Source organism: Indicator indicator, chromosome Z (genome assembly GCF_027791375.1).
Source record: "Indicator indicator isolate 239-I01 chromosome Z, UM_Iind_1.1, whole genome shotgun sequence".
Classification (NCBI taxonomy): domain Eukaryota; kingdom Metazoa; phylum Chordata; class Aves; order Piciformes; family Indicatoridae; genus Indicator; species Indicator indicator.
Genome location: NC_072053.1, coordinates 68088369 through 68232547, shown reverse-complemented (window position 1 = coordinate 68232547; position 144179 = coordinate 68088369). Strand labels below are relative to the sequence as shown.

The window sequence follows — 144179 nt, the reverse complement described above, 5'->3', positions numbered from 1 at the left end:
AGTGAGCCAGGACTGGTGGAAAATGATGGAGAGAGGCCTGGCCAGCTCATCTGCCAGCTCTCTCAGTACCCTAGGATGGATCCCATCTGGTCCCATGGACTTGTGAGTATCCAAGTGGCTCAGCAAGTCCCAAACTAATTCCTCATGGAAGTCAAGGGTACTACACTGCTCCCTGACCCCATCTACCAATTTAGGAGGCCAGTTATCCTGACAAGGGACTGGGGAAGAAATCCAATAAAAAGAAGACACTTCAAACTGAGGGTATTTACATACACTATAAAGGCTGTCATCTGCATGGAAAAACAAAAGAAAACAAAAGAAAACAAAACAAAACACTTCCCATAGGTGCCAACAGAACAAATAGACTAACTGTTCTACGCAGCAAAGCACCAGAAAGATGAATTCAAAATTACAGAGAAAAAACACAACATTCTTAAAAGTAAGGAGTTTAAATTTGAGTGGATTTAGTAACAGGTATTTTCTGTAACCAAAGTAGTACTTGTATTTATGCACAGTATTTTGGAAATTGTAGAACAATTTTTCCCTTTACCTATTTAGGAATATCAGCTTATGTCAACAACTGCTAACCCGTGCCCTCTTCCTCCCACTGCCCTTAGGAGTAGCTCAGCAGGGTCATGCATTTTTGTAAATGTTCTACTCTCTTTTCTTTCTACAAAAGAAAAGGGGGGAAAAGGAAACTCTACAATTATTTTGTACCAACTGCAACAACAATGAAAATCTTTGTAATTTAAGTGTTTTCTTCCATGTGTGAAAAAGGCTAATAGTGACTTCCTGTAGCTAACAGCAGTCTAAGTGCTGGAGCAGAATATTAAACAGTGGTATGTCTTTGTGGAATATGAAGCCCTTTCTTTAGTCCATAAAGCTGGTACTACTGTACCTATCACTGGCTGTCTCCCATACTTAATGTCTGAAATACTAAGCATATGCAGAGGTGTCAAAATGGATTTGTAGCTACAAATCATAGTTTATTCTTCTTTTAATGAAGAAAAGAATAAAAAACCCCTACAAAGCCCCAAGCTGGGAACAAAAACCAAAACTTGTACATGAACTGTATTTTAGTATGATCGAACTCCAGCCACTACAGAGAACCACCACGTGATGCCACTATCCATGCTTCCTTGGAGGAGTCAGCAGCAGGGCAAGGAAACATGTAGACATGCTTACGTTATCTAGACTGTTCTAAGAAAACAAGTCTTCATCACTGTTTAGGTGTGTGATGAATCAACTAATATAAAGACAACATGTTGGTTATTTCCCACTTTTTTTTTTTTTTTTACTGATTACCTCTTCACTACTTTATGTTGAAAAGATAGTGGGGGTGGTAAAGGGATAACATAACTTAAATGTATTTAATGTATTTTTTAAGATCATGCTGTACAATGTAGAAGTATCAGGCTTGGTAAATTTCTGGAACACCTTCAACTACTTGTCAGCCAGGTCTCCCATCAGATCACCCCCAGGTAGCTGAAAGACAAAAGTGGCATCCATCCGTCTCCAGGAAAACAGTAAAAATGGCTTGATTTTTGTTTCCCTATCTTATATCTCTAATACAGACTGGTTGATCCAGGCTTCAGAATCTGTCCTGTTATGGAAGTCAGCTGTGGCTTCTGAAATTCTTTGAAAGTGTTTTATGAGTAGATTTAATATAATATCAGACTGTGTTTACAAAGACAAAGTGAAATAAGACCACCTTTGCTGCCGAGTGTGAAGATTTCACCTGTTTCACAATGGCCACAATCTGGCAATGCTCTTTCGGGGTTCCCTTCAGTTTTGCTTCAGGCATGAATGTGATTGGCAAACCTACAACTCTCAGTAAGAAGGTCTTCTATGAAAGCTAAGCTAAAAAACATCAGAATATCATCTACATTTATCAGAACAGAAGAAATTTCTTCTGTGAACTCAGCAAGAAAAATGAAGGTTAATATTAAAGCCTGCAGTGTTTCCATTGCCTAGGAAGCAGAAGAAAGCATTGCATACAACTAAATACAACAAAGAACAAAATCGATAAATAATTTCTTTGTTGTTACTGAGTTTAAAGGTGGAGTGAATTGTTTTACTAAGACACTCAAAAGACCCATAATGAGCAACATATTAATCTGATTGTATCTCATGTGCTGCTCATGAAATATTTGGAAGGAGATTCTGACATCCAATAAATCTATTTTTTTTAATTATCAATATGATAAATTTACTGTAACTTTCTGTCTCATGACAGTATGAGCACCTCAGAATTATCTGAATTTTTTACAGTGCAGAGTGAAAGACTGAATGTTCTTTAACAGTTTGGAATATTTTGGGGTTTTTCCCTTAGTGACATGTTTTACTAACGTTTTTCATGATTTGGTTGCTTTCTTCCACCTAGCAGTAGAGGAATTTTTCTCAGACAAAACTGATATAGATCCAAGGCATAATGTTACAAAGGAACCTCAAAGATTGGGAAGGCATTTAAGAATAGATAAAACCTTTTCCTTTATCATTACAATAAATTATATTCAATAGATAGCAACCTATTGTTATTGGGAGGTCGAGCGTTATCAGTAAGGACAGTTGTGAAGGTGAAAGGTACCAGAGGGATACCTTAATACAGCAAACAAAGAGGTCCAGAGAAGGTTCTCAGTTGCTGAAGAGAACAGCTCTGGAGAAGGGAATCATGGCAAAAGGGACCAGTAAGGAGCCTTTCTTTGGTGACTTTTTGAACCTGAGTAGGCTTTCCTGCTCTAAGGCAGCTATTGAGCAAGTGGCTGAGGCAGTACGGGCAGAGGGTAGAGTGATTTGAGTGAGGCATAAGCACACCAACAGGGACTCACCATCACTACACCCTCCCCTCTTAAAGGAAGCCCCCAGGGAGTGCACAAGTGGGCAACAAGCAGCAAGTGGGCGCCACCTGGGATACCACCTGGCATCATCAGGTCCAGGGTGGGTGAATGGTCCATGTAACTGTGACACAACAGTTACAGGCTACACATGCTGAGGAGACCACCTTCAGTGCCAGTTGGTGCCAGTAAGGCTGCCCTGGGGAAGGGCATGCAGTGCAGAGGTATTGCAAGAGTGGGACAAGCAAGAGGGAAAGAACATTGACATGCAGCACACGTGTGCAAGGCATGAGGGATGCAGTGAGCAGGGATCAGTCCCCTCTCAGCTCGAGAAAAGAACATGGTCACAACACGGACAAAACCCACTCTGAGAAAGAACATGAGAACTCACATTGAGATCCCGCTCCAGCACACAGCCATGCAGGTCTCCAGCTGCAGCGAATGCCTGAGCCTGGAACTTGTTCTAGAGGGAGCCAGAGACACCACCTGTGTGTGGTGTGATCAAATAAATCACCTACCCAGGTGGGTGATTGAACTGAGGAAAGAGTTAGAAGAATTAAGAGGCATCAGAGATTTTGAGAGTTAAATAGGTCAGTGGAGACATAGCCTGAGGCAAAGGAGCAGATAGAGGCTGTACAAGAAGTGGAGGATTGCTTACCTTCCTGTCACCAGGTAGAAGGGTGGGACCTAAGAGATGGGAATGGCGATAGGTCGCTTCTCGGAGAGACAAGCAAAACGCCCTAGGGGCCACCTCACCTTCCCAGCTGTCCTTGTACAATAGCCATAGGGCTCTGGAACTTGAGGGCCAGGTAAATGAGGATGGAATGCAAGAGCTATCCAGTGAGTCATCCAGAGCTAGTCACTCATCCCCACATCTTAGAACTTCCTCAACTAAGTAAAAAAGGAGGGTAACTGTAGTAGGTGACTGCCTTCTGAGGGGAACAGAGGGCCCCATTTTTTGAGCAGATCCATCCCACATGTAAGTCTGTTGCCTCCCTGAAGCTTGGGTTAGAGATGTTAAAAGGAACCTCTCTGGTCTGGAGCAGCCCTCTGGTTATTACCCTTTGTTGATTATTCTGGTTGGCACTGATGAAGTTGCAGGGAGAAACCCAAAGACAATTATAAAAGACTTCAAGGCATTGGGGCAAGTGTTTGAAGGCTTGGGTGCACAGGTGGTGTTTTCATCAATTTCCTGAGGGATAGGGAATAATAGTGAAAGAAGAAAGAAACCTAGTTAGCATGTGGCTCAGAAGCTGCTGCCACCATTGGAATTTTGGGTTCTTTGATTATGGGGAAGTTTATACACAGGGTCTGCTGATAATGGAGTACCTTTGTCTCAAAGACAGAAAAGGATCCTTGCACGTGACTTGGGAGATCTCATTGAAAGGGCTTTAAACTAGGCTCAAAGTGGGAAGAGGATAAAATCAGGCTCACTAGAGAGAAGCCTAAGGACAGCCTTCAGTCTGCTGATTCACTTGAGGTGGGAGATGGTGATGATAACATCGAAATTGTCTGTGACAAAGGGCAGGAAAACATACAAGGATTAGGAGAATGCAGTGATAGTAAGGGCCTTCAGCCTGTTGCCCTGAAGTGTGCTGTGAACACTGCAGCAAAGGCAAAGTCTAACAGAGGTGAGCCAGAGGCTCCTGAGGTAATAGGAGGCAGGAGGGTAGCTTCTTTGAGGGAATAAAGGTGTGTCCCTCTAAGAAGGTGACATGGCCAGCAGCCTAGATTGTAGTGCCTCTACACCAATGTAGAGGAGTTGAAAGTTACCCTATTACAGGAAAGCCACAACGTAGTGGCAATTACAGAAACCTGGTGTTTCCACTCAAATGAAGTATTCAAAAAATAAAGGGGTAGCAAGCAGTAAAGCAACATCAACATTAGTTTTAGCTAGTAAAGCCACTTGGCTTTAGCACCAGTTTGGTTTAGTGATATAGATGTAGATATAGATCTGCCCGAAGGTAAGTAGTTAGTGATCCTGATTTTCACCTTGGTGTTAGCCCCAGTGCAGAAGCTTGCTCCTGTAACTTTTCAATAACACTTTTAGATGTACAGGTGAGAAGTACTGTGTAAGTGCTAAATGTTGATTAATGACATATTTTAAAGCATCCAGTTTGAGTTTGAAAATACTAGGTGAAGAAATAAAGATATGTAAAGTCTTAGACAAAGGCACAACCGAGAAATCTCTTAAGGTTCATTACTTGTACCAAAAATACAACCAAGGACACTGGAAAAGCATATGCTGAGGTTAAAAGAAAAAAAAGGTTTCCTTAAAGCAAAGTAGGCACGGGAAGTTTTTGTGAAAACGTAAAAAAAAAAGAAATCTCTGTACTTGTCTCTTGTTACTGTCTTTTTGACACTTCTCTGTAATTTTACATACTGAATGTAATGTTGTTACACCTTATGCATTTGGCATATAGAAGTCTAATAATGTATTAATAGGTATGCCTGTAAGGATTCTGCAGGGGAGTATGTACTGAAATCGACAAATGTTCATTCTCATTATGTCCAGGACTCTATGCTAGTAGGAAATTGTCCTAACATCCTTGCCAAAACCAGCCTGCATATTCTATTCCATATTTAATGCTGCTTAAGAGTGTGCGGTGGGTTGGAAATTCTCCCCCCCACCGCCTTTAACTTTACCAGACTAGCGCAGTTAGGAAGAAAAAGGGAGCTATATTTACAAGCACAACTACAATCTACAACAGAATGCAATGAATATATATAAGTATACAATATTTACAGGTATTTACAATTAATAAAACAGCACAGAAAACTCCCTGGCCAAAAGACAAGGAAAGCTGCCTCCCTGCCTCCTTGCCTCCTCCTGACAACCCTGGCAAAGGAAAGAGAGGGAGAGAGAAGCAGATAAGGTTAATACCAGACCAAGCAATGAGATCAAGGTCAGCAAAAGTGTGTTAGAAATCCTCCCAGTGAAGAAGCAAGAAGAGAGAGCAGAACACACTGCACCACACACTGCCCAAAGATCTTTTGGGAACCAAATATTAAGGAAGCTATTCCTCCAATGAAATTGTTTAGAATAATCATTTTTCCTTTTTACACAATAGTGATTTATTTATATTTTTCTATTTTTTCTGCTCCAAATCTGTAACAAATTTTAAAGGCATAGCCTCAAACCACCACAGAGTGCCACTAATGAAGCACTAGCTTTCAAAAGCTGCAAAACAATATTTCTGTCTTTAGAAGTGATGTTTATATAACTACAAGTGAAAGTGAAGAAAAAGATAGAACAGCACATTCAGGCTCCTTTATCATCCTACCAGGTTCTGTAAACTCATAAAAAGCACAGTGTACCTACTGCATTCACAGAGAGCAGTGCATCTGTCCGAGGACTAAGCCTGTCCCTCTAACCTTGTCACTCAAGTGGTCCATCACTTTCTGCAGTGGAGAACCTGCTTAAAATTCTAAGCAGATAGGAAATACTGGCCTAAAAGCTTCACTTTTCCTTTTTTTTCCCCCCTTTTTTTCTTTTTTTGACAGTTTATTGATAGTAGGTGAGGGCTAAATGAGAGGCAATAGTACAGCTACAAGCTATTGAACTGCTTCTACCAGATAGTAGTGATTTCAGTGTATACCAAAAAGTAAACCTCGGACACTTCAGAAACAGTTTTAACAGTCCTTGCTGCATAAATAGTTAAATTGTAATTCCTATGAATGTTCATTAATAGCTTTGAGTAAGAGAAGATTATACTGGAAATTATCCATCAGTCCTTTTATTTTCAGTAGCAATGCCTCTCCAGTATGAATGAGGGACACATTCCAGGTAAGTTGTTCTTACTTTCTCTTCCTTTACTCGTTCTCCTTTTTTTCAAATCTGTAATATTTTTTATTACAGCACTCTCCATTGATTATCATGTGGTCTTTTTATCTTTCTGAAGTCTTAGAAAGATCTATGAAGAACAGGCTCTGGGTACTGGACTCCACTCACAAGAGGCCATTTGAGCTGTATTAGATGCATACAGCAGGACTTGCCCTGTCAGTATCAGCTTGTGCATCAGTAAGGATGGCTTGAGGCACATCAGTGAGGCCTAGCTGGTCTGCTGTCTTAGTCAGACACAGAGTTTGGTTGACGAGGGAATTTTGGCCGGTTTGGCCGTGGAAGTAATAAGAGGAGCTGAGAGCTGCCCAGGATTAGACATGTATATATCAGAGAAATGGCTCATCTTAACCCCACAGCCCAAGCAGAAAGGCAGAGGAGTAGCCCATGCGCAGGTGTGAAAGATGTTAGTTGGTGCCAATCCAACACTAGATGGGGAGGCCAAGTCTGGTTTGGTTGGACTATTTCCATCTAGTGACTTCCATGAGAAATATATCTTGGCTCATTTTGAATTTATTTGGTGATTCTTTTCCTTGAAAATTAACTATTTCCTTTCAGAATCAAGAAGAATCTTTGACCATAGCTGTCATAAATACGCTAGCCAAAAAATGTCTTTTAAAATTTTATTGGGAATAAGGGCAAGCAAAGCAGCATGCTGGGCTGAGAAAAGGGACAAAACCACAGTAACAGCAATAGCTTTTTTTCCTTCTTATATAGCTATCTCATTTACATAAACAGGCTTATGTTAAATAGAAGGCAGGGATATGACAATGAGTTCTTAGAACATTCTGGGGTGCTCGGGAGGAGGGTGGGATCAAAGGATGAGGCAATCTTTCTCACAGAGTGCTGAAAAGCCTCCCACCTTAAACATGCACCCTTCCCAAGGTTTCTTAACTGAAATCCACACATTCCAAGGCAGAGCCAGCATCGCTTTTATCTTTGGTCTGTCTGGTTAGAAGTCAGTTCGAGCTTTTTGAAAATGGCTCCCACGATCTTTTTAAAACAAGCTCCTTGAATTTCACACCTAACTCACTTTTTGACACAAATCACATATTCTATTATATTAGTAATAATATTCTATAATATTATTAATAATATTCATAACAATGTCCACATGGAAATATTGATTCTTGAGCTTTTTAAAAGAAGAAAATGAGAGAGAAATGTTCTTGAGCCTTGGATGTGCTATCAGATTCAGAATTGGTACTGCTAGTAAGAAGAAATGTACAATTAAAATTTTGCTATCAGAAAGCAGTTGTAAAGCAGCTAAGTTTGATCACCATTCATTTGGTAGAAGTTCTTTTATCAATTACTTTCTTTCCACTGTCCTTTTGGAGCTAAATTTGCTAACATATGGTCAGCAGATCTGTACAATTTTACTACATCACTTCCTAACTTTAGGCTTGATTTCCATATGTGACATATTTTGCCAGTTGAAGCCTTAAGAGAACAGTGGAATCTGAAATGTAACAGTAAGCATTTCATAACAGTGTAAACTCTATTATACGACATGGGACTATTTTTAATGTAATCTAATGACTTCATACTCACTGTAATTCCCTTTCATGTGTAATAAATATTACATCTGCTAGTAATAATAAATATTGCATTCAGTTACAATAAGAGATGCATCTTAATGGGCTAATTGCCTCTCTGTTGAGGTCTTTCTAAATTGATGATTCTTATTAATGTTAATGAAATTGCTAGATGGCTTCCAGTGTCAATGGAGGCCTTGGAAAAAATAACAGCCTGCAGTAGTGTACCATTTCATTATATAAGCATGTAGGTAAATTTAAAAATGTGGCTTGAAGAGCTAACTGAATTAATTAAGGCACCTGCAAAATCAAATACTTTTATGAGCTTCTTGGCTTCTTTGCTACATGGTTATCACACAAAGCTTGCCTTTCTTGGTTTTCTTTCTTTGTCAAGTTTTTGGTTTATAGATGTTATTAAATTAATCTGCATCTAATTGTTAAAGACAAATTTTAACAGTTGTGAAACGCATGAAATAGTCTTTTGTATAGACATAATATATACCATCTATATATGATGACATTAAAGCATGAAATTTCTTAGAAAATTGTATTTAAGTTACTTTGTGGGGGTTTTTTCCTGTACATCCATGTTTTGCTGATTTTGTTTGTTTGTTTGTTTGTTTGTTTGTTTAATTTTTCAGTCTGCTGTAATCCAAACCTGCCATATTACTCTGTTGATGTCACCAAAGAACTGCACTTGGACTAGCAGAAACTATGACCTTTGTGCAAGGTCCATATTCCTGTATGTCTAAAATCTCCTTTGAATCTTTATTTTCTTCCATATCTCTACAGAAGAATCTCAGTGATGCTGCTGAGTTACTTACCCTTGATGAAGGGTAAGTTTTAACCCTTCTCAGTCAGGTCTGGGAATAACAGGCCCTTATTCTTTCTGAATTTTTGGATGCTTTTGGTTGCAGAAAAATAAGAGTTTATGAAGAAAATTTTATCTTATTGTATGAAATACATATGGAAATCTTTGACAAAGAGAATATATATAGTTCACAACAAAGATAATATATAAAAGGGCTTCTAATTTACAGGCTAATGTACATTACATATTTTTTGCTGGTGAATTGAAAAAAATTAAAATAAAAATCAGAGACTCCAGAGATGGAAATTACCTATAATATTAAAGTATCCCTTTTCCTTCTGAACCATCACTGTACTGATTTTGTCAGATGTATTATCCACTGATATGTTTTGTGTCATTTTGAAGTTCTACAGGTTTTTTTGGGAGCCTGTCCCACATGCAAGATAATGAATTGTCATCAAATGTCCCTTGTGTGTCTCATACTCTTTTCACCTTTTAGCTGAGCTAACACCTTGTAATTACATTCCTCTGCACTATTCTAATTTCATGTCTGTTTTTGCAGTCTAACCAATGCTCAGGCAAATAGCTCTGGAAAATTACTAGCAACTCTGCCCATCAGAATACCAAACAAAACCCCTTATATTTTGAATTCTTTGGGACAGAGATTCTCCTCTCATCTCTAGTTTACAATGGTAAGCATGGTGCAATCTAGTCCACATAAGGAAACATAAGGAAAAACTTTTTCACTGTGAGGGCCAGAACACTGGAACTGGCAGCCCCTCAGCAAGTGGTGCACATGATCTCACTGTCACAGAATGACAGAATGCTAGGGGTTGGAAGGGACATCAAAAAATCGCAAGTCCAACACCGCTGTGAGAGCAGGATCATCTAGAGTAGGTCACATATGAATGCATCCAGGTAGGTTTTGAGTGCGGGCTGGAATGTCATCCAAAATGTTGCAACCCAACCTCAAGAGGACGGGTTCAAGGGGAGGTTCTTTAGGAATACCTAAGGAGCAAGTGAGGCAAAGTGACATTGCAATGGTTAGAACGATCAGCAATTTATTGATTACAAGTTAGCGCAGATCACTTTGATCACAGAGGGGTTCTTAAGGCAGGTGAGGTGATTACCTGGTACATGCCAGAAAGAGAGAGAGAGAGAATGAGAGAGAGAATGGAGAGGGTGAGAGAGAAGAGTGAAGAGAAGAATGTGGTAAGATCAAAGGTAAGAGGAGAAAAGTATCACCACCCCAAGTTCCAAAGGTGTCCCACATGGTCAATTGTGGGTTGTGATCCAAGTGTATTGATAACTTGGGCCTGACCAGCCCAGACGACGTGCCTGAATACAAACTCACCGAGGCAAGCTCGTGAAGAGGTGATCACCTGCCACAGATGGGCAAATGGCCCTTATCTTTAAACAGACACCAATTTATTAGGAGATGTTTACATGACTGACTTCCCTTCCCATAGCCTACCAATCTTCAGACTCAGCTGTTTATTAATCACGCTTTCCTTATACTCTCACAGATGGTTTACAACATCTGTTTCCCACACGTTCTAGCAATACTGCATTGTATTATTGATACACTCCCATCCATTTCCCCTGATAGTCTGAAAGTCAGTTAACATCTTATCTGCCAACTCTTGGTTCCCACAGTCAATGTCTTCTTGGTGGTGGGTGCACCCCAACAGCTCATGGTGTTGTCTTTCATTCCTGAACTCCACTTCATTCCCCACCTATGGGTGGTTGGTAGAGATGTTCGCAAAGCAGGGTGGATCATGTACCCAGTGGCACAGGCACACTGAGGACTGCGGTGGTTGCAGTGATGAGTGCCTGTAATGTTCTGGGTGACTATTGCTTCACCTGTGTTTGCACAAGCTCCACTGTGAGGCAACTGCCTGAGCTGAGACAGGTGAGGTGCAGGCACCCAAGTGGTACTGTTCCAGGAGCAGCCTGTCATGGATTCTTGAATACTTCGAAAGGGAAGCAGAGAAGCAGTCTGTTTGAGACAAAATTTTGTAATAGCAGAGAAAGAGTTTGTGCAGAACAAATTTCTGTGGGGAAATAGCTTCTACGCAGAGGGACCTGGACAAGCTCAAGAAGTGTACCTGTTGAAGTAGGCCTGTGTGAAACATTCAGAAAGGCCAAGAGCAAGGCCCTGCACCTGACTTGGGGCAGTCTTCTACGTAAGTACAGGCTGAGGGATGAGGGGATGCAGAGAAGGGGTACTAGTGGATAAATGCTGGATGTGAGCCAGCAGTTCATGCTTGCAGCCCTGAAGACAAACTCTATCTTGGTCTGCATCAAAAGAAGCACAGCCAACAGATCAAGAGAGGTGATTCTGCCACTCTGTCCTGCTCTGTGAGGCCTCACCTGGAGCACTACATCCAGCTCTGGACATGAAGGAGTGCTGCAGTGAGTCTTTAGAAAGGCCATGAAAATGATCCAAGGGCTGAAGCACTTCTCCTAGGAGGACAGGCAGAGAGAGCTGCGGTTGTTCAGCACAGGAAAGAGAAGGCTGAGGGAGGACCTTATTGCTGACTTTCAGCACTTAAAGAGGGACTATGAGAATCATAGGATGATAGAAGTTGGAAAAGACCTCCAGAGATCGAGTCCAACCCTCCTGCCAAAGCAGGATCACCTAAGGCAAGTCACACATCTTGAAAATCTCTGGAGAAGGAGACTCCATAACCTCTCTGGACAGCCTGTTCCAGTACTCTGTCATCCTTACAGTAAAGAAGTCTTTTTGTCATGTTGAGGTGGAACTTCCTGTGTTCCAGGTTGTATCCATTACCCCTTGACCTATCATATTATACCATTGTAAAGAGTATAACCCCTTCTTCCTGACACCTACCCTTCAAATATTTTTAAACATTAATAACACCTCCTCTCTGTCTTCTCTTTTCCAGTCTAAACAACCCCAGGTCTCTCAGTCTTTCTTCATTAAAAAGAAAAAAATAAAAACAGCTATTTTTTTTAGTGAGACCTTTTGGAACAGATCAAGGGGTAGTGGTTTTAAAATAAAAGAGGGTAGATTTGGACTGGATACAAGGTATAGTTTTTTTGCAATGAAAGTACTGAAGCATTGGAATGTGTCAGACAGAGAGGTGGTAGGAGCCTCATCTGTGGAAACATTCAAGGTCAAGTTAAAAAGGGCCCTGATCTAGTTAAATATGCCACTGTTCCCTGTTTAGTGGTTGGACTGGATGACTTTTCCAACCTAAAGCATTCTGCTTAAGTATTAAGCATACTTAATAAAAGTAGCGGTAATTAAAACATTCTAAGTACATAGGTGTGTCACATAAGATAGGAATTTTCCACCAAAATATTTTTTACATTTCCCTGACAAAGTTCATTTTTAGTGAGCAGTACAATATGTACGGCAGGATTAAAGCAGAGGTTTTATATGTCACAAATCTTGAGCATTCAGATGCAGTGCGCAAAAGCCTAGTCTGTGATGTTTGATTGCTGAAGAAAAAAAATGGGCATGGAGTCCTAATCTCTCAATTATAAAATTTTAAGAATTTTATGTTAAACTGAATCTCTTACCCAGCTCTTTGGTAATACCCATAATTTGCTCATAAATATAAATTTACTATCTTCATGTTATGTCTTTTATAAACCTGTAATGGTTTTAATCTGTAAGTGGTTTTCTTAGACATGGCCTGTATTGTTGCACTTAATTGTCATGTTTTGACTCAGCAGTGAATCGATTGAATTATTCCTTTGAAGTGACACATGTTAACACACATATTAAGCATATTTAATGTGCTATTCTCAATGATACACTTATAATGAAGGAAAGATAATTATACCCTATGGATAAGTGTATTGCATTCTATTATTTCTGGGTAAGATTAAGTATTATTCCTAATTGATCCCTGAATACAGTGAAGAGTGTTAGTCTTTTTATATTCATTTTTCCACTATTGACATCCAGAAAAGCATGTAGTTATGGTAGCATCCAATTATTCATATTGCATAGCTGGATTTGCTGCAAATTTTTTACACTATTTCCTCAACACGGGAACGACATGGACCCACTGGAGCAGGATCCGAGGAGTACCACACAGATGATCAGAAGGCCGGAGCACCTCTCCTGTGAAAGCCGTCTGGGAGAGCTGGGTGTTTTCAGCCTGGAGAAGAGAAGGATTGGGGGAGCCTTATAGCAGCATTTCAATATCTGAAGGAGACCTACATGAAAGATCGGCAGGGATCATTTACAAAGGTATGCAGTGACGGGATACGAAGGGCAATGTTTTTCGTTTAGAGCAGAGTAGATTTAAGTTGGACATTAGGAGGAAGTTCTTTACAACTAGGGTAGTGAAATACTGGAACAGGTGGCCAAGAGATGTAGTAGGAGCTCCCATCCCTGAAGACATTCAAGGTCAAACCTGATGGGGCCCTGAGCAACCAGATCCATCTAAAAATGTTCCTGCAAGGGGGTTGGAAAAGATGACCTTCAAGGGTCTCTTCCAGCTCAATGCATTCGATGATTCCTTTGTGTATCTTCCTAGGAGGTAATACAGTGACTATCAAAATTATATCTAAGCACTTACAAAAAAAGTATAGTATCATAAAAACAGCAATTAAAACGCATCAGAGTTATCCAGAAGCATGAGGACGCAAAATGATTGCAGGTGTGATTTCCTGATCACATACAGAGGTTCCATTTGTTGTCAGATATGTACCTTTCCAATCATAATGTGCTGCAGACTAAAGGAGTCAGGTGCCAAATATGATTGTAGGAGTTGTTTTGATAGTCTGTACAACTTAAAGCACAGATGTTACATCTTTTCATCCCAGGTCTGGCTTTCTGCATCTACTGCTGCTCTCTGACTTTCTGAATCCTTCTGTGTCATATTGACGTAACAGCCTCCATCAGCAGCCTGGGAATGCCACTAATGCCAGCTGTGGGTTTGAGTGTCCCCTATAAAGGAAAGCTTGGTTCTAGGATTATGTCTGAAGGGCCTGTGGTGGGGCAGATGGCCTTGTTTCTGTTTGTAACAGAAAGGAGTTTTTAGGAAGCTGAGCAGAGAGAGAAAAAGGATTGAAAAAATATAGAAGTTAGATGTCTTATAATCACTACATGTAGAATAATTCACTGACCCTGAAGTAAAAAATTAGTGATAGACTTACAGTATAGAAAACCCAAGTGAAACCTCAACAGACAAGCAAAACACTGTGAACCTTACCACCCTCAAAGAAAGCACATATATTTGAAAGCCCTGCCTTTTTAACCTCCCTCAGCTGACAGTTTTTGAAAGACAATGACCAGTTAACAGTGGGATACATCCTCATGTCAGAAGCATAACCTTTCAAATATGATTAACTCACAAAATATCTTGAAGTCTTTCTCCTTTGGGAATAATTAGAGCAAAATCAGAGCTAAATGTCCTGCATACATTGGTTGCCTAATAAAAACTGTTGAAGGGCAGTATCACACAGTCCTCAGTCTTTTTCCTACCTCTTATTCAGACTAGGAGAAAGCTACATGCTCATGCTGCAGCATATCACCTGCAAAGGCAGCAAAAGAGTGAAGCACCATAACTCTGCTACCAGCTGTGACTTGGCAGGGTACAGGTATACATTAAAGCAGTTCCTTTCATCAAGTGCATTGCTAAGATGAAATTATACTTTTTAATAATATTTTTTAAAAGTCTTTGAAAAGGAAAACTTCATGAATACCTGGCTTGTTCTTTAATTCTTCTCCCCTATCAATGATAAATGAAGGATGCTAGTGTTTTTTCTGAACTGAATGTTTTTTAATGTTCAACTGACTTCTAATGAAAGCTTTTATTGTGCTGATAGTACTTCTGGACAATTGCAGTAATAATATTAATCTCCAAAGCTTTTTTTAATTGTAATGAATTATTAGTCAAAAGCATTCTAAAAGTTATTTTAGAAATTAATTTTAAATACAGAATGTGCAGTTTGATTTCTGTATCACAGAATCACAGAACTTTAGAAATGGGAAGGGACCTTAAAAGATCCTTGAGTCCAACCTCCCTGCCAGAGCAGGATCACGTAGAGTAGGTCACACAGGAATGTGTCTGAGTGGGCTTTGAACGTATCCAGAGAAGGAGACTCCACAACCTCTCTGGGAAGCCCCTTGCCGTGTTTTCTCACCCTCACAGTGAAAAAGTGTTTCTTTGTACTTACGTGTTCCCACATCAACATGCTCCAACAATGAACATTACCAGTGACTGCTCCACAGGAACCCAGCTATAACTTCAGACTTAAAGTCTAAGTAATCAAACCAGCTTTTAAATACAACATTCAGTTCATGGCACCACAATGTCATGCAACTATTTGATATTGCAGATAAATTAAAAATAACAACATAATCACTTGAAGAAGTATTACATGTATGTTCAGAACTCACCTGGCAAATTACCCCTTGGAATGATTAATATTCGAGTGGCTCCTGACAGACATCCCCCCACAAAGTAGCTAACTCCCTGTTTCAAACATTCAGCAAACACTCTGGTCACATATTTTCAAAGTTCTTTCCAGATTGTTATTGCTCAATTAGTTGATTTTCATCAAGATCACAGTGGTGAGAAAAAGTAAGTTGACTACTTATCCTGAAGTCCTCAGTCAAAGAGATAAAGCACATCTAAGATACCCATGCCAGCCTAACTTCTGATCCTAGACAGTGTTAACATTTAGTAGCAGAAGCACAAAATGCCTTGAGTTTGTTCATAAATGTGTGTATGTAATAAAATAGTATGTGCAATAGAATCTTGGAATTTATTTGTGGTTGTTTTTAGTGACTGTTTTTCAATTAATTTAGGTACAAAGTTATTATGAGACACTTGTACACTTCATATGCCTACAATATCACCAGAAATTCCTGTACCACCTGCTGGACCCTGATGAATAAGGTGTCAAGAAATTCTTCCAGATTATTTTACATCTCTCTTTCAGATTGTCTTTCATCTCACTGCCATTGTCTTAATGGCAAGTATATTCCTTGGTAGAGAGACAACAGTCAAGAATCTATGTATTGTTCTAATCTCTTGAAACCTGAAGAGTCTGGAAGTACTTAATGTTTCATAATCTATTTATTCTCTTTCCATCCTAAAAAGCTAAAGCTTCACTTCACTTATTCACTTATTTTCTTCAGGATATTAGTTTTTAATAAAATTACTGGTTCCCTGGTTATTTTAGACCAAAAAAAAAAAAAAAAAAAAGAAAAAAAAAGATGATGACCTCTGGATTTTCCTCTAATGACTTCTTCCCTTCATTAAAGATTTCTTTGAACTCCCTAGTGCACATGAAGCACATCAAAACAGCAACAGGTTACTGGATATGCAATGATAGGTTTGCTAAGCTTATTAATTTTTTTCCCTATTTTGATGTATAGCCTTTTGCACAGATCAAGAATTAAGTCCTTGGGAAAAATTAAAAAAGAAGAAAAAAAAGGAGATTTAAAAATCTGTTGTAGGTTAAGGATTAATTGTAAAACTATAGAGATAAAAGTCCTTCAGGGGACTAGAAAGTACCAAGTGGGAGGCACATGATACTGTAATTTGTTGTTCTACCCTTTTTTGTATCTCTCTATTTAAAAGACAGCACTTCTGTAAGTCACCCTCTCTGCTCTGGGTGTGTGGCTTTTGCTATCTTTTGCAGTGTGGGGGAGGATTTGCTGGTGGGAGCTGTATTTCTTGCTGCATAGAAAGGCCTACCTCAGGCTTATCTGGGGGTAAGGCCAGGACTTATTCTGATTGCATATATATCCTTTTCCCTTAATACTTTTTTGTACTTTTTATACTTTTGTAAATATTATTTCTATTTACTTCCAATTCTGTGCAAGTTTTTTTTTTTATTCTTTTTATTTATTTATTTAGCCCTTTGGGGTAAAATACATTCTGTCCTCCAGCCAGAGCTGTTCTAGCTCAAAACCAGGACAAGATCCCAAGAAACTCAGAAGACTTTAGACGTCATTTGATTTATTACTGTGATGGTTCAAATCAGAACAAAACAGGTCAAAACAAACCAGTGGGTTAACCTGGCTATTTTCCCAATACTGAAATGAAGGAAAAGTAACACACAAAAACTCAGGATTGAGAGAAAAAAAAAAAAAAGAGAGAGAGAAGAATAGAGTTTAGTAATAAAAAATGAGATAGACATGGTACACAATGCATAATTACCTTAGTCTATTTGAAGAAAAAGCACTCCACAAAGCAGCAGCAAGCAGAAGCAAGTGAGCCTGTAGTGAAGGCATCATATACCCAGAATTATGCCCCCAGATACCAGCTAACTTGTCCCAACATGTTTTGGTAAGTCCCCCCTTCCACCCTCCTTTAAGGAGAGAAGGACAAAGGCTCAGGCGCCAACCTGTCTCCTAAGGGGTAAACAACTGCATGCATCCATCTCATGGCATGCTCATGCTCTTGTCATCTAAGGGCATAATTCTAGCTTCACCTTTTCCATAGGTGGAAGCAGGTTTTTGACGAGTGTGTCCATTGGCCAGATCCAGCCTTGAGAGAATCTATAAGTATTACTCCATTTGTTTACTACCTTGCTCTCTCCTTTTGCTTTCTCTCACTTTGGCCAAGCCACAGAAGCTTGGGAAACACGAGTCTTCTCAATCCCACATGCAAGCGCACTAGAGGCCTCTGCATACAGACAGAAGCCAGCTCACTGAGCTGCTCGAGGAACCTGCAAAGGAGATCCCTTCGCCAAGAGGCGTCATAGACCCAGTTGAAAGGACTGAGGGAAGCCCCGAGAGAGGGTAAGCGTAAACCCAGAAGGGGAAGGACCAATCCCAAGCCAGGTGGTCCAGATCTGCTGTAGGCATAAGCAGCCATAAGCAGAAACGCATCTTGTGTAGCCCCCGCCGTTTGTGGGAGAGAAAGGGAGCCACCCACTGTAGCTGCTCCGCAACCCCATACCAGGGCAAAGCACCAGGGATTTCCCCGAGGGAAAGAGAGAGCAAAAGATAGCCTCTCTGTTGAAGTCAAAGGCAAAGACTGCAGCATTGTAATTTAAATGGAAAGCAGTTTCCGAGATTCAGCAGAGTCAGCTCACCTCGAGCCGAGCTGAGGGGGAAGCATCGCTTCACTGCACCCCCCACCGAAACCCACCTACCGGGAGCCGCCATCTCAATCGCGAGGGCCGACCCCCAAGAGCCTAGCCCCATCACACGGAGAACCGATCCTCTGTTCAGGGAGCCGCTTCAACCCCGCTAAGGAAAGCCACCTCCCCGCGACCGCGGGAGAAGGAAACCAAGCCGCCCCTCTCTGCAGACCGCGGGAGGAGAAAGCAAGCCTTGCCCCCCACCCGCACAGCCGGGGGGAGGAAGAAAGTCACCGCCCAGATGGGAGCAGCCCCAGGCAGAAAGCTGGCAGCGGCAAGCAGGCAGCGTAACCTAGCAACTTGCCTCACTACACGGAAAGACAGAATGTATCTTTCCATGTGTGCAACATTCAGTAGCATTCTATTCAAAGCTCCCGCGCGTAACGCGTGATATTTCCAGCTTAACTTGCCTCATGTTAGCATTACAAATATCTCTGTACAGAGTTGCAAGCCTCAAGCATCTTGTCGAGTCTCCATCTAGTGGACAAGCAGTGGAACTGCACCCTTTCATTCCCTTAATTAGAAAATGACTGTAAATATTATAATTGGGTATAATTGTAAATACTAAACCAATTATGGACTATATTGTTACAACAGTGCATCCGAATCAATATATATAAGGTGATTAATAGAATATTCATAATTATAATAATTAAATAATAATTTTCATAATTCATATTTCATAATTCATAATAATCACCGTCCTCCATCCTTAATCTCCCCTCACCATGACAAGCCAAAAGCCCAAGCCAGAAATCTACTCCCCTATCCCTCCTTGTCCCACTGCCATCCCAGCAGAAAAGACCAACACCCAAGAACCCGGAACCCAGAAGCAACAACTGGAACAGGAGGTCTCCCGTGTTGCAATCTGAACTTCAAATCTCATAATACTTTGCTTCATTTGACACTTCCACAGCTTGGACAGCTTGAGCATTTCCAGCAAACAAAGGGAGCCTAAGAAGGAAATGCAAGGTGTTAGCCAAGTATGGACATTTCATAATAGAATTACAGAACAGTTTGGATTGGAAGAGACCTTAAAGATTATGTAGTTCTGCTCCACTTGACATGTACAGAGAAACTTTCCATAACACCAGATTGCCCAAAGGCCTTTCCACAGCCTCTCTGAGCAACCTGATCCAGTTGCTCACCACACTCAGGGAAGAACTCCTTTCTTACATATAATCTAAATCTACCCTCTTTCACTTTAAAGCCATAACCCTTTGTCCCATCACTACATTATGTCCTCAATGCCAGGGAAATTCACAGAGCAAATCAGCTTGCATATAAACACAACATACGAAGGACAACCAGGAGCTTGGGTCTAGCCAGCATGGGTTCATGAAAGGCTTGCTTAACTGACCTGATATTGCTCTATGACAAGTTGACTTCTTAGTAATGATGGAAAGGCTGTGGATGTTGTCAGCCTGGACTTTAGCAAAGCCTTTGACACTGTCTCTCACAGCATTCTCCTGGAGAAACTGGCTGCTTGTATCTCAGAGAGGTAAATCCAGTGCTACCAGTCACAAGTGGTTTTCCTCAGGGCTCAGTAATGGGGCCAGTTCTGTTAAATATCTTGATCAATGATCTGGATTAGGGTGCATCCTCAGTAACCCTCAGGACACCAAGGTGGGCCAATGATAGGACGTTCAATGAGGCCAAGTGCCAGGTCAGTGAAAGAGTGATTAAGCACTGGAACAGGCTGCCCAGGAATGTGGTGGTGGTGTTGTTCCTGGAAGCATTAAGAAAATGTGTAGATGAGGGGTTTAGGCACATGGTTTAGTGGTAACTTGACAGTGTTAGTTTAACATTTGGACTTGATGATCTTGGAGGTCTTTTCCAAACTTAAGGATTCTATTGTGAAAAAGCCCCTGCCAGGGATCTTCATGAGCTTTTCCTATTATTTATAGATTTTAGCAAAGTTTTAAAGAAATGTCCTTCTACAGTAATACCAATCCGGTTTTCTCTTTGTTGCATCAGGGAATTGTTTCTCTCCGGTGTTGTTCTACATGTTGCACAAGGAAAGATACAGCATGTTTTTGCATGTTTTGTTGAATTATCGCACTGAGAAAAGGTTGAAATCTTTACACTTGAAGAAAAATTATATAAGACATGTGATAACTCCAAGATTCCTAGAATCTAGGTAAGCTTTTTGAACTGCATGACACAGAACAATGGCATACATGGGGTTGGAAGAATCATGTATGAATAGAAGTATGTGCAGATATGGAAGCACAGCCTTTAAATAATTGGTTGAACAAGACGACATAGTGGGACAGAGAAAAAGCATGTTTCACCACACATGCCCTTCTAAACAAGAATATCTGAAGTAAAGTAAAATTTAAATTAGTCTGTTATTCAGGGATAGGAATTCTTTGGTGTGTGGGGCAGAAAACAGTCAGCAAAGAGGATAACTTGGAGCCATCTGCAGCTTGAGGAACTATCAACTGTTGCCACAGAATGCCTAGTAAGCCTGTAACAGATCATGCTGGTTTAACACAGCAGCTTTCCCCCAACACAGAAGTGAGGGAAAATAACACTAAAAAAAAAAAAAAAAAAAATTCCAGGTTGAGATAAAGAGTTGAGTTTAAAAGAGTTTAAGTGAGATAATGTAATGCACAATAACTTTAGCCTACTTTGCAGAAAAAGTACATCAAAATGCAGAAGCCAGTGACCTTCCTGACTCCCCCAGCCCACAGCCCCACCAGCAGAAAAGACCAACACCCCAAACCCAGAAACTGAAAGCAGCAGCCGGAACAGGAAGCCTCTCATGTTACAAACTGAACAAGCCCCGTAATACTTTGTTCCAGCCAGCACTTTCATTTAGAAGCTGGCATTTTCATAGAATCAGAGAACCATAGAATCATAGAACTATAGAATCATAGAATGGCTTAGTCTGGAAGAGACCTTAGAGAGCATCTAATCCAGCCTTCTCTCATGGGCAGGGATGCCTCTCAACTAGATGAGGTTACTCAAGGCCCCATCCAACCTGGCCATGAACATCTCCAGGGAAGGGGCATCCACAACCTCTCTGGGCAATCCATTCCAGAGTCTTTTTGTAGGTTCTCTTCAGGTATTGGAAGGCAGTTATAAGGTCTCTTTAGAGTCTTCTCTTCTCCAGTTCCCTTAGCCTATCCTCATAACAGAGGTTTTCCAGCCCCTGGATCATCTTTGTGGCCCTCCTCTGGACTTGTTCCGACAATTCTATGTGCATCTTATGATGGGGACATCAGAACTGGACATGTCATTCCAGGTGGGGTCTCACAAGAGCAGCATACTATTGAATATCAGCAGCAGATTCAATTCAACCTATGACACATATTAAAATCATGTTTCATTATTAAAAAACAACAAAATAGAAAAATTAATAGAAACACTAAAACACTTTTAATGGAAAAGACCCACCTCACACTGAAACATGATGTGGGATTTGAACAGCACTCATTACCAGGCTGCAGCATTAGAAAAGCAAAGACATTTCAGTTTCTTGAGACTGGCATTTGCTTACATAGGATCTGAATTTAACATATACTGAAAGTCTTACCATCCAAAGGCAAATTGTCAACAGTAAGGTTAAAGCCTATAATAAATCATTCAGTGTGTTGCCCACAAAATCCAGGAATCCAGGGTCCACTATGTACAAAATTACCTGAGATCTGTTTTTTCTTGTTTCTGGGTGAGCATCATCATGCAATTAAAGGGAGAAAAGTTTCCAGGTAAACATATTTTTTTACTGTATGTCCCCAGCTAGAAAAAATTCACCTCACAAAGTCTACTACTGTTGTAAATAGTGCAAAATGCTAATATGTTGAGAAATTCTAATAAAAAAGACAAACTTTTGTAAGACTCCTGGAATGCAGATCAAAATGGGCAATGGAAGGACACAACCTAAAATCTGAGAATAGATAAAATAAAACCCAAATCACTGGTTAACTCTGGAGTAGAAAAAGATTGACAAGCCTAAGTTATCTTCAGGGAGCAAACACTAAAAGAGCCAGGAGTGACAGCTGGGGGTGGGTAGGAAGGCCGTAAGTACTATTCCCACATCAGCCAGGATGCAGACCCACAATACCCAAACAGGGAGAACAATGCAGGGCTAGATAATGAACAGAGATGTCTAAGGGATCTTCAAGCACCACACCAGCCACACTGATGGGGCAAGTCCCCAGAGTCAGCCTAGAAGCCAAGTCAGAAGGTCAGAGACAGCAAGGTGCAATGGAATAAGCTGATGTGCAAGGGTCTGAGCTGAGGTGTAAGGGTCTGAGCTGACACACAGCTCTCAAGTCAGGAAGGAAGAGGTTCAGTGAGTCATCGCATAGCTCTTTCTCATAACATTGCTGTTTTCGGCCAGCAATTTCATCCAAGCCTTCACCTTGGCAGAGTTGACCCTGAATGCAGGCAGTTCAACATTTATGGCACAGGGGCAAAGCATTTGAGCTGACTGGTGTGCTGAGTGCCTGACAGTCATTGACTTGAAAAAACATCAATACACAGAGCTGTTATCAGTTTCCTGTAAGCATAAATACAAGGCTTGTGTTAACTAATATTAATGTAGAAGATCCAAGAGAAAAAAACTGTTACATCTGCAAAACTGAAAACTCTTAGAGAGGTATTTAACAAAGATGGTGAGATTGTTTGTGTCCTGCTAGCTTTTAATGTGCTACACATGGAACAGTATAAGTTTTTTTGCCTTATAAACCTCTTCAGGTTTTTTGGCTGCTGCTTCCACAATTATAAAACTGGATCAGCATTGTACCAAGTCACTCAGTGATAAAAATCTGACCTGAATTGTGCATGGCACACAAAAAACAAAACCAAAAACCCACCCCCCCAAAAAAAAAACCCAAATATGGATTGATGGCCTCACCCGAAGAGTGGCTGTCAATTGGTCCATGTCCCAGTGGAGGCCAGTGACAAGTGGAGTCCCTCAGCGATCAGGCCTGGGACCAGTCTTGTTTAGCATCTTTGTTGGTGCCATGGACAGTGGCATTGAGTGCACCCTCAGCAACTTTGCTGATGACACCAAGCTGTGTGGTGCAGCCGATATGCTGGAGGAAAGGGATGGCATCCAGAGGGACCTTGACAGGCTGGAGTGGTGGGCACAAGCCAACCTCGTGAGGTTCAACAAGACAAAGTGCAGGGTCCTGCATCTGGGTTGGGGCAATCCCAAGCACTGATATAGGCTGGGCAGTGACTGGTTTGAGAATAGTCCTGAAGAAAAGGACTTGGGGGTGCTGGTGGATGAGAAGCTCGACGTGAGCCAGCAGTGTGCACTTGCAGCCCAGAAAGCCAAACAGATCCTGGGCTACATCAAGAGAAACATAGCCAGCAGGTCAAGGGAGGTGATCCTCCCCCTCTACTCCACTCTGATGAGACCCCACGTGGAGTACTGCATCCAGTTCTGGAGTCCCTATTACAGGAAAGATCTGGATGTGCTGGAACATGTCCAGAGAAGGGCCACAAGGATGATCAGAGGGCTGGAGCACCTCTCCTATGAGGACAGACTGAGAGAGTTGGGGCTATTGAGTCTGGAGAAGAGAAGGCTCCCAGGAGACCTTCTTGTGGCCTTCCAGTACCTGAAGGGGGCCTACAAGAAAGCTGGGGAGGGACTTTTTAGGTGTCAGGTAGCGATAGGACTAGGGGGAATGGAGCAAAAATAGAAATGGGTAGATTCAGGTTAGATGTTAGGAAGAAGTTTTACACCATGAGGGTGGTGAGACACTGGAACAGGTTGCCCAGGGAGGTGGTGGAAGCCCCATCCCTAGAGATTTTTAAGGCCAGGTTGGATGTGGCTCTGGGCAGCCTGGTCTAGTGTGAGGTATTCCTGTCCATGGCAGGGGAGTTGGAACTGAATGATCCTTGAGGTCGCTTCCAACCGTAGTAGTAGTAAAAAGTAAAGTAGTAAAAAAACATAGATAAGACAAAATCTTATCTTTCTTTTATCAGCTAGCACAAAGCTAACCTGAAGCCTACAGAAAATTTTAGTGAGAACGTGACTGACAAAAGGTCTGTATCATAGTGGGACTCTGCATTACCGACTGCAGCATCTTCTGGTCTAGCTTTGGGAGTCCAAGAGCTAAAGACACAAAATTCCTAGCAGTGCACAATTAACTCCTTTGTTAATAGAAATTTGATGCCACTAGAATCACAACTAAATCTTCTCAGCTGGGTTTGATGTTTACAAGTATTCTTTACCCTGGCTTAAAAGATATAATGCAATTTCTATTTGTGAATGTGAAATGCATTTAGAACAGAGGTAGAATTTTCTTCTTTTATGGGATTAGAAAGTGAATCACCTGTGATTAGTGTGAAATTATTTTTTAAGGCATGTGTTCCTTTAATTCTTAAAAAAAAAAAAATTAACATCTTCTCTGAACTAAATGTAAGATTTCAAACCTTTTGTGAACCCTTCATCTACAAAGATGATGCAGGATGATTTCATGTTGGAAGTCATGTGCAGTTGCCATAATGATTACTGCATTCAATGTAAAAAATACCTTCTATTTGACCTATTCTGACTTTTAATGTAGGCTGCAAGCAATGTAGCATGCAATATTAAAGACACTCTTCACACAGGGGTGGAAAGTTGTGCTCATAAACTAATAAGCCTTCAAGCACAGCAGGCATAGGAAAGACCTGTTAAAGTGCATGACTCTGCAGGTGTGGAGCACAAGAAAGCTCTGGAAATATATTCCCCTCCTCTTGTGCAATGTGATGGGTGCTTTCTAAAGTAATTTGCTAAGAATGAAGGTCATCTGGGACAGAGTATGAGAGCAGATGGGATTATTTTGTTAAATGAAAATGGATGAGTTGGCATGGGGAAGAATATAAAGACTGAGAACTCCTTGTAATAACGCTGAGTGATCTCTGGATAAGGAGCAGTAGTGCCAGGTTTTAGGGTCCAGTGTTGATGTTAGTGGGACTCCTGGCAATATACCTCAGTTGCTGAAATATAATCTTGCCTAAAACATGAGAAAAATTTGACAACAGGAGTGTAGTATGTGTTCTATTAAACTAGTATAATCCTACCATGTCTAAATATCTTAAACTGTTTTCTTTTGTAAAGCAAGTGTTAGTGGTGGTTCAGCAACTCAATGCTTCTATATAAGCAGCTGTATTATTTGAAAAGTTGTGTTGCATACTACAAATTTCTTCCATGAAGGAAACTGGAGTGCAAAACCCATTAATTCGAAAGATGAGAGAGCCTGGAGTCTGTCATGGATTGAGTTGAACCTGCTGCTCTTAATCATACTATACTGCAGTCATGCCAGCTTCAAAAACGAAAGTACTTGCTGGAGCAAACTATTAGCATCATAGAATCATAGAATCAGTCAGGGTTGGAAGGGACCACAAGGATCATCTAGTTCCAATCCCCCTGCCATGGGCAGGGACACCTCACACTACATCAGGCTGGCCAGAGCCTCATCCAGCCTGCCCTTAAACACCTCCAGGGATGGGGCCTCAACCACCTCCCTGGACAACCCATTCCAGGCTCTCACCACTCTCAAGGGGAAGAACTTCTTCCTCACGTCCAGTCTGAATCTCCCCACTTCCAGCTTTATTCCATTCCCTCTAGTCCTATCACTACCTGATAGCCTAAAAAAGTCCCTCCCCAGCTTTCTTGTAGGCCCCCTTCAGATATTGAAAAGCCACAATAAGGTCACCTTGGAGCCTTCTCTTCTCCAGACTGAACAGCCCCAACTCTTTCAGTCTGTCCTCATAGGAGAGGTGCTCCAGCCCTCTAATCATCCTGGTGGCCCTTCTCTGGACACGTTCCAGCATGTCCATATCCCTCTTGTAATAGGGGCTCCAGAACTGGACACAGTACTCCACGTGGGGTCTCACCAGTGCTGAGTAGAGGGGGAGAATGACCTTCCTTGAACTGCTGGCCACACTTCTCCAGATGCAGCCCAGGATCTGTTTGGCTTTCTGGGCTGCGAGTGCACATTGACAGCTCATGTCAAGATTCTTGTCCACCAGCACCCCCAAGTCCCTCTGCTCAGGGCTGCTTTCCAGTCAGTCACTGCCCAGCCTGTATTTGTGCTTGGGATTGCCTCGACCCAGATGCAGGACCTTGCACTTGGTCTTGTTAAACCTCATGAGGCTGTCATGGGCCCACCTCTCCAGCCTGTCATGGTCCCTCTGGATGCCATCCCTTCCCTCCAGTGTGTCTGCTGCACCACACAGCTTGGTGTCATCAGCAAACTTGCTGAGGGTGCACTCAATGCCACTGTCCATGGCACCAACAAAGATGTTGAACAAGACTGGTCCCAGGACTGAGCCCTGAGGGACTCCGCTTGTCACTGGCCTCCACTGGAACATGGAGCCATTGACAGCCACTCTTTGGGTGTGGCCATCAAGCCAGTTCTTTGTCCATCTCGTGGTCCACCCATCAAACCCATGTGTCACCAGTTTGGAGACCAGGATGTGGTGTGGGACAGTGTCAAAGGCTTTGCTCAGGTCCAGGTAAATGACATCAGTTGCTCTCCCCTCATCTGTTAATGTTGTGACCTTGTCATAGAAGGCCACCAGGTTTGTCAGGCAGGATTTGCCCTTGGTGAAGCCATGCTGACTGTACCCAATCACCTCTTCACTATTCTTCTGTCTCAGTAGTGCCTCCAGGAGAATCTGCTCCATGATCTTACCAGGCACAGAGGTGAGACTGACTGGCCTGTAGTTCCCTGGTTCTTCCTTCTTCCCCTTTTTGAAAATGGGAGTAATGTTTCCCCTTTTCCAGTCAGTGGGGACTTCCCCAGACTGCCAGGACTTTTGGAATATAATAGAGAGGGCTTTAGCAACCTCATCTGCCAGTTCTCTCAGTACCCATGGGTGTATGCCATCAGGTCCCATGGACTTGAACACTTTCTGGTTCTTCAGGTGATCACGAACCTGATCTTCACTTATGATGGGCAGTTCTTCCTTCTGGTTCTTGCCATTAGCTTCCATGACTATTCGAGGAGTGTGGCTGGAGGCCTTTGCAGTGAAGACTGAGGTAAAGAAGTCACTGAGAACCTCAGCCTTTTCCAGGTCACTTGTGACCATTTCACCTGATTCCTTTCTGAGGGGGCCCACACCTTCCCTAGTCTTCTTTTTACCATTAATATATCTGTAGAAATTCTTAGTGTTCCCTTTAACCTCCCTGGCTAGAATGAATTCAATCTGTGCTTTGGCTTTCCTAACCAGGTCTCTTGCTGCTCGGGCAGCTTCCTTATATACCCCCATTCCAGCTGTCTTTTCCTCCACTCCTTGTAGAGTTTCCTTTTACGTGAGAGCATGTCCAGCAGCTCCTTGCTCATCCAGACAGGCCTCCTAGCATTCTTCCCTGCTTTCCTTTTTGTTGGTACACATTGCTCATGGACACAGAAGAGGTGGTCCTTGAATACTGACCAGCTGTCCTGGGCCCCTCTTCCCTCTAGGGCTTTGTCCCACGACACTTTGGCCAGCAGATCCCTGAAGTGATCAAAGTCTGCACGCCTAAAGTCCAGGGTCATAAGCTTAGAATACGTCCTCCTGGTTGCCCTAAGGATCTTAAATTCAACTGCTTCATGGTCACTGCAGCCAAGGCTGTCTCTGAGTCTCACATTGGTCACCAGCCCTTCCTTATTGATGAGAAGAAGGTCCAACATAGCACCTATTCTTGTTGGTTCCTCTACCATTTGAAGGAGGAAGTTGTCATCTATCCAGTCCAGGAATATCCTGGATTGCTGGTGCCTTGCTGTATTGTCCCTCCAGCAGATGTCAGGGTGGTTGAAATCCCCCATGAGGACCAGGGCTTGTGACCTGGAAGCCGCTTCTATTTGCCTGTGGAGGGCCTCATCTGCTTGGCTCTGCTGGTCAGGTGACTTGTGGCAGACCCCTCCAATACCATCTCCTTGCCTTTAATTTTAACCAATACACTTTAATTTTAACCAACCATCTCATCATCCTTCCCCAGGTGGAGCTCCACTGATTCCAGCTGGTCTTTGACATAGAGGGCAACACCTCCTCCTCTCCTTCCCTGCCTATCCTTCCTAAAGAGCTTGTACCCATCTATCCCTACATTCCAGTCATGGGTATCATCCCACCAAGTTTCAGTAACAGCCACTATGTCATGGCATCCCAGCAGCACAGTGGCCCTCAATTCATCCTGTTTGTTGCCCAACCTGCGTGCATTTGCATAGAGGCACTTCGGCTGGGCTGGCCCTGTCCTCCTCTTGTGCCAATTCCCCTTGATTTCCACAGAGTGTCCTGGTGCATCATTCGTGGCTTGCCTCAGGGCAGCAAGTTGAGAGCCCTCACTAGCTCTCCATCCCTCTGCCTCTGGTGAGCTGCCCCTCTCTTTGTCACTGGCCAGCAGGAAACTATTAACCCATTCCCCCTTCAAATCTAGTTTAAAGCCCTGTCAGTGAGCCCTGCCAATTCCTGCCCCAGGATCCTTTTCCCCCTCTGGGACAAGTGCATCCCATTAGTTGTTTGCAGCTCTGGTGCCTTGTAAACCAAGCTGTGATTGTAGAACCCAAAGCCCTGTCAATGACATGAGCCCCGGAGCCATGAATTGACCTCTTGGCTCTTCCTAAATATTCCCTTGTCCATCACTGACGTTAGAGGGATAGAGGAGAACACAACTTGAGCTCCTAGATCACAACCTGAGTTCCTAGATCACAACCTGAGTTCCTACACAACTTGAGCTCCTTATGGGGCTTGAAGTTCAGATCATAACATGGGAAGCTTCCTGTTCTGGTTGCTATTTCTGGGTTCCAGGTTTTTTGTGTGTTGTCTTTTCTGCTGGGATGGTGGCAGGACAAGGAGGGATGGGGCAGTAGTTTTCTGGCTTGGGCTTTTGGCTCACTTGCTTCTGCTTGCTGCTTCTTTGCTCTGTGCTTTTTCTGCAAAGAGGCTAAGGTAATTATGTATTTTGTACCGTTTTTATCTGATTTTTGATCAGTAAATGCTATTCTTCTCTCACTTTTCTTTCCCTCTCAATCACAAGTTTTTATGTGTTGCTTTTCCCTCACTTCTGTGTTGGAAAAATAGCCAGGTCAACCCACTGGTTCAGTTTGACCCGTTTTGTTCTGATTTAAACCATCACAGAGTCACAGCATCTATATGCCATAAACTTGCAGAATTTTATGTGATTATAGTATATGCATTTTAAAAAGCAATAGACGGCATGTTTACCACAGCAAGCTGTTTTGCTGCATAGTTCACATGCTGAAAAGATCTATGGCAACTTACTTGAGAAGCTTCCACACATGGCTTGGCAGTGTAATATTTCGTACTTGTAAAAATTCTATGGAGATTGTTTAAAGAAACAGTTCCACACATCTAAATACAGCTGTTGATTGAGAATAGAGGAATGTGAGTGTTTTCTATTCTTCCTGTTCAGCAAAAAAAATTATTTCTTAGAATAGCAAAAAAAAAAGAATGCAAAAATTTCTGTAGGACTATATGAAAATGAATACCAAAGTAGCAAGTGTGTGACCTACTGAGTTGGTTAAAGTCAACAGCACTTTGAAAGTGCTCTAGATTAGATTATCTCGGCTGCAAAGGAAATCCTCACAAATTGAAGAAATGAAAGTGCTTGTCATGGTCCAACAGTGGGTAATATGTCAGAAGTTAAGCTCCCTTTGCATTCCAGCTTGTCCTCAGTTATCAGAGGGTCTGGGTGCAGCTGAACTTAACTCCTGAGTGATGCCAAATTGGCACTTTAATGTGACTAACTTTACACTCTTGGAAACAGAATTAAGGCTCAAATGGCTCACAAGTCCTGTGACAAAGACAGGTGGACAGGTGCACCAGAAAGGACACAGGACTAGAACATCTGAATAAGATAAAACTGCACAGGACTGGGACAATGAGGAAGAGCAGCCATGAGAACTGTGGCCATCACTCCATCCCCATCAGGGAGTCAAGCCAGGGAGCCAAGTCAACAGACCAGGGTCAGCAAGGTACAAGGCCAGGAAGCACATATCTGCAAGATAGGTCAGGAAACAACCAAGGAACAAGAGCCTGAGTTTAAATGCTGCTCCTGAGAGAAGGAGGAAGAGGTGGGTGTTCCATGAGACATGTCACAGCTCTTTCTCATAATGCAGCTGTTTTCACAGGAGTTTCATCCAAGGTTGCATGGCTGTACTGTGGCAGATAAAACCTTGAACACAGGCAGACAAACTCTGAGGAGCAGGGTAGAAAGATTGCAACGTCTCCCCTCCTCACATAGAATCTTGCAGTATTTTGAAGACCTTCTTCTCAAAATCTTAAAATGTAAACAACTCTAACCTTATGGTAATATGACATCTCAAGGATTCTCTGATATAACCGTCTTTAACCCATTGTTCTACAGAATATGGTCTGGAAAATATACTGTGAATAGTATGCTAATAAAGTGGCTTTCCTTCAAATGCTCAGTTGTCAGTAAGTATTATGAAATTATATTCTTCTGACTTGTTTCTTTCAAAAGGGTATTCCAGCCACAGAAAGTATGAGAACTGGAAAATGCGCTAGATGGTCTTGGCTGATTGCCTTGCCTCCATTACAACTTATTACCAACGGAGCTGTGTGATTCCCTGCTCTTCAGTTCCAAAAATTAAAGCAACAGCCACAGAGACCTCCTCTGAATTCCTCCTTTCCAAACCTTCCAAACTTCTTGTAGCAAACAAAGTGGCAGTAAGGGATGTGGTAGAGCAGCTGCTGCGGTAACAGGACAGAAACCCTGTGTGGGCACATGAAATTAGCAAGGCTTTGCTCAACCTAACCCTATTATTGTGTGCTATTGTGCTAACTCTGTTTGTTACCATGCAAGTTTGAGACGCTTATAGTGGCAGATATGAGTGATGTTGTCAACAGTATGAGATGTTATGTTGAGATGCAACATGTAACAAATACGGAAAATATCACTCAAGTTATGAGGGCAAATAATCTTGCTGGTTCACAAAGGTGAACTGTCTTTCAGTTTCCTTTCTTCTTGACTTCCCTTTTGGCCTGATGTAGTGCCAAAATGACCAAAAAAAAGGAGAAAGGTCAGATTTTGGGAGCATGCTACACTGACAGCTCCATATTTGTGAGGGCAAAATCAGATTAGGAAAAAACATCTCTCTTCCTTTATAAATGTACTACCTACTATTATTTGTTGTTGTTAATTTTTCTTTTTCATGTTTGAATGCTGAAATGAACAAGCTTGGGTTCTGACAGACCTGTCTAAATGCCATTTTCCTATAAATCCACCCAGGAGCAGATGCGACCCTCATGTTGGTGGGAAACCCCTTGGTCTGCCTCATCCTGTGGCACATGATTGGATTGAGACTGCAAACAGGGCTGCAGTTGGTGAGCCAACCTCCTCTCTGAGGATCGCTGCAAATCCAATTGAGTGCACCCTTTCTGGCAGATGGGTTGAGAGAGTCAGGGAGCTTGGGACTAATGGGCAGGGAGAAAACTAAGAACCTTCACTGTGTTTCTTTGCTCTCTTACTCCACCTGCAAGCTGCTGGTTTGAGTTCAGGGCTAGAAAAGGGTAGAGGAAGGACTAATGCTAGAGTCCTGTAGGCTGTACCTTTGCAAGAAATGCTGCAACTTGTTCCCTTTTAAATGCTGTGCTTCTTGGACTCTGTGAATCAAGGTTGAGGCCCAGACAGTCAATTTGCCCTGCTCATGCATAGCTAATGTCACTTATTGTAAACATTGCAAAATATGTTCAGACTTGCATACCCTCAGGGTTTCTGATATATGTGCAAAAAATGTTGTTTGGACTCTAAATGGCTTTACACTCTCTGGGTGGTTTCTCAACTGAGTATACATCTCCTCTTACCTTATATATGTGCCAGCACTTAAAAGATCTGTGCCAGATTAGCTAGATGCCATGCAGAATGCAACTACAGCTCTCAGCAGGCTCTTCCTGGGATTTAGGTGACTCTGCAGTTATTTCATCAAAGAATTCTCTCCTTATCTTTCTTCATTTCCTCTGGTTTAAATTTTGCACATATTTTTGTAGAATTTAATTGCTTGGCAGTACTAGCAAGCCAAAATTTTGCTCTATGCATAACAAAGCTCAGAATTTGGCAAACGTTTTACAGAATGTAGAGCTGTCTAATTTTTGCCTAATTAAGGAAAATTAACATTTGGGAGGCTCCTACACTCTATCCTTGGTAGCAGAAGAGATGTAATATAAAATGGTTCCACTTATATTGTAAGTAATCCTAGATTTTTTAGGTTTCGTTTTTAAATTTACAAGCTCAAGTATTGTCTCCTTGGTAGTCAGTGAGTTGGCTGCTTGCATCACCACCAAGACAACCACTGTCAGTTCTTGAGCATTGGAGGGGTTCATTTTAGCAAGAAATCAAAACAGATAAATGAGCTTTCAGACCCAGGGAGGTTTTAAAAATTCCTCTGACCCTCATATCAAAAGAATTCTTTCCTGAGGCTGGAAAAACCTCTCTGCGTGGAGCTCACTCTTTGAAAGCACTAAGGCCAAACTCCTCAGACACAGCTGCTCTTTACAGGGTATTTTGTTTCACAGTCTCCCCTCCAACAGGATTCAGGTTTCTTGGTGATTTCAACAAGCCCTTACAAACAGCTGCTGCATTTTAACGAAAAAGGACTCCCAGTTTCTGACATTGCTAAGCTTCCCCTCTGAGCTACTGAATGGCTAATTAAACCCATGGTGTTTCATTATTATCTCATTTTCAGAATATGATTTTCAGGATCAGTCTGAGCTAATTGAAATCCCCTCTTAAGGCACTGGCATTGACAGTATTTATAGCAACCTAATTTAAGTTTTCACTCCCTCAAGTGAGTATGCTGTCAATACTAAGTTTGAAGAAGTACTTGGATCTCCCAGCAGGCTCAGTTTTCTGGTCTTGAGTCTATTGTAGGTGCTATTAGTGGCTGCTAGAAGATAGCACTGTGCTATTGACAGTTCTGTTGGTGAACTGGCAGTCATGCTTGCTTTTCTCTATTCTATTTGCTAAACTGCTCTGGAATTTCAGTCTGTTGGGAGAAATGAATGTGTACTATAAATCTGTGGATTTGTGAAGTTAAAAACCAATTTTTAGGAGGTACAATATTTAAATGACAGGTTTCTTCTCTTGGGTGTGGTGTGAATAGCACACAGAAATTTTGCATCTCATGATTTCTTTAAAAATCAGTTAAGCTTATTTGATATAGGTGATGACTTGAAAGACCATGTTTGTGTTCTCATGGGGTTTTTTATTATACCCAATACTTGCCAGTAGGAAAAAGAAAAGTTAAGGTAATACCTGGTTAACAAGATTCCTTGTCACAAATTAAAGACAGTTTGAAATCTGATCACAGTATCATAGAATGCTTTAAGTTGAGGGACTTTTAAACAGTCATCTAGTCCAACACCCACCCTCCTCAACCCCCACAAAGTGAACAGGGACATCTTTAACTAGATTACATTGCTCAGCACCTCGTCAGACCTGAAGCTGAACATTTCCAGGGATGGGGCTTCTTCCATCTCTCTAGGCAACCTGTTCCTGTGTTTCATTGCTGAAGTCCTGTGTCTGTGGAGAACCCTGGGCAAATGCAGTTCAGGACAGAAACACTGCTATCATTCAAAGTAACCAAATCCAGATAAATATTTCATTTGTCCTTACCATGCTTCCAGTTGTTGTTGGCCAGGCATGGTTCTATGTGGCAGAGTCCTGAATCCTGTCTTTTTTCATGTCTGTAATAAGCATAAACCAAAGCCCTTAGTTGCATCAGCCTCTGGTCAGGACTGTAAAGCAGCAAGGTAAGATTGCAGAGGTATGAGATCCTTTTTCTTTATTAATGTTTTGTGCTAATAAGGATGGATACACTCAGTGTGTGTTTCCTACTCTAGGTGTATGCTTGGAATGTATGTAAGGCTTACCTATCTGCAAGGAACCCCCAACTTTTCATGGCTGTGTAAAGAAAAAAATAAAGTCTAGTTTATGACAGAATACAATCCACTAAGGAACTTACTGCTAGAGTAGCCAGTAATTAATTATTATTTCAGTGTAGTCGTGGCCAGAAACATTGACTAGCCAGTTATAGCTTAAGTAGTTTTTTGTTTCACCTTATTGCTAAGGACTTGTTTTCAATTTTCGTTTTGTCTTGTCAATGTTCACCTCCAGGGATCATTGAAGTGATTGGAAGGACAGCTCATTTTTGTTCTTCTGCAAGTAATTTTGTTAGCGTACAACAGAAACTTTCCATTTCGAGAGGTCATGTACAAGGGTATCTGTCTTCCTTATGTGCTCTAACTCCTAAGCAACTCTTCCTTTTGCATTACTCTTTAGGAAAAAAATGTCCTTAAAAGAAATCTTGATAACTTATGTGTCAAATAGCATTTATAATATTTTTATTCCCAGTGAATAGGTAATTCTAACTGAGTTTGGGGAGAAGAGTTTTGCACTGTTTTGCTTCATGCATATACAAATGCAAAATACATCCTATGCATTGGAGTAATACATGTTTAGTATCTTCAGAATTGTAGGCTTGCACTGCAAAGGTGTCAGTCTTGGACATGACTGCTAACATGTAGACAAAAGTTGAGATTTCGTAGGAACACATATAAATTTGGCCAGTTTTGCATGTGGGTCATAGGGTAAGCAGATTTTATGATTCAGGTGGTGACTTCCAGTTAGTTCTGTTACCTATAACAGTGCAATAGCTATCTAGTTTTGGTAGAGATTATTAGTTCTGTGAGAATATATAAAGTACTTTGCTCTTGTCTCTTAAAGCAGTGAGGCATGCAAAATTATGCAATCAATCAGTCCCTTCCTCTTGAAAGAGTTACCTAATTACAGAAAAATTCACCAGTGGAGTAGAAGAATAAAACCAAACCTTTTAATAAAACTTCTTGCAACAGCAGAAAACATTTCAATCATCTCTTCCAGACCAGTCTGTGACAAGATAAACCTGCCTCTCTTGAGGCTTAGTAACAAAGTTAGTAGTTTTACTGATTCAGAGATGATGAAAGGGTTTCCTAGCCTTATGGTTGTTTAACTGACATCAGGGTTTTTTGTTAGTGTTAATTAGATTTCCCTCTTTCCTTTTCCAGCTTCATCTGTTGTTACAAGCATTTTTGGTTTAGTCCCTGTTGATTTCTCTGGGAAGCTTGCATTTTCTTTGGCCTCTGACTGCGTTCCTTCAATGGAGAGTATTTGTGCATGACTGTAAGGACTGAATTTCTTGGGCAAGAGTTTCAAAGAAAAGAGAAATTAAACTAATTCACATGAATTAGGGAACAGAAAGAAAATACTTAGGATGAAATAGGCAGGTAAACTGATTTTATAAATATAACTTTTTCATCTCAGATCTTGCAAATGAATTGTCTACAATGTTAGCTATTTACATAGCTTCCTTAACTTTAAATAGACGCAGTCTTTGAATACTTATTTTGTACCCTTCCAAATTAGCTGCCATGGCCAAGGAAGTTGCAGTGAGTTTGTTAGCAGACCTCAAACCCTGAAACCAATATAAAATGAAAACTGAAAGGAAACTCCATAAACAGTAGCACAAAAATGCAAAACCTTAGTAAAAGGGTTTGGATTTTTTCCATTATCTCTTGCTGGGTTCAAAGTGGTTGCCTGGGGCTAAAGATACCTTGGGCTAAAGGTGCTAGGGTAAAAGTAGTACTAATGAAATCGATACACTGACATATCAGCTCTCTAAAGAAAGGGAAGTAACCCCACCACACCAAAACAAAGGCAAGCAGGATCTGCATTTTCTTGTTTATTCTGTGTGGCCCTTACTGCCAAAGTTAGGTGTCAAGGGTTTGCAGGCAATGCGTCTGAAAGGTTATGTCTTTTTAAAATATGATGTGCAAATGCCATGTGCTTAGCAGAGTTCTGCCAAGAGCTTGCTGGTAGAAATACTGGTAGGTGGCCCCTGAGTCGAGGAGTTTAGTTTTGATTGAGACCTCCAAATTCTGCCCGTTTCATGTGGTGAACTTGATGAGTTTCCCTCATGATTTTAAACTTGTATAGAATTATATGCCTTTGGAGCAGCAGAGGTAGTCTACCATGCTGTGACACCCACAACACAAGGTAACTGCAATCTTTGCTTAACCAGAATAAGTTTATTTTACCTTATCATCAATGCAGATCTTCCAAAATACTAGTATTAATGAATATCAAACAGAGATCACACTTCCAATAGTGTGAGGATGGATTTTAATAATCACACTTATTCATTTCAAGAGCCTCTTCCTTTAGTATGATGCTTTCTGTTTAGTGCTCTGGTAGATGTCCAATAACTTGAAGCACAGTGAGTAAGGTAACTAAAAAGATTAATAGAGTTATATAAAAAAATACGATTTTGTGAACCTCAAATAAACACCAGGCAAGTAATCTGCTGTAACTTAAGGAAAACAAATTAATAATGTACCTCCATTAAGTGAAAATAAATAAATAACTAAATAACTAAATAAATAAATAAATATGCCTTAAGGGAAAAGCTGTACTTGACTGTAAATAGATGTATTATACAATTTAAAGGCTCTGTGCCTTGCAAGTTTGTATTAAAGCTCTGATTTTATCTGCAGGTGCTAGGAGTCTATAGCACTCCACCTTTGTATCTTAGTCTACCCAGAAATAAATACTTCTCCATAATGAGCCTGTTGACCAGTCTGTGCTGTGGGAAGAGACACATGATCTGCAGGAGGAAGTGGGCCAAATACATTTTCAGGGAATTTTTTTTTTCATAGAGGGCAGATTATTTAATGAAGTGTTCTTCATGAGTCAGAAAAAGTGAGGGTAACTTCTGCTGAATTGCAAATTAGTATGTATCTGAAATGTGTCCAACACAACTTGAAACTACCATTATTTGATTTGTAGAAAAATGCTCATCTTGTGTACTGTCAAGCAGAGATTGAGCCAGCATCTCCAAGAATACCCCAGTCCACTGACCTTACCAATATGCCATTGAAGCACTTTACCTGAATACACTGAAAGATTGATTTTTATTTGTTTTGTCTTTTTTCTTTTTTGTTCCCATTCAGAACAAAATCATGTGATGCTGAATCATTTCTTCCTGTCCTCAAGATCTCTATGGTTAGATTGCTTTGCAGCTCTAAGGGACTGCAACAGCAAGCTGGCCTGCCTCTGGCACTGGCCTACACACCATCTGCTAGCACTGGAAATCCACACAACAGCCGATGCCTTGATTTGCCTTTCCTGATGGCTGTTATTATCTAGAAGCTGCAATAGTAGTAGACTTCTTTTCTGTCCTCCTGGGGAACAAACATGCAACAAAATACCTTCTTTCCTTTGTAAGATGTAACAGGCCATGAATATCTAGAATTCAAATATATAAATTTTTTATGGGACTTAAGAAACTGATAAGTAGCTGAGAGGATGAATTTTTACAGTAAAAGAGGTGTGTTAATGTTAGAATGACAGGTGCTTTGGAAAGTTAAATCTTAAATTCAAATTATTTGTTCCTTTAAGTTTTAATTCTTCAATCATTTATATATGTGCTATATATATGTATTCTCCTGGCATTACCTGGCTTTCACAGAAGTTAGTAACATCTTATTGAAAACTCATGGGGAGGATTTCTAGCTAGCAAGCAGGCAGCTGCTGTTAATCTTAACCCTTTATATCTTGTGGAAACAAGGTGTAAATAGAGGGGACTTCAGTTGTAGAGTACTGACAGTAGTTGTGTTAACTAAACTTGCAGCAGAGCTGAGAGTGGATGCTATTGCTCATTAAGAACTGAACAGACTATTTCACAGAAACCAGTAAATATATATGTAGCTGCCACAGATACAACAGCACTGGATCTCAGAATCTGGCCGAGAGGTGAGAGGCAATATTTACTCTTTCTAATCCTGTTAAACCACTAAGAGCTTTGTCTAAAGCTTACTATCAAATTCTCATGTCATTAATCTAGACTGACTTTGCTTTTAAAATACCTCTCTGGTATTTCTGTGGCTTTAGTTTTAATTAATAGCCTTTTTAGTCTGTCTATAATTCTATTCCTTATCTGTTTCCTGTTACTGGCACACCAGATGATTTTTTTTCTGGTTGTCCATGTTATGGAACTGATAGGAGCTGGCTGAATTTATATGAATGTTAATTTTTAGTCTAATGAACTTTGAACTTTCTTGGCTAGGAGGAAGAGTGAGGTGTTTGTTAAGAAAAACATGACTTTATATCAATTGATGTGCCACAGTACCCATGCTAGACTTCTATGTGTTCATTAAGAAAAGAAAGTGCAGAAGTGCAAAAGAAAGCAGGTAATCAATAGTGAAGCAGGAGCCACTTTTTGTGTAAGATTTGAAAGAAGCACCCATATCTTAGAACTCTCCATGGACTATTTTTAATTCCAACTACTGCCAGTAGTTCAGTAGTACTGGCAGTAATTCAGGAAACATTGAAATAATGTGAATACAAAGAAAGGGAGAAGCATAATGTCAGTTTATCTCATGTACTTTTCCAGGGCATACTATAGTTGAAAACCCCAGGGGCATTGTGGAGTCTCCCTCTCCGGAGATATTCAAAACCTGCCTAGATGCATTCCTGTGTGATCTGGCATAGGGGATTCTGCTCTGGCAGGGAGGTGGGACTAGATGATCTTTCAAGGTCCCTTGCAACCCCTATCATTCTGTGAGTAACATTTCAGCAGCAAATCCCCACCTGATTCTTTTTAACTGACTGGTTCACGCTCAGATGGTTGGATGTAACTAATTATCTCTTAAATTGTTGAACTTGTTGTAAAATGAAATTATTTACAGCATTTTACATATCATTAAATTCTTTCAATGTTTTACACGAAAAGTAAAGACTGCTGGCCTAGCATTTCCCCTTAATTTAATGTATGACAAAGTATTCTAGTTTTTTTTTCTGTGCATGTGTGTTTGTGTCTACTACAAAAATTCCCATATTATGCTCCATATTATGCTTTGGGAGTTTAGAGAGACCTCATTTAACTGAAAGGAAATGAGATTTTAAAAATAATTGTAACAATAATTTAGAACCAGACATCTCAAATGAGCTTGGATGCCACAGAACTTAGATTTTGCATATCTCCTCTCAAGACCGTCAAGCCATCTAGTGGAATACTCAGATCTGGATTTGGCATTAAAACCATATCAGAATATAACACAGATCTAATGCATCATACAAAAAACATATAGTGGGCCAGCTGCTTTTAGGGGTCATCTAGCAGCGATGAGTATCTAAGTTAGGCCATGAGAAACAGATCTAGGCGTTTAGCAAGGAATACTTCTCCCTAACTCAGTGCATCAGTCCACTCATGGCTGAAGAGACTCATTATCTCCTAGTACATCACTAAAGGGAAAACAGGTACTCAAATCCTTTTGTGAGAAATCAATAGTAATGCTAATTTTCATGTCTAAGCAATTTTAACCTTGATCAGACTGATCTTTCCTATACACATCACTCAAACAGTGTGCAGTCTAACTTTAACCATGTGACATCAATAGTATATTAGAAAACAACTTTCATATTGTCCCCTTGTTTGGTTATTGCAATATATAGAACAACACATTCAGTAAAATATAAACACATCCTTTATTCTTAAAGTCAATACTATTTAGTAGAATTTTAAGCAGCCATATCTGTGATCTTTTATGCCAATCTGTTTTCCTAAAGCATTAAAATGTTCAGTATGGCACATTCTTTTTGCTGACTCATGTAAATACCTGTATTTCTTTACTGTGGCAGTGTTTCATACAGAAGTTTCTAATTACAGTACTGAAATCTGGAGTTTATGCATGAGTTTATGTTAGCATCTCCACTCAGTATCTAAGATTATAATGGAAAAATGGTCAAAATAATATGCTGGACCTGATTCTAAGATGGGAGATGCCTGGAACAGGCTGCCCAGAGAGGTTGTGAAGCTTCCTTCTCTGGAGACTTTCAAAACTCACCTGGATGCATTCCTGCACAGACTACCCTAGATGATCCTGCTGTGGCAGGGGGCTTGGACTTGATGATCTCTCGAGGTCCCTTCCAACCTCTAATGTACTGTGATACTGTGATACTGTGGTGTCCCTCAGGGCTACAACAATGTTATAAGCACAAGAGGGCAGGCCAACCAACTGGCCAGGTACTGCCAGCTGCAGTCAGAGAGCAGCATTGTTTGTCACCATACAAACACCTGCCAGGCAAAAGTTTCTGTTCTGATGATCTGCTGGCTGCTAGGATGCACTTTAGTAGTGTTCATTTCTGGGATTTTGCTGGGCTCAGATATAGTGCTTAGACAGGTGCTTGATTAGATCAGTGTTTATTTTCCTCATAAAGAAAAAAGCATTGTGTCACGGCCCAATGATGGGTAACTTCGTAGAGGTTAAACTCTCTTATGTTCCAGCTTGTCCTCAGATATCAGAGGGGCTGGGAATGGCTGAGCTTAATTCCTGAGTGATGCCCAGGTGGACTTTTAATGTGACTAACAACATTCTTGGGAACAGAATTAAGACTCAGAGTCAAGTGCCAAACCAGTTTATTTAATAGGCAACAGGTATAAATACTGTGGTAGTCCAATCTATAAGGGGTGTGCGTCATGATGATGCGAGTGGGAATGACATGAACCGGGATGGCAAGCTGGGGGCCAGGCAGCATGGCGAGGCAGCACAGCCCTCAACAATCCCAGTCTCTAGCCACTGACTTCTCAGCCACCAATTCTTCACATGCGCCTTCCTTGCAAATGCCTTTTCCCTAGCAGCGGCTCCTCACAGCAGGCAGTGACTCCCCCAGCAGGTCACCCCTAACCAGTTTTTCTTGCCCACCATACTGTGACATCTTCCATAGTTTCACACTGTTACTAAAAATAGCCATTCACCCTGAGCGGACAGTGGAGTGCATGCCTGATGAAATCTCCAGGGCTCTAAACAATGTCTCTGTCATTTCTGCCACCAGGGAGTCCCTAGGGTCCTAAGTTCCTGCCAGGTCCCAGAGTACCTAGATCAACCCCAGGGGAGCCAAGTCCAGGAAGGAGTAAAGAACCAAGCTGCCAGGGTTCCTTGACAGTCAAGAAGACAAGAAAAAGGCTGTGGGGAAATTTTAGTTAGTACTTTCTAGGGGGAACCCACCGCAGACTTGCTGCCTTCTAGGGCAGAGCATCCTGTCACAGAATGGATGATGGGTGGGTAGTCACTACAGAATGCACCTGGAAAGAACTAGAAAAAAATCTGCTTAACAATTATTGCTCTGATAAATATCTTTATATTTTAGTCATCTGGACACATACCAAAAATTAGCAGCATAACTAAGCCATCTGGCAGAAATTAGACATCTGCTTGCCCTTTTTTTTTTTTTCCCTCTTGTGAGTGTCATTGCTACCCTGCTTTTGGATTAATTAAAATATTTTTCACCACCAAAAACAACCAACCAAGCAAACAATAAAACGGAAATGCCTTCATTTTTTTGGTAGAGTCACTGAACTCCAATGTCGATGTGGGTGATCTAAATCCATCCCTGAGGAGTTAGAAATCAGATCTCAGGGAATAGATTGGTACTTCCTATAGATTACTTTGGATAGATAACTTTATTGTTTTCTGTGATTTCCCTTCCATGGGACCCCTAGTAGAAGTGCTAGAGCTTGCAACAGAAATTGTCATTACAATTTCCTGACAGTCATCTCATTTCTTGCTTGGAGCAAGAATACACATGCATCCTCAGGTAATCGTCTGGCTCTGCTTAAGTGAATTAAACAGAATAAGTCTTCACAAGACTGAAATCACCACACCCTTTGCTGGGCTCCTTTATGCAGTTGCCTTGTGTGTAGCCTTGGTGCTCGGCTTGTTTATCATGCTGACCTAGGCTGGAACTGTTCAAACAATTGTGAAAGAAGTTGTAAAGCCATGTGGGTTGTGTTATTCTGTAGTTTTCTGCAGGGCAAATACTGTGAGTCAAGGCAGGCGGAACTTCATATCCTGAATTGTGCATTCAAATGCCATCAGCTAGCATCTAACCATTTCATACACACATAAAAGGCATTTTCTTCACCAGCTTAGAAGATTATAAAAGGCCTCTGCAGCTGATAATGTCTTTTTTACATCCATTAAGCAAAGATCAAAGGGAGACGGGTGAAGACAGCTTTGGGAAAAAAATAATGACTTTTCCAATCTGCTTGTCATTTATAGAAAGCTTAATGTATAAATGTCATGGAAACAAACTGTTCCTACTGAACAAAACAAATACTGTTCTTCTTACTTCTTTGTTCTAGTATCTTTAATGCAAAGGAAAAAGAAGGCAAATGTTAAACAGCTAAAAGCAAATATTTTATGTGATTGTAGTCTAGCTGTCTGTATTTTTTCTTTGTCTGGTCTTCTTTGAATATTGTATGCTACAGCTAGAAATCTTTAGGCAGAAGCTGTCAGGGGAAGTAGGTAGTCACATGAATGAAGTGTGAGGTACAGAAATGTGCCCTCATGCTATCACCAGATGCCAGATCATGTCTACATAAAGATGGTCCATGTCTTCTCCTTGGCAAATGGGGAGATAGTATCCAAAGGACAATCCTGACTGCTAAAATAGAAGCCACGGGCTGTGCCAGCTGAGGATTAAAAACTCTGTCCTGTTTCTACCTCTGAAAATTGTTGCAAAACTTATTAGGAAAGTCTACCAACTACTTTGTGATTTCTCTTCTGTTTCCCTTCTGCTGAAAAGAATATCTGTTATTCTAGAAATGCACATATTTCATGGTGCGCTAATAAAGCAATAGTTTCAAATTGAAAATAAATATAGCTGAATGACTAAATCCATTTTATAGGCTGGAGAAAACAGGGTAGCAAGGCAAGATATAAAATCCTGAGTATGGGAGTTCTGGAAAAGCAGTCTATTTCTTATGCACAATTTTTATGTTAATTTCCATGCATTTGATAACTGAAGGAAGTATGGCCTAATTTCCTACCACTGCACTTTTGTACCTCTGTGTAGATCGTAAGTAAAAAGTCTGAAAGAATAGAAAGATACAGTTTATCTTTCAAAGTAACTGGAAAAATCATGGAACCTTTTCTCTTCAGACATGATCATGATTTCTCAGCAGCCAGTAAAAGTTGTTACAGCACCTGCTGACCAGGTGAATTCAACAGGCATAGATGTTTTCTGGCATATCTGTGGGAATAGGCTGGCAATGGGGCCAGCTGAGCTACCTGAAATCAATACAATCCTGGAAGTGCTTTCAGAGCATGTTGAAACCACAGATAATACAATGCATTTGATTGATTGATATCCTTAATAGCCAAATTGATTGAAAGCTCTGTTTCAAAGGAAGCTAATGAAGCTAGGTGGCCTGCTAGCACATTTCAGACTTGGGACTGTTTTGAACTCTCATGCTCGGGAAAGAATCTGCAGGTCTTTTGTCTCACTGTCAAGTAGTACAAGTAAGACTCTGAACTCAAGCCAACACAGATATAAAGAAGGGCTAATTCACAACTCTCCTTGCATGATTCCTCTCACCACCCTCCCAACCCCCCTTGTTTTTTGTTTTTGTTTTTTTTTTGGAGGGGAGGGAGGGGGGAGGGTTTGTTTGTTGGTTGGTTGGTTGGTTTAGTTTTGTTGTTGCAGACTTTAATTCTTAACTACTTAAAACCCAAGATCCTAAATCTCTTTGCCCAGCCACAGTACCTTACTAGAGGTTTATACCCCTTGAATCTTGATTACTGGTGTTGGTGGAATGCTGTCAGTTTCAGTCTTAAAAGAGAGGGTTGTCTAAAAAGGTCCTGCTGAATGGCATAGAATTGCCGTGTTCTTGTAGTGGAGCAGCAGACCTCATGCTTTTCACAAAGCAGTGGCACTGGTTGTCAAAAGGAGTGAGGTCTTACGCTTGAAATGTGATAAGAAAAGCATTTTTCAGTGCAAAAGACCACCTGAGAAACAGGATATAGTGATACAGCAGTGTGGGAGTAAGAAAGAATGGAATCATTGTCACACACAGGTTACACGCAGCTGCCCTAGTGAAGGGGCCATCTCCACACACAGGTTGGGTCTTGCTACCTATGCTCTTCAGATACATGAACTGGTCCAGAGGCCTCTCAAGTGCCTCAGCACCACCATGCCTCCCAGATCAGTACTAGCAGCTCCGTACCAGGGATGCTGAGAGAGGCAGTCACAGTTCACCGTGCTCAGTAGCTGTTGGAGAAAACCACAGAGTACAAAGGACTGAGGGTAAGCATGAACAATGGAGGGAGTGGGGGTGGCATGCACTGTTGAGACGTTTTAATCAAAGCATCTGTGTGGTGAGAGGTGTTTGCAACAATGAGCTATTTGAGTTCTGATTGGTACTGCAATGTTACCCAGAGTGCCACAACCAATTGAAACCACACATTACAATTAGGAGCAATTCTTCAGATACATTTTTCTCATACACACATCAGGTTCATGTGTTGACCACTGGATATTTCTAACTTTTCCAGCATGAATCTGGACTTGATCAAGTTGGAGGGGCAGAGCACTGCTACACTTCATTTTGCACTGATTTGTGATACTCAGCACATTATACAGCATTGTTTTCTTTTAAAAGGGCAATTCTGAGTATGCAAAACTGGTCCTGAGGTCAGGGATGGGTTTGTTTTGCTTTGGGTTCTTTTTGTTTGTTTGTTTGTTGGTTTTTAGATTACATTCTTTTTTTTTTCTAGAGAACACTTGAAACCTCATCTCTTGCAATTTTTAGTGAGGCTAGGTGTCTGTCTTTTGAGAAAATCTAGCAGAAGCTTTTTCAGTTTTTTTTTATCCTCATTTCTATTACAGATTCTGTAGTTGTTTGAAAAAAAAACAAAACAAAACAAAAAAACCTTGCTTTACTTTTGTGTGATGAGCAGCCATCATATTTATATAATAGTTAAGACAGTTTCTCCATATGAGGTGATAGGTAAACACACCGAAAAGTGTGCTCTTACTGTTCTCTATCAGGAAATATAATTGCAGTGTCTTACTCTTTATTGATACCTATGACTTTAAGATGTGGAACGAGGCTTCACTCAAGCCTCTTCTAAGCTCAGCTGATGTCTGCAGCTGATCAATTGACTTGCTTGAATGTTTTATCTTTATTATTATTTTATTATTCCTAGTGCTGTATGGTGTTTGATCTCTTACCTGGATTGGAGATGCTCTTCTGCACAGAGGCCTGTTTTGTTGTAACCACAAAGCAGGACATGCAGCTCCTCTTTAGACTCAAGATCTTTGCAAATGCAGATTTGGAAGGCATCAGGAGGTCAGAATAGGGATCACTTCTAAGCAGAACCTTTTATTCTAAAAGCTTGTTGTTTGCTTCATGTATAATTGAAAACAGGCTAGATTCTCCTAAATATTTGAAGATACTAATGGGTTTAAGTGAATCTGAATACAAGGGAAGCCAGCATAAAGCATTTTATGCCTCACTTCTCCATCTGATTTGGTTACTTGCCATGTTAGACTGCAACAGGTTCATGTGTGCGGCTTACTGGGCTTTTTTTGCACTTCAGCTGTGTTGCATATCCTCCATTATACAGAAAGGTTTTGCAGTCCTCTGCAGGAGAATCTTCTTCATATATAAGCCTGAAAATTATTTACCTAAATTTATTTACCTAAATTATTGACAGCTTCAACAGTTTCACTGTAATAAAGTCTACGATACTGCAATATGGTCACACTGATTGTGGCAACGGCTTCCATTTTAGCTATGTCAGAGTGTGTCTAGACACCCTAGCCCTGACTATCGTGCACCTGCTCCATCCATGTGTTGTACTGCTCAGCTGCAAGCAATTCTTGGCAGGGAGTCACGTTCCTGCAGTAGGCTTGGTGCTCTGCTAAGCCTTAAGTCTTCGTCAGAGTAATAAAAATGAATACAACTCTCTTCTCCTGTTTATTTCAATCATCTTACACATTAGTCTGTTCTTGAGAGAAGGAGGTTATTTGCTCAGTGCCATAATAATTCACTCACTCTATAGTGAGTGAAATAAGTGTTTTCTGGAAGTAAAACCCTGTGATTTTGGGACCAGAGCTGATATGCATGCAGTGAATCATTGGAGGAGGTCAGAGCCACACTTGTGCACACCTGACTAAAAAGGGTCTCATAATCATCTTCTTTACTCTTTTAGTAATGGAGAGGGCAAAAATCATTAAGACACATCTTACATGGTTTGGAGAAAAAAAGGCCATCAGATATTACAGGACAGTCTTCTCTGCACTTGTGCTAACAGATACAGGACCCAATTCATAAACCCCAATTGACAGACGTGTTGATATTATTATGCATACATTATAGTTGCATGTGTATATAAATGGCTGGCTCTGGCTCTGGATGCGTGAGGATAAGAGCAGTGCTCTTCCTGGGTTACAGCTGGGTTTTATCTAGGTAGCCAGAAGAGCTGGTTGAGGAAATTCGTGATGATCTTTATCCCGAGCACACAGATATACTGATGTGGGGGTCAGTTTCTGAAAGTGAGACATGGCAGTGTTAACCCTTTTCTCTCTTCCTCTATTTAGCTGCACTTCACCAGTAAATTATTTTGAGAGGAATGGACTAACAGAGCAAAAGGACTTTAAGGACTTTCTTAACAAAACAAAACAAAACTAAAAACTTGCTGATCAGAAAATTTTTCTTCCATGGTTAAAACTTACCAAGAATTTTTCAAAACTTTTAATTAGAGGAAAAGAGCTTTCAGACAATTTCCATTTTTATTACTTGTATGGGTAATAGTTTTATTCTGAAAATCGGACATTTGTATTTAAACCACTTATTCTTTTATGGTTAGATATGTTTTGATGTGCAATGTATCAATCTGAATGTCCACACATGCTCTGACATGGAAGGAGTTTTACAAACTGATTGGCAGTAAAACAGTATGCCTATTGCCTATCTTTGACCTTTAATGATGGCAGTGGTTCAGACCCAGTCTGAGAAGCCACAGGTTTTAAACAGCTAACAAGGAAAGATAAGGACTTCAGAAGGCGTTTAGAGCGCCTACGTTGGATGCTGAATTTTTAGATAGCAAAGCTGTTTCCATATCCAATTCATCTTTATGGGTCAGCAAGGTGTATAGAAAGGCTGAGTCACACAAGCCTGTCTTTGAAGACGAAGACCTGCAGGCTTACAATAGACAGCTGTTTGCAGAATTAAGAAATGCAGAGCATTTGCAAGTCTAGTATCTGTGAAAGTATTATTCTTATCCAAAAAAGACACACGTCTCAAAAAACCAAGTTGTACTATTCAGAGGAGAAAACCCAGGTTTTACAAATATGAAGAGATGTAAATAATAAAAGAACTAAATTAAACTGACAGGACAAAAAGGAATGTATTCAAGTGTATTTCACATTCAATTACAGGGAAAATATTCAAAATTAAACACAAAAATGCGAGAACAGATAAACAATCTACAAAAAAAAATCTGGATCTTGACTATTAAATTACAATAATATTAATCAATACTTCTAATCCCACCAACATTGTAAAGGAGGTGGCCTTATAACAACTCAAAATCTCATCTAGTTTAGGACTGAGCTAGCACAGTATTAACAACATGTATTATCCCCATTTTCATTTGGAAATGAACTTCATAAAAACAAAAGCAGAACTGTAAATACTGTGCATATTGCTTATTATTTCCAGTCACAAAATACAACAGTCTATAAACAAGGCACTCCAAAGGCATGCAGCTGTCCTGCTCATCTAGGGGGAAAAGTACTGCAAAGTCATAATCTTTCTCAAGGACACAAAAAGTCTTGATAAACTCTTAACCTCTTCACAAACAGGCAATGCCTCTGGATGTAACTTACATTCATCAGTTATATAATTTGTACCCCTAAAAAAAAAAAAAAAAGAAAAAAAAAAGGCAGACCTTTTATTTTAAATAGGCCTAAAATGTCTGCTATTTTTCAGATTACATATTTGGCTTGGGAATTTTGGGTGCTGGGGAGAACAGCTCTTCTGCCTGGTCCAGCACAGCTCTGCCCTGATTTTCTGCATTTTTATTTTTCCTGCCTGTCACTACTAACCAGAACTCACAATGTCTTAGGAAGCAATTACTATTTCCTTCAACTTGCACGTTAGTTACTTCTAGGCAGATGTAGTGTTCCTTTGAAACAGTTAGCTATGCCTACTTGTTATACATAACTATAGTGTCACCCTTGTCTGTAAATTGGGGTGGGGAGGGGACTAGAATAGTTCATAAATAGCAAGTACTGCAAAATATTTAATAAATAATTTCATATTTATATATCAGGGATCGCAAATGCAAGTTGAATGCGTTGAGCATTTAAGCTTACCTGCTTTTGCTGCTCTTGAACATAAACCAAGACAAAAGTCAGGCAGAACTTTTTCACAGATCTGTACACTATGCTTTCTCATTTCTTTTTAAGACAGCAGGAGACTCTATTACTTCTGTATGAAAGTAAATTACCACAGATACCTCAGTGCCATAACTCCAGTCTAGAACAGGTTGTTTTACAAGTTTTTGGAAATATTGCTAAATGTCTTGCAGAAACCACGAGGATTATCCAGACATAATGTATACAGAACACTGTGCTGCCATCACACAGTTGTGTATACTATAACTCTGCGTATCAGTCATTAAACACAAACATGGGAGTGAAGAAAGCAATCTAACACTTTCAAAACCTTAATAGCATTAATGGGAGATTTCTAGCAACACTTCTGTCTACCATAACCACCTGGTGTAATTTTGAGCGTCTGAATAGAAGAGCTAGACTTCACCTGTGCTTTTTGCATGCCAGGACTTTTACAAATAGTCAGTTTAAAAGATCTTTGCCATGGGCATTGCATAAATAATTTTATATACATAAATATATATGTATATATATTATCTATGTGTGTGTGTGTGTGTTTCTGTACAAATGCATGTTAAACAAAAGCCCTAAGAAGATTTTAAAAACCCACAGCATACTTAATATTTTCTAGCATAAACTGTATTTTTCATCACTTCAGAAATCGAAGCTGTCAGTGACCTTTTAAAATGACTATACATACACAGCACACTGTTACATGAATATTGATTTTTTTTTTTCCCCCCTCCAATGCAAGTGAAGTTTGGAGAATTAGTTTTCATACTGAGATATAATTATTAAGCTTCAATTTTGTTTCTTAAAAATTTCTAATTAGGCCTTTTTATATGAGCTTTTTTAAAGTTGTTAAGCCCAAGTAACCAAGCAACTATATGCAGAAATTAATTTTTTTATTACGTTATATACTGTAGCAAAGTTTGTTTGAAGTGCATGAACAAAAAGTTAGTGAAATTACAGGAATAATAGGTGTATTCACTGTGCATCTGAGAGTAGGAGTCAGGGGGAAAAAGAGTTTTCACTCGTTTTGGCCTAAAATGTGTTCAGGTTTCCAGGATTCTGACATCAGAACCCAGATAACACCGATTAGAACCATAGGGCTTTACAATAAAAGCTAAAATATTGACCATATGATGGCAAAAAAGTCTTTATTTTGTGGTTAAATTATTCTCTTCTAGCTACTCTCTGATGAAGTTGGTGGTGCTGTGGAGGATGACCTCCTTCTTCTTGACAAAGATCGTGACCGCTCAGCACTGTAGGCAACATGCTTATCATAATTTTGTATCTGAACCTCGAGGAAATCCCTTTGTTGCTGGCTGATTGTCTGGCTAATCAGTCCAGGGAGAGCTTGAATGCTACCAATTAAAGTTTCCAGTTTAGTTTCCAGAGTAACAATTCTCTTCTCAAAATCTTCACTTCTTTCATTTAAGTCAGAAATCATGTCATACATGATGTTTTGAGTCTGGAAGTAGAAGGATGTAAACAGAGATTTAGAGACCTTGCAAATATGGTAACAAGCATCAAAACTCTACGAACATTTGTAAATGCTTTTGCACTTCACAAACAAAAAAAAAAAAAGAAAGAAGAAAAAGAAAAAATACAACAATATGTAGTATTCTGAAATAATTTTCCCAGTAGATTCAGAATAATTTGTCTACTAAGTAGTTGAGCAGAAATATATATTTTGAGTAGCACTTTGGATGTCAAGGTCTAAACGAATCAGACAAAATATCAGACTTTTTCTGGAAGTTCAAGTGCTTAAAAATGCACTATGCTAAGCTGTGTGAACAGCCAGTTATGCAAGCCACCTGAAGACCAAAGGCTCCAAAGTTGTGATCCACCTTTGACTCATATATTTCTTCTGGTTTCAAACACTCTCAATTCTTCTAAGGAGAACACAAACATTGTTAATTTACTTTCTCCTCGAACTGACCAGGTTTGATCGAACCAGATGTGGTTAGAGTAATTGGGTGGATTGGTTTTGAAATGTAGTGCAAGGAAAGGATGAGGAGATGGAGTTTGCAGACGACACCAAGTTGGGGGCAGTGGTCAATCTGCTAGAGATTAGGAGGGCTGTGCAGAGGGACTTTGACAGGCTGGATAGATGGGCAGAGTCCCACAGGATGGCATTTAACAAGTCCAAGTGCTGGGTTCTGCACTTTGGCTACAACAAACTCATGCAGTGCTACAGGCTGGGGACAGAGTGGCTGGAGAGCAGCCAGGCAGAAAAGGACCTGGGGGTACTGGTTGACAGCCACCTGAACATGAGCCAGCAGTGTGCCCAGGTGGCCTGCGTCAGAAATAGCACGGCCTGCAGGAGCTGGGAATTCATTGTACCCCTGTACTCAGCTCTGGTTACGCCACGCTTTTGAGTACTGTGTCCAGTTCTGGGCCCCTCAATTGAAGAAGGACATTGAGATACTTGAACATATCCAGAGAAGGACAACAAGGCTGGGGAGAGGTCTCGAGTACAAGCCCTGTGAGGAGAGGCTGAGGGAGCTGGGGTTGTTTGGCTTGGAGAAGAGGAGGCTCAGGAGAGACCTTATTGCTCTCTACAACTAGCTGAGAGCAGGTTGTAGCTAGGTGGGGGTTGGTCTCTTCTCCCAGGCAACCAGTGACAGAACGAGATGACACAGTCTCAAGCTGCGCCAGGGGAAGTTTAGGCTTGAGGCAAGGAGAAAGTTCTTCACGGAAAACTTAATTGTCCATTGGAATGGGCTGTCCAGGGAGGTGGTGGAGTCACTGTCCCTGGAGGTGTTCAAAAACAGCTTGGATGTGGCACTTGGAGCCATGTGTTAGTTGTTAGGAGGTGTTAGGTTGGATGTGATGAGCTCTGAGGTCTTTTCCAACCTGGTTCATTCTGTGTGATTCTGTGTGTTTGACTAAAAACCCAATTATATACATTACCCAATCTATCTGCCCTGTACAAAACAGTATTTGGTTACCGCAAGTACATAAAAACGATCTTAAAATACTGTAGTGGTAAGTAAAAATGTAATCTGAAATGTGTTATATCATACAGGCTTGGAACTGGTTAAAAACAACTGAATTACTCCCTTTGATAGGCTGAGACTTCAGATTAGACTTAACCTAGAGTCAAAACTGGATGTACTTCAGTAGACAAACTGGTCAAAGTTTATAAATCACCCAAAGGGAATGAAGATAATTGAACGACTGCCCAAAGTGTAAAGCACTTCAATATCAGATGAATGCTGGTAACCCTATTTCTCTACTTTTTGTTTCAAGATTCTAGCATAACCCCCGAAAGCAAAGTAGTCTACATTACATAGTATCTGAAAAGTCCTTATTATATGCCAGAAGCATTCAAGTGAAATGTATTTTCAGCAACTGAAGGTGTCAGATGGTTCTCTAAAGCAAAACGGCAATGAACATGGAAAAGGCGTGTAAGAAACCCTTTGGAAAAACACATCAATGCCTCTAACGTAGACTCAAATCAAGATCAAAGTAACTGTTAAATATTGAGATCCAATGTAAAACCTGGAATACTATCAGCTCAGTCTTCCTACACTCTGGTGACTATTTTGTATTAATGGAAAATCTCAACAACAATAGACAAGCAGTTAGAAACCAACCTCACCTCAAATGGCTCATTCAACACTAATAAAGCCCTATGATACATGGGCAAAGTAGGCAGCTATTACTCATTATAAAAACTTAAAACACATGAAGACTTAAATTTACTTGTCCAAAGTCACTGCTACATAAGACAACAGGAACAGAAAAAGAGAATCTTTAATCCAGTCTGTGTGACAGCCTGTGTACTATGATCCCTCATGGGACAGTCACTATCACTAGACAGCAAATCTGACTACACAGCACTACACTACTATGGCCCACTCACAGTTCAGTACTTACCACGATCACTGGAGCTCCTTAGGAGCTCTAAGTGTCAGCCTTTCAATTGTGAAATCTTTTTCAAGTGTATTAAAAAAACAAAAACAAAAACAAACAAACAAAAAAAAAACACCAACAAACAACCGAAAACCAGAACAAAGCAACAACAGCCCTGCTGCATTCGAACTTCAGTCAGAGCCATAAACAAAGTGTTTCATTTGGTTACCACAAAGAGTGTATTTTCATTTTCTACAAATAACAAAATTGTTTACCATATTTGCATGTATAATACGTAACATTTTCACTTATAAACTTTTCATTTTGAAAGGCTGAATGTCAAAAGAACAGTAATTGCTTACTAACCTTTGCCAGATCCACCAAAGTGTTGGCTTGATCATTCAATTTCCTTTGTTCCATTTTTACACTTCTTAATCTAAAAAGTGGAATTTTAAATCAGATTTTTTTTTTTGGTGTTATGTGTTGATACTAGGATTTCTAAAAGCATGCACAAAATTACAGGATCAATAACTGCATGGACAATGCCTCAAGTACTTTGTGTAAAGTTAGAATTTGTCATGTGCTTGCTACAATGAGAAGCATGCTTCTTCAACATTACAAAAAAGGAAAGAGCAAGATGTGATGTCCTTGAGAATACCATTTGCCATGGTCAAAGTTGATTTCAGAAAGGGAGATTTATCCAGACTACATGAAAGAAAGCCAAAACATTCCTCAAAGCCTCGGTATCGTGACAAGTAGGTATAGGAAGAAACATAGAACATCTTTTTGTCATTAGTCTTGCAGCAATCAAGAATCTTCCCATGCCTACATGACTAGATACAGGTATCAGGCCTGTTCTGTCGGAAATGGATTGGGTTAGCAGGTGTTTGAACCTGATGGAAATAGTGATAAGTGAGTTTTTTGTGACTTTAAACAGAACTTCCATCTGACCAGCAGCTAAATAACGAAGATACTTGCCAATACGTTTTATTTTCTTATATAATTTGTGAATCTAAATGTGATTATGTTTTAAACTTGCATTAGATATTCCTTTTGAATGTGCTATTTAAACTACAGCACTGAAAAACTGTAACAGCAGCAATGGTGTATTTTTCTCTTTGATGTCTACCTATCATCATTATTATTAGTTATGTACTTTCTTTGAAAGGTACACATATATATATATATATATTTTTACATACATAAAGACATATATATATATATATATATATATATATAACTGTTCTTATGCATTCCCTGAAACAAAATCCATGTTTTTCACGTGATTTTGACAAACAAGCAATTTCTCCTTTCAGTGTAAGTCATTTGTTCAACATTTCCCAAGAGAGAAATTATTGAACTTTCAATGACTTTCCTGGTGGCTGTTGTAAGCAGGAAATAGCATTTTTGAAAACCAACATATCAATTCACAGACAATGCACAATAAGATACAATGCAGTTGACTATTGTGTCAAGGGCCAACCAAGCTAACCAGCTGGTTTGCCATCATTCTGTGGTAAGTGGGTTCCTAATGCTTAATTTACCTATTTCTCAATGATGATATTACTTAGAAAGGAAGTTACTCAGAAATTAAGTTTAAAGAAAGTCTTCTAGGAGATATTTCAAAAACCAGGAAGTTTCTGTTTATACTTGTAGTTACCAAGCATTTCCTTTCTTATCAAGGCTAACTGCCATGTTAGTCATGAAGAGTAAAAAACTTTTAAAACACAAAAATAACTCTGTTAAGGTAGAAACTAATTGTTTACATAAAACTGAAATGCCAGAGGCTTGTTACTTGAATGTCATACACTAGTCTTCCCCTGGAGGCTCCCTACAAAACACAACATAAATGCATGCTGTACGAGTGGTGCTTTCAGAGGCTATGGGCTGGAGCTAGTCTAAAGCAAAAACGGTGGAGGAGTCTCCAAGGTATGGAGTTACATCATTACAGTATCAGAACAGAGTAATTACTCAAAGGTAAACACGTAATGGTTTGTCTGGAGAATGATAACCCCAGTGTTTTGATGAGCATCCCTCAAATACTTTGCAGAATATGTGTTCTCTAGTTTTCTAAAGATTTATTGCCTCATCTGCTTGTCCATTAGTATCTTAAAATTCCAAGAAATCAATTGTTGTTGTAGCAATCCAAGTACCAGCTGACACCAACATGGTAATTCGTCCTGGTAAGCAACCCAGGATCTAAAGACCATAGACTGTAAAAATGCATCCCTAGGTAATGGCAAGTCTTTAGCTGCGGCAGCCAGATTTAAAGAAACTGTCACACTTTTGTTCCTAAATTTGTTAAGAGAAAATATGAGAAAATAAGAGAAAATTTTGATTTTATGAACTTCACTTATCACAGCAAAAGATCATGATTCTGGATCGCGTTTCCATGGCAGCAATCAGACCACTAAAGTTCACAAAAAAAGACTATTTTCTGCATGCAGACAGTGGTAAACGCTGCAGATTTAGAAAGGAACTGTTTGTACAACTTACTTCCGAGCTCTATTTTCATTTTGTTGAAATAAAAAGACAAAACAAAGAAAACAAACTGTAAAATATACTAAAACAACCAAATGAGCACAGTGGGCTCAATTCAACAGGTGGGACTTCCTAGAGACTTGCCACTCCTTGCCTGAGGTGGAGCGCAACTCGCAGTCATGAAGAAGTAACATGCAATAGTTTTAAAACTTTCCATTAATTATAATGTTTCTTATTCACACAATACAAGAAATGCCTTTTAATAGTATCATTTAGAGTGATATACACACCTTCATCTTATTTAATGTGCGTAAGAAGGAAAAAAGACCCAAAATGAAGGCACTTTTAGAGCCATGATTGTGAATTTGAGACTGTTACCATGATCTGCTCTGGGTTGTTTTTTGTTTTTTTTTTTCTCCTTGTATGAAATTGACTCTGAAAGTTCACTCCTATTTCTTCAGTAAAATGACTAATGACAGGAAAGGTGAAGGAGAGGACCAATTAAAAAACCACAAAACAATCCATAAAGATGGGAAAGAGCCATATAATATGAGTCACTTGAAAAAAGTTCAAAGATGCAGGGGGAGAAAAAATAATTCACATCCATCTACACTACTATAGCTGGAAGAAAGCATACTGCTGGAGCAATGTTTTCATCCACAGTACTTCTCTCTTTTTTTTTTTTTTTTTAATACAAAAGTTTCAGGATTAGAATGCCGAGCACCAAAGGACAAAGGAAAAAAAAGCTACTGCTGCTGCTTTCTTCATAAGATTAATGAAATTATGAGAAAGGTGGGAAAAACAGTTTATTCCTCTGAAGCATTTCTGGATTTGAATGATACGTAAAGCTGTGGATCTCTGAACATGTGCACGCACACACAAAATAAATAGCAAAGTTAAAATGTTATAGATTAACTTTTGCAATCAAGGATTCAAGTTTAGCAAAGGATTTACATGACATGCCATCCTCTATTGCAAAACCCCTGCCACTCCTCTCCACCTCCCAATCCTTTAAGCTAAGCAAGATGACCAAACTGGGAAAATACACTTTTTATATAAAGGTACATCAACTTTTGTCATCTTCTTTATTCCTTCATTTCTGAAACAGCACAGTAACATTTAACCCTGCAAATTTGCTAAATGTATTATAGCAATCAAGGTTTATAGAATAATTCAGACCTTAAGCTTAACTACTGATTGCTTTAAAGCATTGCTATGAAACAGCAAAAGAGAGCTAGTCTAAATTTTCTAGCAGGAAATACAATAAACTGGGCTTTCTTTCCTGCAACATAACACATTAGTGTTCTTTTCATGATGGAACCCTCACATCTCCTCACTGGTTAGCACAGACATAGACCCACAACAGAAAGTTATCAAAATATCTGTATGAAAATTAACTCAATTTATTTACATCTCCCTAGTATCTCATGGAAACATAAGCTGTACAAATGGCTGCCTTAGGCTGGTTGGGAACAGAGCACCAAACAGACAAACAGTGGCATAGCTCATGATTGTTCCTTAAGAAGAATCTATGGTTCCTGGGGACAAAGATCTCTTTTTCTCCCTTGTAGTCCAGGGAAAAGTAACTGAATCATTGTGCAATTTTGCTGGTTTTGTGGGGATTAAAGGAGATTGAGCCTGAAAACCAGCTTTCTGATGAAGAAACAGACATTCTCATTAACACGAAACCTTGGGAGGAAGTAGGGTAGAGAGCAAACAAGATAAAGGACATCTGTTACTGACCTGTGTGGTACAAATGTTTGAAATATTTGACCAGTGACCTTTTACATAAGTTTTGTGTGGCTAAAGTGCAAACGTGCTGCTGGAAACAGGCTTGCTTTCAGCTGCTGCAAAGAGTATACAAGCTTCGTGTGTTCTCACAATAGAGGGGATTATTTCTGAGCTATCTTCAGGTGTCATCAAGTCATCGATATCTCTTAATATCCCTTAATATGCCACACAACGCTGTCCTCCACCAGGGACTGAATGACTAGATGTTGATCCCAGATAATAGACGCTGAAAGGAAGTGTATTTGTGTATTTGTGTGGACAAACGTAAGCAACTGAGAACAATGGGAAATAATTTAACTCAGGAACAGACAACTGTTCTGGAAGTCTTCCGAAAATCTTTAAAACACACGGGAAAATCAATCAGTAATACAGCTTTTCAGCAAATGCTTGTCTGGGCCATTAAAAATGACCCCTCCGTAACTAGCCGTAAAATATATGACCCAGGGGTCTGGGACAAAATCGAGGTTAAACTATGGGTTTCTGCTATGAAGGATGATAACACCACAGACAGACTTTTAAGTACATGGTGATCTATCTTTGAAGTATTGAAAAGACATGTTGGCTTACAAGAACAAGCTTGTAAAGGGGCAGAATCCCAAGGAGAAATCTTAGCTTCTGTACCTTCAGGTGAAGCCGAGGGCACCTCTCCCATGGGATTGACACTACAGGTATTGGTGGCCCTACAGCCTGATAAGCCTGATGATACTTTTGATCCAGAAAAGACCCTGAAAAAGAGCCTGATCTATATCCTCCTGATCCTCATGATAATTGCGCAGCAGCATGGAGGGAAGCCAAAAAAGCAGGCTGCCAAGACCTTCAGAACTCAGTTGTCTTCCACCCCCCCAGCCTTTGGTTTTCTTTTGCATGGATCTGGTTTAAAGAGACACTAGTCTGTGGGGTTTTTTTTCAGCACCAAGAAGCTAGTGAAAAGGGGGCTTTGGAACCAAAAGCAGTATTCATGCAGTTGGGACCTTAGTTCTAAAGCTTCAATACCTGCACATTTCTGAAGACAACAGCTTGTGAACAATGGAAGAAGGTCACTGTGTCTGCCATCATCTGTTCACACTCCCCTCTTATCTCCCTCTCTCTCCCTTTGCTCACAGTTTTTTGCAGTTTGCAGAAGCTGTTTTGGATTTCAAAGTGAAAGCGCTGAATTTTGTTACAAAAGGTATTTTAATGTTTTGTAGGTGCAGACCTGACATAGGTAATGACTTTGGCATTGGTTTTTGATTATAATGGATCTTGGAGATTTGCTTTTTTCAATGACTGTAGTAACCTAGTTTTAACAGTAGGAATAATAAATAATGAGTACTTATTATGACAAGCATTCAGTAATTATAATAAAGTATGTCAAGTAATATTTAATTAAAATAGAATATTATAAGTAATTGTAGTAAAATATTATAAGTAACTATAATAAAATGCAATGAGCATCTGGTAATTATCATATAATACAATAATTGGTAACTAATTATAATAAAATGTGGTAATTAATAATAACAAAATATAAGTAATAATAAATAATAGAATTATATGGGATGAAGTGGAATAATAAAGGATAAGTGACTTTAAATAATAAGAATGAATAATAGCAATAGTAATAGAAGTTATAATAGCAATAAAGGTGATACGTACTGATATTAGTAAAATAGTGGTAAAGGTGTTAATAACAAGTTTTATGGTTGTAGAAACTAATTAAAATAAGTTTGGATAATTTTACTTAGAATAAGTTCTTTGTAAGTTCATAGGTTAATAGTTCTTTTTTGCTGTATACCATGGCATTTCAAAGCGTGCTATGTAATAAAGAATCTTTTTTGTCTTTTGTCAGAAATTACTTCAATGGTTTAACTTCAATATAGTCTTTTAATTTCTCATAGATTTTTTTATTATTAGCACAAGGTCATGATTGCCAAGATTTTTATGGTTTCTGTTGTACAAATCTGCCTGATTATTCTGAGTCTACACACTAGAGTATTCAGGACTTGCAAGATGGAGTTAAACTCAGACAAGATGATGGATTTAATCTACTTGGTAATTTTTTTGGAGGACTGCAACGATGGGCTTTACAGTTGGTAAAATTTGGTTTGGAACATTTATTAATTTTTATTTGTATTTCAATCTGTGTTCCCTGTCTGTTGCAATGTATGCAAGCAAGAGTTAGTTGTGCTTTGAAGCAGGCTTTTTTTATATGTAAAAAAGGGGGAGCTGTGGGGATTGAAAGAGATGAATTAATCATTTTTGAGCCTGAAACACAGCTTTCTGGTGAAGAAAAAGACATGCTCATTAAAACAAAACCTTGGGAGGTGGAAGGGTAGAGAGCAAACAAGAAAAAAGATATCTGTTGTTCACTTGTGAGGTACAAATGTTTGAAATGCTTGACCAGTGACCTTTTACATAAGTTTTGTGTGGCTAAAGAAGGAAAGTACTGCTAGAAACATACTTGCTTTCAACTGCTGTGAAGAGTATCTAAGCTTTGTGTGTTCTCACAATAGAGAGATCATTTCTGAGCTATCTTCAGGTGTCATCAAGTCATCGATATCTCAGGGGTCCATGCCCTTTATATGCCATACTTTATGACAAGTACGTATTTACAAATTTTAGATAAATATGTACAGTCTGGCAATACCATACTTCAGATTAATCTACTACTGATCTCAGTTGTCAGGCTTTTTTTCAGCTTCTCAAGATTTCAGTACAGGGGGAGAACTCATGTGAATTATGCCAGTGGTGCTCAATGTTCGCATGGTGACTGTTGGCATACACTTCCATTCTCCAGGACAGATATCAGGGGTCATAGCTGACATACCAATATTTGATTTTACACACTGAGAATACACAGTGGAGAGAGGAAAGTAATTGCTGTTAAGCTATACAGTGACACTTGATGTATATTACTTTCATTTAACAATACATAGATACTCATAGACTATTCTGATGTTAAATTATTACATCTACAACAAATGAAACTTTTTTCCTTCTGTCTGTTGTAGCTTGCATCTTACTACTTGTAAACAAATATGGAAGAACAAAGGATATTCATGGTAAAACACACCAAAAAAATCTTAGATAACTCAAAAAGAATAAGTATAAAGTGAAAGAACACCAAGTTTGATCTATCCTATACTGGACATGCACAGCCAGCAAATTTTTGAAACAGGTTACACAGTTAAAATATCTCACTGTAAGGAAAATCAGCCCCAGGAGCAATGTTCTATGAAGACGGAGAGAGAAAGTTTGGGGGAGCAGGGCAGAGAAAGGAGAGGTCAGGGTTGGAGACACAGTGACTAAGAGCAGCTATGAGAGAGAGGGAAACTAAGAAAGAAAACACCTGGAGAGGAAAACCAAAGCAAAATGGTACTTACTGATGGATAGCTTGCAAGAATTTGCGTTGGTGTTTCCTTACTTTTGCATGGTCTATCTTTTTAACCAGCTTTGTGTTTTTATAAATTAACCATGTTTCCCTGAGTACATTGGCCGCTGCATTTTTAACCTGTTTAATAAAAGAAAAACAGCAGGCTGACAAAAGTAGCATTGTGGCACATTTTTTTCTGTTCTGTCATGAACTCCTTCTAAAGCACTTAAGACCCTGCCTGTAAGTAGTGGGTAAATCAAGCAGATGCAGCACTGGACCAAGAGCAATCTCTACATTGCATATGAACTGGATATTGAGAACAGCTCTCTTAGAATTGAGGAATAATTTATCCTTCTTTAAAGAGATAGCACCTTTTGGTGTTTATGGCAATATAAATAACAGTGAGGAAAACTAATGCATGATCCGTGTGGCAATTAGCTACATGTATTTAATGAAATTTCCCTCTTTTAATAACATTTCTTTTTCTTGTTCTATGGTTAGTACCTCTTAATTCTCTTAGCAATTTAACAGCTTTTTAGATCTCCAGAGCTACTTAAATATCTATTTTTCTTTTTCTGTCTACATTTTATTCTTGGAGGTGAAAAAACACCTTGACAGTTAATGTGGCCAATGTTCTATTTCATCATTGCTTTGAACTTTTCTTTCAAATGAGGCTTTTGACAAAATGTTAAAGTACCTACGGTTCCTTCTTATGCCCTCCAAAATTTTCAAGAATGCTTGAAAACAACAGATGAAAAATTTCAATGCAATGTGACTAATGACACAAAGACTAGGTTATTAGCAAAGAAAAATTGTTCTTACAGTTCATCTTTATTTTTTCTCCCTCTGACTTTTTATCAGAGCTGCAGTGGTCATGACTTCAATGGAAGAACAATCAGTTTTAGAGACTTCCTCACAATTTCTACTTAGGCCTTGTGTTTCCACAAGTTATGGCTAACTTCAGGCTGTGAGAAAAACTCATCTAGTATAGGTGTACCAATAGATGCGTTTGCTTAGTTTGCTTTTTCATGTGCTTTCAGTTTCATGAGTTTGAAGCTACCAAAGTACCACTTGTATACATTATTATATTGATATTTCTATTTATATGAAGAATAGCTGAACAAAATAAACTTTTAAAGGTACACAGGCACACCAGAATGAAAATCTGACCAATCTTTGTAAAACATTTTTCCTTCCTGAAAGACATTTTGAGTTCTCAGATTACACTAGAAAAGTGTGTTAGGATGGAACAGATTGTTGTTGTGGTCTAATATCAACAAGACCTTAACTGCCTACAACGAGTAGGAACTAACATGCTCAGATAGACACCTCAAGTCAGACGCAATATAAGAATTGCCTTCCCATTCAGCCTTTCCCCATTGTGACTGTTTGGTGGAGATCCAGGCTATTTATGTGACCAGCACAGAAATGAGACAGCACAGATCAGTGTGCTGACACATCCTGGGTACACAGGGTTGTAGAGACACAACACAGCTCTTCACAGCATAGAACCTGTGGCAGTGCAGCACTACACTGCTGCATGGAGTAGTGCTAGACAAATCAACCTCCTTCCTGCCTGGAGCAGTGCCATGGTTGCCAGACCAGGCATCAACATTCCTCAGCACCCACCAGCAAGGACAAGCTCTGCTGAGCTCTAGTTGCAAATGTAAGGACCTTCCTCTCCGTATTGCCTCTTCTCAATAACAAAGGTTAAACAAGTTCAGAGGTCTGTGTAGCACTTACTCATTTTCTTGTTCTCTCAACAGTAACATGTTCTATTTCAATAAAGAATTTCTATTGCCTTGTTTCCTTCATTTGTTTACTTCCCAAGATATCATTTAAACTATATTTCACATGGACAAATTTTAAAACATTTTTAGGAATTTTAATTATTTCTTGAGGGTTTTTTCAAAATAACCTCTTCTAAAAATATTATCTACAAACCTCTTTCAAGGCACTTCAGTACTGTGTGCTGCTAAGGGAACCTTGTGTTGAGTACACAAAGCAACTGGAAAGACTGTCTCTCTCACAAACTATGAATATGTCTTTTTCTTAAGAACATCTTTCATAGTGTATGTATCAGCCATTTCACCTATTTTAGCTATGAAAAAACCAAATTCTTGTCATATGCTTCAAGCAATTTTTTTAGTTTAATAATATTCTTTACTTTCACATCATTTAACTGTTGATTATAGTAATTATCTTCTAGCTGCAAAGACTTTCTGTAGAAGAATATTCAAATCTTGCAAACGTGCTGAGAACTCACAGTTGCCCTCAATTCAGAGAAAAGCTCAAGATATTTGATTCCTTCTCTTTGTAAAATCACACCTGTGAAAAAGCTCAGCAGGAAAATGGAGTAGGAGACTATTTAAAACAGTTGCAGAAATAAATTAGCACACATTTCCTTTTCAGCTGTGAATATAAAGTGTGACTTACTCTTTTAGTTAGCTGGGTGTCCATCATGAAATTATGCACATGTTTTTCAGCTTTGGTAAGTTCTAACTTCCTTGCCACCACAGCTACCACCAGTGCAGTACACCCAGCACCCTGAAAACAATAAAAATCCCCAAGATGTTACCACTGCATCTTGTAGAGCTTTTACTGGAAGTTTCTCCTTTGCTGTAGAAGTATGGCAGGCATCAGGTGATTCATCCCTGGTAAAATGTAGTGAACACGCTACAGCTATCTGAGTCCCAAGTAATAAGAGAAAGTCAGTAATTACATGCTGATAAACTGTCAATGCATCAAAGTAATAAATGAGCAGCATAATTCAAAAGTTCTGCCTTTTTTCCTTCAGCAGTTGAAAATTTGAATGCTTTTCAATTCTAGTGTATAAAGAAAAGGGATTATCAAAACAATTTTTAAACCCCAAAATGATAGTAAATAAATGCAGATTATTCTGTTCTTAACAATTGTCTCAAGGCTGCAGAAACTTCTAAAGAGGGAATAAGGTTAGTTTAGTATTTAACATACAAAAATAAAGTTTCTTAAGATTTTCTGTAGAGCCTAAAAACAATCACAAATTCAGTATACTTCCCTAACTGTTCTCTGAGCCTTTCAATGATCTTTTCCTACAGTATTTTTACTTATCTTATTACCATTAAAAATAACACACACATGCAAGACCATTTCTTTAAAACCTGAATGGAAAAAAAAAATTCTAATTTGTGTTCTGTATGCATATGCACATGGATATGCCTGTTCACAATAGGGTAAAGCCAGTAGATGCCTGTTCCTTTGAAATGACAGTGCCTTTATCAGCATAAAAAATGTAATTTTTTTTCTTTTTAGGTGGAGAGGAAAGGAAAGGAGGCTAAAATGAGCCAGGTAAAGAGAAGCAGCATCTATTACACATCTAGAAGTGCCATTTACTTCATTAATACATTCTGTGCCTTAGTTTTTTGTTTGGTTTTCATTCAAAGAAATCTTTACAAGTTTGTTTGAAAAAAATACAAAAATCACATTAATAAATGAGGCTGTGTTTAACCCCAATCTAGCTGCTATTACACCTGTGTCAATGTCACTCTCCAGTACAGAGCTATCTCTTGCTGTATATTGAAGGTTACCACATTTTTATTCACAGAGCTTTCTCTTATTCTTTCAGTATTTCTCCCATTAATTTACTTCCTTTCCATTACACACCACTGTAACTGTCTTACACTCTCCAGAAAATCCAGAAGAAATCTCTGAATCTAGCTTTCCAAATACTAATTCCATTAATAAGCACATAGATATTGTAAAATAAATGAACTTATTGGAAACCCTCAAAAACCAGATCTGCTCTCTGCTTACTTACTAAGGCACCCAGTGAATTTTGTTAAAGCATTCAATTAATTAACTCTCCATTTCTCTGGCACATTGTTAAGAATTCCTTCTGCTCCCTCTCAAACACCTAGTTCTTCACAGTTAGTTCTTACCTATTGAAGCTTCTATTCCCAAGAACTGTTAATGTTCCCTTTAATGAGTCTCTTATAATTTTGCTCTTTTTACTCCTTCTCTCTGTTCCTCAATAGTAAACTTTCTAGCTTTGCTCCTCCCTCTCCGTTTTCAAACACTACTTTGACAGAAGTTCACCAAAATGTACTTGAAGCCTTCCTCTCCTCATCAGATGAGTCAAAATGGAGCTATAAATTACTTTACTTCTGCAGATAACACTAAATGCCAAAAAGGAAGAAGACAGACAATGTAGCTTAAGGCTGTGCACTTCATTTCAGAAGTGCATCAAGCCTTTTGAGGACTAGGAAGGAGATTCTATACCATACAGCCTGCCTGCCCACTGAACAGAGCTCTCCTTTAGTCTCCCCTTCGAAGGAGAGGAGGGAAGTGTTATTCTACAGACTTCTCTGCAGACAAATATATAAATAAACTACCCCATACAACAGCAAGAAGCACAAAGAGAAAAGCAGACATCTTTTGGCCCAGCATGTCAGTATAGCTGGTGTAATATGTTGACTTAATGACATAATGTAAGCTCTGCCTTCTTAACAGCAAGAATGTTGAAACAGAAGGGAGTTTATTAATACTGACACCATTGCCAAAATGGCACAAACCAGCTACTTATGACAAGTTACTAGAGAATCGAAATATTAGGTGCTCTTCCCAGCCCCTCCAAAAAGGCTGCAGGAATTGAGACAGAGAAAAGGAATTTGGTTTGAGTGGAAAGTATGCCAGCCTTTATCACTAACTCATGCTTTTTCAGAGTGGCACAGCAGCTATAAGAGCTAAACTGTTAAAAAAAGCAGTGTTATAACTCACATGAAAGACACTGTCTGCAGCAGCAGAATAACTGTCACCAGCAAGCTGTGACAAACACCTCTCCACAATGCATATACACTACTATCTTCTTTCCAGAACAGCTTATTTCAACATTCAGGCTACCGCTCTCTTTGTTTGTTTGTTTGTTTGTGGGATATGATGGGATCACAGGAAAAGTTCTTACAGCATTTCTGCAAAAGAAGGAAGTACCACATTATTTGCATGTTTATGTTTCACAGTACCTTGAAGGAAAATAAATTACCCTCATTCTTTAAACAACTAAGAGAAATAAGATTGGCCACTTAAAGTACATAATGCTGATTAATTTTATGTTACAGTGCTCTCTGCTATAATATGGGTGTCTATGATGGGTTTGCCAGCAACCACCAGACTGACTGAATTTTTCTGTTTTCCAGAAAGCATGTACAGGGTGAACAAACTCAACAGCTAAACCAGGAGAAAGCCTTAGAGATCACAGATTTAAAAACAAGCTTCTGCAAACAAGACCAGGTCTACGCTGATGAGCAGAGCAATGCCTACTTCCTATTTGCAAGGAGATGAAGATATAGGACATGAATCTCATCCTGAATGCACAGTATTTCTTGCATGATATGAAATGGTGCATATTAAATAGTCTTCAGTAAAAGCAAGTCTAAAAACAAACATGACATACACTCAGTCTTTCAGTTCAACAAAGCAACAAACACTGGACAACACACTGACATCAATCTCTGATGGTGATGTAAAACTTGGATTTGTGAGCAGCAGTCATGAAGTGTAAGGTTTACTGCCATTTACACAGGACAGACATCACCTTGACAGTTTGTTTAGCTTACTGTCCTGCATGAAAACACTTTGATGTATCTGCAAAAAACTTTAGGGCATTCTTCATAAAATATTTAATTCTAAATATGGTGCTCCTGTTCAGGACAGAGAACAATACCTGAAGGTGAAGCTTGACAGAGCTCTGGGCAACCTTATCTAGTTGAGGATGTTTCTGCTTACTGCAGACAGGGCTGGACTAGATGACCTTTGAAGGTCCCTTCCAACCCAAATCATTCCATGATTCTGTAAGTTCAAATGCTCATGCAGGTAAGCAACAGTCCATGAAAGTGCTTCTTCAGTACCCTATTTTATGTCTAGAATCCAAAGCAAATAGACATAACAGAAATGAGTGTATGTGGGCATTTGACTCATACATATACTTAGGTGTATGTTAAACACCAACAGGTTAACTATTTTCTCAGTTACGCAAACCTTGATGATGACTGATGTTCCTTAGAAAAATGAATGGAAGAATGGACTAAGTTGAGGGAAAAAGTAAAATGTCAGAAGGACTGGCTTTTTTGACATCAAACCCACACTATTAGAAAACAGCAAGAGAAGAAGGATGAAATTTGTATTTTGAGTTATACTTTAAATCTAGCACCTGAGCAAAACGCTTAAACATGCCCTTCAGAACAAAATAACTATTACTTGGTTCAGTCCTTCACTTTACCCTTAGGCATCATAAACTGCAACTTTCCCTATCTGTCCACAATCTCTTCTCTTATTGAGTTATTGCAAGCTTTCTTTCCCCTCCTTTAACAAAGCAAATTGACTCTTTCTTAGGCACATCACAGACTAGTACAATAATTGTTTTCTTTGCCTATCATTTTTACTTTGTTATTTCACTCCATGTCTATGGGATCATATACAGAACACTTGTCCTCAGTTGCAATATTTTGTGGCTCCAGGCTTTTACACCTCATGAATTTTAGCTCTGATAAGAACTTGCAGGTTAAATCCTATGCATCAACTTTGACTTAGGAAACATACAAATCTAAAATAGTTTTCTTTCAAACTTCTCCCCTTCCTTTTAAGGGTATTATTTACTACTAAGCCGAGCAAAACCAGACTCTGGTGTGCCTTAGATTCTACATAATGTCTCTTTGATATATATAGAGATGGCAAACTGTTTAGGAATTTGGACTATATATTTCTACTGTCTTTACAAAGTATTGGTATCAATAGAATCATATGTTAATGAGTCCTTAAGTGCTATAGGAATATAAATAAATAAAGATGGTAGGTCTGTAGTAACAAATTATAGACCTGCAAGCATCATAATACTAGACATGACTTTGCCTTTTTTCTCAAGATCCTGCTGTGGTTTGTTGAGATTATCAAATTACTTACTACATATTTTGACAGATGAGATCACCAGTGTAAGCAGCAAGTCTATCTGCAGAATAGCCACCCAGCACAACCTGACCTAGGAACGGTCGGCAGCTGCGGACAAGCAGCAAGCTTTTGGCCAGCTGGGACTTTCCCTAGGCTTAGCGATACAGATGACTCCAGCTCTGAGGAGAAAGTCACACTGCAGTGTGTTCATCCTGTTATTAGGCAGGAAGTTAAGGCAGCCCGTAGTAGCCACAGGACCACCAGAACTCAGATTCACCCTTACTCGGCAGATCAGTTGAGTGAATTGCAGGAAAATCTTTCCCGAGAGCTAGGTGCAATGGTTACTGACTTTCTGTATCGAGTTTCGGCCATGGGTGGTGATCTTTTTCTGCTGAGTGCTGAAGAAATTGACACAGACTGTGGGCTGGAGGTGCCCTTAGCAGTACAACCACAACCCCTCTCTGTACTTTTCACTGATGCAGTCCACCCTTCAGCTTTCTGCTGTTATTATCAGAACCACCAGACCAAAGTTGACTAACTTGGAAGTTACCACAGAGAATTATAGTCATTACAGTCAACCACAGCAGACATAGCCATGGCAGTGAGATGGAAAAAAATGGTGTTCCCCAAAGTATCTGATGAGGCTACAAAATTTGAATCAATACCACGCCTTTCCTACTGCTCACAAGTGAGAAGACTGAGCATTCACAATGTAACATACAGTAATGGCAAAACGACAGGGTTCAGGCTTCAATGAAGTCTACCTTTACATCTAGCATTCTAGTAAAGGTCCAGTGTCAGCGATAACCAGAGAGAAGTGCTTGCAAGCCTTCAACTAAAGGGTTATCTGAGGCAAATAATGGTTAGCACTGGCTGACAAATTGCACTGAAAACTCCTTTTGGTTAACACAGAAACACAGTACTCAATGTTAGTGCCTTTGGCATTTCCAGTGGGGTTTTAATTTGGTAAGGTTCCAAAATACTGTAGCAAGTTAACAATGAATTGAGCCATTTCTACAACTGCCTGGAGGTCATGTACACACCTGAAGGGTACTGTTGTTGGCAGAGGAAGCAGCAATGTGTATATTGTGTGTTAGTATCTCAGATGAAAGACTCCTAGCAGATTCAGTTTATTGGACTGGAAGTAAAGTGCAGTTTTTAGTGCTGTAGTCTCAAGAGTGTCCTGCTATACTTGCCTGTAGCTGAAAGAAGACAGTTGCCATATTTCTTGCTCACTTCCCTTGGAATCGATCCACTGAGGGAGAAAGAAGGTCCGCTTTGCAGACATACAGTTCTGGTGGGAAATTTAGCCTGCACCAGAAAAGGCACAACATTCCTCCTGCTGCTCTGCATAAAATGAAAATCCTGTAAGAATTTAAAGAAGTATTTTGTTCATTTGGGTCTCTAGAAGGTGTACTTTCAGGACCACCAAGGGACAGGAAAAAATAACTGGAAAAAAGTCTTGCTTGAAGTAAAAAAAACCTCTCCAGAACAAGCAATGAAAAATCTGAGGAGGAATCCATCCACAAGACAGAAGCTAAGGAAATGGTATTATATAAACATGGTTTTGCATTTGTCATTGTTTACTGGGAGACACGTAGCCTTGCAACACTAAAACAAATCAGTATGAGTAATAGGACAACAACTGTGCCATCTCAGCCAAAAAGGTGACCTAAAAATATATATAGTCTTCTACACAGTCAGTATTTTCTGGCTACTATTGTTTTCAGTGGAGTCTGTCTGCACAATAGCTAAAATTTTATAGCAACATTTAAACTTCTAATCTATACAACAGCAGATGAGCAAATTCTTTATTTCTAATTAGTCCATAAGGTTTTTATTAATGTTGCAGAAATAAAAATTCTGAAGAGCATTAAATGTAATATAAATCTATGAAATTAATTAAATACTCTCAGACACAGTAACGGGAAGTCATAGTGGGGTTGAAGTAAATTCCTTTTAATGAAAACTAGGTACTAAGAAAGACTTCTGAGACAGCAGAAAAATTGTGATTTGTAAAACAAAGACAATTTTTCTTCTACAGGGGAACCTATAAACATTAGTAGTATTAGGTCAAAGAGGCTCATGAATTGACTGCACCGGGGTGGGTGGGCTCCTAGGAAACTTTTAATGGTCATAAAAGCTAAATACCCCTGGAGATCAACACAGTCTCTACCACTGTGTAGAAAACGTTTTTGCTGAGCAAAAAGATGAAATCTGATTGCACAAAACCATCATGTTCAACAGCCTATAGGCAGATGGGAAACATTAATAATTCAGGATGACAGCCACCACAGATGTTCTTGTCCAACATCTGTGTAAGTAAAAAGGTTTAATAAGAATATGTGTAAAAGTATATCGATATTGTTGTATTAATTCTGAAGTTATTTCAGATGAAATTTTATGTTTTCAAAACAAAGCAGACATTTTGCTCTACCAGTTGTCTGCTGAAGTCATATCTGTGTAAATATGGATACTACAGGACAGCTGCTGGTCATCCCAGCCACCAACTGACTGCCTTTGAACTGCTGAAATGTATCTGTAATACCTATCTAGATGTAAGCGGGAAACAATTCCCCTTTCCTCTGACACTTCAGGAAGTTCCCTGTTCTTTTGGTATAAACTGGAAGCCTTCTGAGGGCAGCTTCTTCCTCAATGTTCCTAATTCTAAAAAAGGGTTTCACCTTCCAAGAGATTTTGTTTATTCAAAAGGAGGTAGAGCCTCTGTCATTCCCTCACATTTCAGATTATCGCTCTAACCATCATGATTTTAGCAATCACTCTCTGGAGCTTCTCAATTGTATTTTTATCAAGCATCATTAACATTATTCTTTATATTACATTTCTGCTCAATATACTGTCCAGTTCAGTTGTAGTATATTAGAAGTAATAAATACAATCTGTTCTGAATTCTGAGATTGCATGAAAAGCTTTTTATATTTTCCTGTACTTTCAGGGAAGTAAAAACTGAGCTGTGGTCTAGATTTTTGAAACTTCTCCAGTAGGCTTCTTAGCCACAAAACTACTCACCACACTGCTCTGACATTGTACCACCAGATAGCAGAAATTATTAAAAAATTACAGATTGTTGATCAAAGCATAAAATGTTGTGGGTAAACCTTTAAATGGCAATAAAATCTAATATTGTTTTACAGAACAATTAGTTGGTTCTATTGGTTCAACCTTACCTATCTATCCACAGAGAAATATATTAGTCTTAGTGTTACCTTTTCAGCCCTTTGAGGGCAATTGAAAATACGTTTACCTGTTTCACAAACAACTGCATGTTTCTGCAACACATTACAGAATTTAACAATATATACAAAAATTTTCAATAAAAAAATCTCACAATCTTTTAGGTGTTAATATGCAAAATGATTTATGGTCTTTTTGTACATTAGCCACAGAAAGTTCTATGAAGTTTCATATTTCATTGCTCAAAGCTAAGGTTCACTTTTTTTTTTTTCTCTTTTTCAGGAATCATCCCAGATTATCATAATCATAGAATGGTTTGGGTTGGAAGGGATCTCCAAAGGTCATTTAGTCCAACTTCTTTGCAGTGACAAAGGGCATACTCTGTTAGATCAGGTTACCCAGAGTCCTGTTGAGCCTTGAGCACCAGAAGGATGCTCTCAGGTCCCTCAGGAGTTTTCTCTTCTCCAGACTGAACAAGTCCAGCTCCCTCAGCCTGTCCTATCTTGGTATTTGGAGTCAGAAGAATGGAATATCATTATTTTATCTTGCATGTATACAAAAGCTTACAAAGGCACCCAGTTCAATTTCATTTGCGTGTCTCTAAAGCATAAATCCATGTCACCAACTCTGTATTGAGTTATGTCAGTATTTTCATTACCTCAAATTCACATATTTAAGTGCCTTCAAGATCAAAAATTAAAATTGTTCAATATGACAATACTTTTTTTTCCCACTATTTTCCTACTCTGTTCACAAGTTTAAAAAAAAATTCTAATACATTAATTGAATTTCCTTCTCTTACTTTCCTTTTTCCTTTTGGAATAATCCAAACATATGTAAAGATGTTCCTATTTTCTATCAGTGTGTATTTGCAGGACTTAAAAGATGTCACTTGAACCAGTGCCTTTGGATTGCAGCAGCTGCAATTTCAATAGCTAGCACATCTTAATGCCATCAGCAGACTGCGCAAAGACTACTTCCCAGGCTGGAGCACAACACAGGGTTTGACCTGAGCAGTCCAACTTCCATCATACATGAAGCAATTCCTGAGGCAGAAAAGGAAGACAGCTAGGGCCCCGGCAGTCTCCCTTCACTGGGGTCAAGGCAATATGGGAGCCCTCCATGGGCAACCACGTTTGCAAAGCCATTATTCAGTGGTCTGTGTAGCTACTTTTGTATTCATAAAGAATTGTGTTTACTCTCCCTTCCACCCTTTTTAATAGTGGCTTTACCCAAAAGCAAAAAATCAGTGATATTTTATATCAATGACACAAATATAACAACGTATTTGCTACTTCAGATGCTAGGGAATTGCATTTTCAAAACCACAAACATAGTTTCAATGTATTTGTTACATTCATTCAGCAATTATCTTTTAATTAGACCATCAACCACTCCTATTAAAATAAAAATCTGTTAAGTCTTATCTTTTCAAAAAAACTCCAACTGTACAAGTTTCAGAAGAGGAGCTGGTTTTAAAGAATTATATTCAAGACCTGTAAGCTTTGTCATATTGTAAGTTAGGCCAGAAGATAGTTTCATTATTATGTTCACTGTGTCACTTCATGTCTTTCAAATCCTTTACCAAAAAGAAATACTAAACCCAACCAATCAACCAACAAAAAAGAAACAAAAAAACAATTTCAATTTTCAATGGGTAATTTCAACATCTGACTTTCTCCCATTGCTCCATATTTTCTTTCTCAAAAGTGACGTTTGCCAAAGCTACATTGCAAATATCCTTGAAAATATAATTTAGGGGTCAGGCTTTCATTACTGTTTTACCTACCATCACACATTAGCTACCTGACTCATTTTTTGGTTAAGAATGCTTTCTGTCCCTGGAGGTTTTTACCCCAAACACATTACCAGGCGATTCTGATCAGTCTTTGTGCTTCTAAAATAGCTGCAGGATTTTTAATCATAAAAAGGAATCAAACACATGAAGGTATTATCCATACAGCTTACAAGTCTAATTTTCAACAGAATCTTGTTTCAGTTGTGAAAAAGAAATGCCATGTGTGCAAATGGTATTAATCAGCCCTTTAGTTTTCATCAAAGCAACAGAACCAATTGCCATAAATAATTTTACATCTGATTCCAAATGGTGCTGTCATAAGGAAAATGACAAATGTACTTTATAATTTCAGCTTCTGTATGATTCATTCACAAGTGAATAACATTTACAATAATATGCAGTCCATTTTTATTATTTTATTTTTGCCATGCTTTCATTATGGTAACATCAAAAGCCTACCCACAACCACTCAAGTAACAGTCCAGATGCTGCTACCATTTGCTGTAAGCATAAAAGGAATATCAGTATCAAATCCATAGATGCTTAGTATTGATACTATTCTTAACACACTTTGGAGAACTTTGAATGTCCTGGATTTCTGTTACTGCCAAGCTTTTTCATAATGGAATGCCCAAAAATGATGAACAATTTGAGTGAACAAAATTATATGCTACCTGTGCCTTCAAAAATTAGCTTCTTATTTCTAACCTGTGCCTGGGAAGAAGGAAATCTTTGTAACAATGTTCTGTCCCCATTCTGCGAATCCCCATGGCAACATATACAGTTTGTCCTCTTTTTTTCCTAATGAACTTACGATCACATTTTATTCTCTCTGGCATCAAAATCTGCTCAGAAAGAGAAGCAAAGGTAAGTATCCCAGAAGATGGCAGATTTGCGCTTAGCTAACAGAAAAAGTCTCTCAAGTCATTTCCTCTGCTTTCAGCCTGTACCTTCCAACTACATTGCAAACTCGGTATTTAAGGAGATAAAAGTTTGCCACCACCAGCAAAATGTACTGGAATTCTTTCTCAATAAAGATCACTGACCTGACATCCTGTCAGATGTTTTAAAAAACACATTTCCTTTCAGCTATAATCTAAATAATATCTATAGTCTACAAACCTTTACGACTATCATAAATTTGGGGATTAATTGCAACAAACTTAATCTCATATCCAATTAATAAATTCAGAAACACTCACCATGATTCCAGTGAGTAAACAGACTCCTTTTCCACAGTATGTATTAGGTACCATGTCACCATATCCAATGGATAGAAAAGTTATTGAAATCAACCACATTGCTCCAAGGAAGTTGCTAGTAACATCCTGTTGATCATGGTATCTGAAAATGAAAAACAATTTATTTATCATGAAAGCTTTTGTTAAACTCTTGTGCTATCATGAACAAATCACATAACTGGTCATACAGCTATTCTACAACCTTTTCCTTTTTAAATGTAGCTAAAAGGAATTAAATACAACTCAATTATATCTGCAGTAAAGAAACAGAAGGTACAACAGCACAGGTAGCAGAGACACTCATGATGGTTTGTGATTGTTTATAATTCAGTATTCTGTTACTATTACTAAAAAGGCAGAAGTTCTTATTTTTTAATAGCATCTCTTCATTAGGTGTACAAGTCCTGCTAATCCTCTGCAGTAGCCTAAGATACCAGTCTGCTATACTAGCTACAGTCTAAAGGAAATACGAAACCCAGAAAAGGATGCATAGACAAGCAGACACAAAAGCACATCTCCATCTCCCTGGTCTAAATGAATGTCCGTGATGAGAAATCTAATCATGAACTGTCACATATATTCTGACTTAGACACCTAAAAGATGTTCCCTCTTCTTCAACATGTTCAAGATAAATGGAACAGAATGCCATTCTATTTCTCATTATCAAAAGATCTTCACCTTAAATACAGCAAAACCTCCCTTCTGTGTCAAGTCAGCTATTTAGCATAATTTCCTGATGTGCTGTGTTACTATTACTGCTCTAGTGAAATACATTAATTTTCCTCTTCAAAATACAACAAGGTTAGATGAATTATCTAGTCTTCTTACGACATATATACCGAATCAACTGGGAAGCCATAAGGACACATTTTAGGCTTACCCTACCATCACCACCTACTCTGGCAGGAAAAAATGCCTAATAGCCACCTAATAGTAGGTGGCATTTTGCTCCCCAGATAGAGTAGCTTTGCAAGAGAGACTGTCTGTGGCAGCCACAGCAGCCTCAAGTTTGCAGTAACCCCTGCAGCTGTTGTGGGGCCTCAGGTTAACAATCTATGATGTATCCTCAAGGGTATTCTTGTAGCCAGCCCCTAAATCTGCATCTCACAGTGGTCCACAACCAAAGCAATTGCTTCCACAGTCTTCATGACAGAGCAGAAATGCCGAATGAGCAGAAAGGCATCAGGAAATTCCCTGTTCTCGTCTGCAGGATATTCATTATAAACCCCTTCAAAACGCTGCCTTCTACGAAGTCCCACCTATGCCCTGATAGTTAAAACAACCTAAAAACTCTTTGACTGCTAGAGACTACAAGAATTACTCCAAACAAGTCTGTTCCACATTTTGCCTGTACTCTTCTTTCTCCTGGTCTTAGTGTTGTCTTCCTCACACTTTTTACATATGCTTTTGAAGTTTTTTTTTTTTCTCTGCACCTACAAAAAGTACAGTGGCAGACTACATTTGGAGCTCCTAAGAATGATGGTGATGCAAATAATGACAAACACAACAGCAAAAGGAATAGTTAATAAAAGGACAGCAAACTTGATTTAACTCATGACCACAGAACCATGGACAACAAAAAGAGATGTGACATTGCCTTTTTTTTTTCCTGTCTGCATTAAATGTCATGGATTTGAGTTTCCACTTAACAAACTTAGCAAAGAATGGCCATGGCATACATAGATGCAGGACAAAATGCACACTCATTCCACCCAGGAGGTAAGAGGGAAAGCGTTTGTATCACACAAATTCCTACAGCCTATCATGCAAGTGATATAACGCATAGGCTTTGTATAAGCTTCACAGAAGGGTGCTGAAGGCACCAACACATATGCTAAGGCTAGCAACTCAAACACCAATAAATGCTTACATAAATATTTGTAATATATTTCTTTAATATCCCACTTTGAGTTTTGAAACTTGCCATTTCCATACTTTGTAGAGAAAACAGTTTTCCTGTGAAGATGAAAATGCAATGCAGTCTGTTTGGGTTTTTTCTACATTTTGTCCAAATAGCTACATCCTTACAAAATGTCAGTCCTAAACAGGGATAATTATAGAAATCTTGATATGACTGAAAAACAGAAAAATAAAATACAAATCACTAAGTTCCTGACATTTTACAAGAAGAATGACAGAACCATTCTCTTAAACCTTGAACAACATAGAGAAAAGATAATGGAGTTTATCCATTTACTCTCCTTTACCCATGTCAGAAAATACAAAAGCTAATAATTTATAAAAGGTGACGTAGGGTTCATTTTCTCAAAAGCACAACAGTAGGTTTTCAAGTTTCATTGAAGACATGGATCTTAGTTAGTAAGGTCCCCTAGAAGAAATACTCATCAAAGCTATCTGAATCCATACTTAGTAGCACATGTCAAGGACCTGTTTGAGTGTTTGTTTTCTTGTTAGCTCATCACTCTTGGATCTCCTACTCTGAATATTTCACTTGGTTGTGACTTTAGGGTTATAATTCAGCAATCAAATGGTGCACACTTAATTTATAAATCATCATCAACACTTACTACTTCATTGTGACTAAGAAACAAAGGATGCTTTGTATTGTCTCTATGAGCCCGACTGCTCAAAGTGTGGCAAATTGCAACCTAAAAACAACTGAAGGAGTGACTTGTCAAGTTAGAAATATGTTAGCAAAATAGAGACAAACTAAAGAGGGGTAGAGAAGGGCTTGTGTGACTGTAGGGGTTATCTCACCATTTCTATGCAAGATTTATAGGAAAGTGGATTGGTTTTATCTTGGTTTTCTGCAACCAATTCATGCTTTTTGAATCTCTGCAGTTAGCAATTCTGGTACATGCCTACACCCTTTTGATTTTCTTAAGATTACAGTTGTGTACTTCCAAGTGCTTTGCTATGTCATTAGGCACTACCATCACCTGGAATTCAAGCCTGAACAAGCAGATCTGGGGAAATCTTTAGATACCCTCTCTCCACAGTCAGTTAGCATATTGTTACTGTATCAAAACAGGAAAAGCAATTTTGTAAAAAATTAGGAATTGCAACATCTTATTTGTACATCTATGGGAAAATGATCATTGGAGGCATTGCTTCGGTTTGAGGAGAGAGATAAATTTTCTCTTTTGTTTTCAAAGTTATCACAGCCCTGAAGACTGAACTTCTCTGTTTATGCAGGGAAATGTGAAACGAATATACTAGCAGTTACCCTTTGTTTTTCCATCAGTGCCTCTCTAATGTGTTGCATTCGATACACCAGAAAACCTGAGAAAAGTATTTTCACTTTGCTATTAAGACTATTCCAATCAGAGCAAATTGAAATGTACATCATAGTGAGAATAAAAGTCATCCCCACAGCCGTCTCACGCATTTGTCATCAGCCACTGCAAATGTCTCCTCATTTAAGCTGGACAGAGCATCATCAGTGGATGCAACTCACTCCAGAATTCAGCTGTGGTTTTCCTAAACTATCCATTCACTATATCTGAGAGCTGTGAAATCTGACACAAAAATACTGTACCATGAACAGCTCAAAAACCCAAAAGCTCAGAAAGAAAAGTAAAAGAAGCAAATATATTTCCTTTTGGTGACAAAGCTGAAGAAGCAAAATCACAAGAAAGAAAATCCAGTGATTACCAATCAAATCTCACTTTCAAATTTAAAAATATAGGTATTTTTCATTAATCTTTAGTTTGATAAAAGTTCTTACTTTTTAATAAAGATTTTGGGGGGTTATATATACAAATCAATACAAAAATATTTATTTATACTTACATTAGGAATACAATAAGCTACTTGAACATAAGAGCTAGCATTTAATTATGTTAAAACTGCAGACAAATCCAAAGAGGTTCATTTTCTGGATCATGCCCAGCCTCACACAGCAGCAGAATAATGGGTCATTTAGAAAAACTGTTTTCCCCCAAGGTAGAAAAATCCTTGGTTGGAGTGACACAGGCATAAGAATTATCACTTTTTCTCTCCTTCTCCAATAAGGAATGGGCTAGCAGGCAGGAGATGCTGCAGCTGGAACACACTACTCAGCAGGCAATCATCATCTTGTAAAACACAACTTCCTAGTTCTGGACAGCCAGCATATGAATCCTGAGACTACTCTAATTTAAACCAAAAATAGCTGAATGGTTAGATTTGTTCAAAACCAGTATGGCTCAATTCCTTTCCAAACCGAACTGAGTGGGATTTTTACCATTCATCTCAGAAGGACACAAATATATTCCTCAGTTGGCAATACTACAGTGGCTTAGGTTGTCAAAGTAGTATTTCAGGGTCTTCATAGGCAGCAGTTCTTTTCTTCTGGTTTCACTATTGATGTAATTTTCAGTACTGCTTTCTTTCAGAATTATGTTGATATTTAATGATGTTCAATTCAGCTAGTAAAACATCTGCTTTTTAGTTGCATATAGTTATCATACATTGACATCAAAGACACGTTCATCTTAAATGGTCATGGAAAAGAAAAAATCAAGTGTAACATAAAGCTTAACCATGGACATATTAATTCGCACTTAGTATCTTCATTTCACTTTATCTTCCTTGCATGGACAGAGTCTGATAACTTTGCCATCTTTGGTTTTGTTTTCTTCAACAAGTCAAGGAAAGGACTAAAAAAAATGTTGAAAATATGACCCCTTTTACAGGGAAGAAAATAGCCTGCTTCTATCATAACTGAGAAAAAATTCCTGGCCTGTATTACAACAAAATGTGATGCCCATCCACAAGAAGGGACGGACAGAAGAACCTGGGAACTACAGGCCTGTCAGCCTGACCTCAGTGCCAGGGAAAATCATGGAGCAGATTGTCTTGGGGGCAATCACTGCGCACCTGCAGGATGGCCAAGGGATCAGGCCCAGCCAACATGGATTTAGGAAGGGCAGGTCCTGCCTCACCAACCTGATCTCCTTCTATGATCAGGTGACCAGCCTGGCGGATGTGGGGCAGGCTGTGGATGTAGTCTACCTGGACTTCAACAAGGCCTTTGACACTGTCCCCCACAGCAAACTCCTGGCCAAGCTGTCAGCCTGTGGCTTGCACAGGAGCACTCTGTGATGGGTTAGGAACTGGCTGGAGGGCCGAGCCGAAAGAGTGGTGGTGAATGGTGCCACATCCAGCTGGCAGCCTGTCACTAGTGGTGTCCCCCAGGGATCAGTGATGGGCCCCATCCTGTTCAGTATCTTTATTGATGATCTGGATGAGGGGATTGAGTCCATCATCAGTAAATTTGCAGATGACACCAAGCTGGGAGCAGGTGTTGATCTGTTAGAGGGTAGAAGGGCTCTGCAGAGGGACCTTGACAGGCTGGACAGATGGGCAGAGTCCAACAGGATGGCATTCAACAAGTCCAAGTGCCGGGTGCTCCACTTTGGCCACAACAACCCCATGCAGAGCTACAGGCTGGGGTCAGAGTGGCTGGAGAGCAGCCAGGTAGAAAGGGACCTGGGGGTACTGGTCAACAGCCACCTGAACATGAGCCAGCAGTGTGCCCAGGTGGCCAAGAGAGCCAATGGCATCCTGGCCTGTACCAGAAATAGTGTGGCCAGCAGGAGCAGGGAGGTCATTGTACCCCTGTACACAGCACTGGTTAGGCCACACCTTCAGTACTGTGTCCAGTTCTGGGCCCCTCAGTTTAGGAAAGATGTTGAATTGCTGGAGCATGTCCAGAGAAGGGCAACGAGGCTGGTGAGAGGCCTTGAGCACAAGCCCTATGAGGAGAGGCTGAGGGAGCTGGGACTGTTTAGCCTGGAGAAGAGGAGGCTCAGGGGAGACCTCATTGCTGTCTACAACTACCTGAAGGGAGGTTGTAGCCAGGAGGGGGTTGGTCTCTTCTCCCAAATAACCAGCACCAGAACAAGAGGACACAGTTTCAAGCTGCGCCAGGGTAGGTTTAGGCTGGAGGTGTGGAGAAAGTTCTTCACAGAGAGAGTGGTTGGCCATTGGAATGGGCTGCCCAGGGAGGTGGTGGAGTCACCATCCCTGGAGGTGTTCAAGAGGGGATTGGACGTGGCACTTGGTGCCATGGTTTAGATAGTCATAAGGTTTAGGGTGACAGGTTGGACTCGATGATCTTTGAGGTCTCTTCCAACCTTCTTGATTCTTGAAAAAAACAGGCTGAGTTTCCATTAATAAAAGGAAACAAGATGATAGGGGGAAGAGGGAAATCAATGCAAAAAATGGAAAAGTGAGATAGCATATTTTAAGATTTTTTTTTAATTATTTTGCTTGAATACAAATTGCAGTTTAAATATAAGTGTGTAGATATAAGATTATATGAACCCCTAGCTGCTGTCTGACACCTACATCTCAATGCCTGGGCAATAGGTAACCTGCCGGCAGACAATCCTCTTTCAGATAGATCTAGCTTCCTTTCATTATGGAGCAGGCTCAGCGATTCAGATTTCCCCAGCTCTGCTGAAATTTGTTTACATTTGATATTATTCTGTCTCAAATAAAATGGTTCTCATATTTCATAGGGTTGCCTCCATATTTTAAAAAATCAGCTATCAAGCCTTTCCCAACTCCAACGCTCATGACCAGGCTGTGCAGAAAAGCTAAGCATGCTTCATACCTCAAGTGCTAAACGGCAAACTCAGGCACTGCTGGATCAAAAGCAGCCATCAGCATCAGAACAGTAAGGTCTGGAACAATATTTATTCATTAATTTTGGAATGCATATTGTAATGAATTTCATGATCCCATGATCATATGCCACCTTTTAGTCTTCACAAAGCTGCATGAGCACCTTTTCCATGTAAAGCTCATGTAAAGGGATGGAAACAATAGCACAAAATACAATTTTCTGCCTCATTTTTTAGAAATTAAAAACTATGTTTTAATTTTTTACAGCTTTCTGACAGACTTCCTGCATGAAGTTAACCATCTTTGTTTCAGCTTATCATTACTTTCTGAGATTTCAGCTCTGTACTTTAGTTTGATTAGCCTCCAAATAAAAGCTCCAACTAAAACCCAATGAACTAAAAGATCTCCATAACAACGTGTATATTTAAAAATAAATGTCTTAAATTAGACATCCCAAAGTGGCATAGCACTAAGATTCTTTACTTTGCCAAAAATAGCAGCATGTCCTGAAGCCCCTTAAGGGCCTCAGTATCCATACATGAAGCAACATGCATGAAAAATTCTTAGTGAACAAGTAATTAATCAGGCTTCCTACAAGGTGCCAGGAAAAGAGCGGTTAATATGCTTTTTCAGCTTTAGTAGTTTAATGATGAGAGCATTCGTCACACAGAGCAAATATGATTTAAGTGACTCCTCAATCAGAAAGCGGATTCACATCAACATCTTCGTCTCACTGCTCTATCAGGATACAGATTGTGAAAGTATTTCAGGATATCTCTTTGAAACTATTTCAATTCTAAGTTGAACTGAAAATAGAGAACATAATTCTTTAATCCAATGGAGAGAGATAATGCCTAAAAGCTTTAGGACAGTAGCTGGAGAAAAAGAAATGTCCATTCCAATTCCAGACAAAACATTCTTTTGAGTAAACTATAGCTCTGCATTCAAAACAAAATTCAACAGATAATCCAGAAAATAGTGAGAATGCAAACACATTCATTAATAAAAATAAACCCCAAATTATTCAAGAAATTCACTTTCTGCCGTTCTGTGTATCATCTTTATCAAATGAGATTCAGTAGAAGATACTACCATACACACACTTAGAAGAATATTATAATGTATGATTATAAAAAAAGTAGACAGAAGTGACAAACAAGCTTGAGCGAAAACTTTTATTTTTCACCACTGCACTTAGGAATCTTTCTTTTTAAAGATATATATATATATATATATATATATATATACACACACACACACGAATATTTCCTTTCTGCAAACATTTCAGTTTTTACACATTATCGTCTTTGAAATGTGTTGACACTGTAAGAATGAATACCGTTTGTAATGTTTGCTTTAATTTTTCAAAGTCTGTAACAGCACTGCTTAAAGCTATGTTATCATAGAAATATGAATCACTCAAAATCAGAGAGTTTCTTAATGAGGTCTACTGTGAATCATTCATCATATTCACTAGCAACTAATTTCACAGAATCACAGAATCAATAAGGTTGGATTTTGTTCTAAAATTTCTCCTTTTTTGCATTTTTCTCGGGAGATGCCCTGTTACTTGTACTCACAACTCCCACACAAACTTGGTTTTCTTTCTTTTCTTTTTTTCTTTTTGAGATAATCAGAATCAACTGATATCTAAAGCATCTGAAGCAATTTTCTGAAGAAAAGCTTCAGAATACAAGTTTTAGAAATCAGAAAAAGAATTAATCACTATCCACTTAATTTTAAGTCCACACTTCTTTTAATGATATAGAATGGCAAAACAAGGTTAAAGATAGCCTTTATTTTCTTCTGTATGTGGGAAAAGGGGGAAGAAAATGAGAGGAAATTATAGAGCAAGGATGATGCTGAATTGTCAGAGAAGACCTTCTGACAAACTGAGCAATCTGAAGTTATTTTTTTCACACAAAACTCATTTCATTGATCATAATGATTATTACTGTTTTTCAATATCTTGGGTTTTCTACAGCAGAAGCTAAGGTATTGCCTTCCACAAAAAGAAATGAAGTATTAGCTCACAGCCCAGATAAAGCCTTGGGATTTTTGTCCAAACTTCATGAGAATATCAACGCATACCTGTTTTCTAATGTAACAAGCATTGGAAACATGGCCAAAACTCTCCTCTCTCCCAAAAAGCCCATTTTCCTTAGAAATAAAACAAAATAACCTACAGATTCACAAAAATATATGTTCTGGACAAACTAGCAAATAAAACTGTCTTATATAACATAGCACCTTACAAGTAAACATTATACAAAGTCTGGGTAGTATTTTTTGTAACTAACTTTGGATCAGAGTGGAAGTCTACAGTCAGATGTGGAAGAAATCTAATTTACTGCCTCTGACATGGGAGTAGGCTCACAACCTGTGCCATAAAAAAATGCTGGAGCTATACACTTAAGTCAAACCAAGCTAAAGTATACGTATTCCTTTAATATATTTTATTTTCCATTATGAAAAGGAAAGGCTGTATTGTGTTTAGCTACTATAAGTCCCACTTCTTGAAACAAGACAGATTTTACTGAATAAACAGCATTCCAAACTCAAAGTCTGTGTAATTTTGAGAGTCATAGAATCATAGAATCAGTCAGGGTTGGAAGGGACCACAAGGATCATCTAGTTCCAACCCCCCTGCCATGGGCAGGGACACCTCACACTACATCAGGCTGGCCAGAGCCTCATCCAGCCTGCCCTTAAACACCTCCAGGGATGGGGCCCCAACCACCTCCCTGGACAACCCATTCCAGGCTCTCACCACTCTCATGGGGAAGAACTTCTTTCTCACGTCCAGTCTGAATCTCCCCACTTCCAGCTTCATTCCATTCCCCCTAGTCCTATCACTACCTGATAGCCTAAAAAGTCCCTCCCCAGCTTTCTTGTAGGCCCCCTTTAGATACTGGAAAGCCACAATAAGGTCACCTTGGAGCCTTCTCTTCTCCAGACTGAACAGCCCCAACTCTTTCAGTCTGTCCTCATAGGAGAGGTGCTCCAGCCCTCTAATCATCCTGGTGGCCCTTCTCTGGACACGTTCCAGCATGTCCATATCCCTCTTGTAATAGGGGCTCCAGAACTGGACACAGTACTCCACGTGGGGTCTCACCAGTGCTGAGTAGAGGGGGAGAATGACCTTCCTTGAACTGCTGGCCACACTTCTCCAGATGCAGCCCAAGATCTGTTTGGCTTTCTGGGCTGCGAGTGCACATTGACAGCTCATGTCAAGATTCTTGTCCACCAGCACCCCCAAGTCCCTCTGCTCAGGGCTGCTTTCCAGTCAGTCACTGCTCAGCCTGTATTTGTGCTTGGAATTGCCTCGACCCAGATGCAGGACCCTGCACTTGGTCTTGTTGAACCTCATGAGGTTGGCTTGTGCCCACCTCTCCAGCCTGTCATGGTCCCTCTGGATGCCATCCCTTCCCTCCAGTGTGTCTGCTGCACCACACAGCTTGGTGTCATCAGCAAACTTGCTGAGGGTGCACTCAATGCCACTGTCCATGGCACCGACAAAGATTCATCTGACAAAGAGTCATCTGAAAGTTATGCCAGATTTCACTAAGTTTGTTAGTAAGGTACTGAGGCCAGTTAATATAGTTAATGTTATGAAATAAAAAGTATTTATATATATATATATGTATATATTTAGCCATATATGCTACAACAAATGAAATGAGGAAAGCACTGTTAAATATATTCCACTTAACACTTTTATCTATGAAACTTCAGCATGTAGTTGTCAATATCTAAAGAAAAAAATGTTCCTTTTAAATTCTGCTCTTTTCATCAAACTGATCAGAAGAGTAGGAAAACACTTCAAGGTGAATGTGATTCATCTTGATAAATTTCTTTAATGAGAAAGGTTGTCTACATAGAAGCTCATAGTGTCTCACTGGTGCCAGATGCCTTACAGTGCAGTGAGTGCATACCTATTGCATCCAGCAATTCAACATCTTTCCTAAACTGAGGGGCCCAGAACTGGACACAGTACTGAAGGTGTGGCCTAACCAGTGCTGTGTACAGGGGTACAATGACCTCCCTGCTCCTGCTGGCCACACTATGCCTGATGCAGTCCAAGATGCCTTTGGCTCTCTTGGCCACCTGGGCACACTGCTGGCTCATGTTCAGCCTACTATCAACCAGTACCCTCAGGTCCCTTTCTGTCTGGCTGCTCTCCAGCCACTCCCACCCCAGCCTGTAGCTCTGCTTGGGGTTGTTGTGGCCAAAGTGCAGCACCCGGCACTTGGATTTGTTGAATGCCATCCTGTTGGACTCTGCCCATCTGTCCAGCCTGTCAAGGTCCCTCTGCAGAGCCTTTCTACCTTCTAACAGATCAACACCTGCTCCCAGCTTGGTGTCATCTGCAAATTTACTGATGATTGACTTAATCCCCTCATCCAGATCATCAATAAAGCTATTGAACAGGATGGGGCCCATCACTGATCCCTGGGGGACACCACTAGTGACAGGCTGCCAGCTGGATGTGTCACCATTCACCACCACTCTCTGGGCACGGCCCTCTAGCCAGTTCCTGGGAGTGTGAGATTGCATGACATCTCACTCTTCTACTTTTTTCCCTATTTCATCATTAAAAAGGAAATTAAAATGAGGCTTTTTGGTTTTGCTAATTTTGCATTTTCAACTTTGCTTCTTGTTTGCTTTCAGGACAGAATAACTTTTGTAGGAATTATTCCTATTTTACTGACAAACATTCATCAAAAAAAGAACAAAAATACCCTAGAGTATTTTCTCTAAAGACAACGAAAATAAGGGAGTTCTTTCTACTGATAAATTATTTTTACAAAGATCATCTCTTGGTCTTCATTTAACTGACTTTCCATTTCTATTGACTTCATTGAAGCAATGAAGAAAGGAATGAAATTCTGTACTCTGAAGAACTCAAGCAGGCCACATCCTCTGCAAGAAAGAGCAGTTACACACCATCATTCTGTGTTATACTGGAAGGCAGAGGTCTGGATGGAGTAGCAACTTAGGTTTTTCACTACCTACACTTGGAACATGTCTTGCAGTCTACATGTTCAGCTAAAATCCTCCTCTCCCCTCAATCTGCACAAAGGTCAATGGGACTAAATTATTTTTTCTTTCATCAAATTCTTCTTTAACACTTACACAGAGAGCTTGGCCAACAATGTCTTTTGACTCCTTGTTGCTTCATTTCAAAAGCATCCATATTGCATTAGACAGCTAATATGCAACAAACTAAGGGCTTCTAAAGGCAAGCAAACATAGAGTACTTCTGATACTTTTTTTTTTTTTAATCATTGTCTGCTATGTTTGTGAACTTTAAAGTTAGGCATACCTTGCTTGCAGTCTTTTTGCAGCTGCTGAAGACATCCAGATAAGCTGCCCCAAAAGAGGGCTTACAGCATTATAGACATGGAAATTCAAGCATAGTTGTGGTAACTGAAAACCCTTAGATTGCAGAGGTGGCTCTAGAAAAGCAAGTTTTTAGTATGCTAATTTTATACAAAACCCCAATCTCTGAAAGAATGGTATTTGTTCAGCCCACACATCTCTCGATTCCTAGGTTTTTAAAACCTTTCTGCTTTTTACTCCAAAGTAGCCTACAATTAAAAATATTTTTAAGGCAGCTGTCCAAAAAGACAAAACAAATCTATGTAATTATATTTGTATCTACTCAAGTTTATGATTATTAAGAATAAAGCAGAGCAGTCTGCTTTATTATGTCATGATAACAAAATAAGCACTGGAGAACAACACATCACTTCACTCCTCCAAGACTGGGACATAAACTTGCAGTCCTGGCATGCCCACAACATGAATCCCAAACAGTTTATATTAAGTCAATTGTGTATTTACATTTCTAGGTGATCATGATTAGCACAGAAGACTACACTAACATTAATAAAAATATTCTGTCCTGCAGCTGTATCTTTAAGCATTCTATCCTTTTATGTATTACAGTATTTTTTTTTCAAGGACAGCACTTTTATATAGCTGCTTTCACCTTGCAAATAGTCTTTTGCATGTCAGTGTTATCTATAACTACTTAGTGAATTAATGAAATATAAAAAAAAAAAAGCTCGCAAAACAGATGCTTCATTTGTAGATATTGATATCTTTCTTCCTCAGTTTCTCTCGCACACGTATGTGCACCGAGATAGATATTCTGAGATGATGATAACACTGCTTTTCATATACACTGATACCAGTAACAGTAGTAGCAGACTTTTTTTAACTCAGCATTGAAAAATCATTTTTCAGACCTCTACAACATTTCTTACAACTGATACTTAAGTTCATACCCAAGGCTCATCCCAACAACTTGGGCATAATTTGCATGATTACACAGCTCCATCCTTCACCTTTTAAGTCAGTATGAGTACACTGGCTTCTGCAGATTTTGCATCAGGTTTCAAACCAGGCTGTGGCCCAATTGCAGTGAGCCCATCTATTATTGTTTCTGCTCTTACCCTGCTCAGGTAGATAATACTTTGGGATATCTGGAGTATTTTTTACCTTCGCTGCACCTTCCCAGTGATCATGGACTGGTCTCTTTTGATGTTAGCACTGCATCACGGACACCACAAATGAAAGTATAGCACAGAGACCCCAGTTTAGTGGTAGGTCACCCCAACTTAACCTGATGTATGTTTGCAGCACAGTGCTACACATAGCACTTCACACACCTAATAGGAGTATAATGCCCCCTAGATAAGAGGATTTTAAGGTACCACCACCAAATTGACACAAATATATCTTCTCCTCTGCAAGTGAGACTACAGAGACTCTCACCTCAGCCTTCACAACCTGGAGTAGCGAGTCTCTGTGGGGAAAAAAAGCCAGCTAGCACGGTATCACTCCTGCCTGGGTGATTCTAACCTACTTGTTCTCAGCACAAGCGGTTAGCAATGTCAGCATTTATCAAAACTGAACAGTCTGTCTTAAAATGCCACATCACTCATTAAGGAATTAATCTTCATCTGAACATCACCAGTTTGCAAAAGTGTTTAGCTTTACATTTATCAGTACTGAAATGTTACACACACACACATATATGCATGTGTGTTATTCTTAGATACTGCTGTGCTAAGCAGTGTGCAAACACAGAAGAAAGACAGACCAGAAGCTGACAATTTAAGTAATTTGAGATACTTGCCCAATTCACATTGCACTGATAGCTTCAAATTTCCACTAACATTCTTCACTTCAGAGAACTATTGTTGTGGAAATCCATTGGAATTTTACCAATGGATTTTACTTAACACATTCTCAAGGCTTAAAAAGAAATATTGAATATCACCCTTCTTCAGAGAAAAATAACTGCAAGTAGATTAATGTTCTACTTTCTAATTCAGGAATATTCTTGATTGATCAGCTTACAATCTCTGAACTAGTATCACCACTGGTTTTAGAAGCATGAATGTAGGTGATAACACACAATTACAGTGAAAAGATTATTACTGAAAGTCACATACCGTGGCCCTAACTCAAGTTAATTATCAGTGAGCACTGCCCATCTGAGAACACTGAGATCCCAGGAACACATACACATTCCACTGATAATGATGGAGGAAAAAAACAACAACAAAAAATCCTGTGCATTTTAAAAATTAAATCATAATGCATTTCTTCTGGTTCACTTAACTCAACATTCAGTAATATTCTGGAAAAGCTAGAGATGGGATCCTTCCATTCACTGGACACCAGTCTGCAGCAGGACACAAAACTAGGGCACTCTTTAACTGTTGTTTAATTTTGTTGCAGGTTTAAATACCAAATCATACAACCAATACAATGCCAGGGTCCTTTGGCGATTATCTACTCCAATCCCTCTGCCAAACCTAGAGCAGGTTACATGGGAATGTGTCCAGGTGAGTTTAGAGTGTCTCCAGAAAATGACTCCACAACCTCTCTGAGCAGCCTCTTTCAGTACTCTGGCTACCCTCAAAGTAACGAAGTTTTTGCTTACGGCATTCCAGTTTGTGCCTGCTGCCTATTGTCCTATCATGGGTGCCACTGAAGAGACTGGCCCTATCCTCTTGACCACCACCCTTCAGATATTGATAAGCATTTATGAGATGCCCTCTTGGCGGTCTTTTCTCCTGGCTAAACAGTCCCATGTCTCAGAGCCATTCCTCGTAAGACAGATACTCCAGTCCTCTAATCATCTTTGTAGCCCTCTGTTGGACTCTCTCCTGTAGTTCTTTGTCTCTCTTGAACTGGACCCACTGTGTTTCCATAAAGATGATGGACTTGTGTGTATAACTTATCTATACTCAAAGAAACACTGTTGGGGATCCTTCAAACATGCAGTTTTAATGGAAGGCTTTTTCAACTCTGCATAAACAAAACTGTTCCAAATTACCTGGTGAAAATTAAAGCAAGCTGGTAAGCACCTAAAGCTGTGAGACCTACCGGTAGTGAAGATTTGTCTGGTGAGCTGTACTCCCCAGCTATACCTAAGCAGAAGTTCTAAGCATAGGCTCACCACTAGCTCTATGAGGAGAGGCTGAGGGAGCTGGGATTGTTTAGCCTGGAGAAGAGGAGGCTCAGGGGTGACCTCATTGCTGTCTACAACTGCCTGAAGGGAGGTTGTAGCCAGGAGGGGGTTGGTCTCTTCTCCCAGATAACCAGCACCAGAACAAGAGGACACAGTCTCAAGCTGCGCCAGGGGAGGTTTAGGCTGGAGGTGAGGAGAAATTTCTTCACAGAGAGAGTGGTTGGCCATTGGAATGGGCTGCCCAGGGAGGTGGTGGAGTCACCATCCCTGGAGGTGTTCAAGAGGGGATTGGACATGGCACTTGGTGCCATGGTTTAGGTAGTCATGAGGTTTAGGGTGACAGGTTGGACTCGATGATCTTTGAGGTCTCTTCCAGCCTTCTTGATTCTATGATTCTATGTCTCAGCAATACGTATTACCAATTTGCTGCAAATTGCTTACCACCTCAAGGACAGAAAAACAACATAGAAAAAAACCCCAACACAGCTAATACTGAACTCTTCAAGGCAAAAAACTACCCAAGCAAAAGAAAAAATAATCTTAGTGCATCAAAACAACAATTTAACAGGGGGAAGAGCACAGAAAAGGAAAATAAAGAACATATAAAATATTTAGAAAGCACCTTCTGATGTTTCCCTTCATATAACCACTACTTTCTTTGCGGCGTGCAATTCTCACCCCACTGTCTCTTGCAATTGATCTTATAGTCTTGAATTTTCAGGGCTAAATTTTAAATTCTTAATAAAAGGAATTCATTAACATCTAAGATTCCAGTTCAGTGAGCGTATCACCCATTTATTAGCGCTGAAGGGATACTATGATTCAAACTCCTCACTGTAACCTAATATAAAAATCAAAAAGCAAAATAAACTAGTAGCAAAGTCTAAATCCCCCTCTCAGGATTCATTTTTCAAATACTTTAAGCTACTGAAGCAATAAATTATATTTTGAAGTGATAAGAAATTGACTTTTGCTTCAGTATGATCCGACTTTCTAAGGACTGCTTTTAAGGCATTATGGCAAATAGCTTTGACTCTGTTTGAAGTAAATAATTCTGAATAGTTTTGTGTTGGTTAAAAGGAGGAAGAGAAGAATTAAGCACTGCTTTTAAAAATGCAAGGACCAGAGGATATATTTTTTCAATCTAGTAGTGAAATAGTGACTAAAAAAAAAAAATCCATCAATTGCTGTCTTATTTGAAGGAATTTGGAGTGTTTGCAACCATTCTTGCTGAACAAAAGAAAAATCATTCCCTGAATTATATTTTACAGAATCAAGATTAATGAAGAAAAAAATAAAAGGCATTTTGTCCTTGAAAGCAGGCGAGTATTCCTTTGCAGGTACTCTCACTGTCTTCAGAATTTTGCATTTCTTATGACAGCTTGGAAGTATATGTGAACTTTTTTACTTCATTCTATTCTCACACAACTATTGTAAGTATAAATTCTTTGTAAATAAAAGAGAATCTAACCTAAAAAAAAATTTTAAAATCTCCTGCTCTAGCTAGATGTCCCTGAAAAATAGACATAAGATCTTTTTTTTTTAAGTAAGGACTTTATGTGCTTGTTTTTTAACTTTTTTTGTCTTTTGTGCTCCCTTCCTCCAAGTGGGGTCTGCTATTTTTGGGCTAGAGAAACAACCATCTATCTTGGTTTGATAAATTTTTTGAGTTACTGTACCACCTATTGTTACTTTCCTTAGGCTAATTGTGTACATCTGTACAAAATGAAGAATATGTTATTTACATTTCCAAGAAAATGCAAGCGCTTATATATGGTTTTAGTTATGAATTGGTTTGATATGTAAGTATTACAAAAGAGTAATCTAGCACTTACAGTTTACCTACTCAGTTTGCAAAACTAGGAATTAAGAATAGATGGGAGAAAATCTTCACAGCACAGATTCTAGACAAGGTCATAGAATCATAGAATGGTTTGGGTTAGAAGGGACCTTCAAAGGTCATCTAGTCCAACTTCCCTGCAGTGAGCAGGGACATCCTCCATTAGATCAGGTTGCCCAGAGCCGTGTTGAGCCTGACATTGAATATATTCAAGGATGGTGCCTCAGCTACCTCCCTGGATAACCTGTTCCAGTGTTCCACTACCCTCACAGTAAAGAACTTCTTCCTAACATAAATCTCCTCTTTTCTAATTCAAAACCATTTCAAACAAAGCCACTCATCCTATCACTACAGGCCTTTGTGAACAGTCCCTTTCCAGCCTTCTTGTAGGCCCCCTTCAGGCACCAGAAGGCTGCTCTTAAAGTCTCCCAGGAGTCTTCTCCCCTCCAGGCTGAACAAGCCCAGCTCCCTCAGCCTGTCCTTGTAGGAGAGGTGTTCCAGCACCCTGATGATTTTTATGGTCTTCGTCTGGACTCACTCCATCAGGTCCATGTCCTTGCGTTGAGGGCACCAGCACTGGACACAGTAACCCCAGTGATATCTTACCAGAGCTGAGTAAAGTGGCAGAATGACCTCACATGATCTGCTGGACATACTGCTGTTGATGCAGCCCAGGATGCAATTGGCCTTCTCAGCTGCAAGCGCACACTGTCTGCTCATGTCCAGCTTCTCATCCAGCACAACTCCCGAGTCCTTTTCCACAGGGGTACGTTCTATCACCTCATCCCCCAGCCTGTACTGATAATGAGGACTGTGCCAGCTGAGGTGCAGGACTCAGCACTTGCTCTTGTTGAACCTCATGAGGTTCACCTGGGTCCCCCTCTCAAACCTGTCCAGGTCCTTCTGGATAGCATCCCGTCCCTCCAGCATATCAATTGTCTACGTTATGATGATGGGGCATCTTTGATCATTGTTGTGTTGTACACTTAGCAGTAAACTTTTGCCACCACTAGAGAAACCTGATGGCAAGCAGCAGTTCTAGGGAGCCAAAAGAAGTAAGGAACAGCCAGTACTGTCAAAACACAATTATTTGATCTATTGACAGTAACTATATATATTAGCTAGAAAATATAAAAACTTCTGAGCTTTTGAGGCTAAACAAGGTTTAAAACTAAACACCCAAGCCTGGTTGGTTTTCTTTATCTACTAGCAAGAATCTTCACACCAGCACTGCAGAGACTTCAATAGCAGTGCCAGTGAAGTGCTACCATGAGATTAGCCATGCAGTGTACAACCTCAGATAAGTTCCTTAAGCACACAAAAGAAGTCAAACACACTAGATAGCTAAGAAACACTTTTTTTTCTGCATGAATTACAACTGAAAGTCTTGGTGAATTCTTGTCTAGGAGTTGTGTGAGAACTAAGACAGATATTTATTTATTTCCAGAAAACAAGAACGATCAGAAAGCAGAAAAGCAATTCACCTTCATATACAGATGTGTTTTGCAGTGTGTATGTTTTTGTTTGTCTGCTCCTTTTTGTTAAAGTAGGGAAAGGATACAGAACAGAAGCTGACAGGAAGAAGAAATGCTGACTAAACAAACTACTCAATCTGAACTGACTTCATTGCCAGATGCCAGAGAGAGATTTAAACAGAACTAAAAATGCTGCCAAAAATGTGCTCCCTGAAGAAGCAGAAAATCCACTTCTGTCCTGTTCTGCTACTGTAAATTCATTGTACTCCAGCTTTCTGAACACCCACAGTGTAACATGGAGACATGTGATTTATGTTGTCCTGACACATGGGCACATTACAGCCATGTGGGCAAAGGACAAAGTTCCTTCAATGCATTGCATAGAAAAATTTTTAAAAAATTTAAAAAATTACCTTCTACACAACTTAGAAAAGTACCATCTTGGTGCTCTGATCAAGGGGCAACTTTTACTGCATCTGACCTGCTGGAACTTGATGGGGTGAATTTATCTAGAAAGGGCAAGAAGGTACTAGCATTGGAATTGGCAGGGCTCATTGGGAGGGCTTTAAACTAGGTCTGAAGGGCGTGGGTGAGGAAACCAGTCTCTCCAGAGACGAGAGTGGACACAAATTAGGGTTAATTGAGAAATCAACAGCCCAGATGAAGTGCATGTACACCAATGCACGCAGTATGGGCAACAAACAAAAGCAACTGGAAGTCTTGGTCCACCAGGAAGACTATGATATAATTGTCATTACAGAAACATGGTGGGACGATTCAAACAATTGCAGTACTGCACTGGGGTTTACAAGCTCTTTAGGAGAGACAGGTGAGGGGGAAGAGGAGGAGGGGTGGCCCTGTACATTAGGGAATCTCTTGATGCCTCAGAACTGGAGGTTGCAGATGAACGGATTGAGTGCCTGTTGGTTAAGATCAGAGGGAGGCCTAACAAAACTGACATCCTGATTAAGTCTGTTATAGACCACCCAACCAGGATGAGGAGGCAGATGAAATATTCTATAAGCAATTGGAAGCTGTGACAAGATCATCAGATCTTGTCCTTGTGGGTGACTTTAACCTGCCAGACATCTGTTGGGAACTTAATTCAGCAAAGAGGAAGCAATCCAGAAGGTTTCTAGAGTGTATGGAGGACAGCTTCATGATGCAGCTGTTAAGGGAGCCTACTGGGGTCAGGCTCTGCTTGATCTGCTATTCTCAAATAGAGAAGGGCTGGTGGGAGATGTGATGGTAGGAGGCTGCCTAGGGTTCAGCAATCATGAGATAGTGGAGTTTTCAATATGCAGGGAAATAAGGAGGAGCAGTAACAGAACCCTCACTTTGGACTTCTGGAGGGCAAACTTCAGCTTGTTTAAGCAACTTATTAGGTAAGTACCCTGGGTAGCAGCCCTTAAGAACAAAGGGGTCCAGGAAAATTGGACCTACTTCAAACAGGAACTCTTGAAGTCACAGGAATTGGCAGTTCCCACGTGCTGAAAGAGCCGTCGGGGAAGGCCACCAGCCTGGATGAGCAAACAGCTCTTGAAGGAATTAAGGGGAAAAAAGAGGGTGTATCGCCTTTGGAAAGGGGGGGAGGCAACTCATGATATGTCTAAGGATGTTGTTAGATCATGTAGGAGAAAAATTAGAAAGGCAAAAGCCCAGTTAGAACTCAAACTGGCCAATTCTGTGGCAGACAATAAAAAGCATTTTTATAAATATATTAATGCTAAAAAGAGAGGCAAGAAAAACCTCCACTCTTTATTGGACCTGGAGGAAAACTTGTAACTAAAGATAAGGAAAAGGCTGAGATTCTAAATACCTTCTTTGCCTCAATTTTCAACAGTAAGGCAGGAGGACTTCAGGATGACTGGCCTCCTGAACTGGTAGATGGGGTCAAGGAGCAGTGTAGTACCCTTGAATTCCATGAGGAATTAGTTTGGGACTTGCTGAGCCACTTGGATACTCACAAGTCCATGGGACCAGATGGGATCCATCCTAGGGTACTGAGAGAGCTGGCAGATGAGCTCGTCAAGCCTCTCTCCATCATTTTCCACCAGTCCTGGCTCACTGATGAGGTCCCAGATGACTGGAAGCTGGCCAATGTGATGCCCATCCACAACAAGGGCTGGATGGAGGATCCTGGAAACTATAGACCTGTCAGCCTGACCTCAGTGCCAGGGAAAATCATGGAGCAGATTGTCTTGGGGGCAATCACTGCGCACCTGAAGGATGACCAAGGAATCAGGTCCAGCCAGCATGGATTTAGGAAGGGCAGGTCCTGCCTCACCAACCTTCTATGATCAGGTGACACACCTGGTGGATGTGGGGCAGGCTGTGGATGTAGTCTACCTGGACTTCAGCAAGGCCTTTGACACCATCCCCCACAGCAAACTCCTGGCCAAGCTGTCAGCCTGTGGCTTGGACAGGAGCACTCTGTGCTGGGTTAGGAACTGGCTGGAAGGCCGAGCCCAGAGAGCGGTGGTGAATGGTGCCACTGCCAGCTGGCAGCCTGTCACTAGTGGTGTCCCCCAGGGATCAGTGCTGGGCCCCATCCTGTTCAATATCTTTATTGATGATCTGGATGAGGGGATTGAGTCAATCATCAGTAAATTTGTGGATGAGACCAAGCTGGGAGCAGGTGTTGATCTGTTAGATGGTAGAAGGGCTCTGCAGAGGGACCTTGACTGTCTAGACAGATGGGCAGAGTCCAACAGGATGGCATTCAACAAGTCCAAGTGCCGGGTGCTCCACTTTGGCCGCAACAACCCCATGCAGAGCTACAGGCTGGGGACAGAGTGGCTGGAGAGCAGCCAGACAGAAAGGGACCTGGGGGTACTGATTGACAGTAGGCTGAACATGAGTCAGCAGTGTGCCCAGGTGGCCAAGAAGGCCAATAGCATCCTGGCCTGCATCAAGAATAGTGTGGCCAGCAGGAGCACGGAAGTCATTGTGCCCCTGTACTCAGCACTGGTTAGGAAACACCTCAAGTACTGTGTCCAGTTCTGGGCCCCTCAACTTCAGAAGGACATTGAGACTCTTGAACATGTCCAGAGAAGGGCAACGAGGCTGGTGAGAGGCCTTGAACACAAGCACTACAAGGAGAGGCTGAAGGAGCTGGGATTGTTTAGCCTGGAGAGGAAGAGGCTCAGGGGTGACCTCATTGCTGTTTACAACTACCTGAAGGGAGGTTGTAGCCAGGAGGGGTTTGGTCTCTTCTCCCAGGCAACCAGCACCAGAACAAGAGGACACAGTCTCAACCTGTGCCAGGGTAAGTTTAGGCTCGAGATGAGGAGAAAGTTCTTCATGGAGAGAGTTGTTAGCCATTGGAATGTGCTGCCCAGGGAGGTGATGGAGTCACCATCCCTGGAGGTGTTCAAGACGGGATTAGATGTGGCACTTGGTGCCACGGTTTAGTGGTCATGAGGTCTTGAGTGATCGGTTGGACTTGATCATCCTTGAGGTCTTTTCCAACCTTATTGATTCTGTGATTCTGTGATCCTTCTCACAGCAAAGACAGGCCTTCTCCAGAAAAGCAAAGCAAATTTGTCAGGCATGCTATAAATATTTTTTTTTTTTTATATTAGAAACCAAGTACTTCTGCTTTAACTTCTATAAACAACTGACAACCATGCACAGACCTACTTCAGTAACAACATCAGTATGGATGACTGCAAAAAATAATCTGCTTATAATTCCTATATAAAATTAACATATTCATAAGTGTTATAGATTGTGTGCCTCAGAGAGTTAGAGTTAGATCTAATAAAAAAATTCAAATTTTCATTATGAAGCCCACATATGACAGCAATATACTGATGCTGGCAATGAAAAGGCAGATATTCAAAACTATGTAATGTGATGTTCTCAAAACAGGCATAAAACCCCACACAATAAAAAAGCAGGAGTTTCTGGCATCCTGCATTCATCAACACTTCTGTGATTTCCCCATCTTTGCCACCCAAGCTCCCTTAGCCGTATCAGTGCAGCCTTAGCAACCCATTTACAACTCAGGTGGCTGTCCACAATTATTATTTGTACCACATTCTGCCCTCATGGATGACCATAAACTGCAATCGTGAAAACAGTTTGTTCACCAACCCAAAGTGTCAGTTGCTATAATGAGCATTCTGGGAGCTAACAGTACAGCCATTGAGGCACTGAGAAAGAAACATGCCCTGCCTTAGGTCAGTGCATCTCAAGTGATCATTCAGATGACCACGAAAGTAGTGAAGTCTTTTCAGATGGTCAATCTGCTTGCCTCACCTCATAACTTGTCTCTACAGGGCGTTCCTTAGAGAGATGTAAAATAGTGGTCTTTCATGTTACCTTCCTTGTTCTGAAATGCAGTGCTTATAAAACTCCTTTCTTATTCCCAGGACAGACTGCAATAAGAAAAATCTGACTTTGAATAGAACAAGTCACAAAATCAGGCTGTCATCTAGCAGCAGAGTTGTTGAGCACACACAACTTCACAGTAAGAATACTGCCCTACTACTACTAGGGGCAACTACCCCCTCATTAATGTCATGGAATAGAATGAGAATGTTTCATCTCTATTCAAAAATTTTAATATGTTAATCTAGTAATCCTACCACCATCATCTTGTTCTAATTTGGACGGTCAGCTACATGATTTTATACTCTGAAAAAATACTATAACCACTACTGCAAAACTTTATATAAAACTAAACCATAGCAAAGAGCTTGGTGCTAGAGTGATACTGAGAACCGTACAGCACCATCAAATTTCATTTGTGTAAATCCCTCCACCAAAACAGAGCTACTAGCCTTCTGCCTAATTCCTAATTCCTGCTAAACATACAAAATTCATTAGGGTTTCATGCATGAAGTCAAGTGGAATAGCAAATACTCCTTCTAATGATAACATATCTTTTGAGGATCTTTTTGTGTACATAAAATAATTAATTCCAACAAAAAAAGCTTCCATCTAGTTAAAACTAGAGGGGAAAAAAAGAAGAGCAGATGAAAGAAATCTGTTTTATTTTTGTAAACTCAACTTCTAACTGCTGAGCAAATCAAAGCTATTAAGATCTCAGGAGAAATCCTCTGAGGACTATGACCTCTACACAGCAGAGAATTAATTCAGACATACTTATCTTTTCCCATAACAAATGGCTATTGTATGTCTCTCCTGCCACACAAAATGGGATGTTAGTTTCAGATGGCAGTGTAAAAAAGCATTCCAATGTGTTGGGTTTTGGAGTTTTCTTCTGACAGCTTTCTTTAAAAATGTACTTGTCTATGGACCTATAGGCTATGGTTTTGGTAACTGGAGTCCAGAGCCAGCATCATTTATTTTGCAAAATACTTACATGTTCCCACAAGGGAATATCTGAGGCAAAACACATGAAATTTTCAGTGCAACTAGCATGAATGGTGTGAGTACCTAATTCTCAAAGCCAAAAATATATCCTTTTTAGTGTTTCTGAAACATAAAATATATGAAGGAATATAATCTTGAAATGGACTTCACTTGCAGACAGTAACATATTAATATAATACTTCTATATTTAATTGGCTTGCAGTTGCACTTTGTTTCAGGTTTAGAGGAGTCAGTGTCTATCCAGCATACTGTCTAAACATTACAGTCACTTCAATGTGACTGCAATGCAAATTAAAATGTGAAAAATTCATCACTAGTTTAGCAGAGAGTTGAAGAAAATTCAGCCTTGCTTGCAACCCTGAGTTTAGTGTAGCTGAGCAAACAAAGAAGTTGTCTTTACTCTCCCTAACTGAAAAATGAGTGAAGTAGTTTTGTTGCTTTTAGTATAGCTTACACAGAACCTGTACTGGTTCTGCCATCTTTAAACTAATACACAGATACGCTTTACACACATGTATCAGAAAGTAGTTAATATTTTTCAGCAATTTTGACTGTGGCTCAAGTTTTATAATATTACTTTGAATGTGCAACTATTAAAATGTTAATAAAACAGTGACTACCTAACGCTAGTTTTCAATAATAATACAGATTATTAACCAATGATACAGAAAACAATGACAGCAATTGATGCTGAGGTTACTCAAAGTCACTTCACAAGTGACAATTTGGGAAATGCCTGAACAGACATTTCCTGAGCATTAATTCTGTTTAAAGAAAACTAGTGGAAACAGAAGTGAACAGGCTTATTAAAATACAACTATTAAAAACTGAGTCAGTATTTAGGGTGCTCTGCCTGCTTACACTATGGAGGCATTTAGAAACTCTAATGTCACTGTTAACATGGCATTTTCAGAACACTCTTAAATGATCAGCCTTGGCATAACATGGGGAAACACCACTGACACAAAGCACACACTGTAACAAACTACAGTCCACAAATCTTAACAAAATTTTAACAACAAATTAATTTTGTCAACTGGATCTCTACAGAGTAAAGCTGTTCCAGGTACTAAATCTTTGATAAATAATCATCCTGACTGTCTCCTTAGAGGTAATGTATCTCACACTTCTAAGAAATCTTATTCAGTCAAAAGCTCATTTGTTTTTTGTTATAGCTGTGTTTGAAAAATTAAATTTCAAGCTGTCAGGACTGACAGTCATTTTTCCTGAACCTACAATGAAGTCTGTGGGAGGGGGAAGATGGAAAACTAACTGAAATAAATTTTAATCTGCTTCTCAAATGTGTTTCTTCTGATTTTAAAGTGAAGCAAAAAAGTAACACTACTGTAATTGTTCTGTCTGTTCATCTTCTTTCATCTTTCTAACTACCAAACAATATTTGTCACCCCTTTTTTACAACACAATAAAATTCAAATTAAAACAAAACACAATTATCTTCCACTGGAATTTTACATGGCTATTTTATCTACCTCATCTTCAATAAATTTAACTCACAAACAAAATAAATGACAGCTGACATCAATGCAGAATACCAACAGCTACTCTTAAAGACATTTTACGGCATCTGTCCATTTGTTTTAGCAAACATAACTAAAGTTATATTGAAACACTAAAATTAAATCACAATGGTACAGTAAACAGTGTGCACAAACCTCTCAGCAAAGGTTCTTCAGATTAAAAGACAAATTATTCCTCACAGTCTATGTAGAGTACAACCCGAATAGTGCTCCAAACATCAATCCGTACCATTAAGTATTTTAGTCCCGAGTCCAAAACCAAAGAGGCAAAACAATAGAAAAAATAGACAGGCAGAAAGAACTAAACAAGTAAAACAACCTTACCTTTCACAAGCTCGGACCGTCCATGCAGCAATTATCCATAACGAGATACTGAAAACCAACAGTACAGTTCCTGGACATATTGTCATTAGAGTCTTCATAACAAAACGGGTGTTGAAGTTTATCTTATTTAATGCTCCAATGCTTCTAGATGAGGCATCAGTGAAAAGTTTGCTATGCAAAAGCATAACTCTGGCAATCAGATAGAGTCTTAAGAACATTGGTATAGATAAAATAATATCCACATCAGCTGTTGTTGTGGATGGAGCGTAAGAAAAGGCAAGCCGGGCTGTCCATGTGAATGTATAGTTCCCGGGTATGGGATGTATAGCACACACCAGTATTTCCAAGCAGATAAAGAAAATACGCTCATAAGTCATGGCTATTCTCCAGTCATCTGCTCCATTGTCCACCATGAACAACTGAAATAATAAAATACAAGGTTAAATTTAGTATGTCATTAACAAATCTTATTATGATTTCATTCAAGATTTTTAGTTTTCAGAGCTGCCAATGATGACTAAAAAGAAAATTAATATCCCATTTCAGAAAAGGACATTACTACATCACTATGAAGTGAAATATATTTCTGGTTAAGACAAAAACAATTTTTCATGCACTATTTTAAAAACTGTACATGAAACTGAATTTTCACATATTATTTACTGAGAATTTCTTATATTTTCTTTAATTGTCATTTCTGATCCAAAATCCTCTATCCCTTCAAGATCAATTGCTCACTCTAAATTCACAACATTGAGAAAAAATTTGAGAAAGTGGTTTCAGAATGTGTATCTAAATTACAAATTGAAAATACTTTCTAAGATGTAACGTTAAGCCTACTGTAGAGAATATCCTTGCTTTCAGCCAGGGTGATATAGCTTCTGTAGAACTATCCACGCTTTTTTCAAGCTTCAGACACCAATACAGGTCAACCTAGGATGTGAAACTACCTAAAAAACTTCATAAAGACTCAAAAATTTTGGTATCTAATGGTGAAAGCCTAAAAAGCACAAGCCAGCAAATATCAGAGTAGCCCAGCCAGCCATGTGATGTCTACTAGTAGCTGAAATTTAAATGCTTATGTTGGTTCCTGCATAATCAAAGCCTTTGGTTTGTCACTCAGGAACAACAGTACTGAAACATTTCACATTGTTTAGTAAACTATGCTCCTGACATTTATTAAATAAATACTTAATGAGACAGTGTTTGACACTAGTAGAGAGTATGCAAGAAGTTGCAAATACGCAACTTTTCAAAAAGGGACATAACCCATAATGACAAAGAAGATAAAATCTTAACAATAGAAGAAGACCATCTTATCACTTCAGTTATAATCCAAATCTAAACAAGGCTGTTCAGTAAATAGGTAAGAATAAATAAAAATACTTTAGCAGGATTTTAAAAGTTATTCAAAAGTAATGGGTCAGAAAAGTACACCTATAATGTGCTTCTTAATGTAAGAAAACTATTTTGAGCATGAAACACACCATATACACAGACACAAAAAAACAGCAACAAAAAACTATCTGCACTGCTCTTTGTCATTTTACATCTATCAATAGTTTAAAAATACAAGCTTGATCTCTATATATTCTTCCTACAGATCAAAAACGTACACTACATCCTCCTCCCAACACATTCCTTTTGTTTCTCAGAAAATTGCTTCAGTCAGTTGTTTAGAATAGTGATAACTACTAATTAACCTTATTGCAGATGAGCTGACGCTAAAAGAAATGTTAACTATAGTAAGAAATAAACCAAATTTCTGTATTTTTGGACCTTTTTTCACTCTTACGTTCTTCCACCTCTGACTGCCTTGGATGTCAGCGACAATGTATAGCTACTGGAGGGCTGCATGCATGATATCTGCAAGAAGTGGTCAGGGGCTGTTCCACAATGGACCCACTGCACAACATATCTGAGCTCATCAGTGAAGCTGCTGGTTGTGCTTCTGCGAAAGCATACTTAGGAAAGAGCAAAACACTGGCCACGTAGTGAAGAGTAAGGAAAAGAAGTCTGACAAACATCACAGAAATGCTACAGTCAAAGAATAACTATGGAGAGATGCTCCAGGCACTGGAACTGAGGTTTCCCTGCAACCCATGAAAAGGACCATGGTGAAGGAGGCATTTCCCTGAAACCTCTGGAGAGGATGACACTGGAGCAGATACCTACACTGCAGCCCATGGAGGATCCTGCAACAGAGCAAGGTGGATTTCCTGAAGGAACTGACACCTACAGAAGAGCCTATGCTGAAGCAGTTTCTGCTTAGAACCAGGGCCTATAGAGGAACCACACTGGAGCAAGTTTAGCCTAAAGAGTTGAAGACCATGGAGAGTACCCACACTGGAGCAGTGGTCCTCCTCAGCATGAGGAGGAAGGAGTGGCAGAGAGGAATTGTTGTGGACAGACTCCCTTCCCCATATCCCCAGTCCCATTCATGGGGATGAATACACAGGGGTTGGGTATGAACGAGAGATGCAGAGTACAGGAAGGGGAAAGGTGTTGTAACATTTGTCTTTGTTTCTCTACTTTTAACTGGCAATAAATTACATTAATTTTCTCCAAGTTCCTGTCCTGGTAATTGGTACGGGATGTTCTCATCTTTATCTCAATTCAAAAACATTTTCAGCTTGTTTTCTACCCTTGTATAGTTGAGGTGGGAGAGTGAGAGAGTGGCTGAGTCAAAGTCTGGCAGCTAGCCAAGGTCAAATCACCACTCTTAAATTCAGTTCTTACTTCCACCACAATCCCGTTAAAGACACACATAGTGTTGACTTCATCTAAAGAAACAGTGAATACATTGTATGCAAGGTGAGCACATATATTTTCTTGCAGTCATTCTGCAAATTTCACATACTAGTTAAGTGATTGGATACCAGACAATGTATGCCTGTATGTATCTACCAGCAAGAGTGTGCTGGTTTGCACTTAGCAAATGCACTGTTTGATATGAAGGTATTTTGAACACCCAAAACACAGGTGAACAGTAAACAGCTTGACTGAAAAAAATAATAGGTATTACCAAATCCCTGCATGGGTTTCCAAATAAAAGAATAAATTAACAACAGAGTTAAATATTTCGATTCTTATATACATATATACATATCAAATACACATCAGCCTAGTAGAGTTTTAAAATTTCTTTCAAAGCTTCAAAATACGCTGAAAAAAAGAAATTATCTTTTGTTCTGCTTCTTAACCTAGCATCTTAACAGATTTCAAAAAGAATTTTATATGCAGAAAGGCAATTCAAGAAAAATGAAAAACCTTAAGCACTGATTCAATTTAAAAGATGAGAATATAAGAATGTTGAGTTAAACTTAGGCATTAAAATTTGATCTTACAATTTTCGTAGAAGAAAATGTTATTTAATCACAAAGTTTTTTAAAAAATGTTAAGATATTATTATGGAATACATACTTAGTAACATATTCACCTGTCAGCAGAATAAATCCTATCATGCTACAAACAAGCTTCTCACTAATGCTCTATGGAACAGACACAGAAGATTTCCATCAACTTCCATAGACATCAGTTGTGCTAATTTCTTCTAAGGAAAATATCTTCAGCTGTCATATAATGAGAATTAGGTGTTGAAAACATGCAAGGTAGAAAATACCAGATGCCACAAAAGACCACAGATCCAGGGCAAACATTTCTACTTCACAAAAAAATTTAGTATTTCAAAATCATATTTATGAGGAAGGCTTCCTTACAAGTTTTTTGTCTCTAAATTCAAACTGTGATGGATATTAAACACTCTGAAATAAATATAGGCCTCTAAAAGAGGCTGTGAATAACAATTAAATCGGGACTTAGCAAAATGGCACATAGATTAGTCCAAGTATCATGTACATTTTATATATTTGCAGTTAAGCAACCTACTAAGTGCAAGTTTCATTTTTAATTTAGAAGACACAGAAATTTGTGTGTGCCTGTGTACTTGGCACATTTGGTACATTTCCTATTTGAAAAGCAAGGAAGGTAAATGAATGAAGACAAGAAAGAACAGCTGAACAGCACAATTTAAAGGGTACATATTCACCCTTTTAGCTGCTTTCAGTCAATCCTGTTATAATAACCATGCATTAATTTCAAGATACTATTCATATGAATAGAGAATGATGCTAGCAATAAAAAGAAATCATAAGAAAAACTCCTGTGGAGTTGGATATAGCACTTCACATAGAAGGACAAACTCCAAACACAGCAAAGATGTCATGAGATCTTAGGCCTGTTCATAGCTTTCAAATTTCTTATAATTATTCAGTGTTGAAATCTAATGCAAGTACTTCATCAGTGTTCTGCAAGGTTCTTCAAATACAAAACTCTTATATGCCTTTATTAAGTTTGTACTCTATAAAAAAATGTTCATGTTATCACCTGAAATTATGTATTTCCAGCATGTTGTATGTAAATATAAAACTTAAATCAATCTTTAACATCAAATAAGCTTGGTATTTGTAACTACACATGGCAAAGACATGAAAATAAAAATCATATCATAGATATTTCTGTAGGTATGTGTATATTTACATAGCACTGTTAAATTCATTACATCAGATGAGAAATACATTCTAAGCAGACAGACCACACACAATGACAGAGACTCTCTGAAGCTATTTAAAACAAAAGGAAATATTTTTGTAATTGTTAGTACATCAAAACAGATTTATAGCAGACTATCAGAGGATGTTGGTAAGTGCAAAGAACAAGAAAAACAGCCATTTTCTGAAAATGTCTTTATAATCATGGTAAAAGAACAAACCTGAAAACTGTATCATTCCCTTGCTGTAATACTGTGGGATACATTAGCACAGCAGTAAAAAGGAAGCAGTAAGCAGTGATAAAGTAGTATCAGCTTGGAAGCATTCCTTGCATAAGGGGAATCAACTTTATTCGCAAACATACCATTACAATTGCTTTATCTAAAAATTCCAAATTTAAAATGCTTAAATATTGGAGTCACTTACACCTTATAGATGTACTGGTGGAACTTTGATTCAGAGTAGTGGGGCTGCTGATTTACCAAAATTTTTGACCAAGCATTTGTCAAAAAAGACCTTATGGTACTCAGAATCTTACCATCTCAGAAAGTGATGTGTGAAAGAGTCTCAGACCACTTGTGGCACTGACTGTCTTTGTGAACCATAGTTTCAGAAGAGCAGCGTCAAAAATTTCTCATTAAAATACGTCTTAGTTACTCTGACAGGCCACCCATTACCACAATCATTTAAAAAGCCAGCTGATTTAAACAGTGCTCCTATTCAGTTTATCTGGATATTTTTTAATCTCAGATCATGATAGAAAAAGACACCCTAAATACTCTGTGAGATTTTCTATGGAGGACATTTATGATCACATAACTAACACAGGGTTAAATTCTGCCTAAGCACACAAAGTTAGTTTCCTGCCACCCGTATTTCCCTTCTATTTTAAATCCCATACTGACTGTATTCATTTTAGCTTTCTCTGTCCATAGATATTAAGAGGCATTTCTCAATACAGTTAAATGGTACTGGCCAGACTTTCAGCTTTATTATTTATCTCAGATAACTGTGAAATAGCTTAACCCCCCTATAGCCTACAATGCCAAAATACCGTTACAGCATTCAGCAATTACTGAGACAAGCATAGGCTCTTTTCATATAGGTCTCTCTCCATATATAGATATGTACTCAAGGGACAAAGAAGTTGATATGCTCCTAAAAAAGCTATTCCTTCTACTCAGTAACTTTCTATGCAGGTTATACTGTAATTAGTTGAAATCCAAGTACTATGAAGGGAAGAAAAAAGGATATCCAAGCTATCAAGATGGCTTTCCCAATGGCTACAGAGAACAACCTGAAAGTAATTATGCATCGAACTAAGAAAAAAATCACAAATCACAAACAAAATCAAAATAATTAGACCACGCACTTACTGTTATAAATTGAAAGGGTTGATTAAAAAAAAAATATCAAAACATAAGATTTTTTCAATTTCATTATTAGCAATATATTTCAGAAGACAATCTCTAATTTAATTTACTTTGGACTCTTGCTGGAAAACTGAGAGCTGAGCTTGCTCAGATATGTAATCAATAGGAAGATACTCAGTTATATGAATTTTTATGAACCTCTGAACCAAATCAGAGGCCTAGAAATAAAAGTTCACCAGTTACTACATTCCTTGAGGTATTTAGTAAGTGCACTAGTACTTGTGTCTGAATTGAGTCAGAAGTTTTTAAAAAGTCAATGTCCATAACAGATATTTTTTCCTTTTAACAATATTTTTAACTTAACAGCTCAAAGTTTCAGATCCCGTCATCTCCAGGTACTTAAAACACAGTAAGTTTCAGTTAGCACATGTAGAAGGCTTCCATCCAGCACCAGCAGTTCCAAAAAGTTCTTGTGACTGGAGTTGACAGTCAAAAATGTTCCCCAAGCAGATTAAGTGCAAGAAAAATAACAGAGAAAGCACAGCTGAGATAGGTCTCCTGCATAAACATGCAAAATGGGAAAATTGGACTAGTTCACTGAAACAGTACTAATCTCGTTTTGCACTATTTACTATTTTGTTATTTTAAAAGCTGTATACAGATGTATTTACTAAAAAATACATTAGGTGACGCAGAGTAATCCAGAACAACAATTGACAGAGGTGGAATGAAAAAGATGTCTAATTTTCAACCACAGATTTTTTTCTACAAGAACCTAAGGACTGCATAGGGTAATTTAGATGTAGCTCTTAGAACACATTTCAGCCCCTAACCTAACCACATCGTAACTTGCTCATAACTCAGCTTCCGTCAGCCACTGCTCCATATTACCTTCTGGTTTTTTTCTGGCCTGCTCCGGCTCACTCTCCCTGCTAAGAAAGTGCAGCAGGACATGAGTATTACAGTTTTACTACATGCGAAAGGGAAAGTTGGAAAGAAATAATTAATTACTTTGGTTCCCTTGGCACTTTCACAAATACAAACAAATTACCACACTGGGCAAATTATTAAAAAAAATAAAAATCCTAAACCAACAAAACCCAACATCTTTAAAACCTTGTTTTATGTCTGCTACAACTACTACACTGATCTTGGCAGTACAGGGATGGAAACACCAATTTCAAAGTTAGGGATGAATTTAGATTTGCACTGAAGCAGCAGTTCCAAAAACTTTTATGTGAAGAACACATCATAGCTTCCCACAAAATAACTCTGTTATTTTACAGAACTAATTTTTAGAAGCATTTTTTAAGAAACCTAGTAGTCTGTGTTTTATTTTTTCCCATTTCATATACCTCAGAAACAAAATAATCCTGATTCTACAGTATTCTTGCCAAATCAAAATTCACAGGTGAGAACCACCTACATTTCAAGATTTTTATGTTGACAATTTAAAATTATTATCTTCCAATTATTTATTTAGGATTTTAGTACTGAATGAAGAAAGACAAAACAATTTGTTCTACAGATCACTGCACAAGGAAATGCAGTCTCCCAAGACAGCTGCCATCTGCCACTGTTCCCAGTGCACTCTCTTCAGGGATGATCAGCTCTATTATTTCTAGGAAAACTGGAACCAATGTAAAAGATGTATTTTCTGAAGGAACTGGCAATATTTTTTGCAAGTGAACGGGAAAACAGAAGTTAAAGGTAGAAACACCAAATCTGAAGCTAGATAAATGAGCTAACTCATTTGTTTTGCCAAAGCAGTACACCAGTCGCTCTAAATTTAGGAATTTGTTTTTAAAGAGCGACTGGTAACAACAAATCATATACATGAGAATGTGTCTTCTCAGTTCCTTCTTTAGTATTTATCTATGACATAAATACTTCAGATATTGTAGAAAGTTTGGATTTTTCTTTTTAAATTGGGTATGTTTTTATTTAATTGACAATGGGTGAATACACATCAGCATCACAGGACTTAGTCACTGTAGTGTTTTTACTGTCTCAGAAACACAGTTAAACTAGAAACTTCATTTAAGTTTAAAATAACTCCAAATACAGATATGCAAAATCCAAGTGTGTAAGTATTGTCCTAAAGCATGACCACTTAAGTAAGGGAAACTAAGAGGTAGACCGCAGAAGAAGCAAAGTGGAGTTAGTTGTACTTGCATATTTAAATATCTAAATAAACATAATCACACACTGATCTTAAGTGTAGAGATTTCCTGTAAGAACTGCTCCTGCAAATCACCCTGGCAAGTAAAACTGGGAGGGAGAAACAGTAAAGCAGCTATTTAATTAGCACGTGTTACTGCTGAAGGTCTAAAGTAGGCTTCTGGCTAAACCTTGTAGCAGATAAAGTCTTCAAACTGCTTCAAAGATTACATTAAAATATCTTTGACGGCAACTTTCAACATCAGGTATAAAAAACCCGCAATATACACACAAGTTTTTTTACAGTTCTTTACCTGTATTTATGTAAAATACTGGTTTACTTTATTACCACTTACTATGACTGCAGCTGCTTCCTCAGAGGAAAAAAAAAACAACAAACAAAACAAGCAAAAAACACCAGCAAACAAAAAAAAAAAACACCAAATCCCAGAACATTGTCAAACACCTCTTAGCACACACAGCTCTTCTTACTGCCTCATTGATTAATTGAATGTTACAGCTTTATCAAATATGCCTAGTTTACAGAAGGCCTCAGGTATAACATGCTCTGTCCTCAAAGTTACTTTTTTTTTTTTTTATTAGATAAATCTGCAAACAAAATACATGAAACAAGTATGTCACAAGTGCTGAAGTTTAAACAAAATTGCTATTCAAAATGTTAATTTTGGATGAGCTGACATGTCTGATCACAGGCTGGATACAAAAAACCTGTTCATCTCTTTTGTTTTTCTTCCGAGTCACAAAAGATAGAGGAAACGAATGGTCTGACAGCTTACAGCCACACTGCTAAATTTCTCATTTGGCTGTGCTGTATCCCATTCTGTTGCTGGGCAGCAGACAAACGTGTCTGTTCCTAGATGGGGGCACATATACGCAGAAACCCAAGCACATACCTATTGGATAACCAAATCTCAATGCAGACTGCCCATATATACTCTTCTATTTTTAATTTTTTTTCACATATTTTGCCATTAAACTGTCTCTAAAACTATACTGAAGACGAACCAGCAATATGGGAGGCCCAGCATTGCTCTATCCCACTGCACAAAGATTTAGTTATTCTAAACTATCATACTGTAGAAATCACAACAGAATGCAAGTTACTGGCTTTTTACCATGAAGCTCAAACCTGAATGAGAACAAATGGAAAGAGTGAGCTTAATGTGAAGTCACTTTAACCATGACACCATTGAGACAAGTATTGGGTTCAGCAGTAGTTGTCATGGGACACTTTTTTGGCTACACTGGAATTTGGATGGATGAAAATTTCTCCTATATCGGCCCATTCCTTATGCAGAGACCAAGAAAACTCATGGGAAGTTTCTCAAAAGGGAATCTACAGTCAAAAGAACACATTATGCTCCAGGTGCAGTAATTGCACGACCAAACTGGAATTTTACAGCTATCACAGAGCAGCTCTGTGAGCAAAGGAAAAGTGGGTAAAGAACACCTTTAGCACATTCATAAATCAGTGTCTGTTCACAAATTTCCAAGTCATCTTGAAAAGATGTTTTACTAATGACAAGCTGTTAAGTATAAAATCCTTAACATATAATGATCATGCTCAAAATGGAAAAGCTCTAAAGATCCCACTGATTTATATACTGACAAATACAGTTTCTCCTCTGAAGTCAAAACGTGTCAAATGTGTATAATTGGTGCAAAAATGGTATGTAATCTAAAAATGCAGTAAGAATAGTTTTGATGGAAACCATTAAAACTAGGTGTTACCACTGAATGTTCAGTGATTATTGGTAGTAGTATTTAATAATTGTTTCAGATATTTTGTGCTGTCTCGTCACATCTGAACATTCTATCTTTCCGCAGTTTCCAAGACTGAAATCTGAGTTCTATGCATGTGAATTTTATATATGCAATGGTACGAATTCAGTATCAAAGGTACTATGCAATTTTTATTCTTGAAGACTTGCCTCATTTCATGGATGCAACAGATCTTATTCATAAAAGCAGAATAACCATCACAAACCAAGAAATATCATTCAACACCTCTGATGAATCTTTGTTTTATTAAGAAACTGAAGATAAAGCATTGGTTCATCATAATGCATTGATCTAGTGAAAATACTAGTGTCAGAAGTCAGGGTTGGGCAGCTGGGAATGTCAGTATACAACTGCACTAAAGTTACAGGAGATGCAATGCCATGAAAGCTGAAAAAAACCCAGTTGAAATATGGATAAAATGCTTCAAAAAGATTCTCAACAGTCTCTTGTTAGGACATACTGCAAAGCACTGCATTGCATTCATTTTACATTGCAGTATTTGGGGCATCCACTAAACAGGCAGACAATTCTTGAAAATAAAAGGCATGAACTAGATGGTGACAACAGGGTCTTATTTACACAACAAATGACTGATCTGAGCATATTACCACAATTTGGGCAAGCCTGAACTTCACACGTAGTTATGAATCCTGCTCAGGATTACTTCCATGGCACTTGGACTATTTGTCTCAGTGTTTCCTTTTGTAAAAACATTTAAGTGACAAAAAATGTGAGGATTTGCCCTTTGATAATGAAAAGTACAAAATAAATGCCTGTTATATATGTTTTGCTCTTTACAGACTATCTTACACTTCCCCAAACCACAGAAATGATGTATAACTCTTTAAGGAAGACAAATAGCTATGTTCTGTAACACTACAAGCTACTACACTACAGGTAAAAGAGCTCAAGAAGCTCTTTAACCACAGGTGACAACAAAATCTTTGGATATGAGCCCATATACATTTATTTCTCAGGGTTTTTTTATTTCAAATATACTCTTTTACATGCAAAAGCTCTTCCTTGGGCTCTGGTATCTTCTAAATACTCACATTCAGTATCAGGCTAGATCCTTTCCTATAGATGCATTCTTAGCAGTTTTGCAAGAGAAACTATACTTGGAATTACACCCAGAGCAGAGGCATCTGCTACATTTTATTTTAATGCAAAAGGTCTCAAATACTTTTGGATGATGACCAAAGTTAACAGGACTTTCTTACCTGCCTTCTGTGCTGTTTTTATCACAGTGTTGTGTTTCAGAGACACTGGGCACCTGTATTTTTCATAGGTCAACAGATAAAATCTATCAAAAAACTACTGAATGGAACTAAAACTAAGTATTTTCACAAAAGTACTCTGAAGTGTTCATTTGACACACATGGTGTCCCTTGGATTCCCACAAAATTTCCTGCTGTTCAAAACATGTATGGAACAATCTGTTTAATACACATATGGAATGTATATTAAACGTGATTAATAGAAAGGAATTTTTTAGTCTGGACATGAAGTTATTGTATCCTGGATCAAAATTGCTACACATTGCTTTTTACTGATGCCAAATACAAGGCCTACTGAAAAAAAAAAATTAAAGATCACTAATTGTCAACATCCTTCAGGTCACAATAAAATTATCACTCAAATTTTACTTCTTGATTTTCACCTATGCTCTTGATTTAACTCAGATTTTTCAGCAGAAGTTGTACAGTCTGTGAACAATCCCTGATGTTTCAATATATGTAAGCAAAGGCCAGTTAGACTCAGCAGAGTCAACAGATTGCCAACCAGGCAGTTAATGAGATGCACATGTACTACCTGAGTAAAAGAAAACAATTCATACAAATAAATAATCTGGCCTGCAGAATATTCATTGCTTCCCATGACAGAAAACTGTATGGCAGTTTAACTTCCTATCTGTTCATCAGTGCATATTTTTTACTGCAGAACTTTCCACTGAGGCCAATAAGATAATGAAGCTCTCATAAACAGAGTTTATTATTATACTGCATTATGGAATTTATTTGCACAATAAACAGGTCAAGATATGTATTACCATTCTTTGCTGTTTCCTGAAACTGCCTGTTCCATTGCTTCTAGTTTCCAGAAACAGAGAAAGAAGAAAACATTCTTGATTGTTCAGTAGGATGTTTGGGCTGTGATAACTTTCCATAAAGTTTATCAAGACTGAAAGCGTTTCACTCCAAAACCATCTACAGCACATTGTTTTCCTGCCACTTCAGAAACATTTAGCGACTGAAGATGCTTTCTCCCTGGAGCCCCTGGGAGGCTGTCCTGTGAAAGCAATGGCTTAACCTTGACCTTGGAGTTTGCAAGACTTTACACAATTGTTCTACCTAAGTATCAACCAGCAATACATCTTAGAAGTGTTTAGAAATCTCATACAAAAAGATTAAGATTTCTATTAATTTCTACCAAATAACAGCAACTTTCATGTTTTTGCATGAGTAAGAACATCTGTATCAAGGGGAAGGAAAAGTGGTTCAGATTCTGTTCCATGCTGCTGCTTTACTTATGCAAAATGCTATTAAATCACAAGCTGCTTATGCATGAAGTGGATAATTTATACATCAAAAATTATAATTGTATCATGCTGTTGTCTTAGCTCTTCCCTCCTCCATCTCCTCAAACTCTCAAGTGAAGTAATAGTTAGAGAAAAATACTTGTTCAGCACTGGGAGAAAGACAAATTAGAATCTTCCTGTTGATCTTCCAAACAGGGCACATGTTCTGAAGAACTAAATCAACAAACACACAAGCTTGGAGAGAGCAAGCATTACGCCTTTCATTATCTTGTGTGATGTTTGTAACAGCATTATAGGTATGACAACAATGGACCAAAAAAGAAGACACAGATTAGCAGTTGTCCCTATCTCAACTCTAACATCATTAATGTTGTGCATTGGGATTTTTTTTTCCTAGAAGAGGAGGGATGTGATGGAAACATGCTTGTAGTTTTTATGTATTTTTCTGAAAATGAGAATGCAAGCTATGAACTATCATCTAAACCAAGCTGGTTTCATCCAACTTTTATTGCAGGCTTATGACTAGCTTCTATTTATTAAACTTAACAACAGCTCACGCTTTACTCTTAAGACTTATACAGAACAACTAATACACTGTGATCACTGAAACCTATTCGATTAAAATATCTTAACACTTCCAGGATTTCACAAGACTACATAGCATCCATACAGTTAGCCCATCTAAATACTGCTGCTACACCTTCCTGGATATTAGTCTGCACATGCAGAGCTCTGGGCAGGTTCCAGGGAATTCACGAGCAAAACCATGTTGCTAAGAGGTTTTGAATGTCAGGCTGCAAACATGCCCGGCAGGGAGCTCACCTGGCGGGGGTGGGTGGAAGCGGTCGGGTCCGGCCAATGCAGGTGCGCCGGGCCAAGCCGAGTGCCTGGGAGGCCGCCGCTGCTGGTGCGCCGGCCTGGGATGGGTCCCTGGGATAGATCCCGCCGCTGTGGGCGCGCCGGGACAGGCCGGACCGGGCTGGGCCGGGCTGGGCCGTGCGCACCGTGAGGAGCTGTCTGCGGTGCTGAAAAGGAGTAGGCGGAAAATGCACCACGAAGCCCTGAAAGACCGCAGATGCTCAGCTCCTCCACAGCACGCCAATCACGGTCTAACCGACGGATAAGATTCAAAAGAAAACTCATCTGTCTCACGTCAATACATTGCTTACACTCGGCTCTTGGGAAGAATCCCTACAAGTCCTTATAAGGCCCTCATCAATGCTAAAACTCTCACCAGGTCTGCGACACACAAACTCCCAGGTTTCATTTAATTGACTGGACAACCATTTTCAAAGCAAAACACATGAGCAAGGTCATTTTCATAGAAAGATTAGAGTCACCTGCTAAGTCACTGCCCCATAGACCTGCTTGCAGCACAGCTGCTTGGATTTCCTACCACTAATCAAGGTCATAGACTGCTGAAAAGAATAAAAAGGATGATTTCCGCTTCCTGGAATTAACTCACCAAGAGCTTCTAAATATTACGTTTGCAATTGGTAATATTTACAAAACTCTCAGTTTCTTATTTCCCAACATGTTCCATCTCATGCTCTGTAGAAAAATCTTATGTTTACGTCAGTTTGCTTCCACCAAAGTACAAAAGCTACCACACAACAAGCAGAATACATTGACCTTCTCCTGTTCCATGAAAGTTTTTAGTTTTCAATTAACTCCTGATTATTTACACTACATGCACTGGCAACGTCCACGTACACTTCAGACAAGAATTAGAAAGTTATAGTCAAACCTGAGCAGGATTGACAAATAGCCAGCGCACTGAGTCTTCCTGGACTCAATCGACCATCTGTGGGGCATGGTTCTAGACATACAATTCACTCTACTGTGTATAGCAGGGTACTTTCTTCAAATAAAGGCATGTGTGACTTCAGAAAATAGTCAGCTTTAAAAATTATTTTACAACTACTACATTATCAGATTTACACGGTATTTTAGATAGCCTGCAGAAGATTCTACACATTGCTAAGCAAAAATATTTTAAACGTACTTAGCTTTTTCAGGTGTGAAGTGTAACATAAATTTATAACTGTAGCTCTTCAGCTTACTTTAAAAAAGTCAAACGTGCATACAAAACCAGACTATGCCTAAATTAAAAACCTATCAAATACCTAATGGCTAAGGATGGTGCTATGCCCTTTCCTCCTAACACGGCTTCTTGAAAAAGAGAACTTACTTTTTCCAACATGAATGACAGAGCTCCTTGAAGCCTCAGCTCATACCAAGCCCTGACATGATTACTGCAGTCTTCAGTGTCTCTCAGACTGAACCATAGGGTATTTCTTTTTACAGGCAGGTGTACTTGTATTCTGTACTGTCAGGCAGTACAGAAAATTACATTAACCTTGACTAAGTCACATGATTTTATAATTCGTTTCATGTAGTTGCACAAATATGGAAGTTCTTTAAAATAATCAATAAAAACTCAACCAAAATTGAACTACTACTACTACTACTACTTTAGTTTTTAAAGATGTTTCTTTCTGATCGATAGCATAATATGAAGGGAATGAAGATTTGTAACTCTTCACCTGAATAAAAGAACAACCGAATCTTGGAGTAACTACTTAGTATAAGCTAATGCATACACATACCTACAGCTATTTGATTACCTTGCATAAAATTTCCATTTGAAGTTTCTAGAAAAGGAACAGAGTAATTAAACTGTTTACAGAGGTGTTTTTTTTCAGCTTTGCTCTTCATGCCTCAAACACCACTTGTGGAAAGATATACCAGAGAATAAGACTTCCACATTGCAGCAGTGCCATTTATTTATTTTACACAGAACAGAAACTTCTTCACCAGTACTTCAGTGGTTTATAGAGATGCTCTTCCACTAGCACCCTTGTTTATTGAGTACAATATTATTAAGCAGTTTTCAGTATCTTTGATATTAATGCAGAGAAACTCGGTTCTCAGCCAGGAATAGAAGTTTTCCATGTGCAAAGTCTGCACAACAGGATCCTATTTGGCAAAGAGTTCTCAGTAACACAATAGTTCTCTAACATTACCCTAAGTAGGGAACTAGGTACCATTTCACATTGAAACAACAGCATTCATTTGCATGAAAAGCAGGGTACTATACAATCCTTAATTGTTATATTTTTTTTTTTTTACTGACTGTTACCAGTGGAAAAGTCTTCTTTACCCTTGAAAGCCATCATTTTGCCTGGTAGCTGAAGGTAGCTCTAACTAATCTGAAGAAAAGCAAAAGCAACTGTGTACCTAAGTAAAGTACTTTTCAAAACTTCGGAATCTCTCTGTTGTATGTTTCAGTTGAGCTGAAATGCCAGATTTTAATGTCTTAGTAAAAAAAAAAATTAGAAATTACAACCAACTCTTTCAGACAAAATCTGTGACAGCATTTGTGGGACTTATTCTACAGCTTTGATCACTATGCTCCTCCTACCTTTAGCTCTCTATCTTTCTTTACAGTTTTCCTCTATCATGTTCCTCAGGGTTGTGTGGCATTAAATAAAACAAATAAAGCATAACTCTTCCCTCTCAAACATTCTCCTAGAGTACACGCATATCTGAGACAGCACAGTGGACATTATACACCTTGTACAGTGACGACAATTAACCTTGCCGTGAAGAGGAAACACAGAGCATGAAATTTAGTCATGGGAAAATAAAAGACTGCTACAGAAGACAGCAGGCATGACACTGTGAAGGCCTGCTCTAAGCCCAGGGCTAAGTGCTCCTATAGCATAACTGCTGGCAACATTCCCTAGCAGGCAGAGCTTCCCCACATGTACAAGGCCACTGTGTTTCTCTCCAGGGCTGAGATCCATTCACTCAACTTCCGCAGGCTTTCTGAGCCAACAGGAAGGGCCAGATACTTAGCACCACTGTGCCCTTAGACAAACCACCTCGCATCCCCAGGTTATGCCAGCAACACTCACTGACCCACGAGAGGAAACGTTACCTGGATTTCCCTTGCATGGTAGACGATGATAAGCCCGAGCAGGATAATTGTGGAAAGGCTAATAAGGCATTTCAGAGCGAGAGAATACAGTGATTCCTGCAAGAGAAAGACATGACCGTCCCTCAGAGACCCACGCTCAGAGGCTAAACCCTCCCCACTTCTCCCCTCCTGCTACTGGGAGGGCCGCCTCGCCTCACAGTGAGAGGCGGGCCAGCGGGACGGGACAGGGCCAGAACGGAGGACGCGCAGCTCGCCGCGCTGGGATGTCTACGGGGCCAGGGACGCCAGTCCGCGGCGCCACGGGGCAGTCGAACGCGGCTGCCGGGCCGGGCGTGAGGCGGCGCGTACCTTGGTGTAGGCGCCCCAGGAGAGCTCGGTCTCGATGACCATGACGACGATACCGAACATGCCGAAAATGAGCGCGTAGTCGCTGAGGCGCTTGCGCTTTTCGAAGAGCGCCCGGCGGTGCCCCAGCTTGTAGCCAATGTTCTGATTCTTTTTCTTGCTGGACTTGCCCCCGCCGTTGCTGGCGTTGCCCGGGCCGGGGCCGGGACCGGAGGAGCCGTAGAGCGCCAAGTTGTTGGAGTTGTTGTGCTCGGGCTTGGAGACCACGATCTCCGGGGCGGCGGGGCTGGCGGAAGCGCCAGGGCTGGCGAGCGGCGGCTGGAGCGGCTGCGACTCCGAGTCCAGTTCGTGCAGGTTCCTGCGGGACGAGCTCAGGTTGCTAAGCGGTCGCATGACGCCGCCGTTGTACCTGCAGCTGCTCATGGCTATTTCGGTGAAGGGGTTGCTCTCCCGGCGTTGTTGCTGCTGGTGGTGGTGGTGGTGATGATGGTGGTGGTTGTGGTGGGTGCTGCCGCTGCTGACACTGCTGCTGGGGCTGGCTGCTTGCTGCTGATGCTGCAGGTTATGGCACTGTTGGTACTGAGGGTACTGGTGAGGCTGCCTGGATGAACCGGCATGACTGGAAGGGGTGAGCTCGTTGACGTTCAGTTGGCTGCCCTGCCGGGAGGAGGCGGCGGAGGACAGAGGCGAAGAGTGAGTCCGGAAGGCGCCCGAGAGGGGCGAGGAGGCACGGAGCAGCAGGGGCAGGTTATCCCCCGTGGCTGCCGCAGCAGCCCCGTAGTAGGCGCAGTTGTTGCACTGGAGGCATGGGCTCTGCTGCTGCTGCTGCTGGAGGAGGCTTTGCTTCTCCTGGTTTTGCTGCTGGTAGTGCGGCGGCGGGCGCTGCTGCTGCTGCTGCTGCTGCTGCTGCTGCTGCTGCTGCTGCTGCTGCTGCTGCTGCTGCTGCTGCTGCTCGGGGCCGAACCCCGCCGGGAACTGCCGCGGCGCATCCATGCCGGCGCCGTTAAAGCCGCAGGAGGACCGGGCGGTGGTGCACCCTGCGCAATGCGTTATGGTCGGCAACGGAGAGTCCTGCTGCCGCCACGAAGGGCCCATTGCGGCTCCCGTAGAATCCAGACGCCGCGTCCGATTGGTCGGGCGGACGAAAACAACGGGCATCACGTCACCTGAGTGAGGAGGATCGGCCTCGACGTGAGGCGGTGCAGGATGCCCCCGCTGCCCCGCCCCCTCGAGTATCCCACCTCCCTCTCGGTCTGCGCCCGCAGGTAGGAGCTGCCCTCGCCCCCTGTCCCCGCCCTTCCCGCTCGGGAGAGTTCCGCGACGTGGAAACGCGGGGGTTCCGGGGGCGGGGAGCGTGCTCGCTCGCGGGATCGCCCACGCCAGGAAGGGACCTCCGTGGCGGGGCTCCCCAGCCTCCCGGCTCTCCGCTGTCGCTAACACCTGCGCCGTCTCTGGAAGAGCGGCGCTTCCCGTTCGCCTCCCTGCAAAACACAGCGTCGCACTCGCTCTCCTCCCTCGCCCGCGCCGCGGACTCGGGCCATACGCGCCCCGGGCCCGTCAGAGGGAGCTGGGAGAGATAGCAGCCCCCGCGGGCTGCCGTGGGCCCGGGTTGCGGGAAGCCCCGCCACATCTGGGGCCTGACATGAAAGGGAAGATGCGGGGTGATCGTACGACACTAATTCTGTTGGTTGCTTCTTCCTTTAGACGGAGAAGGGAGAGCTAGCCGCCTGTGCATGACACCCGGGACACCTCTACGGGGGGTGATTTAAGGGCTGGCGTCCTGTTCTGGCAGGCCGGCACGAGTTTGACATTGAGTAGCGGTGTTCACCTGCGGCTCCAATTTACTGGCACGCAGTGCCAGTACAGACCTTGAGTTGATCGGCTTCTACCATTTTGCCTTTTCCTTTCTCTCCCAAACTCTGAGTCGTTAGTTCCCGCAGTTCCCCTTGGCAAAGTAATGTCTGCACCAGGTAAAGCCGCTTTTCTGCGTTTAGTTAAAGGAAAAATCTTTAGGAGAAGAATCGTTAAAATGGTGATTTACCTTGTTTTAGCAGTTTCTTTTTTTGTCATCTAGGTGAGATTGTGAGAAGATTTGGTTTGGTGTTTTTGTGGGTTTGCGGAGTTTTTTTTGTTTGGTTGGGGTTTTTTTTGTTTGGTTGGTTGTTGCTGGTTTTTGGGGGGTTTTTTGGTGGTGTTTTTTTTTGTTGTTGTTGTTTTTTGTTTGATTTTTTTTTTTTTTTTTTGTTAATGTCAGCACTGTGCAGTTTGGAAAATGAACTGTAAAATTTTGTATCAGGGAAGGTTTCTTTCACAAGTCTATAACCTTAAAGACAACTCACTAAGTCTTTCTGGGATAAAAACTTATGACCTTAACATTTCTCTCAGACAATATTCAATTTCCTTTGAAACTCTATGCTGTTGAATGGCTTGCACTTTAGAAATATGAATTAGGCACCATCATTAACAAAGTTTTTACATACGCTTTGCTAAAAAACTTATATGAAAATTCCCAGTCAAGATGTACTTTTTAAAGCAAGCACTTACTGCCCACATACAGTCTAACCCTCACTAATGTAGTAAATGTCATGCTTGTACAATATAGATCGATTATTTAGAGAGCAACCAAAAAATATGTTTATAAAACGTAGGTTATTTTAGAAAAAAAAGCATTGAACAGCATAATCTCATGTGATAATTCTGTTTAACTTTGGTTATTTTGAAAAAAGTACACTCATTCTTGTATGAATGGTAAAGTTCTTTTCAAACGCATTACTTTGTGTTTTTTAAATTACACTGAAATGTATTTGGATGTTCAAAATGCACTTGGTTCCCTTGAGCACCAAAGACCAAGAAAAACAAATGAACAATCTGTTTAACGCAGTTTCAGATTTTCCATTGTTTGTTTGAAAAAAATATGGTCTTCTAATTCCATCTCACTGGTCATATTTTCCTGGTGTTTTCAAGCACACATGAACTTTACGGACGTTAGAAAATTAGTCTTAGGGAACCTGGGTATTTTGCACTCTGTAAGTAAAAGTCTTGCACAAATGTGCTGTCAAAATGGATGTTTTGTGAACTAATTAAATACTTAAATGAGCCCAGGTTTTGTCTTTTGTGTTCGTGCTATGTCCTTAATCTTTTCCTAAAGATACTTCATGTTCTTAACAGAAAGGTTTCAAAACCTAGTTTACCATGAAAGGCCTTTCAACACATTTGTCAAAATCTTCATGTTTTATTTAGAACTTATCAAAGCCCTTTGATTTCACCCACTCTGGTTCTGCAAAGTTTTAATAAAATTGTGAAGAAAAAAGTTATCTTTTTTAAAAAGTCTTGGTAGACTACGATATGTGATAGCTATGTTTTGTATGCGGAAGTGAATGCATTTCTTTTTTCATTTATATATAAAAGTTACAGGGCTAAATTCTAATACCTTTACTGCTACTATCCTATTTGTAGAAATGGCATGGACAGTGCATTTACTAGCTTACAGATTTTTTTCATGTATTTGCTTGATTGTTTTATTGTGTGACTAAACATGAATATTCCCCTGTTGTAACACAAGAGGTCATACTAATCACGCAGCATGTTGTAAAACTAGTCAGCTAAGGTTTTATTTCAGTTCCATTGTACAACCTGGGATATCACAATTTCAGGGTCTAAAGTAAGAGTGGTTGAGTTTGCATTTTCACAGCTGAGGAGGTTAAATCTTCCTTTCTGACACTAATTAGTAAGCCAGAATAGAAATATACTATTTAACATATTCCCTTGTTAAGTAATGTTAAAGTTCACCTTGAAAAAAAATGTTTTTTTTTTCCATATATTCTTCACATGAACTGCATTGTTACATTCTCTTGTATTACAAATGAATTGGGATGAGCAGCGCAGAGCTGCTAAATCGTACTTAACTGGTGAACCCCCATGATACAAACCTTACCTGTTTGGAATTGGGGGGCTTTTCATTCTCTACTGGATGGAACTGCTCTTACTGATTATGATGGCTTCTGCTGTGGTTTCACCAAAGAGGCTGGTTCTAGCACATGCATGTATGTGTGCATACACACATGTATACACACACTTATATGTGAAATAAGAGGCAATTACTGCAGATCTCATTTGATAATGGTGATTATTTGAGGTGTTTGGAAAACAGATTTCTAAACCCACTAATTCAAAGAACAAGATAAATGCCGTTGAGCAAAACTGCCAACAGCAGGACAGGAAGCTCAACAGACACAGGAAAAATTAGATTTCTGAGAGGAAAAAAACCACTGTGACAGTGAATGGCTAGTCATTTGAAAAGCTCACTTAACTTCCAATGAAGACACAGCATCTACAGGCTACAATAAAATGTATTAGAAGTCTATTTTGGCTGTTATGCTACTGCCCCTCTTCATGCCAAATACAAGTTAAAATTACTGAGAATTCTGCAGAAAGTAAAGAAAAATACTAACAAGAAGTAATCATAATAGAAAAAAAAGCCTAGGAATTTCTATTCTGTAGCAGTATTTTGACTCGTGGCCTATTCTACACTGGATCTAGGAGTTTCTAGAAAGCACTAAAGGAAACAGCATTGTTCAGATTTCAAAACAAGCAAGCAGGTGCACAGCTTGGTATATATACAGAAAGATGCCATTCAGTGGAAGCAGAATCACAGTAATAAAAGTAGAAGTAACACTGGCAGCAGTAGGTTATCACAAGACTATCAGGGGTACCCTTGCAGCAATAAAAGTGATTTATAAGACAACACCAAGTCATAGCAGTATGGCTCTTAAGATGATGACAAGGAAAGGAACCATATGAACCACATGTGTGAATGACATTTTTATACCATATGGCAGGGCTTTTACACAGCAGATGTCTATGACATTTACCCCAGCAACTTCTGTTGTTACATAGTTATATGCCTCAACTGGAAAAACACCTCTGCTGGACCTGTGCTTACTTCAAAGACATATTGGTAATGTTCACAGTAGTGGGAGAAGGAGAAGAAATACCAAATAATGACTACACAGATAGTACAGCTACGTGTTAGGTGGAGGCATGCTTTATTGATTATACTTTTGATTTTATACTGTTCCACTAATTGGCACTTAACGCTTCTGCATATCACCGACTAAAATGCAGATCCACTCCAACTCAAAACCTTCATCTGTTACCTGGGACTTGCAGGATACAAAAGATGAAGACACTACACTGCCAGCTTTAAAAGAGGAACTGAAGTTTTTGAATGTGGAGATGTCATAATTCATAGAGGTGCGGATATCTAGAAATCTAGAAATATGTAGAATTGCTACACCTTTCCTGCAATCAAGGGGCCTTCCTGAAGGAATGGAATTTTCCAATTTTTTTTGCTAACATTTTTTTATTCTATTGAATGTGTTGAAAATACTGAATGGATTCCATAAAACAGCTGGGAAAAGCATTTCTTCCTTTAATTCAATTTTCCATCCTCTCTGGATGTTTTTATAGTACTTGGAGATCACACAAACGTAATGACTTTCTTTCTTGCTGGTATTTTTTTCTCACAATCAAGGTATACTGCCACCCGTGAGGCATTTCATAGCTACCTAATTACATCCACATTAATACTGTTTTCCCAGCCAAGACAGGTGTTCAGTCAATTACTATTACATTATATGTAATCTGACTAGCTTTTATTATTCTCACAAATTAATGCAGTTTTGTAACAGACTTGGTACAATTATTGAAATGATAACATCATGCTTTATTACTATTTCAGCCTATCAAAAATCACAGAGCAACTTTGTGTGTGGGATTATTAAATGTGAGAGCTTACGTTTAGAATTCAGAATTTGAAGAATTTTGGCCCTTAGAGCCCAGTGAGATCGTGTTTACATTTAAATACAAGATCATACATTTCCAAGGTGGTAGTATGCAAACTGAAGATGTTAGCATCATTTTTCCCTTCCATAAATTTGTCATTTCTGATCCACTTAGCAGCTGATTCTAAATAATTAAATTAATTTACCTATGTTTGGAAAAAAGGGGAGGTAACCCAGGAAATGTTTAAGGATGTTGCTAGGTCGTGTAGGAAAAACAACAGAGAGGCAAAAGCCCATTTAGAACTTAGACTGGCTACAGCTGTGAAGGACAATAAAAAATGTTTTAATAAATATATTAATGGCAAAAAGAGGGGCAAGGACAACCTCCACTCCTTAGTGGACATTGAGGGGAATATAGTGACAAAAGACAAGGAAAAGGCAGAGGTATTTAATGCCTTCTTTCCCTCAATTTTCAATAGGTTGTCTTCCAGACAACTGGCCTCCTGAGCTGGCAGATGGAGTCAGGGAGTACTATATTACCCCTATAATCCAGGAGGAAAAATTTAGAGACCTGCTGAGCCCCTTGGATCCCCACAAGTCTATGGGACCAGATGGGATCCATCCTAGGGTGAGAGAGCTAGTAGATGAGCTCGCTATACTGCTTTCCATCCTTTTTCAACAGTCCTGGCTCACTAATGAGGTCCCAGATGGCTGGAAGCTGGCCAATGTGATGCCCATCCACAAGAAGCACCAGAGGAAGGAGCCAGGGAATTACAGGCCTGTCAGCTTGACTTCAATGCCAGGCAAGGTTATGGAACAGGTCATCTTTGAGTGCAATCACACAGCACAGACAGGCTGGCCAAGGGATCAGGCCCAGCCAGCATGGATGTAGGAAGGGCAGGTCCTGCCTCACCAACCTGATCTCCTTCTATGATCAGGTGACACACCTGGTGGATGTGAGGCAGGCTGTGGATGTAGTCTACCTGGACTTCAGCAAGGCCTTTGACACCATCCCCCACAGCAAACTCCTGGCCAAGCTGTCAGCCTGTGGCTTGGACAGCAGCACTCTGTGCTGGGTTAGGAACTGGCTGGAGGACTGAGCCCAGAGAGTGGTGGTGAATGGTGCCACTGCCAGCTGGCAGCCTGTCACTAGTGGTGTCCCCCAGGGATCAGTGCTGGGCCCCATCCTGTTCAGTATCTTTACTGATGATCTGGATGAGGGGATTGAGTCCATCATCAGTAAGTTTGCGGATGACGCTAAATTGGGAGCAGGTGTTGATAGGTTAGAGGGTAGAAGGGCTCTGCAGAGGGACCTTGACAGGGTGCATAGATGGGTAGAGTCTAATGGAATGAGATTGAACATATCTACGTGCTGGGTTCTACACATTGGCCACAACAACCCCATGCAGTGCTACAGGCTGGGGTTGGAGTGGCTGGAGAGCAGCCAGGCAGAAAGGGACCTTGGGGTTCTGGTTGACAGTAGGCTGAACATGAGGCAGCAGTGTGCCCAGGTGGCCAAGAAGGCCAATGGCATCTTGGCCTCTATCAGGAATAGTGTGGCCAGCAGGAGCAGGGAGGTCATTGTACCCCTGTACTCAACACTGGTTAGACCACACCTTCAATACCATGTCCAGATCTGGGCTCCTCGGTTTAAGAAAGATGTTGAGTTGCTCGAATGTGTCCAGAGAAGGACAACAAGCTCTGTGAGGAGTAGCTGAGGGAGCTGGGGTTGTTTACCCTGGAGAAAAGGAGGCTCAGGTGAGACCTCATTGCTGTCTACAACTGCCTGAAGGGAGGCTATAGCCAGATGGGGGTTGGTCTCTTTTCCCAGGCAACCAGTGACAGAACGAGAGGACACAGTCTCAAGCTGCTCCAGGGGAGGTTTAGGCTGGATGTTAGGAAGAAATTCTTCACAAAAAAAGTGATTGACCATTGGAATGTGCTGCCCAGGACGGTGGTAGAGTTACCATCCCTGGGAGTGTTTAAAATAAGACTGCATGAGGCACGTAGTGCCATGGTTTAGTTGATTAGATGGTGTTGAGTTGGACTTGGTGATCTTGAAGGTCTTTTCCAACCTGGTTAATTCTGTGATTCTGTGATACTTCTCAGTAAAGATATGACAGTGGACTCAAGACATTCTGGATGAGGAAAACTTCCAAGGAGAAAACCAAGAAATTTGTATCTGAAATTTGTTCTTTAAATATAATTTGGTTTGCCCAGCTGATGTAACATTTTTGTATTTCTGTGTAAATAGATTACATAAATATGTTTATCATATTAATATGTTCATCACATTAATATGTTCTTGTATGTTTTTGACTTAGATATGAATGAGTGAAAGAGGCAAGAAGATTCAGAGCAGTAGACTATCTACTTACAGAAAGTAAATGCTAAATTTAGGTTTAGGTTGCAAGGCCTCTTAGGAGTCTCCAAAATTAGAATTACATGGTAACAGTAACAGTATTGTATAATTCTTGAAATAGCCTGTGCTAAGCAGTCCTCCCTTTACATATATTTTACTAAAGAGAACCCCTCTCTTTTGGAGTAACTAGAAAAAAATGAAAGAATGAGGTTACTGATGAATTTTAAGACGTTAGCAACAATAAGTATTTAACTCTGTATAAATAATTAATAATGAATAAACAGGAATTTACTGCTAGCTTCCCCCCCACCCCCACCCCCCTCCCAATTCTTGCATATAGGAATATTTATTGCAGTAACATTTCCAGTCCACTGTGAATGTAAACATCCACTTTTAGCAATAAACAAGTAAAATTAGTCTGCTTTGGCAAGGAGACCATCAGCATATTTGTAATTTCTGCTAAAACCACTATTTTTTCATTTTCTTTCAATACCTGCATTCCCCAAGTATCTCAGGAGTGAACTTCTTAGGGACTAATTTTTGGCCACTAAATTGCTCATCTTAGCTTCAGTTAAGCATTAAGCCCATGCCCAAACTATGATGAAGATGTGTCATAATCCTGATACTGGAGAAATTATAAAGGATTAGGGAAGCACAGAAGACCACTGGCAAAAGAAGAAACTATTGGGCTATAATTCAGATTAGCAGCTTGACAATAGTGCACGATCTTACCTTTGAAACTGTATTTTCCTAATTAGAAATTAATTTGAAAAGGTAGTCACTGAAGGTAGACAAATACTATATATCCTAGATCCCCCTCTCTCACTTCAGAATCAACCTGCTTTGAATAGCTGCTCAGTGGCTTGAGTATTGCAAATCCCTGGTTCCAGGAAATGGATGGATCTTTTAATCATGGTTTATACGTTAATTATCTCTCACCTAAGTATATCTGTACAATAATTGTATAAAATTGTGAACTCTATTACAGTACAATGTAAATTATATAGTTCTAAAGCAGTTAACCAGTGAAACTTCACTACTGGATACCCACCCAGTCAGTTCCACAGAGCATCACTTAACCTCTGTGACATGAATTAGAGGTTCAAAAGCTTCACACTATATCAGCAGTTGTAATAAGTGCTGTATTTCTTACTGCTTTAACAGTTTGTACCGTAGAGTACCCAAGATTGACTCTGAGATCCAAACTGTTTCCCAAGAAACTGTATTCATTGCTGCTCCCTAAAAAATGGAGAAGTGGGAGAAGAAAGGGGATATGGCAGTGCCTGTGCCATGTTTCACCTCCTCAGAATATGACCAAAATGCAGAACAAATAGGGTCACCTTCCTCAGCTTGATGAGCTTTAATGTGCATCTCTTAGCTCAATGCTTTAGCCACTAACCTAGAGGGTTTTTTTTTAAATGGGACTCTTAGTAGAATACGCTTTAAACACTCATTAGTTCAGGTACTGGAATCCAGGCTTCCAAGTCCCAAAAGACTTCCTCGTCCATTAGTCTACAGAGCTTTGCAATGGCTATTTAATCATTCTATTCAACAGTAAGAGTAATTGAGAAAAACTTACCCTATATTCAGGCAATTAAGAGAATCCAGCTCAGAAGGTTTTAAGTTTTTATCATACAAGAGAGATCTACAGCTAGGGGACAGTCCTAGTCTGTAATAAATGAATTTGTGGAAACAGCAGGACCTCTGTTTTGAAAAGGGCAGTGAGAAAAGGAGTTAAACTGTATGGCAAGTTGCATAAATGCCTACTGAAGTTGGCTGTGGTGGTGGGACACATAAAATAAATACTCGGGATCATTTGTTCTGGGCAAACATAGAAATGAGATGGAGGCTTTTATGATCATTACAAGATTCTAGTCCTGGGCCAGATTCTAGAATCTGGGCCAAAACAAAGTGACTGGAGAATTTGATTAATAAATGGGAAAGCTTCTGTATAATCAAGCACCAAATGTGATGGAGGCCTCAGGCCTTGAGCCCTGATCTTACATCTTTCAATAAGTCACCCATAAAGAAGAGATGCAGATGAACAGGTAAAATACCTATCCCATATTGATGTCTTGGTGAGAGTACAGGAAAAATAAATAAAAGAGGGAATATCAGCCAGTATTTACTTAGGTATTTGGTGATTCAAGACAAAATAGCTGGAATACTAGCTGCAAACTATAAAACCTCTTTCTTAAGACTACATCAATACCAGACATCTGGCAAATGACCAATATGATGCCAAGGTTCCTGGGAAGATAAATGATGCTACAGACCAGCAAACCTTATGTCAGGACTGCAAAACTGAGTAAGAACAGTAATAAAATTTCGATTTCAAGAGGAACCCTATCTAAAAATTCATTCAATACAATCATGTTGACAAGGGAGAACCATTTATACACCTAGATTTTCAAAAGCCAGTTTAGTGAGACCTGAAACCAAGTTTTGTTTAAAGTAAATAATAAGATTTTCCCCTACTGTATAATTCTCTAAATATTACGTTAGACCACTTTGTGGTAAGGCAACAACACTAAAATTTTCTAAATCATTTAATTTACCAAAGCAGAGCAGAAATTAATTTCATCAAAACATTCATCAATCAAGTCTAACAGTACTTTGGGTTTTTTCTGTCTGTATTTGTAAACAGCATAACAGCCCTGATAATCTTACCACTCTTCCAACAAGGCCCTACTGTAAATAAACAGTAATGGCAGCTGAGTATGAATACCCCTGCTAAGATGTCTGGCTGACTAGTCAGCAGGCAAAGATAGAGACTCCTCCAGAAATCCATTCAGGGAACTGAATCCAGAAAAAGCTTTTTTTTCTTTGAATAGAGAAAGACTATTCACATGATGGAGTCAGGTGGATAATCAAAACAATTAGATTTTTTTGACTGAAATATAAATATCCTTTTATCAAAAGTGATAACTTAATCAAGAATGATACACAGAAAGATTTATTCTTCTGTTTTGTACAGTGTATTTTTCCTGTTTCCCTGCCATGCTGTGTGCCTGTAGTAGTTGTAGTTTCATATTTGTAACTACCTACAGTTGTAGACAAATTGATTTTTTTTTTAAAGGGAGGGGGAAAAAGGTCCCCAACTCATTTTTTAACTGACAGCTGGTGAATACTTTTCATGCAACATTTTTTTCACCTTCCCAAAATGAATCATATATTTAATATTTGTAGTGAGAGAAAAAAGAGGTTTCAGATTTGGGGATTTCATTCCTTTTCCATTGCACTATCTGTCTCATTCAGTAAAGTGGATTTGGGAAGCAGTTTTAGCTGATGATATTGATTTCAATTATATGGAGAGGGATGATAGAGAAGGATTATTGAAAGAGAAAGAAGAAAAGAGGAACAGTGCTGAGAAATGCATCTTACCAAAAGAGAAGCACTGCTGTAAGTGGAGATACTCAGCTAATGAAAGATAAGCCAAATCCTCTTTGTATATTAATTTCTTCTTTTAATTCTCTGTCTTTCATCAGGACTAGCATTAACAATCTTCACAAAAGTAATCATGCTTGTCTTGTAGTCGTATAAATGTAAGAAAAATAAAAGAGAAATTCAGAAACTGAACACTTGCAGCTGCACTATTTATAACCAATCTATAAATACATAGCACATTGATTTATATTCCCATTATTTTATTGTGCTCCCTCATATGGCTGAGCCAAAGACAAAACAGGAATTTATTTTAGATTTAGTTACGGCTTTTGCAGCTCTCAGTATTGTGAAAAATGCATCTTTCTACTTCAAAACTGCTTCCCATAATATTTCTACTTTGCAGAAAAGCTAATTTGGGGGCAGGAATTGAAAATTACTGAGGGATCAGAGAAGGGCGTAATCCTTCTAGATATCTTGATAAACTGAGTTGAGAACTAGATGACACAATATGGGGGTTTTTCCCATAATACATAATTGTATAATTTATATTCATTTTCTTATTTTATTGGGGTACTTCCTAGTAAGTCCTTTTGGTAAAGGAACTATTTTTGTTGTCTCTTTTTTGATACTCAAGTGGGTATTTCACCCCCCACTTGAAATACCTTTAAAATTTGGATGTCTTATTTTTTGATACATATAGTTGCCAATTATAAAAGGTCTGAGCTTCTTCAGGTGCTGAGAATCCAGTCTCAAGTATCAGACCTTGTAAATGCATGTGGTTCCAATGTTATTCAAAGCTTGTGAAAGTCTTGCTCTTACTACCTGCCCTTTGTAATGCCAGCTGATGCAAGAAGAAATATCGAACTCTCTGTAAAATCCCTGCCAGAACTTATTTGAGCCTGTTTTTTAATCTTCTCTTTTCTGAAGCATTTAAGCCAAATTCCTCACGTCAAAATCAAATATTCCGTAGGATCAAAAGTCTAAGAGATTAAGTGAAAAGACATTTATTTGAACAGATCAAATCTCTGTGTAGAGTAGTATCAGCTACTCTACCTTCTCTGTATGGTTCACATTTAGCACAGTACATTGTGAAGCCACTCTTGTGTCACAGTGCTGAGGACTGCAAAAACCTAACTTTCAAATTAGGGAACCCAGCCTTAAGCACCTCAGCTCTCTGTGCATAAGAAAGAAAGGTTTCCAGAATACCTAATAAGTAAACATAGGTGTAAAAAAATGTAAAAAACTTATACTTTGTATGCAGTCTGTTTCTGGGGTTAATAAACATCAGAGGCGAGCACCTCTCTCCAATTCTAATTCAGCACCTCTCCATTTCTAATTCAAAGCCTGAAACCTCTGCTGAACACATCAGTATAAAATCAAGCCAGGAACAGCATCTTCCCTGCTACATCAGTATTGGGATTAGAAACTCATCTCCTACCTTTTGGAAACCCTCCCAGACTAATATTTTTCTGTCTACATCTCTCCTGCCAAAACTTTTAATAAAGTCTTCGAGGAAGAAAAAGAAAAGAAGCTTGACTATGCAGTCTATGGGCTCTATTATTCAGTGAGGCAGCAATTCCTGATGTCAAAGACTATGCCTGTAACAATCCAGATCATCACCTCTTTTTCCAGCTGTGTTTTGAGGAAAGCAATTTCTGTGGTTATATTTCATGTAAAGTGCAGTCCTCTAGATTTTGCACAACTTGTGCTGTACAAAAAGCCTACCAGTTTACTGCCTAATAGAGACTGATGTAGTAACATCTAATTTTTGCATCCAAGTGAGATTATTTGTTGACTGTTCAGCTTCCTGCCTGCTGTAGGAAACCTTTAGAGGCAGAAGCTAAGGCAATTGTGGGTTAGGTCCTGTGGATTAACACTGAACAGACCTCTGAAGACCTCCCAGATGAAAGTTAGTTTTTGTAAATACTTACAGTATTTTTCTGGTTGCTTTCAGATAGACGAGGAGAAGGCAGGGTATAAGAAGCCCTCTCATCTTATGTATCTGTATTTCAATACAACAGCAAAGCATAGCTGCAGTCTTGACCTACAATGTGTTGCATTTCTTGACAAGACTACATTGCTCCCATGTGACTGGTCTCTAACAGGAAAGAAAAGACAAAACATCCAAGGTTTATTTGAGGTCTCTTATTTGTGATTCATTAGCAAAAGCTTTAGGTTTTGAAAAAATGTTTACTGAACTCAGATGGCTGACAGCAACAATGACTGTCTTCACTGGGGTAATATCTCTACTGCTGAATTTCAAGTATGGTTATTCATATTAATCCTTCTAGCTGCCTTTTCACAGGATCACAGGATGTTAGGGGTTGGAAGGGACCTCCAAAGACCATAGAATCATAGAATTGTTAGGGTTGCAAGGGACATCAAGGATCATCTAATTCCAACCCCCCCTGCCATGGACAGGGACACCTCACATTAGATCAGGTTGCTCATAGCACCTTTTCTCATTGGTTCCTCTACCATTTGGAGGAGGAAGTTGTCATCTGTGCATTTCAGGATGTTCCTAGCTGTGTTGTCACTCCAGCAGATGTCAGGATAGTTGAAATCCCCCATGAGGACCAGAGCTTGTGAACATAAAGCCACTTCTATTTGCCCGTGGAGGGCTTCATCTGCTTGGTTCTGCTGGTCAGGTGGCCTGTAGCAGACCTCTACAGTAACATCTCCTTCCCCTGTCTTCCCTCTAATCTTCACCCATAGTCTCTAAACCAGCTCATCATCATTCCCCAGGTGGAGCTCTACTGATTCAAGCTGCTCACTGATATAGAGAGCAACACTTCCTCCCCTCCTACCCTGCCTGTGCTTCCTAAAGAACTTTTACCCATCTATCTCTACATTCCAGTCTTGGGAATCATCCCACCAAGTTTGTGTAATAGCCACTATGTCATAGCATCCAAGCAGCACAGTGGCCCTTAACTCATCCTGTTTGTTGCCCAAGCTATGTGCATTTGCATAGAGGCACTTCAGCTGGGCTGAAACCCCCTTAATTCCCTTGAGGTGTCCCGATGCTTCATCCTTGGCTTGCTCAGGGTCACAAGGTGAGAGCCCTTGCTAGCATTCCATTCCCGTCTGTTCTTCTATCCCACACTTCCTGAGTTTAGCCACAAGGATGGTATGGGAGACAGTGTCAAAAGCCTTGCTAAGGTCAAGGTAGACTACATCTACTGGTCTCCCTGCATCTACCCCTTCAGTTATGGCATCACAGAATGCTATCAGATTACTCAAGTATGATTTACCCTTAGTAAATCCATACTGACTACTCCTAATCATCTTGTTCTCTTCCAAGTGCCTACAGATGATCTCCAGAATGAGTCACTCCTTCATTTTTCCAGCGATGGAGGTGAGGCTCACTGCTCTGTAATTTCCTGGAACCTCTTTCTTGCCCTTTTTGAAGACTGGAGTGACATTGGCACTCCAGAATAGCACCTCCCCTGTCTGCCAAAATTTGGCAAAAATGATGGAGAGTGGTAGAGTGACAACATCAGCAATACTCTTGGGTGCATCTGATCAGGGCCCATGGACTTGTGAATGTTCGATTTATGTAACTGATCCCTAACCCAGTGTTCATTGACTAGTGGAGAATCTTCCCTCCTCCAGTCTTTGTCTCCTTCATCCAGGGTCTGTAATTTGTAGGGGAATTCAGTTTCAGGAGTAAAGACCAAAGCAAAGAAGACATTCAGCAACTCTGCCTTGTCTGCATCCTCAGTTACCAGGGCTGCCTCCTCATTCAGCAGTGGGCCCACATTTTCCCTATTCTTCCTTTTCCTACTGATGTATTTGAAGAAGCCCTTCCTGTTCTCTTTAACTTCGTTTGCCTGTTCAGTTTTACCTTATGAGTGTTACAGAACATACAAATTGAAACAACAAAATTGTTGAAAGTACTTTACCTCGAGCACAAATTACTTGTCCTCTCAGCTAAGGTATGTAACACAGTCATGTTCCATGCACTTACAGCCTCAAGGTGAGCAGTAGAAGGAAGCAAGACCAAGTCTGTCTGACCCCATTAGTGTGAAAATGCCTTAAGTCTCACTGCTGTCCAATGTTTCTATTTTAATCAAGAATCCTTTTCCAGTCACTTGTGATCAATGTTCTGTAGTTGCCCTTCTGATGTAGAAGCCTCTCTGGTTTTGAAAAACAAACATACATGTGATTTCAGAAGGAACAATGGGTTGAGAAAGAGAATTATGAGCCATGTTTTAAAGAGAAGTGCTTTGAGATGCATTGAAAAGAGATTAATACCTGTTTCTGCTCATAGCTGCCACAGTAAATCATTGCTGGGTGAGGAGTATAGAGGGCATAAACAGCAGCTTCTTTTTGCATTTTACTTACATATAAAAACTTTTGGTTGATGTCAGGGTTGCCTCCAGCTGCGGTCATGGCAGCTCTATTATGATTGTTATTCTGGCAGTACAAAAGCTTAATACACACAATTTAGAATATGGACTTCTGTCTGTACCGAAATTCAGTTTTTCATCAAGTAAGAATTACATAAGAGTGCATTCTTTTAACCCAGCCCTTCCACAGTACAGGTAGTACAGAATAGCTAATATCTTATTTCAATTTCTCATTGCATATATGCATTAAATAAATGCATATAAAAACTACATGACCATTATCTTAATGTTTCCATGAGGCTGAGACAGCAAGACTGGATTGCATAGGTGAGCAGAGACAGAAACCATTGTTCTGGGTATGCCATTTCTGAAAGCTGATGTTGTAGTGTGGTATTCAAAACCCACCTGGATGTGTCTCTGTGTAACCTGCTCTAGGTGAACCAGCTTTTGCAGGTGTGTTTGGACTAGATGTTTTCCAAAGGTGCCTTCCAACCACTACCATTCTGTGATTCTGTGTTAGGAATTGCTGGAGCCAGTATATGGCTGGAGCTGGAGGCAACCCTGACATCAACCAGAAGTTTTCATATGCAGGTTGTACTGATTTTAGGGTTATGCCTTTAAAATTTCTCACAGATCTTGAACAGAAAGTAGTAAGAACCCATCACACAGGTAAAATGCAAAAGGAAGCTCCTGTTTATGCCCTCTATACTCCTCTCCCAGCATTTATTTACTGTGGCAGCTATGAGCAGAAACAGATATTAATCTCTTTTCAACACATCTCAAAGCACTCGTCTTTAAAATATGGCTCACAATTCTCTTTCTCAACCCATTGTTCCTCCTGAAATGATGCACAGAATTATATCACACCTCAACTCTGCAGAGAGAGGTAGACACATACTTGAGTCTAAGGAAAGGATGTGCAAGTGACTCCTGTAGCTCAGTAGAATCTACTTTAAACTCTTATCAGATTCAAACAATCAGTGTCAGAGCCCTTGAAACTTGTTGGTAGCTTTGCAAGTAGAAAAATGGCAGCAGAGCAGATGGGAACTAAGGGAGTACAGTGAAAAATGATAAGTTATTTATATTGGCAGAGCATAACATATACAACCATCAAGAAGCTACAATAGCAGGGACGCCACCCAAATTTTATTATGGGATCAATCTTTACTTAAGGATGAGATGTATTCCTTAATAACCTCTTTCCATTTACCAAAATATTTTTTTCACTATATCTCTTTGTTCCAGCTCTTTCTTGAAGCACATGTAATTGACTTTTATGGGATAAGTCTCTGTAGGCTGGATTCATAAAGCTAACAGAGTGCCAAAGAACAATCTAGCTAACAGTGGCTTTCTATCATGGAAAACTGGGATGAAATAGACCTCAAGATGTCATCCATTCAGTTCCCTCAGCCAATTACCCTCTGGCATTGATGACACCAGTCTAACTGTACAAGCCACCACAAGTATTTACATTGCTCTCCAAGTCAATCTCCTCAGAGACTGAAAAAATCTTACTAAGATTTGTAGATAGGCAAAAGACAGTAAATGACAGTATCTTTTACTTTAGAGAGGGTGTTGACTGTCCCTCATGACCTTTCTGTGAGTGTACTATAGCCTTAGGTGGAAGCTACCATGAAACAAATATACAATTGATTAGAAAAATCGTAGTCAGAGTAGTTCATAATGTTTCAAGATCAAACTGCAAAGATATGTCAGATGGGTCAAATTAATAATCCAAATCCTTGACTAGACAGTGCACTTTGTAAATCTGTTTGTGTATGTGAAGTGGAAAAGATTGCACTCACATTGCCAGACTGTGAGCATCTAAAATTATCTTGTCAAGTCAAGGAAATAATCTGCATGTGATATTATATTTCTGTGGAATAACTAACTACAGAAGTACAATATGAAGAATATCTCTGCAGCAGCTTTGCAGAAAAGGACCTAAGGATGGAATGACTCACAGACCAAAGAGGTTGTACCAGCTTTTGCAGTATGGCATAAGATATTAAGAGGGGGCAATCACTAGTCAAAACTAAGGAACTCATATGAGTACAAGCCTTACTGATGGCAATACTCTAAGTATTACAATTTAGATCCTATTATATTAGTGGAAAGCTTCCAATGAAGAATAACAATAACTGGAAGCATAAGGAGCAGAAAAGTGGGGGAGTTGGAAGTGACAGGGATATTTATTGAGTTTAGGGACTCAATGAGAAAATTAATAAATATTTCTCAGTGTCTTCTGTATGTAGCAGGAGAAGTAACAATGCTGAATATCTTTGATTCTAATGTCTTTGATTGTGTGGACATTTAAGAACAAGAATGCATTAGTTAGGAAAGATAATAAAATATCATAATAAAACCCAAACTTTTATTAGAAATTTTTTGACAATATTCCTGAGGTTATGAACTACATAGATAACCTTTAAAAGTCCCTTCTAGCCATGTTCTTCTTGTTCTATCTATAAGAGCTGAGCAAACAGCTCCTGTTCACAGCTAGTTTTAGAAAAGCTCATGACATATTCTTGGCCCAATGCATACAACGATTCACCAAGTTACATCATTAATTTCCTGCTGCAGACCTCATCTACACAATGCATGCCATTCTTACAACAATCAATGCTGCTGTCTCTCATCAACTTCTCCATCATCACCATCAAAAACCTAAGTTTCCTGACCTACCTTGTGTTTGTCTCCCTGATACATTACTGGAGGTCAGATTCATTTCCCAAACCCATAGTCATTTGTATTTTAATGAAAATTTATTGTTTAAAACTTTCAGTAATGCTCCAGCCATGTTTTTTCCATCAGCAGCTCTGTGGTGCTGACATAAAGTTCCATATACACAAAGACAGATAGTTCTCTTTACTCAGTGCTTCAGAACGCTGGTGTTATGCCAATGCCATATGATGCAAACACAAGCAACATTGTGTTCTCATGCCTATTGGAGCACGATATGCTGTGCAGCACAATGCCATGTGTCTGCTTTTGTCTGCTGATGGCAATAACCCCTTGAGCCAAATGCATGAATATATCAGAACAATAGATTTTATTCTTTTTTTCTGTTTCTAATTTAGAGGAAAAGATGGGTTTTGTCTATTTCAGCTGTAGTCAGTTCTGGTATTAGAGTTGGACTGACAGCCACAGAAAACAAATCTGTGTGTTCTTGCTTCCTGCTATTACTGCTGCAGAAAAAAACATCCTAAGATGCAAATACTTTAAATATGATGCAGGTAACCTATCTGATGTAAAAAACACTGTAATTCTATCTGCCATCATCACACAATTGTCTTTAATAAAACTTTTTTTTTTTTTTTTCCCATGGGGAATTGCATAACATTGCTGAGAACAAGTTCTGGTCCTAATTGACAAGTATGATCTATACTTTGGCTGAGACAATGACCTTGCTCTCTACTGGCAAACTCAGATATCAGGTTTATCATTCTCTGATTTTCATATCAGTAATAGATACTGAAATTTTGCCAGTCACTTCTGAATCTTCACTTCTTCAGAAAAGTATTTAAAAAGTAATGAAAACTAAATTCAGACATCTGAAATGAGCCTTCAACATGGAGATGCCAGGAAAATCTGTAGTAATAGAAATCAGAGGAGAGATAAACAAATGACTGGAACATGATCTTAAATATGCATCCTTAATTGTCTTAGTTTACCAAAGAGGAATGAAACTTAACAGATCACTAAATCAAGATGATGGAGTGATACTAACAGCACAAAAGCTGCTTTATATCTCCAGTTCACTACAAACTGCTGTTCCCCAAAGAGGAGAACCTGTTTGCAGGTTATATGTGAAAAGCATACTAGGAATGACTTTAAAAAGTAGAAATAATTTAGTTATCATGTGACATGCTAAAATCTGTCTCTGTTTGTCTGTCTGAGACCCTAAGTTTTTTTCACTGCAAATTTTCAAAGATGTGCTTACTTGAGAGGCACTTCCTTCTCCAAGTATCTTCCTTGCATCTTTTGAAGCAAAGCAAAGTCCCAAGGCGAAGTAAGTGACAAGGAGAGAAAAATACTTCTCTTTCAGGTCATAATGAGTTGAATTTTTAGAAGAGGTCAGTGTTGCTACATTGCAGAATTTCCTTGTAGTTCACCTGAACATAGCCATGGAATGGAAGAGCAAAGATATGCATTATACAACCTCCTTCAGATATATTCCTCTGTACAAGCATAGAAGAAAGGACTAAAGCTCCTTGCACCCCACCAGACATTCTTGACCTCTAAATCCACTTTGCTAGGGTATTGCCTAGACAACAGCTGTTCTAGAAATTTCCTGAAGCAGATTAACACTCTGGACACCCACATATTCAGTAATTCAAAACCAAAGTACACTGATGTGTCACTTGAACAGTTTAAAACAAATGCTGAAATCTCTGTGCCAAAACTTTATTTATTTTCAACACTTCTGAGTGACACCTTTGCTGCCTTGAAAATACTTTCTTTTAGTAATGAGCAGGAGGCACTGTTGGTTTTGGATCGTAAGGTCACTCCCTGTTTTTTTGTTTGGTTGGGGTTTTGTTGGTTTTTGTTTGTTGATTGGTTAGTTTGGGGTTTTTTGGGGGGGGGTTGGGGGAGATTGTTTTGGTGGCTAAGTAATTTCCTTACAATATTTTAATTAATTACTTGCATGTATCAGTCAGCATGCAGAAATTAAAGTGTCAATATATCTTTATATCTTATTAAAGGAATTCCGTATAAAAACAATTACCAGTTGCAGCTTTCTTCCATGAGAACTAAATGCTTGGTCTTTCACTGCTACTGTGGCAAAAGCATCTCCATCTACAGGCCTTGCTCACCCTAAAATTAGAAGAAATAGCCAAGTTACCTGTGTGGTCAGTTTGACCATGACAGAGACTATCATGTGGGTTTTTTTCTTGGATCTATATGTTCTTTTAAGAAGATTGAAGCAGACTGAGTAATGCCTAACCCAAGTCAGATCAAAAAATGTTGATGTCTCTTGCCAGCCTACAGCTATATAAGCCATACAGCCACCTTCTGTGCTTCTTTTGCTCCCTTTCCAGAAGAGAAAAAGGATGTTTAATGTTTGCTGTGGACTCATGACACTGAGATACACAGCTTTTGTCCAGGTACTTTGCTTTACTGAGTGGTGCAGCTGATAAGTCAGAAGGATGGGATGCCATCCAGAGGGACCTGGACAGGCTGGAGGGGTGGGCTGAGAAGAATCTCATGAGGTTCAGTAAGGCAAAGTGTAAGGTCCTGCACCTAGTTTGAGGCAGTCTTCAATATCAGTACAGGTTGAGGGCTGATGAAATTGAGAGCAGCCCTTGCAGAAAAAAGATTTGGGGGTACTGGTGGACAAGAATCTGGACATGAGCCAACAACACACACTTATAGCCCAGATGGCAAATTGCATCAAAAGAACCGTGCCCAGCAGATTGAGAGAGGTGATGCTACCCCTCTACTCAGCTCTGGTGAGACCTCACCTGGAGTACTGTGTCAGGCTCTGGTGTTCTCAATGCAAGAGAGACATGGAACTGCTGGAGCCGATCTGGAGGAGGGCTGCAATGGTGATCAGAGGGCTGGAGTGTCGCTGCTATGAAGACAGGCTGAAAGAACTGGGGTTGTTCAGCCTGGAAAAGAGAAAGCTCTGGAAAGACCTTACAGCTGCATTTCTGTATCCAAAGGGAGCTACAGAAAGGCTGGGAAAGGACCATTTAGAAGACTTGTAGTGATGGGACAAGGTGTTGTGAAGGGGAATTATTAATTACCCTTACAATAATAATAAATGATATGGCAAACAGGTATTAATAAAAATATTAGTAACCCTTTATTAATGAAAATTGCCAAAACTCATTAAATAGGATTGTTGTACGGTTGGAATATGTATTTACAATGGGAATATACAGTCTCTGGGCAAGATACAAACAATTATATGTAAATTAGGAGGCAGTAACTTGGAAAAAGAAAGTTCACGAGAGCAGATAGCGCTCGATTACGGCAGGGGGAGGCTTGTTAAGAACCTTTAAACCCAAAGGGCAGTGAATTAATTACTTACAGCTGGTTTTACCCACATGGGGATCCTACTGTTGCTGTTATGTTAGCTTTGGGGTGCTCTTGTATGGCACAGGCATGGCAGGTTGCCAGTAAGGAGAGGTTTACCACATGGTCCCAGGCTGATCTGGCTTCAGCTAATGGTGGGCAGTTAACGATGCTTCTTGTAACGGGTGCTTGCTTGGTTCCTGGGTAAACTGAGGCATGGCGCAATTCTAGTAGCAAGGGAAAGCAGACTAGGTGGATCCAGCTTCTAGGCTTGTGGCTTCTCCAACTTGGTGTGTATGGGCTTGTGGCTTTATCCCAGGCTCTGGACCGGGCACTCAAGGCAGGGCAGGGCAACTTGAGGCAGCTTCATACAAGACGGGTCCAAGTAGGCTTGAAAGCAAGGCTTAAAGCAAGGCAAAGCAAGGTTTGAAGCAAGGCTTGAAGCAAGGTTTGAGGCAAGGCTTGAAGCAAGGCAAAGGTGACTACCGCGTCGACCTATATATATACAACTTGCCAGAGATCAGTTGGTCCAATGGGGCACTGAAGCTAACATTTATCTGCCCAATGGAAAGGCATTCTGCCAGGCTATAACCATAAAGGGCAAAAACAAAGACCTTGTTTCTGGGGGAGTAGTGGTCAGCTTACTTGCTCTCATCCAGGTAAACTTGTTTACCAGACAGACAGGAGTCCTGTCCCCTTTGTTCTTTTTCCCACGTTGCCTTGTCTTTCTGCAGGAAGGAAGAGAAGAAAGGGACCTTGTCTAGACATCTTAAGGCCTGTCTGGGTCTGTACTGGGCCATGTCATGGCCTACTGTGACACAAGGGGCAAAGGTTTTAAATTGGAGCAGGGTAAATTTCAGTTGCACATAATGAGGAATATCTTTACAATGAGAGTGGTAAAATACTGGAACAGGCTGCCCAGGGATGTTGTTGAGCCTTTGTCCCTGGAGACATTAAAAATCAGACTCTATGAGCAGCCTGATCTAGTTGGAGGTATCTTTGCAGACTGCAGGGGGTTTGGACAAGGTGGCCTTTGAGAGTCCCTTCCAACCTAATGCAATATGTGGATCTGTAAATCTAACTTCAAGCTATTGCCTCAAGCCAACATTACAAAAAGTGAGAATCAGGGATTCCCACCTCCCAAAGACTGGTCACTTCCAGTGTAGCAGAGAATAAAGACAAGGATATTTAATTCTCCTTGCTTATGGTGTTTATGTGAACAGCAGACAAACTTCCAGTTTCTAAAAACCACCAGCTCAGAAAGCACTACAGATTTGTAGAGAATAGACTTTATACAAGGAAGCCAAATCTCAAATACAGATTTAATACCAATGCTAAGATTTATATATTTATTTTTAACTGCGAAGTATCAGATATGGTGACAAATAAAAATCCTAGCAGGACATGACAAAAAAAATGGGAAAAAGGGTGCACACAGTGCAGTGGTAGATTAGTGAACTCTACACAGACCCTGAAAATAAACTTTGTTTCTTAATGTCCTTCTAGGACGGTGATCACATGCTGAAATACTTCTACACAGGTCTTACAGCAAGACAACCAGTTGGAAGTGAAGGAACCTTACTGTTTTCACATTGTCACATTGCAACTTTGAACTGTTTGCAAATTAAATATAAATGGTGGCCACTGAATGCCATGATTGTTTAACAACAGTGTTGTTGGGATTGGAGATACCTAGGGTTTCATTGTAGAAAGGACATGGAAAGACACAGGTTATTCTTAACAATGAGAGAAGCAAATTATATTTTAAAAAGCAAGGGGAGAGAAACTGGACTGCAATGCAAATGAAAAAGTTACGTGAAACCTTCAGTTTTAATTTGTGTTTTATTAACAAGACAAATTAGATCAATGGAACTAAATATGCATGCCACAAAATCTAAAAATTGTCCATGTGAAGTTATTTCAGTAATATTGGCAACAAAAATCAACCAATTAACCAAAGCCAAAAATTCCAATTTATGCTGTGCTTACAGCTTCTTTTGAAAGCCCTAAATAAGAGAGTTATCAAACCTTAAAGGGAAGCTGAATACCTTTTGAGTAGTTTAAAATATATATCTATTCCATGTAGTAGGTTAGCACGTTTTGATTTGGTTTTGGTTTTGTTTCTTTTGTATTATGTTTTTAATTCTGAGAGGGTCCTAAAACACAGACTTCTTTACCTGGGAGACTTAAGTGATTTAATAAAGTCCTTCTAGTAATCACTACTTGATTAATGATAACTTGTATATCCACTTGGTAGCAAAAATTCTGCTGAATTTCTTTTTATTTTTCCTTGTAAAGAGGAAAAAGTCCAAACTGACTTGACATCTGGCTTGATCTGTTTAGAGACTGGGCCTAGGTTTGTTTAAAGTTTTCTCCAGGTCTGTTTACAAAAGGGTTTTTCTGGCGGAGTGGGGAAGCAGGAGATACAGGAGATCTATATGTGCATTTTAGCAACAAATACACATCTAGCCTATGCAAAAGATAGAGGCCTGAGAGAGTTTTTGTTTCATTGGTTGGTTGGTTTGTTTTGTGCCTTTTTTTTCCCATTAACTAGAGCTTTATCTCCAAACATGTGGTGCAGCTCAAAGCCTGACGCAGCATTCCAGGCAGCACACCAGCAAACACAAACACAAAGGTGCCTGAAGTGACCCTGCAGAAGGAAGCCTTTTCCCAAGAGAATTGCAAGATGAATTGCTAGATTTTTGTTTGCCTTTTAAAAGTCACAAAACATATATGAAAAAAAGACAAAATCAAAATAGACAGGTAGATCCTTTGCAACCACAGTGGGAGCTGAAAGAAATACACAGGATGTTATGACTTGATTGAGAGGGGGAAAAAGCGATAAATGATCAAATCACACTGTTTGTGTTGCTAGCTACGAAGTCCTTCTATTTTATCTTTTCATCTATTCAGAAAACTATAGGTATTCCAAAGAACTATATATTTTTTCACGTATGTTCCCAGATTTTCAGCACAGTGGAGCTCCCATCCTGGACCAGGAGTCTTAGTGCAGCAGCAATTTCTTGATTAGTCATACATTCAAGTGTCCTTATCTCACTCTGAAATTACAAGAAAACTATTCAGTGATTTTATCCCAGAGCTACCTGAGCTGCATGGAAAAAGTGTTAAGTTTTTTAGAAATTAATTCACCACAGTAAGTAAAAGGTGGTTTTCTCCTACCATAACATTAAATCAGGCTACAGTATTTCTTGATGAAAGAAATTAAAGCACTTGTGATTAAAACAGCTTTAAGAAGTGACAGAGCAACTAAACTTCGAAATCATGACAGCCTCTGCAAGGGTACATAAATTGTAGCACCTGGACTGTTGCCTAACTAGCTTACTTATGTGATAAATTCCCAGCGGCTGTCCTTTCCTGTAGAAAGGACAGAGTTTTTCTCTTCTTTCTGACCAAAAATGAAGTATTTCCTTTTCATAGTAAGTGAAACTAAAATCAGTTCACCAGTCATGTCACACAACAGTGAAAGGTCCTGCAGATCTGTGATAAGTTTTATGTCAGAACACGTATACATTCATCTGCAGAAGTTGTGGCATTTGTCAGCAATATGGGAAACAATGGTCTAGGACTCATTTGTGGTTTGTAAAGACTGCACTTGAACCAGGGTAAAATTTAAATGTTATTAAGTTTCTTTTTCTCTCAAAGGTTCTCCTCAGATGTTATCTACCCTACTGTGTTATGCAACACAACTAGGGTAGAAGCAGGGTACGTTATGTACAAAATAATTTTTTTCTTCAAAATGCTTAGAGAATAAATAACTGTGTTAAATATTTGTGGATCTAAGGCTGTGGGGGGTGGAGAGAGGGGGAAAGGAGCCAGTATTCAGGCTGTAATTTTATTTTTCCCGGTACTAAGCCATGCTTTTCTCCTCCACAGATATTTTCTTCTCACAGTCATATTTAGAATAATTAAATACTCAGTCTATTTTATCTACATACAAAATACACATAAAATGTGTGTAACATGTTCTAGTCTCTCTGTAAGAGAGCAAAAGTTATGATGTTTACATTTCACATATGTCACAGATTTTAGGTGTCCTAGAGGAAAACAATTATTCTGGAAATTTTATTCACCTTTTACTGTTTAAAAATTGTTATCAAACACAATGTCTGTAACTGTATGCATATAAATTTCCTTTTTAAACTACTCCTGCAAGTCTGAAATCCTCATCTAGTGTATACTTCAATAAGAGATGTCAGTAAAGAGTAGGAATGTGGCCTTTGTGATGTATGAACATGTAATAAAAATGTAGGCTCTCTGAAGAGTGATAAATTGTTACAGAATGTAAGAGTCTTGTGTCTCAATAGATTACATAAGAAGTGACATCAGAAGTGAGATTCTTACAGACCTAATGGTATAACAGCAGATCACACAGAACACACCTGCTAGCTACTGATAAACAGGTGATCCCTTGGGATCTAATTCGACAATAAGATCTACTAAACTAAGGACAAGAAAACCCAGGAAAGATTGCTGAATACACTGCAAAAGAAGTTTGGCAGAATTTAAACTGGTCTCTTGATGATTACTAATCTAGTATAACTTGGCCTGGAGATTTACACTCTGAAAGAGGTTAGAGAACAAAACTTAGCTTCCAAGGACGAAAGCCCTAAACCCTCAGCATTACTGCACACTCCTCCTTTCTTCTGATACAGTTCTGTCTGAGGGATATATTGGACCTTTCAAGTATTTTGATTATTACAATCTTTCATTTAAAAGGCCTAGAAAATAACCAATGAGTTTTTTTTTCCAGGTAACTGAAGAAATGTATCTACAAGAGAGCTTGAAGGGAGGCATGGAGATAAAGAAGAGAATTGCTTAAACTCAGTAGTACGTGAACATGGAGTGTTGGGAGGGAAATTATAGTTTGAGTTCTAAAATCTACTGTTTTTAACAGAGTCGTTCATGAGAAAAGGAGTTTATTAGTGATCAAACCAAATGCTATTTAAAGTGCATGTGAACAATACAAGTGTATTGGCCTAGTGAAAATAACAAATTGACAAGATTGCAATTTTGTAATGGTCATGGTGTAAAAATCATGTTGCTAGGATGATATGACATAATGGCTATTACTCAAACTTCGTGGGATGATTCCCATGACTGAAATGTAGGGATATATGGGTAAGAGTTCTTTAGGAAGGACAGGCAGGGTAGGAGGGGAGAAGGTGTTGTTCTTTATCTCAGTGAGCAGCTTGAATCAGTGGAGCTCCACCTGGGGAAGGATGATGAGCTGGATGAGAGACTATGGGTGAAGATTAAGGGGAAGACAGGCGAAGGAGATGTCACTGTAGAGGTCTGCTACAGGCCACCTGACCAGCAGAACCAAGCAGATGAAGCCCTCCACAGGCAAATAGAAGCGGCTTCCAGGTCACAAGCCCTGGTCCTTGTAGGGGATTTCAACCACCCTAACATCTACTGGAGTGACAACACAGCTAGGTAGCAGCATTCCAGGATGTTCCTGGAATGCATAGATGACAGCTTCCTCCTCCAAATGGTAGAGGAGTCAATGAGAAAAGGTGCTATGCTGGACCTTGTTCTCACCAATAGAAAAGGGCTGGTGACCAATGTGAGGCTTAGGCTCAGGGATAACCTTGGGTGCAGTGACCATGATGCAATAGAATTTAAGATCCTCAGGGTAACTAAGATGACATGTCCCAGGCTTACAACCCTGCACTTTAGGCATGCAGACTTTGATCACTTCAGGGATCTGCTGGCCAAAGTATTATGGGACAAAGCCCTAGAGGGAAGAGGGGCCCAGGACAGCTGGTCAGTATTGAAGGATCACCTTCTCGATGCCCAGGAGCGAAGTATCCCCACCAAGAGGAAAGCAGGAAAGAATGCTAGAAGACCTTCCTGGCTGAGCAAGGAGTTCCTGGACATGCTGTCACACAAAAATAAACTCTTCAAGGAGTGGAAGAAAGGACAGCTGCAATGGTGGGCATATAAGGAAGCTGCCCAAGCAGCAAGAAACCTGGTTAGAAAAGCTAAAGCTCAGTCAGAATTACATCTAGCCAGGGAGATCAAGAGGAAGAGTAAAAATTTCTATAGATATATTAATGGTAAAAGGAAGACTAGGGAAGGTGTGGGCCCCCTCAGGAAGGAAAGAGGTGAGCTGGTGACAAGTGACATGGAGAAGGCTGAGGTTCTCAATGACTTCTTTACCTCAATCTTCACTGGCAAGGGCTCCAACCTCACTCCCAGAATCACAGAAGATAATGGCAGGGACTGGAAGAATGAACTGCCCCTTGTTAGTGAAGATCAGGTTCCTGATTATCTGAAGAACTTGAAAGTGTTGAAGTCCATGAGACCCAATGAGATACACCCACAGGTACTGAGGGAACTGGCAGATGAGGTTGCTGAACTGCTATTTTATTCCAAATGTCATGGCAGTCTGGGTAAGCCCCCACTGACTGGAAAAGGGGAAAGATAACTCCCATTTTCAAAAAGGGAAAGAAGAATGACCTAGGGAACTATAGACCAGTCAGTCTCACCTCTGTGCCTGGTAAAATCATAGAGCAGATCCTCCTGGAGGCACTGATGAGACAGAAGAATAATGAAGAGGTGACTGGGTACAATCAGCATGGGTTTACCAAGGGCAAATCCTGCCTGACAAACCTGGTGGCCTTCTATGACAAGGTCACAACATTAATAGATGAGGGGAGAGCAACTGATGTCATTTACCTGGACCTGAGCAGAGCCTTCGACACTGTCCCACACCACATCCTGGTCTCCAAGCTGGTGCAGTCTGGATTTGATGGATGGACCATTCAGTAGATAAAGAACTGGCTTGATGGCCAATGGCTGTCAATGGGTCCATGTCCCAGTGGAGGCCAGTGACAAGTGGAGTCCCTCAGGGATCAGTCCTGGGACCAGTCTTGTTCAACATCTTTGTTGGTGCCATGGACAGTGGCATTGAGTGCACCCTCAGCAAGTTTGCTGATGACACCAAGCTGTGTGGTGCAGCAGACACCATAGGGAGGGATGGCGTCTAGAGAGATGGCATCCAGAGAGACCTTGGCAGGCTGGAGA

The 144179-nt window shown here is 39.7% G+C and overlaps 1 protein-coding gene across 1 annotated transcript; it reads right to left on the bottom strand.

The window, feature by feature from the left end:
* Positions 1–49478: 49478 nt before the first annotated feature.
* Positions 49479–116388, bottom strand: KCNN2 (potassium calcium-activated channel subfamily N member 2). The gene is made up of 10 exons (XM_054397617.1): positions 116200–116388; positions 115753–116052; positions 115234–115692; positions 114886–114981; positions 98518–98936; positions 72894–73035; positions 62217–62327; positions 59791–59918; positions 52523–52592; positions 49479–49766 (listed from the first exon to the last, which is right to left on the bottom strand). The coding sequence occupies exons 1-10, from the start codon at positions 116386–116388 to the stop codon at positions 49479–49481; spliced, it is 2202 nt and encodes a 733-aa protein (XP_054253592.1).
* Between the last annotated feature and the right edge of the window lie 27791 nt (positions 116389–144179).

Excerpts from the sequence above, each read along its gene's own strand:
- KCNN2 (XM_054397617.1), bottom strand. The coding sequence starts at position 116,388 with ATGCCCGTTGTTTTCGTCCGCCCGACCAATCGGACGCGGCGTCTGGAT. Across the intron at positions 73,036-98,517 it reads ACGGTCCGAGCTTGTGAAAG|ATACCATGATCAACAGGATG; the intron begins GTAAGGTTGTTT and ends TTTCATTTTCAG. Across the intron at positions 59,919-62,216 it reads ACACCCAGCTAACTAAAAGA|GTTAAAAATGCAGCGGCCAA; the intron begins GTAAGTCACACT and ends TTTATTAAACAG.